The sequence below is a fragment of the Pyrus communis genome, chromosome 2 (assembly GCF_963583255.1).
Source record: "Pyrus communis chromosome 2, drPyrComm1.1, whole genome shotgun sequence".
Taxonomy (NCBI): domain Eukaryota; kingdom Viridiplantae; phylum Streptophyta; class Magnoliopsida; order Rosales; family Rosaceae; genus Pyrus; species Pyrus communis.
In genome coordinates, this window is record NC_084804.1 from 32,896,302 (window position 1) to 33,021,722 (window position 125,421).

Here is a 125,421-nt window from a genome sequence, read left to right on the forward strand (position 1 = left end):
TTCTTCAAATGTTTTTATCTAACATTATTAGTTTCGACGAGAACTAAAATGTTAAAGTAAAATATAATAATTTATTCAGAAAACAAAATAAGTTTGTATTCAAATGTGTGTGGACCTCATGATATAACAATAAAATCTCTCTAAAGTTATATTATTGAGACCAAATCAATGTTATAACTTTAGGGAGGTTATTACCTAATATATGTTTAATTAAAAAATATTTTTATTGACGTATTTATCCTTAATGAATGTTGTATTTCTTAAATAGGATTATTTGGGCGAAGTATTTTATTTCTTGCATGTATTTGTACTCATGGACAAGTTCAACTGTGTACAAGCGTGTTTCCTTAAAATGGGGACAAATTTTTGTACTCATTTACAATTGTAATTATATAGAGGCGTATTTCCTTAAGATGGAGACGACTTTTTTTTACTCATTGACAATTATAACAATATAAAGGCTTTTTTTTTTTTTTTAAATGTGACTTAGAAAAATTATAACTTATTACAATATGAAATTTATTCCAATACATCAAGTTAGGACAATTTTTTAATGACTTTATGAGGTTATTTCATTATAGAGTATTACGTTTGAATGGTAGTTTGCTTTATGTACCTAAAATTGTAGGACTGGTAAGCTGGATTAGGCCTAGCACAATATGAGACACGAACCTCATGGCATGCATTGATATTTGCCTGCTTTTTCTTTTATTTGACTACAATTGGTTACTAATCATGTTAGTACTACAAAAGAACTAAAAAGCTAGGGGGCCTAATTTTTCTTATATTTGATTATTTTCTTGAAATTTTAAAAAACTCTCCACATTTAAAGTACTTTTCACAATCTAGTTAGGCTCGAGTCACCCTTGTATTAATTCAAGCCTAACACATACTTTAGAGTCAAATTCCACCCTCATAATATATTTCGGGGTAATAACTGAAAAGAAAAGACACCAATAGATATTGTGATTACATACATCCCCTCCAACATGGTGGGTTTGAGTCTTTTTCATATCCCCTAATTTGGATTGGATCGACCATGAATTTACGATTAGTATTGTATGTTCAATCTGATCCCATCCACAGTTTAGGTGTGAAGATTAACACAGACAGGGTAAAATGGTCAAATTACGAAGGAGCATATATGGATACCCATAACACAAGGGATAATGGAACGAGATATCCTCCGAATCTTTGTGTTTGGAATTTGTAGAGGAAGACATCCCACCATTCAAGAAAGAGAAAGAGAATCGAGTTGTTCAAGTTTTTGAGTTTTGGGAAGTGGACGAGTGAGATGTGCCAATGAAGACCGTAGTAGTGAAATTAAGATATCCGAATCTCGGTCGTTGAGCCCCCGACACAGAGCTCCGGAGTGAATTGAGATGGCCTTCGAACACAAATATCCAAGTGGATCTCAATCCAAAGGATAACCATGAAAGATCACCATCAGCGCACATACACACATATACAAATATATAACATATGTAAATATATAACAAATTTAGTTGAATAATTTAAAATTTTTTGTTCATGATATGTACTGAGTAGTTTAAAAAATCAACGGTTTATATATTGCATAAAAATTTAATTGATCTTCCAAACGTTTAAACCTTGCATAAAATATGTTCCTTAGTGATAATTTGAATGTAAAACAAAATCCAAATAAGTTAAAAGGAAGGCTCCTACATCTTTCCATAGATGATGACTGAGAGAAGATGTAGACATCGAATCTCTTGAGAATAAACTAACACCTAAATCCTAAGTGCTTCCCTTGTTTTTCTCTCCTTGCTTTACAAGAATATGACATAAAATTCCAAATAATAATAATAAAACAAAAAAACTACGTGAAAAATACATGGGTATATTTATGATATTAAAATCAAAACCTACTAACAAGAAAAATATTCTAAATTAATAAAATAAAAAAAGAAAACAAAAAGTATTCATGAAAGTATCAACTGGATGAGGATGGATCGTTGCCGGAATGAGACCAAGATGGTGCCTGGAAATCAGACGAACCACCCTGGTTCGGATTCTGCGGCTGCCGGAAAAAACCCAGTTGTTGATTCTGCTCAGAGAAAAACAGAGGAAATGAAGCAGAGGAGGAGGCAGAGGACGGCAATGCAGAAGATGGAGTGGTTGACGATGCAGGTTGTAGAATAGAAGATTGAAGTGATGCCAACTGGGAATTGTAGTACATTTGTTGCAGCAAACTTGAGGGCTGCTGTTGATGTTGCTGCTGTGGATGGAAGTCAGCGGAGCTTTGAAGGAGCTGAGAGTAGTCGAAGTAATCCCGGAGGAGGTCGGAGGAGGGCTGAAAAGCTTGCTGGGAGTGATAGAGTTGCTGTTGTGGTGGTTGTGGAAGCGGCAGCGGCGGCTGCAACGGCTGAGCATATTGTGTTGGTCTAGAATTTGAATTGAAGGTTTGGAGAGTTGGTGGTGGCGGTGGTGGTGGTTGAACGAGTCTGACGTTTTCTGGGAAGTTTAGTTTAGCTCTGTTTCCTCTGAATCTTAGAGCAGCTTCATCGTAGGCTCGGGCGGCGGCCTCCGCCGTGTCGAATGTGCCAAGCCAGACTCTTGCAGCTCTGTGTGGATCGCGTATTTCAGCTGCCCATTTTCCCCACGGCCTCTGTCTAACTCCCCTGTATCTTCTCTTCCTCTCACCAGTTTCTTCAAATGAAACAGATTCTGTACTTGATGGTGTGGTTGGTACCGCTGTGGTGACCGAGACGGTGGCGGTGGAAAAATTTGTACTTTCTTCTGTCACTGTATGCAAAAGAATGTATATTTCATTAGCACGATCCGTTACTTTTTTTTTTTTTTTCCTTCTTTTATGAATAATTTTGGTAAAAATAAATTGAAATATGTAAACATGTTAGCCTAAAAAGCTCATGAAATGTGAGTTTTAATCTTCGCAGAATTATGCTAATTAAGGTAAACAAGTAACAACAAACTGTAAGCACCATGCAATATTAGATAATAAATAAATAAATATATATATATATATATATATTTATATTAACATGTCAATGGTAGAAGAAAAACTCATTGCAAATCTTCATATCATCTTTCCACAAAAGAAATCTCTTCAAATCTCAAGAGAAAGAGAAATGATAAGAAGGATGAATTTTTTTAATGGATTAAAGATTGAATAAATAAAAGTTTTCACAAGCTAAAGAAGTTGATAAGCATAGGAATTTCTGTTTGAATAAAAAAAACACCAATGAAATATTTAATTTATTTTTTCTTCTCAAAACCACAGACTTTCATTAAGAAAAGGTTTGAGAACATATGATTTAACAAAACCCAAGTTCTAATCCAAAAAATTAATGAAATAAGGATGATGATTTGGAATATAGATTGAAAACTGACCAGTTGCACTTGCACCACCAGATGTAGAGTCTGATTGTGTTCCTCTGTAATCACTATAGCCACCCCTAAAAGCTCTATTACCAGATTCCATGAATTGGGTTTGAGCAAGGGCAGAAGCAGAATCCAAATCTTCTTCGCGCCCTCTCTTTTGACCGACCCAATTGTTAGAAGCAGGAGAAGCACTTGAAGAAAAAGCAGCTGACAAAGGAGAAGCAGATGGAAATGAAGAAGAATACAGTTGGCCGAAACTAGACGTAACTCCACCGCTTCCAATATGTCCCCAGCTGTCGCTGCCTCTTTGTCCGGAAACGACATGCGTCAAAGCCGATACCATCGCCGACATCTCCGTTGCCCGACTGTACCCCAAAAACATTGTCGGCGTCGACGGCGACACATGTTGCTGTTGATACGGCGGCGGCGACTCCAATCCTACGCCGCCGTAGTTGATATTATCAATATTTACAGCATTAACATCGGTACTATCGTTTTGAGAGCCAAACCTGTCGTGTTGACCGCCGCCTCCTGAGCTCTTCTGGTTCGCCACCTTCAGTAAGCACACGTAAAATCCAGCTGCTCTTAGCTTTTTCTGAAATTTTTAGATTTGATGTGAACTTTTGTTCGACAGAGAGAGAATTTTAAGGCCGACCCAGATCGAGTTTTGACAAATTATGAGGACCCTTCTGAAAGCAACGGCCATATATATGTGCGGAGGACCGGGCAGTTCACAATTCAAACTTGACAAGCCGCCATTAAAATAGTGTAAGCTGTGCGACAATCTTGATTCATTTCATCCACCATTGGGTTTTCTTTTTTGTCACAGTTAAAACTTGTTCTTATTTAAGATGTGATATGTGCCAAAACCCCATCAAAAATACAGATGACATAAGCCAACTATGAAGGTAGTGGAGATTATGTTCACACATACAGAGCGGTTTTAATTCGCATATATACACACGGGGCTTATAAAATAAGGAGGTGGATTGTCTGCTCTCTCATTTCCGTACTTGTTCCATGCCTTCTTATGATGTGTGATTATGGTTAAGTGACATTAATATTTTATATTAATTTTTTATAAAAATAATAAAATATAAAGTAATAGGAATATAAAATATTGATGTGGCTTAATCGTGACCACACAAACAGGAATGCATGAGAAAAGTATGAAATGAGAAAAGTATGAAAATGGAAGGGCAGACAATCCACCTCCATAAAATAATGGGTGGAGAAGTCTGTACTTCTTTCAGAGGAAACGAGAGAAACAAGTTCATCTTGGAATTGTGTTCTCCTATGCCGATACGTAATGCCAGGAATAGAATACCTTATTTATCTTATTCCAAAAGAACCAAAGTTGTCTACTTGCATGTAATTTTAATTTTGGTTTTACAGTTCTTGCCGGACTCAACCCAACTTTATTATGCACGATGATGTTTGGGTGTGACTTTGATTACATTATTTTTTATTTTTTTAATTGTGAGAAAAACTAATATTGCTAAGTCGTATTAATTTAAACGGTAGGAAATCTGTATAATTCTCCTGCCTAAGCCTAATTAGCTAGGTCTAATGGGACTGGTTTAATTTGTTGGTTACATTCACGTTCCAAACTTCCAACTGCGCGTCTTTTAAATTTTAATACTGAATTTGAAGGCATATGTTAACACCAAAACGATGAATATTTCAATACATGTGTTCTTAATTCGATTAAAAAAAAAAGGTGTTGTTAATCGAAGTCTAAACTATTTCCTTGGATGGAATGTTTCCTTTGTTAAAAATGGAATGTTTCCTTTTGTTAATGCTTGACTCTACCATTTCATTTAAAGTTCGTTTGTTTAGTTCAATCAATGTGTAGGAAATTAATAAAAAAGAGTAATGTTTGTTTCACGCATCTAATTTGATCAAATCATTAATTGGTATGACGTAACATTTACCAACACACTTATGGTGCATTTTTGCTCACCAAAGTTTAGGGTGGTGAGCGAAAATGCTCCCAACAACTTATATAAAGGTAGGCTAATTTATTTTTCTTCTTGTATGAAGTGAAATTTACATATTAGGAGTAGGTTAAATTTCTGTTTTATGAAATATAAGACTTAAATATTCTTATAACATGGTTATTTTAACACCACAAAAATTCATCTTTCAAAACTTCGGGTGTGCTAGAGCCTAGGGCAGCTACTAGCTGCCTCGGCCCTTGTTTACAGATCACTTGTCATGTCTTATACACTATTCAGATACAATATATAGAAATGTGATATGACTAACATTATTAATAAAATTATGACTTGTATTTAATTTGAAAAACCATTATGGTGGTTGTGTAACAGTGTGTGCACTTGCATCAGCACCCATTCCTTCTTCTTATGAGTACAGCAAAGAGTCAACCCATTTGCATGAACAATGGTCGTTCGTATAAACACAAAATAAGAAAAAGTCTGCATATTCCCACATACATAATCCTAATTACAAAAGTAGTAAACTACACATTCTCCTTATCCAAAACAAAAACTATACATTCCCATTTGTTTTTCAGACCAAATCCATCTAGTGTATTTTTCCTCAACTAGAAAAGATGTATTACTAAACTAAGAGGTAGTTTAGTAGTAAGACTAAACAGTTATTTGCATTTAATTGATTGTTCGCGAGCAAAGAGAAGGAGGTGGTGATGTTGCTGGGAGGAAGGGTAGTTTAAAGAGCAAATTGGCAACAAATTACATCATAGAAGAGGTAAAATCACAAAATTAAAACCACAAGAATAAAAAACAAAAATGAATGGGGTATGCTATTACTTGTTTTTTCTTAGTTGCTTACTTTACGTATGCAAGCATGGTTTGTTCCCAACATTGTACGGTCAATGCACGTCTCCCTTTCGGCATTCAATAATGCATGTGGTGGTTGTACAATATTGAGAACTCATATTTAATATCTGATCTAACAAAAATAAAACTCTGCAATATAAAAATCCTTGAGTAGAACTCGTTTAGAAGAGAACACGATAGTATTCCAACCCAGGTCAAATGATTGACTGAGTCAGGCAGGCTGATACTTGGGCCCGAAACAGGAAGACCCCACATTACCATTTTAAAAAAGGGCTACTTCGATTTCCATCTTTGGTCAACTTAGTTGTTAGACTAAAATTTTGTTTGTTAAATTGTTTAATCAGGGTTCTTAAAGCATTTTTAAAGAAGTTATCAAATCTTAAATAGAAAATCTAAATTTGAAAGCTTATTTGGCACTTTAAACTTCTTTAAAGCTTTATTTTTCATTGAATATGTCAAATTAAACTATTATTTATTAAATTATTTACTTTTCATAATTGCAACAAATATTTTGAGAACAAAGTTTATTAATCAACTAAAAATAGGTTTGAAGTTGCTATCAAATTTGACAGCAACCATCTTTGCTATCAATCCATGTCACGCCGCATAAGAATTGGTATTTTGGTTGGAAAATATTAATGCTGCCTTTTTTTACTGTTATTGTTGATGTGAACTTTTTTACATCTCTTTTCAAAATGCTCTTAGCATCATTAAGGAACTCAACTCGCATTAAATATCCAACAAATTATAAAATTTAAACAAACTCAAATAATTTTCAAAACCTAATAACTACTTAAAATTAATAATGGAATAATATTGTTCTTCACATTGTTCTAGCAAAAAACTAATGAACCCACGTAATTAATAATATATTGTAAATAAATATATGTAATTAGCATGTGCACATTTAACAAAAAAAAAAAAAAAAAAGGTACAAATTTAATTAAAAGTAAAAAAAGAATATTGGTACGAATCTAAAAAAACGTTACAAATTAATAATAGAAATATAATGATGATTGTGACAACCAGTCCCTAATTTTATGATTATATTAATTTTAAAATTATGAATTGATGAAAATACCCCTAGAGGCGAGATTGTTGACTTTTGTTTCCCCTTTTTTGTAACTCATACAAGCTGTTATTTTACTATATTATCAAAGTACTCGATAGGCGTAAGCGGAACTGAAATTGGAGTTACGGTTCAAATTCTACAAAGTTACGAATCCGAAAGACTATTTTTAAAGAAATTACTATTTTATTTATTTTATATTGTTTTATGAAATTATATTATTATTTTATATTATTCTATTATTATTTTAATATTTTCTAATTGGATATTTTGTTAGTTATTAATTTTTGGCCCGTGGGGCCCACACTCGCACCAAAACTCTCCTATCCCTCTCTTCCATGTGGTGTTCTATTTCCCCATTTCATGGACTCTCTCTCTCTCGTCTCTTCCATCTCTCTTCCCGGTTTTCTCTCTCACTCTAACTCTCTCAAACTCTCTCAGCTATCTCTCTCTCCTTCTCTGCAAATAGACCACACCACCACCACCAATCGTCGTTCCGGCGAGCACCACCCACGGAACTCCCCTTCACGAACCTAACCACAGGCCGAGACTTCCTCATTTTCTCTCTCTTCCTCATTGCACAGTACCATCACTATGCAAAAACCTGATTTGGCGAGTTCTCGCCATCGCTGGCGAAGGTAAGGCTTAAAACCTTCCTAATAATTCGTAGATCGTGCCTAGGAGTACGTTTGGCTTGTTTTTTAGACATTTTGGTGTTGTTTGGACGTAGAAACCTCTCAGGGAAATCTCCACAGTTTTTCCTGCGAAGGACCCACGGGTTGCAAGCCATTTCCGGCCACTACTTGACCTAATATTGGTATGGCTCAAATACTTACTCTCCTAGCTTTATTATGGTATTTAGATGGCGAGTTTTGGTTGAGTTTTGACCCCAAAACGGAGCTGGGCAAGTTTCCTGGCCAAAATTCCCAGATCCAGCCTTCTTCTTCATTTGGGTCCGGCAGGTGCAACCCGCGAGCCCAATTGGGTCCAACCTGACTTGATAAATAAATAAAAAATAAAAAGAAGATCGAGAAGAAGCCTAAACCGAATCCAAGAACCGGCCCAAGCCCATGACCCGTTAACCTTAACCTGAATTCAACCAGGATTCATTTAAGAATTTGGAGGGAATATTCCAGGGGAATATTTCGTTAACTTTAACAGAATATTCCACCTAAGGATGGAATATTCCGTTAAAGTTAACTGTTAACAGTCAATTGACTTCTGTTGACTTTTTCAGAATTTTTTCGGAAACCCTTATAGGCTAATTTCGATGTCCCGAGTCTATTTTTGACATCCATTTAGGGAAATTCTGAAGCTTTAACATAGTTGACCACCGGGGCGTCTCGATTGACTTTTTAGGGTTGAGCGTTGACTTTCTACAAAATTTACCAAGGACCCTTCTTAGCGTATCTCTATGCTCTGATTCCAAATCCGCACTCCATTTTCCCAAATTTAATAGTTTTAGTTGAGTTTTACTTATGGATCCCAATATTATGCTTAGGTGCAATTACTATCGAAAACTTCGGCTTCCTAGCTTGAACGGATGTGATATTGCAAGTAACTGTGTAAGTGGGTCTTTTCTTTTATGTAGTGTGTGTGTGTGTGTATTTGTTAGTTTCCATTTATATATTTCATAAAGAATTTGTTATGATACGCATTAGCTTAACGTTTATAAGATTTAGCGCGTTGATAGAAATTATGAAATTATGATACGTTCCTACGGGATGTACAGGTATGCGTATTATTATCGATGCCTTAGTTATATTTATGGCCATGAATAGTATTATGGTAACATGAATTATCGATTTACCGTTGTATGATTCTATTTACGTTATCTGTTCATTGTGTGCTATAATGGTGTCAGTACTCGCCCGGGCCAGGGCCAATCTTTCATATATATGTTCACATCGCACTGTACACTCACTTTGGATCCATTGTAGGTGCCAGTCCTGTCCTAGATTGCTATAGGCAATTAGGACTCGTATGTGATGTGCATAGCGCTAGTCTTCACGTGATTGTAGTACTAGAGCGTAAATCATTATTACACCCAGTCTTGTTCATGTTAGAATACCTCTGCATGAACTCGTGTGTCAACATATGTCGATGAGCACTCGATGTGATATGTTTATTTCTACGAGATATTGTGATTACTGGAAGTTATATGCCTATTTACGAATTTTGTGACGTATTGAATTCTTGAGATATTGCAGGCTGCGGTAAGTATTTTCATACTATACATAGTATATATGTATATTTTGGAAACTATACTTATTTTACGGTTAGGGGTTATAATGTTTTCAAAAAGGTTTTTTATAAAACTTTATTTTTAGGCCCACTCACCCTTGTTTTTCGCCCCTCCAGGTTTTAGTGCTGAGCTTTTATGTCGACGAGGATTCTTGGCAAATTTTGGTATAGGTGGTTACCTTTGATGGTATAATTCTCATCCTACTTTACTGTACTTTACTTATGCTCTGACATCACGTGTGAAATGGGTTCATTCCCGCTCACAAGCTCACTCTTATATATAGGCACTTTTAGGTTTAAATTTATTCACATTTTCCACTCACTACACTTTATGGCTTTGTCATCCTCTTGGTGTCGGCCAGCACAGCTCGATTCGAAGTCTATGTGGACATTCCGGGTTAAGGTGCGTTGTGATATTTGGAAATGATTAAGTTTTTCAATTTTAAATTAAAATATGTTGATATGTAATTTAATATTCAAATAATAACGTGGACAAAAGTTGAAGGACCTTGATTAAAACAAAAAGTTTTGGGTAAATTACACAAAACTACCTCAACTATGGATCGAACGACCCTATCATACCTCATCTTTTAAAAGTGACAATGTCATACCTTATCTTACGAATTTGTTCCAATGTTAGACCTCCATTAGTTTTTCTGTTAATTTCTCTATTAAATGCTGACGTGGCTGGAGATGAGGCCCGCTTACTAATCTAACTAGATTATAAAATAATTAAAAATTAAAAAATTAAAAAACTAAAAAAATAAAAAATGGCCTAGGGATTCGGTCTTCCCTTTCCTCCACTCGCACCAACTCTTTTTCTTCTTTTCTTCGACAGCCACCAAACCCTTCCCCATCCCCCCAATCTTCCTCCTCTGTCCCTCTCCCCACTCGCACTCGTCATTCCTTCACCATCACCTCCCAATTCGACCCATCCCTCCCCTAGTCCTTCCATACCCAACCCGACCCACCCCTCCCCTAATCCTTCCATACCCTTCCCCACTTGTCGATCCAATTTTAGGGTTTCAATTCATTCTCTCTTTGCGATTCGATTTTTGGGGTTTCTGATTTCTCTCTGTGATCAATCATGGCGAGCAACAATAGGGAGACCAATGTCCATGAGGAATCGAGCCATCTTTTGAGCAAGCGATTCTAGGAGAACCAGAAGGATGCTGAGAAGCCCGCCAAGGCCTCGCTGGAGAAATCACCGACGAATGTGGGGCATAGGAATGGAGGTGGTAATGGGTGCGTGTAGACCGCCGATGGGCTGCCATTGGGGCACAGGAACGTGATGGGTGAGCCTATGGGTTGGGCTCAGTGGAACTCCACCATTAAAGTTATCACCGCTATGTGATTTCCCTTTTCCCACGAGAAATCTGTAGCTTCTCTCATGGAAAAGTGCTTTAGTTCCCCACCAAAAGCACTTTCTTTCTCCCCGCTATAAAACCCATATTGCCAAATCCATTTCTTTCATTCACAGAGCTCGCTTCCAATGGCAGAAAAGCAAAGGAGTAATGGGTTTGTGTGCACAATGTTCGTCCTCTGTTTAATTCAATGGAACCCCATTCCGATTCCAATTGTCGTCGCCATTCTCGAACCGTTTGATTTCTTAGCTCTACAGTCGATTCAGAAGTCGCTGGAAGACATTATTTCTTCGATTTTCGATAACAGATTGATTTAATTGCCATTTTTTATTTGAAATTATGTTTGGAGTGGTTCTGGTTTTGGGTTGGGGGAAGACAGGAACAGGGAAGAAAAGGGAGGGGGATAAGGGGTGGGTCCCCATGCAAAAAATATATATATTAAATGATTTTATTTTTTTAGTTTTTAATATTTATTTTTTTTTAATAGAGATTGGGTCCCATCTCAAGCCACGTCAGCATTTAACTGAGAAATTCACGGACAAACTAACGAAGGTATAACATTGGACCAAATTCTAAAGATGAGGTATGACATTGTCAATTTTAAAAGATGAGGTATAAAAGTGTCGTGACACCAATAGTTGAGGTAGTTTTTTGTCATTTACCCAAAAGTTTTAATTAATGAAAAAGGAGAACGAGGGATGAGACTAAAAGAGATATCAAAAATGTCACATATGCATATAAACCATCTCCAAAGGAGATATTAGATTTTAAATACAAAATTTAAATTTGATAGCCTATGTGGTACTTTAACATCTTTTAAAGTTTTGTCCTCCACCCGATATGTCAAATTTTATACAAAAAAAATAAAAATATCATATTGATTTTCTTTGCATTGGTAATGAAAGGAAATGAACTAGAAGGTATAAAAGTATTGAAACATTACATTGGTAATGAAGGGAAATGAAAGGCAATGCTTTAAACCAATAAAAAATTAATTAAAACATTTAATAATTAATTAAAAATTATTTGAAGCTACCGTCAAATTCAACAACAACCATCTTTACTGTCATTCCATATCATGCCACATTCGAATTAGCATTTCAATTGAAAAACACTAATATTGTCTTTTTTAGCTATTATTTCTTATATGCACTTCTTTTTACCGGTTATACTCTCCTCAATTTCTCTAATATTCATTGTATTAATCAACGATGAATGAGCAAATTCAAATAACGAGTGCAGGAGTTAGTTAAAAGTGCGGAAGTCACCCTTAATATGGTGTATAAATCATTGTAGGTTGCTGTTGTGGTTTGGCAAAGCTAACTCATTTTTCCAACTTCAACAGACCCTATGTTTGTACTCTGTACATGTTCAATCTTCTTAATTTGTGATGATTCGGTGAGGTTTGTCGTTTTTTAATATAGTTACCAGCTAAGTAGTTAGGATAATGACAATTAGAGATATAATGTCAATGTGGACTTTAGTCAACCACTAATAGGACACATTTGGACTAAAGTCGAACGGGTACAACTTTAAATTTTATGAGCATATGCATGAATGTATGTGGTAGGGTTGTTCTAAGAAACGATGAATTGTCCCTGGCTAGTCTCTTGACAGGAATGTTGACAATTCACAAGTACATATTCCATCTTTTAGATCTGGCCAATAAACATATATCCAATTCGAAACCTTTGGCTTTTACTTACAGGGTGCATCCACGATTGCTCTCTTATTTGTGAAGAATGCTTGCCTCGTCTTGAAAATTTTCTAGTTGTTCAATTCACAAAATTTTATGTTTATGATCGGAATAGTTCATAGTATAAAATGCTATGTAAGAATTCATAGTATAAAATGCTATGTAAGAATTATCTCTGCAAAAAATTACTTAAAACTAAAATCGTTTGGTAACTTCTATCAATCAATTGTAATAGATAGATATACGGTTCGTAATGCTTCTATTAAATCCAACCATCTAAGGGTTCGTTTGGATGTACTTTTAAAATGACTAAAAGCGTTTTTAGATAAAATGTTTTTAGGTTCCAAAAGCACTTCAATTGCTTTCTACGAGAAGCACTAGTTATGTGCTTCTTCTAGGAAGCACTTTAAGTGCTTTTCAAGGATTTACTAGCATTTTTACTAAGGATTGTTTCCAAAAATATTTTCACCAAAAGCGAGGACTCAACGATCTTTTTTTCTTTCTTTTCATATATGATATTTAAATAGTAATTTATAATATTAACGATTCTAATCATAAAAAAATTTGTGAATCAGTCACGAATTATTTTGAGGAGGAATTCCTCCACCTCATCTCCTTGAAAAGGCAAGTTAAACTATTTATTTGTTATTTGTTACATGAGGAAGGGTTGAATATATGTTAATCATATAATCAATTTCCTTACATTCTCTCACTAATTGTGTATAATCCTATTGATTAGTCGATTTTGGTACTTTTATTTGTTTACATTATTGTTGTATTTTCTACGAGCCCTAAAACAATCTAAACTTTTCGCCATGTTTAGTGGAGAAATGTTACCCTTTGTATATCGCTTTTTTATTTTTTATTTTTATAATATATATATTCTTCTAAAGTTTTTGTCATCGTTTAGTGAATAAAATTAGACCGTAGTGCTAATGACAATTTTTTTTTTAACATTTTTTTTTATATACTAGGAGTGGGGGATTTGGATTAAGTAACACATTAGGTTATCTATAACTTTGTATTGAACTCATCATCCAAGAGAGTCAAATCTACAACATGACAGAAATACTACTAGATCGTAGTGTCAGTGACCGTTCTTGTAACTTTATTAAAAAAAAAACTGAAAGCGTTTTAATAAACAAAGCATCGAATATATGTATAAGATTATTTTTCAAAATTTATAAGATCAGCCTACATCCACCATTATTCTCTCTCACTTGAGCAACGACTCTTGATCGCACCATCATCTAATTGAAAGTAGTTGTACATCATTTTAGTTTGCACATTTACTCGAGTTGGAAATTTATGTGCAAGCAAGTATATACTTAAGCTAAACTGAGTTGAAGTATAAGAGAGTGTTTATTAAAAGTTGAGTATCTTCCTAATTATATCGCATCTTGGAGGCCAAAAGTTGCAGAAAGAAATCCTTTAAAGTTGATGAAGATTTGGTCGGCTGTTCCTCTGGAATATCTAACATCCAAAGGCAACGAACCCAACGGTGCGAATTTCGAATAATAGTGACCCCTTTCCCACGTGTATTCTGCAGCCTCGAGATTCTTGCGTTTGTTAATTTTAATTTGTAAGGCATGCACATGATAATATAACATTACTATCTTTCTTAAAAGGAACATTTGATAAAAGCATATTTTGCACGAGGTGAATAATAGTACATAGATAGTGATATTTGCATATTTATTTTTATCTCTCACACATTCTTACTAAGTGTTTGCTTTTAATTTTCTTTAATTTATTTGATCCAATAATTGAAAATTTATAGAGGTGTTTGAGAAGTAAAAATGAGTACATGGATAGCACTACCCATAATACATTATCTAATTCGAATGATTTTCTGTAGGGATGACCTTTAAATGAAAATTAAAAGATTGAATAGTTTTGATTATAACATTTTTACGTTGAAAGTATGTTATCAGCAATGGTGAAATGAACACGTTATTTGCAAGTGGTGAAATGACCTCATCTTCTAAGATGGAATGAACATATTATTCTATAAAAAAAATCTTTCATATTGGCACATTTTTTGTGACCAATCAATGTGCAAACACTAAAGGTGAAACGAGAACGTCAAAATGTTCAATATATAGCTCACCTTTGAAGACAGATTGAGTAATTTGTTTATTTATTTTAGTTGCCAATGCTATTGAAATTTTCATTTCTTTTGTTCTTGGTTTGTTTCAACGCAACTTTTCTGATTTTAGGTAGTCTGGATTGCCACTTTGTGTCATCCCATCATAATTTTAATAAAAAAACAAAAAGAAATTATCAACAATTAGTTTATGTTTTGTGTGCACATTAACAATGATTTTAGACCTAAAAGACATGCTTCTCATTTGTTTTTGTCGGCTCACAAGCCACACGTGCGTGGAACAGGTGTAGCCGATTGAAGCTTAAATACCATAAGCCTTTAATTTTAAGCTGGAAAGCTGCAATAAGTAATAACCGTGGATTATTATTCATAAGTGGGATTTTCCCTTGACCAAATGCCGTGTATTAAGAAGACGGTGAGTCAACTTATTTCTGATTAACTTTCACTTGTTTATATTATAAAAAGTTTCCGTCCTCATAAGGTCGACCATCACACGATCCTTTGTCGAACTATGTTGTTCTGGCAAATAATTAGTAGATATTTTTCTATTTAAATTATTATTTAAGAGATTCTCTAGTCAAATTATTAGATGGGTGTTGTAGTTATCATCGTAAATCATGAAGAATTCTTCTCTTTGGCATTTTCTTTCAGATGCTCACGGTTTTTATAAGAACTTTAAAGGAAATTTCTATTACAATCTTTGAAAAATACTTTTTGAATAAAATTTTGTATAAGACTAAAAAGTAGTTATCATCGTAAATCATGAAGAATCTCTCTCTTTGGCATTTTCTTTCAAATGCTCACGGTGTTTATAAGAACTTTAAAGGAAATTTCTATTACAATCTTTGAAAAATACTTTTTGAATAAAATTTTGTATAAGACTAAAAAGTAGTTATCATCGTAAATCATGAAGAATCTCTCTCTTTGGCATTTTCTTTCAGATGCTCACGGTTTTTATAAGAACTTTAAAGGAAATTTCTATTACAATCTTTGAAAAATACTTTTTGAATAAAATTTTGTTAAGACTAAAAACTAACTTGGCATTTAATTGTAATTTTTGAATATTAATGAGGTTGCAATAACTATTTAGTTTTGCCGTCATATTGGCTTAAACCCTATTTCGGACGAATCTGTCATTTTCCACGGCTTTCAACTTTAACATCAGTTTTGCTGTCATATTGGCTAAACCCTATTTCGGAGCAATCTGACATTTTCCACGGCTTTCAACTTTAACATCATATGTAAGGTGACAGCTGGATTCAAAACGTTGTATTTATCGTTCGTGTGAGTCAAAAAACAACGACCAATACGACAAGAATTTTACACCAAAACAAAGTAAACAAAAAGAAAGAAAGAGAGGAAGAAGATTCATTATCAAATAAATTGTCGCCCGCTCTGAAGTCTAAAACAAGGGGCCAACGACCGAAAATTGTTCTGTCATTTTGTCTCTAAACGACTTAATGCCCCATCATCAACCTAAAGAAAATTTTATATTATTTTCTTAAAAGGGAATTGGGAATGTTGAACGTGAGTTGGTGACGAATATGCCAGAAGTGGGTTAAGTTCACACCTTATCTTAAAGGATTTGGATCTGTTCCAGATCTTAATATTCGAAGCCTCCAAGTCAACAAATCTGAACTGCACAAATTAAATTCAACAGTCTTTATTAATTCTTATTTTTTGGCCCACCGTACATAACCAATGGTCTTGATTTGACTTGCACATCAATCAGCGATCCAAATTTGTGGACTTGAAGGCTTCAGACATTAAGGTCCAAATCCTATCTTAAAGAACAAAATTAAAACAAGACGTGGTACAAACTTGACTTTTTATATATTTGGTGATAGATAATATATCCAGATTTTACTTTCCTTATTTTTGGTGATTGATTGTGGTATATCCAGATCTTGGAAAATCATGCCAAAATAGATAAAGCTTTGATGATTTTTCTTGTTACTTTTTTGATAGGGTTTGCATGCATGCCTCCAAACTTTAATTAATCATTCTATCTAGCTAGCTAGCTAGTTGTGAAAGTGAAGTTTCTAGGTCCAAGGTCCGTACTCGGGCCGTAAGGCCGTATCTTATTTAGATTAATAAGGTCTTTGAACACAGAGACTTTTTAGTGTATCGGTAAAACGTCTGGTACATCAAATATAATAATACAAATATTTGAAAATTTGAAAAAATAAATTTTTAATCAATTCTATTATGATATTTAGTATATTAAACCATGCTCTTGGCATAATGAAAATTCTTTTTGACAACATGACAAACCAAAGGCTCGGGACTGCTTCGTTTTTGTAGGTTGCCCTGACCTATTACTCTTTCCTTGTGCCTATTTCACTTTAGGGGGTTGGTTCACAGGTACAACCTTTGTAACTTTATGGTACTCATAGATTAGCAAGTTCCTATTTAGAAGGTAGTAACTTCTTAACTGCAGCAGTTTCCATTCCGGCTAATAGTTTAGTGCACTTGTTATTGTTATTATGAGGTCCAAATTTCATCCGAACTTGTTATATAAAGAAGTAGCTTTGCTTTCTAATTACTGTATGCTGCTATTCCTTCTCTTTTTCTTTTTTTAAAATTTTTCCGTTAATGAAAAAGGTTGTTAAATATCTGAAAGAAGTATTTCGTGTGAGAGTGCGGCTACTCGATATGTCAACACATTCATAAGTGAAGGGTTCTCGCTCTTTTGCGAGTGTGATGCCGTATATAGAACAGCCGTATCAATTAATTTCTTTTTACGAGAAAAATCTTCGTCTGATTTGAAAGCGAGAGTAATAATCGGCGGCAAATGACACGCATAGAGCCCCCATAAAGTTGGGCCTGCATCTAAAAGCAACATTGTTGGATAAATAAAAAAAGCAATGTGGATTGCAAGACGGAAAAGAATCTTCAAACCTTGATGTGATCAATAAAGATCAACCACGATATATATAAGCATGTCAATTTAATCAATCAAATGGTTACTCAAAGGGAGCAGATTAAATTTGTACATGTAAGTGTAAGACTTGTTTTTGTTTCTTGATGTAGAATTTTACCAGGAGCATTTTTGCTCACTATACGCTTAATAATCTGCTACGTATCATTTCATCTAATTATAGTTAAATTTCACATCAAATGTTACTTTTGCTATTTTGAAAAAAAAAACTAATCAATGTTAAGTGAAATGACACATACATATAATTAAGTGTATGATAAGCATGCATAATAGTTTATAGTGATGAGTAAAAATACTCCCAACTTTACCTCTTACATCCTCACACAACTTACATATGGACGAACTTAAAAAACCTAACACATGAACAATAAATATTGAGTGATATAGTGCATATGTGATCGTTGAACTTTACACATGAATCAAGCTACTATAAGACCATGAACTTGAGATTTAAGCATAAAACCATTTGAGAAAGTGTATTTTACCTTTCACATCTTCACAAATGGGCCTCCATACATTTTGACAACACTAGATCGTTTTGTTCTTTAGATACCGTTCACTAAAAAAAATGCTCTAGGCAAATGTTTTAAATGAAGTGAAGGTTTCAACACATGAAGCGGCATCTTTTTTTTTTTTCTTTTTTGCCACAAAGCAGAGCCAGCTTTTGGGGAGTGCAACTGGTTCTATTGCATAGGGTTCCAAAATTTTGGGATCCTAAATTTTTTTTTATTGAATATAATAATATATAAAATAATATTATATAGAAATCCTAATCAAATCTATATATATATATATATATATATATATATATATATATATATATATATATATATCTATATATATCTGATGGGCCCCAAAAGCCATCAGACTACTACCCAAAATCTGTATGCAAATTATATAAAATAATAAATAACAAAGAGCAAAGCTAATCAATTAAAAGTGGAGAACTCCACTGATAGAGGCAAACAATTCAGAGACCCAGACTTATTCTCTCACGTCAAAGTTTAATCATTGCTTCCCTTTTTTTTTTTCTTCTTTCACACCAGACTACCAGAAGTTAGAATTTCAGACAATGTCGCTGGTGTTCCAGTTTACTTCCCATTCTCTCTTTGTCCTATTGTTATATTTACCACAAATTAGTAAACCCTAATTTATAAACTTATGAAATTGAAGAGAAACTTCTGAATCATGAAGACAATTCAACTGATGAGAGTGATGTAGACTTCAATCAAAGTAAGATATCTACTAATTTAAGTATATTGACTTGAAATTTAAAGATTTGAGTATTTCTCATCTATAATGATTTTTTTTTCTTTTGTACTTTTTAGGGCAAAATCAAGAGAAGAGCGGTCACAAAAAGATGCACACGCATTACGGACTATCAGGTTTAATTGTTCATACTTATTATAATTTTATTGTGATCTTATTTGAGATATAAAAGATGGCTTATAATGTTAGATCCCACATCGCCCAAGGGTGAGGATCCTCTATGCCTTATATGTATATACTCACCTCCTTTAGCACGAAGCCTTTTGAAAACTCACTGGCTTTGGATTCCATAGGAACTCCGAAGTTAAGCGAGATCATGCGAGAACAATCCCAGGATGGGTGACCCACTAGGAAGTTCTTGTGTGAGTTCCCATAAACAAAATCCTGAAGGCGTGGTCGGGGCCCAAAACTGGACAATATCGTGCTACGGCGAAGGCATGGCCAGGATGTGACAATTTGATATTAGAGCCACTCCTTGGCCAGAAGTGTGCCGACGAGGACATCGGGCCTCTAAGGGGGGTGGATTGTTAGGTCCCACATCGCCCAGGGGTGAGGATCCTCTATGCCTTATATGTACATGCTCACCTCCTTTAGCACAAGGCCTTTTGGGAGCTCACTGGTTTCGGATTTCATAGGAACTCCGAAGTTAAGCGAGATCGTGCGAGAGCAATCCCAGGATGGGTGAGCCACTAGGAAGTTCTCGTGTGAGTTCCCATAAACAAAACCATGAGGGCGTAGTCGGGGCCCAAAGCGGACAATATCGTGCTACGACGTGGGCGAGGCTGAGATGTGACATATAAGAAGGGCCCCTTTTATGAATTTCGCATAAGCCCCTGAAATCTCAGAGACAGCCCTGCCACAAAGTTGTACATGCGCAATGCAAATTTCTATTGTCATTGTTGTTGAGAATGTTGTTAAACGAAGCTTGGCTTACATTTGCCTTTTATTTTGCTAATTCAAGGGTGGCTGTACCAACATCTTTGAGATTGAATGCTGATTTAATTCGAGCATCTGCCCAGAGAGTTTTCGCGCTTACACGATAATTTTGAATTTTGTAGTGTAGAACATCCTTGCAAACACTTCTAATTAATGGGGAAACTGTTGCATTGCAGGTGTAGGGGAGGAGAGGAACAAAAGCAAGGAAGCAACGAAACAATGACTAAAATCTAACAGTTAAAAACCCTCTGAGTTAAGATAACATGAAACACCACAATATCTTGGCATTAAGAAATAGACAAACTAATGAAAGATCGTACCTAAAACTTAAAAGTCACGAGTCTTGAAAATTTGGCCTGATCCTGGTCAATTCCAAAGCCATTCATAAAATTCAAACTCAATGGTAGGGTCTAGTACACAGAGGATAACCTTAAAATTCCTGATTTTTCCCTCAAGCAAATTATCAACTTTGAATACAGATTATAAACTTTCCAAAGGCTTCTTGTGTTGACTGCAACTTTTGGCCACGGAAATGTGATATAATTAGGAAGATAATCAACTTTTCTGATAAACATTCTCTTATAACTCAACTCAGTTTCACTACGTAACTATTTGCACAAAGGCAATTACTATTCAGAGTGATAGTAAGGGCGATTTCATTGTCCTTGCCCTTGCCCTTGTGCTCCTAAAACGGGTGGAGTTGCTCTTATAACTACCTTTTGAGATACAAGCATGTTAAATATATGATTTAAGACCTCGGAACCTGCAAAACTCAATAGACGCATTTCCTCAAATAGCCTGAGCCGATCCGATCTCCGGGGCCATTGGAAACTAAACTCTACCATTCTGTTCGTGAAGGGGCACCATTCTTTTTGTTGTAGACTGCACCTTACGCATCAAATAAAGGGGCTTTTTATAGAAATGCCTAAAATGCATCCTCATAAATATATCAACCATCATTTGATTATCCAAGGTGCAGTTCAGTAAGATAAACATCCATATACATATTTCACTCCAACCTGGACCATATCTGTTACATTGCACCAAAAGTTGGCATTTCGTATCTTCTCAATTTAAACACTTTAATGCCAAACAAATTGCAGTATGCAGAAAAAGGATGAAAAAACATGAGAAATATATAGTTGTTATGCATTGCAAGAAGCAGCTATTTCAATAAATAGATGGTTGAGGCGATCATATGAACCATGATAATCCAATCACTGTCACTTGCAGGATAACCCATCTAGGCTGCAATCCTGACAATGGGTGAGATTTTTGGCTTATATGCACAAAGGAAATACAGCAGCCTTGCGGCTTCCACCAAGGAATGTTTTAGAATGGTACACCTAAGGCAATTTACATGTTCTACCAAGTGAGATAGAACATCAACAATTGAGAGAACTTATGAGAATTTACAGGATGCAGTTGCAAGTTGCAGCACAGAATCATCCATGTTGATGCAGTTGTTAAATGATACAAACCAAATAAGAATCTGCCAGAAGTTGAAAGTAGGCAGAAAAACAATTATGATGATGTTAACAGCAACAATGGTACTGTCCTGATCATGATCCTCTGAAAGAGAGACACAGAGAAAGGCTAAACGCAGTTCATAACACAAAAAATGACATGAAACGGATAAAAAGAAACTACAGAGTATGTCCACTACTCTAAGCACCAATCAGTTGTTAGCGGTACAACATTGTCAAAATCATATAAGACGGGAAAAGCATAAACTATAAGCAATGATGTTGTACCCTTGAATTCCTTCTCCCACTTCCATCGTGAAAAATCTCTCGATCATCATATGCGATCTCATACAGATTCTTTAAAAGTTTATGAAGATAATTTGTATGACACCAGTATGGAAATGCACCATATAGCTTGTATACGCAGAAACCGATAACCTGACTTAAACATTTCCCTAGTATTCTTCTAAAAGGGAGGAGGGTGAAGTTCTACCACTGTTGTTTAATATGTGTGCTTGCATTTAAATCAATTCATGTACTACTACGAGTTTACACATTTTAGAGGCACAAGTTCTCATTAGGATATCATCCACGCACGATTAGCATAGAAACAGAGAAGTAGAATCCTCTGCTGATCCTTTTGATGCTGGGATTAAGGGATTAAGGGATCAGCCCGATCATTGGCAGAACATCATCATCAAGCTGAGGTCTGAGCTGTGAACTACCACGGTGAAGCGTCGTATCTAGCCAAATGGTAAAATAGAAAGAAGGGAGGAAGGCTTCCGCATTACTACCGTGACGAATTTCTCAACAGATCTGAAAAACATGCTTTGTCGTTTGAAATTTTATTTTTCTGGTGAATAATGCTCCTGTGCAGTTGGTATCTCCTATGGAAACAAATCTCTCAAAAAGGCATTCCAAAGCCACTTAGTACTACGATTTAGTTATATTCATCTTCACTTGTAAGTAAAAGATGTTAGGTTCGATTTTCGCCTGTGCGAATTTGAACCATATAATTGCTAGCTCATTGTGAGGACGACGAATTTTTTGTACCACACAAATTACTTGAATCTTTACGATTTTTACTGAATAAATTCAAAGACTAGTGCCTGGGAATGTGTTACAATAGTCATCGATTTCCTACCCAATTGGATTGTTCTAAAATCTAGAAAAGACTCATCATATTGGTGGCAGTGCAGATGGACCAACCGTAATAATATAAACTACGAATTGCATGTTGCTTCCAAATCAATTAATCAAATGTATGAAAAAGTTGAAAAAGAATAAAACTACTAATCTATGAAAAATTCATCACAAATTTTTTTAATAGATCGAACGTGTTTTTATGCAAAATTCATCACAAATTTTTATTAAAAATTTAAATGCATTTGTGACCGAAAAATATTTTAAATTTTTGTACCAAACATTAGAAACATTTTGATTTTAAAAAAAAATTGCCTTCAGAAGAGGTTGAAATTTTTTGAAATGATGGGTCTAGTGTAAATCCCAATTCAAAAATGTTTCGGGCTGGTTTAATAGCCTAACGGTGGCGAAACACAGTAAACATCGTCGTCTTTCCAACTAGCAGTTGAATTGGAGTGGGAAGTTTACTTTCGCAAGGCTCACTCCATCTCTCTCTTCTCTCTCTCCTCGCTCTCAATCTTCAGTCTCTCTCAGACTCATTCAAACAAAGAAAGCCGCCAGAGGGCAAAATTCAAATTAGGGTTTATTCAATTAGATTTGGGTGGATTTTCTTATTTGTGCCGTTTTGAAATTAGGTAGCTCTTTGCTGCATAAAAAATAATGGGACATTACAAAATTCATCAATTAGAACTCTTGATTTGAACACTTTTTTATGTTTGTCTTTGTCTTGGAACTGGGAACCCTAATTGTCAATGATCATTTCAATTTCTAATGCAGTGTAATATATTTGGCTTTCAAATCCAATTTATTAATTATTTATGTCCAAATCAGTAGCCAATATGCTCTGTAACATTGTTTGATGAACTAAAAATTAGTTAATGACATAATCCAATTGGTCTTCAAATCCTCGGCGTGTTTGGGATACCCCTCGTCAACTTCAAGTCGTGCTAACAATCCCAGTTCGTATCAGTTGCTTATTAGAGTGTATATGGTGTACTCCATTTATATAAGCATATACTGGTGATTTTTTTGTTTTGTTTATTGTTCTTGTTATTATCAGAAAATTGTATTTAATTACAGGTATTGAGTTATTACCCGATGAATGATGTATATATGAGGATGTAAGCTATCCTATAAATAAATCGGAGTTGGGAATTTTACTTTTGTAAACCTCACTTTCACTCTCTCCTTGCTTCTCTTCTCCATAGAATCGAAACTCCGGAAGTGCCCCTCCTTTTTCCATCCCCTTCTCTCACACTCTTTATTTTGTCTTTCTCGTTCTGTAAAAAATTAATATAAGATGTTGATGTGGTAAAAAGTTAATATAAGAGGTTGACGTGGTTTAATTGTGATCATTCAAATAGACAAAAATAAAAAATAAAAAATAAAATAAAGGAGAGGATCTTATCCGAGATGGAGAGGGGCTTTTTTGTCTTTTCAGTCTAAAACCCCTGCACTCCATTCAGTTTATGCGCGCGCCTCAAACCCAAAAGAGGAAGCGATTCTGCGATTGGGGCCTCAAATTTCGAGGCTGAGAGATCATTCAAATAGTTGCAGGGGTGGTGGAGATGGCAAACAGTAAATACGAGTATGTCAAGTCGTATGAAGTTGAAGACGAGGTTTTCCTGCCCAATTTGATCGTTGTTCGGATTGATGGTCGTGATTTTCAAAGGTGTTGACTACTTCTCTCTCGCTCTCTCTGATCTTGAGACGATGTGGATGGTGACGTTCTCCTTTTTTCCTTTTCTTTTCTGGTTAGGTTTTCTGAAGTTCATGAATTTGAGAAACCAAATGATGAGGTAGCTCTGAATTTGATGAATTCATGCGCAATTTCTGTGTCAGAGACATTTCCAGACGTAGTGTTTTCATATGGCTTCAGTGATGAATACAGGTAGTACTGTATTTGTGTTTCGTTTATGTTAACTTAGCTGTAAGAGAGCCTCACACTGTTATTTCTTGGCGCTGTGCTCGCAGCTTTGTCTTCAAGAAGACGTCCAAATTCTACCAAAGGCGTGCCAGGTTTTATTTCTCAACTTTAATTCAGCTCTCCTGGCCTCTGATGCATCTAAGAATTTTGTAAAAATGATGCGTGGGCATTTGAGTTAAAGAAAACAAATATCGGTTCGGAACTAACATGTTCATTTTCTGTACATTATACTAAATCAAATCCAAATTGAAAGTCTCGGGAGAACATGGGGTTGAATAATGCCTTACCCAGCTCTGAACTGTACAAATTAGTTTTTACTACCCATGTCACCCTCTTATTGGAATTTGAAATATTTGAGCTTGATTTGGATCAAGTTGAAATATATATAGGAAGAAAAGTATACTAAAGACAATGTACAATGTATCTCTCTGGGGATGTGAATCTATGTTGGCAAACGCTATATATTCAAAGAAGTAGGAGTTGGGGAGGTAGTTTTTGAGAGAAAATAGGTGATTTGACTTATTAATTCTGGGGATGAAATATAAAAAGAATTATAAATTTATTATCTTGTAGAAACTGACACCAATCTTACTTGGTGGATTATTGTTTTGGTAAATTTGGTAATGGTCTGTATTCAGTTTCAGTTTTTGTTAAGTCATTCATTTATGTACAAATTGTATGTGCAGCAAAGTAGGGACCATTATCGTATCTTTCTTCACCTCTGCATATGTCACAAAATGGAGAGAATTCTTCCCTCATAAGGAGTTAATGTACCCCCCTTCATTTCATGCACGTGTTATACGCTGTGCATCAGAAGAAGTCCTTCAGTCATATCTTTTGTGGAGACAAAACAATTGTGAGTAGTCTTGCAATGATGTTTCAAGTATGGAAGTTACTATACTTATCTTCAACTAATATAGGTCTCTGATTCAAGTAAAATTTTCCAAGTAAATTTCCATTTACATTATGCATTTTGCAGGTCATACAAATAACCTGCATAACACTTGCCTATGGGAGCTAATTAAATCTGGAATGACCAAAAGCGAAGCACTGGACTTACTAAAGGTGGGAAGAATTAATTTTCATTTTATACATTAATTGGCATATTAATATGCATGATTATCTGTGGAAGACACTCGAACTTTTTAAAGTATCAAATATGTCCCTCTAGTTCCTTGTAATTGTATTCATTTTTCTGTCATTTCCATTTTAACATTATGTTATCACTAAATTACCGGATACTCAAATATTTGTATCATCAATCTCTTCTTTGTCATGTTTCAAAATGGCCGAATTTTTCTAGTTTAACCATTTGAGAATAGGTATATGGTAGGAAGTACATATCTTTTGCTTTTGAATGTGGTTTATTTTTCTTCTATGATAAATAATTTTTAACGTTCAAATTGGCATGCTAAATGTTCTTCTTATGCTTGCAGTTTTTTTTTTTCACTTGTCATGCATCTATGTATTCTGCAGGACAGCAGCAAGGAAGAAAAAAATGACCTTCTTTACAGAAAGTGTGATATCAACTATCAAAAATTGCATTCAATGTTTCGACAAGGATCCTGCATTTTGAAAGTAGAGGTAGTCTTTTATTCTGTAGTGGAGTCTATCTTACTCATCTCAGCAAAGGTTTCACTTTTTTGTTTTGGGAAGATTTTAACAATACCACAAGAATTTTACCTCATGTGACACTTGAGCACTTGACTTTTTTCAATTTTTTTTTTTTTTAATTTTAGAGTCAAACTAAACTTCTCTGCCAAAGCAACACCTACTGTCAAGTTGGTTAGAACCACTCTTTCGTATTCAAGCTTTGGAAATTATTATTTGTAAAAAAAAATAAATAAAAAAAAAAATAACAAAATCAATTTCGTTTAGTTTATTATGAGCACATCCTTAGGAATTTGAATTAGTATCTTATGAGTTTCAAAAACTATTTTTAGTTTTGATTTTCAGGGTCATTTGATTAAGTTTTGGTGCATCAAATGATACTGGATTCATGCTGTAGAACGTAGGATATCTTTTTGATGTAGCACATAATAACCAAATTGAAGTTTATGGGGACAATATTTTCGACCTCTAGGAAACAAAATCATGTATATGATCTTGTATTGGAAATTTCTTAGTATAGAAATAACAAACTTGCTCCAAAGTCCAAGAACCTTGGATCTTAACTTGTCTATTTGAAAAGAATTTGGGTGTCTTTATTGGTACAAATACTGTGCTTTTTTTATTTTCTGTTAAGAAAAATATATTTGGTTTGCCAAATCCTGACCACTATGTAATTGGAGTGCATTTCATTTTATTTATATTTTTTTATTTCAGATACATTCTAGTTTGTGATTCAATATAGGTGCCTTCTGACTTCTTATGCTGAGATCTCCATCGTACATTATTCAGGTGTTTGAAGTTGTGAAGCACAATGAAAATGGTTCTCCTGTCAAGAGACTTAGGAGAAAGTCAAGCATAGTCCATTTGAAGAATATAGCTGAGAGAAGGTTTTGGAACAAGCACGCACATCTTCAGAAGGAACTTGGTTGTTTTACAAAGGATATTGGAAAAGTTGAACCTGATTATATTAGGTCCTTCCAGCGTGAAGACAAACTGATCCCATCAACATGGGTTGTAATTAGGATCGATGGTTGCCATTTTCACAGGTAAACTGTTACTCACATGACAAGGTTAACTTAATTATGATCGTTGTTACTGTGACTGTCTTCTCTTGGGCTGCTAATTATTAGGGGTGGTAGAGTCACCTTGTGGGACATCCTTACAAATGGTTCCAATCATAAAATTTTAACAGGTTACAAAAATTGACTTAGATTAGATCACTCTACGAGGAATTCCCATGTTATATTATCAAGTGGGTGCAACTGAAGTATTAGGTCCTTGTTATTTCACCTGTTGTGCAAATCAGACATCTCTTTTAAACATGTTTGTCATCTATCGCATTAACTACAAAGAATAACAATGGTAGTCTCGGCTTTAACAAACTAAGGGATGCAACTTTTCTGCCATTCCGCAATTAACCTACAACTCAGAATAATCAAGTTTTCTTTATGGATACATGTGATTTTTATTGTTAATTATCCTCGAAAGATTCAAGAAATGATTCTCAGTTGTTTGGGTTTGGAAGGTTTTCTGAAGTTCATGAATTTGTGAAGCCGAATGATGAGCAAGCTATCAACCTTATGAATTCATGTGCAGTGGCTGTTCTAAAAGAGTTCCAAGACTTGGTTTTCTCATATGGAGTCAGTGACGAATACAGGTATAGAATATGTTTTGTATCTGAACTTTGTGGTCTATATCATCTGTAATCACATTGTCTGTTATTACAGCTTTGTTTTGAAGAAGGATTCTCAATTCTATCAGAGGCAAGCAAGGTTTTGCTTCTGTCACCTTTCTTATTTCCTAAATTTTGTATGCTAACTGGATACTCTATATGGAGTATAGTTATGCTTGGATTCTAAAATACTGTTTTCACTGGTTTACGGTACTTTGCATCTCTGCCAGGGTTCTTCATAATGTTATCCTTGAATCACTTCTCTTCTCTACAAATCAGATTGATCTTTCTTACCTATATTGGAATTACCAAAATTCTGCAGTGAGATGGTATCTGTTATTGTGTCATTCTTCACTTCCATGTACGTGATGAAATGGAAAGATTTCTTCCCACAAAAAGAGTTGAAGTACCCTCCGTATTTTGATGGGCGTGCTGTCTGCTATCCTTCATATGAAATTCTTCGAGATTATCTATCCTGGAGACAAGTCGATTGTGAGTATTCAGCTCTAAATTTTCCAAAGGATAATAGGTTCAAATTTGTTAAGGTTGCATTAAAATATGAATTTCATCTGGATAAGGTGGTAAATTTATTGGACTTACATTTCTTATGGGTTTCAGGCCACATTAACAACCAATACAATACTTGTTTCTGGGAGCTTGTTAAGTCCGGAAAAAGAAAAAGTGAAGCTCAGCTCGTCCTGAAGGTATATTTGGGACACATTTTTCCTTAATAATGATCTATCCTCCACTTTTATTAAATTTTAACTTTTTAGCATTTCTATTCATTAAATCTTTTATTCTGCTTTCCTTTTATTATTATTATTATTATTATTTTTCTTTTACATGCAATCTCTGTTGTTGTCCAATTTATTTAGCATCTCCTTCACCAAAAGTTGAAAAATAGAAAAAACCAAATTTTTGGCTGTCACATTATATGAGTGCGCTTGCTCATTCAATTACATGTATGATGTGGTTAATCCAAAATCCATTTTATAGTATTCTTGTCATTTCCCTCTCATAATGTTTTTCAAATTTTAATTGCCAGGGTACTCAAACAGGAGACAAAGAGAAATTGCTTAACCAATTTGGTATCGAGTACAACAAATTACCAGTCATGTTCCGCCATGGATCTTCTGCTTTCTGGGACAAGGTTATCTTTCTTTCCTACTTGGACGTGAATGTTTCTTAGTGCTATATGCCAACTAACGTGGTTTGGGCATAGTGGATCTCTTATTGGCAAAAAAGAGAAAATTGCATCTCTTTGTTTATTTATTTATTTTATTCCCTTTTCCCTGTTTAGGATCACACATTTATGAAAGGAAAACCCACATATGATGTTTTTTAAGGAATGGTGGCCTAGCTTTAAGAGGTCTGGAGCCTTGAGTAGATAATGTACCAACTCTCGCCAATAATGTAGGACAATTTTTCTTTGGCCACTAGGAAACACACCAACGCACACATATGAAAGTCGAGACCCACTGAAGATGTCAAAGGGCTAGTCTATCCTTATGGTTTATTACATGCTAGTCCTCTCTATGATTTTCCTGTGGTATGCGGTTTTTTATTTTAAACCTTGTATATTATTTGTATGCAGGAAGACACCACAAGGATACACGAGAACGAAGAATGTAATGGGAATTCTGGGAAAAGAGTTATTGTAGAACATTGTAATATTATTGAGCCAACCTTTTGGGATGCACACCCAACAATTCTTTCTGGGTGACTGATAATGCTGCGAAGCAATGGCGTTCCTTATTTTTTTAGCCATTGAAGGTCCTAACTTTTTCTTAACTACACAAATGTTAGGAAATTTCATCAAAGTTATTTTACTTCCGCTGCCGGTACTGGAGTTGCACATAGCATACACTATTTGGTTTTTGTTTCACGCTTAGATGCTCGTATTCATCTGTAATAACAACACTGTACCAGTATTGGTGTTTATGTTTAATCCACCCAGCAAAGTAGTTTGTGGTACTGGACTTGTATATGTTGCTGCTGATAAAGCTTGTTCACTGTACTTTTTTGGTTCTTAATGTTTTCTGTTCTTACCTATTATTTTAGTCAGATTATGACAATGTAGTTGAGTACAAGCAAGCAGGGAATCCTCATACTTCTTGTGGCACCGTCTCTACATGTTCTTTTCTCAGTTATCCTTGAGCGATTATACTATTCCTTTCCAGTAAATAGATTTTAAATGTGTTTTCAGTTTCACCGACAATTAAATGTGTTAGTTGAATGTGCTTAATATTTTTTTCATGAAAGCTTATTATCTTCAATAAATTTTCTTGCACATCATTATCCAGTTATCTTTGTTGAGACTTTTACCCTGTTTTGAAGTTGAGAAGTGGAAATGAAAGCAGCTGATCAGAGAGGAGGATCAGGAGATACTCCACTGCATGAATTTAGGTAAGTAACTGACCTCTTATTAGAATGTAACAAGGGGCTTTAATTGTAATAGGAGTACCCTGCTGCCATATTCTTTTGATTGGTTTTTTGTTTGCCTTATTTGTTGTGTTTACGTTTTGATATACGTGGATTTAGGCCACAAAAGTTCAGATTGTACATATTGTAATGCTTACAAGTAATAAATCCTTAAACTGGAGTTTAGGCCACAAAGGTTCTACTTGGAAATATACAATATACTAGTATAGTCTTCTATAGCTTCTGTTTACATTATACTCAATTTTATGCATAACATCTAATGAGTCTGCTTGCCTTGATGCATATAATTTTGTTAGGAGGACATGATTGGAACTTACTCTAATGAGGCTTCTTGCCTCGGTGCTCGTGATTGTGAGTCTAGTTAGATGGAATGAAGTTTTTCATGTCCATATAAGGGGCTCATTAATTCTTAATGAATGCCTATTTCTCTTGCATATCTTTGAATCATTTAATTTTGACTCGTGCCAATAAAGCTTTCATTGACGATACCTTCAATATTTAGTAGGGGGAACAGAGTAGCATATAAGTTTTTCACTGAGGCATTGCATCTTGAACTACATCAAATCAGTCACTTATTAGAACTTAGTTGTCTGTCGATTCTTGTATTCAATTCCTAATGGCTCCTACTGAGGGGAAAAGTTAGCATGCGTTGAGTTAAGTGGTTATTTACTTGTGATTAGTATGCATTGTTGGGTTGGTCTTCTAGCTACTATCTTAAGCCTGTGGCATCAGGGCTTGCCATAGCAGGGATACGTAAAAGGGTTTCATGTCGTTTCTGTTTAATTAACTTGATTAACCCTTGTATGTTTTAGTTTGTACTCGTAAAAGAAAGGAATTTGAACATACTTCTACTCTCGCCTAATTCTTCCAAGAAACACTTTATTCTTTGAGTCGCTATCTTCATTCCTTACAAGAGTTGAGTAGAATAACTACTGATTAGCAAGTTGAACTCAATACTAATTTTGCTTGCAGGAATCAGATTTAAAAGCGCGTTTCTTGTGAGCTCACGTCACAGCCTCACATATTGAGCAACGGATATTGGATCAGGTGTATGGAAGAACCAACAACGGAGTGTTTCCTTCCTCTAAAACCGTACAAGGTGGAAGCTGCGAGAGCGCAGCTTTCAGAGCTGTGCGCGGAGCTTCTCCTCTTCTTATCAAAGATAAAGCAACTATTTGTGCGAGGCTGTGATCCTCCTGATGAAGCTGATGATGTCTCCACAAATTCTGTTTATTTTTTTTGGACATATTGAGGTGCTGACATACAAAAATGAAACAAAAAATTTTAAGTGATAAATTTAACTTGTCTACTAAGAAACAAGATTTTATTGGTTTTGGAGACGAACGTCTTGAATGACATAAGGTACTCGAACCAAAGTAAAGGGGGAACTCACTGTGAGACCAGACCTAGCTAGGTGGTATGCAACACCATTAGATTATAACTACGCAGAATATGAGAACCACTTACATGTCACATATACACTTTTACTGTAGCATTTGGTGCCAATCATACGACATCATGTGGAAAATATCTATTGAATGAGAAGCCGCCGGTTAAAAAGACAGAAAGATATGAACTATCGAATGAGAAGCCGCCTATCAAGAAGAGAGCAAGAAAAGAACTGGGATCACAAACTTCCAGTGTGGATGTGATCACTAATTCCATTGATCAAAGCAGCACTCCTTCTGTGTTGCCTTTTGATGAAATTGAATGCAACATGAATCATGATGATGAGTGCACAAGCAGCATTGACGGTAATGTTGCAATGCCGATAAATGATGTTTCGACTCACCCGATATGCTTTGGCAGCGAAGAAGAATTTCTTTTAAGCAATGAAATGTATCTTGGAGAAACTGAGGATTTTTCGTTACCTGTTGAAGCTTCATTGATTCTCGACTTTGAACGGTGGTTGGGAACGGTTGAATCGCCACAGGAGCAACTCTGATGCGATCAGTTGCTTGTGGATGACTCATCGCGAATGTGTGTCTGATCAATATAGGATACACAGAGGTGACGGCGACTGTCTAATTCCCACGGTTTGTGCAGCTACATTCACAGTTTTGATCATTAGAGACGGTGATTTCCTTGTTAACATATAGGATTTGAATTTTTTTTGTTTCTTTTGTTAATGTCTCAGCAAATTCATCGCAACGATGACTGTACTGCCACATTTGTCTTTGTAATGACTGATCAACCGTTTGCAAAACATGCATTCTTTAGTTAACTTACGCTAGAAAAACCGCAATTTCATAAAATCATTCGCGGCCAGTAGCACAAACAGGAAGCAAACTCTGTTGCCTATTCGGCCTGCATACTTCTGGCCAAGATGTGGTGGTAAATTTTCTTCCGGTAAAATCATCACCTTCAAGGCTCAAGAATGCCATGCCTATGAGTGAGATTTATAAACTATCAAACATAAAACGACGCAAAATATAGAGGGCAGGACAATATGGACATCAGATATTATAACATGCGAAACACATAGAAGTAACCGCATCAGAAAAGTTCCATTTGAGTGTTGAGAATTTGCTCTTCGCGAACAGTAATTGCCATGCCAACTAGCGGTGCATCAAAAGACTCAAGTACACTCTAAGTTCCATTGATCAACTCTTCAACGAAATATTTTCACAATTTGAAAAATCTGAAACAAAATTATTACAAGTCCAACCTGCAGTGTCTACTTCTTGTTGATATCCAAATTCATCTCCTGTAGGTTCAACAACAGATCGTCTGAGTTCAAGAAAACTTTGTTTGCGGAATTTGAGATTGTATGTGCAATCTCTCTTGCAGCCTCAATCTTCCTCAGTGTTATAAATGCCGGATTGTTTGCAATAGCTTCACCAATCAGCTTGGCACTTGTCGCCTCTCCCTGACCAACATAGATAATTGATTTAAGCAAAATAAAAGTTTAAAAGGAATAACCACATCCATCCATACAGGAATATCGTGATTTTATGTCCATCTTATTCTGTAAATGGAGTACTTGGACGTAACTAGTTAAATGTTGTTTTATTCTATATACACAGTTGTCTGATTTGTTTCTAAAGATAATGACAGGATTAAGAAATAAAACCACTGATGCTAATTCAAATATGAGCATAATAATAATGAAAAATAAGGATACATCTCAAATTAGGATTTATAAAGTAGTTGTTCATGCACACGGCTTTCCCAAAACTTTCAGCGAGCTATACGCTTAAAAACCAATTTCGGTTTAATGGCTAGTAAAATTGCAATTAAAACAAGACCAGTAGATATTATATATTTTGAGAATGTGTTATACTAACCTCTGCTCTGATGATAGCACTCTTCTTGTCTTGTTCAGCCTTGTCCACAACAAACTTAGCTCTCTCGGCTTCCTGTGCAGCCACTTGTTTGGCCTCAATTGCAGCCGTGAACTCCTTCCCAAAAGTGAGAGTGGTAATTGAGACATCATCCAGCGCAATGTTGAAATTGGCAGCCCTTTCAGTCAAAATCTTCCGTATTTCCCTACTAACAGTCTAAAAACAAAAAGGATAATCAACACTAAGGAAACATTTGAACTTCTACCTCTTCATCTAAATAACTATACAAGTAGACAAGGTATGAAAAAAAGGGGGGGGAACTTCAAAGTGACTAGAAAGGAAAATGAATATATGTATAGCAAGAGCGTTTCTCCCTACCTCTCTCTGAGTAATGAGCTGACTAGCATTATACTGTGCAACAACAGCTTTCAAAGTTTCATGAACAATGGAAGGAAGGACTCTCTCATTGTAATTCTCACCAAGAGTCCTATAAACTGTAGGCAGTTGGTCTGGTAGAGGTCGAGTAAGCACTCGAAGCCCAATTTTCACCTGTACAGCACAATGAGAAAACAAAATTTAACATTGAGGACAAGGACTGCAGACAACATTAACCAAAATAACTAAATTGTCTCTTTAATTAAAATTTTTTGAAAAGTGTTTCCTGATGAAAAGACATGTTTTGAACATAGAGGATACAGGTTTAAATGCTAACACTATGCATACATCACATACATAAAAGAGAATAGAGATTTATCTATTGTCAAAATTACAAACCATGAAGTTGAGCAATATTACAAGCCATGAAGTTGTCAAAATCGTTTAACAGTAAGGAAGGAAAAAGATATCAACCATTTGGAGATCACGGCTCCCAGAAGTGCTCTCCACTAGATGAGGTCGTGCACGGACATCATAAATGACTGGCCTCTCAAACCATGGAATGATAAGGTGTGTACCCTCTGGATAGACCTGAAAGACGTTTCACACGCACAAAGTAAGTCTACAGGTTCTTAGACTCGTCCTTAACTTGAACAAATTAAGCATATGACTCAGGTTAACCCCATTAGTTTTATAACTGGAGGGGCCAACCTCGTTTAGGATAAATTGTCTTAACAAAGGATACAATCATCCTCGGAAGTTTCTCTTCACATAGGATCGCTAATCTGTGTTGGAACAATCTCAATAGACAGAATATAAACCCGTATAAATATAGTTATTAAAGCCAAGAGCTTTTGGGGCTTGCCTTTCAAATTAAGCCACAGTAATACTACATTTGAAAATGCAACTTCGTTCATAAAATCAACTGAAGTATAACCTTGAAATACAGATAAAATGCAAAAGTAGAGATTAGACCATAACCTTGTCCTTGACACCGATTATCCGGTTGAACACAATGGCTCGATGCCCTCCCTCGACATTGTACAGACTGTTGGCAGCTCCATACAAGCCAAGCCCACCAATTATGCCAACCTTAAGCAAAGCAGAAACTGCACCACCACCGGGAACTTTCGGAACCTTAACGTTGTTGAAATTCATATTCACTCTCGCTGTGAAAACATAAAGAATTGAAAAAATACCAAAAACAAATAAAAACAAAACAAAACAAAAATGTAGATTCGGGAACGAAAAATGTCAAGCACCACAATAGTCCATTCAAAATCAAATTCATGGAAGAAAAAAGAAAAAGCAATATAAACTTGAAGCAATTCGGCCATTTCTTAAGTTTGAGCAAATAAAAAGGCGGAGCTGCGAGATCGGCTTCTATCCCGAACCGCAAATGGTTGGGCGGAGGGCGGAGGGCGGCGACCTAGAATCTCATCTAAGAAGAGGGAGGTGGAAGACGAGGAGAGACGAACCAGTGAGAGGTGAGGAACGTAGCGGTCGCAACGGTGGAGAAACGGTGATGAGGATGATGCGGAGGATTCAGGCCCCAGCAGCAGATGCAAGGGTTTAGGGTTTACAGGCAGCGAGCGAGAGAACGCGAAAGGTTTAAGGGGGCCTTTAAAAGGCCTAGAGTATTGGCCAAGTCCCAACTCTTTTACCCAGCCCAAATTTTATAAGGGCCCCATAATCTAATTTTTTATTTTATTTAATGATAACGATGTTCTATACAAATTGGAACAATATATTTTGGAATGTGATATCCACACATCCTTTTTTACTTCCCTCACACCTTGTTAGTTTTTAGCTATCGGATCTGATGAATTGAAGAAGATCAACGGACAAAAATTAAAAAGTAGTGTGTGAGATGTAAAAAGAGATGTGTGGATAGCACGCCCCTATATTTTAGAGAGTTTTAACGAAACACTTATGCTATTATTCAATTTTAACAAAAAAATCACATTTTTACCTCCCACTGGTACTATTTACTACACCTTTATTTGTCATTTTTCTTTAAAATTAAAGTTTTTTTTTTTTAATTTTCATTAGTTTTTCTTCTATTTTATTTTAAGGGAAAGGGTGTTAATCGACCCCAAAAATAGTGTAGGACTAAAAAAAGGCCACAAAAAGCCTAGTACAAGTCAAACCCTAAAGAATAATGTGATGTCCAAGGCCTAGTAGAATTAAAAGTAGGGCTGGAAAAAAAATATTGAAAATCCCAAACCGAATTGAAAAAATTCCGAAACCAAACCAAAAAAAAATCCTAAACCGAAAATCCTGAAAATTCGGTACGAGAATCGATCTCACTTTTCATTTCGTTCGGTAATCCCGAACCGAACCGAAATAAAAATATATATATATATATTATTTAATTTTAAATATATATTTGAAATTGTAACAGTCGCCTAATTTTGTTGAGATTTAATCTCAACCGTTGAATCCAAATAAAACCCTCACTGTCACTCAGTCACTCTCTCAGACTCTCTCTACATGTCTCCTCGACCTCACTCCTCAACATCCTCACCCTCACTCAGGCACTCTCTCTTGACCTCACCTCACCCTCCTCAACCTCACCCTCACTCATTCTGTCACATCCCGACCCTGGGCGGATCACTTCCCAGGCCCGCTCCACCACCGTAGCACGATATTGTCCACTTTGGGCTCCTACCACGCCCTCACGGTTTTTATTTTTGGGAACTCACAAGCAACTTCCCAGTGGGTCACCCATCATGGGATTGCTCTAGCCCCCTTCTCGCTTAACTTCGGAGTTCCTACGGAACCCGAAGCCAGTGAGCTCCCAAAAGGCCTTGTGCTAGGTAGGGATGGGAATATACATTTAAGGATCACTCCCCTGGGCGATGTGGGATGTCACAATCCACCCCCCTTAGGGGCCCGACGTCCTCGTCGACACACACGCGGTCAGGGTTAGGCTCTAATACCAAATTGTGACATCCCGGCCCGGGGCGGATCACTTCCCGGGCCCGCTCCACCACCGTAGCACGATATTGTCTGCTTTAGGCTCCGACCACGCCCTCATGGTTTTGTTTTTGGGAACTCACGAGCAACTTCCCAGTGGGTCATCCATCATGGGATTGCTCTAGCCCCCTTCTCGCTTAACTTCGGAGTTCCTACGGAACCCAAAGCCAATGAGCTCCCAAAAGGCCTCGTGTTAGGTAGGGATGGGAATATACATTTAAGGATCACTCCCATGGGCGATGTGGGATGTCACACATTCACTCTCTCTCTCTCGATCTCACCTCTCACCTCACCCCCTCGCCGATTTCTCTCGATCTCTCGTCTCCTCCTCCCACATTAGACAAGTGACTCACCCTCACTGTGGAGCCTTCCTTCTCATCCCTCACCTCACTGTGCACCGATTCTCCCCCAAATCAGGTAAATTTTGGAATTAATTTAGGGTTTGAAATTTAATTTAGGGTTCGAATTCTAGATTAGTGTTTGTGAAATTTGTTCACGTTTTGGATTTGATGTTCATGACTTTTCTCTGCTAATTTATCTTGAATGCTTTAATAGGTTTTCTTCAATCCTGAGATTTATAGCACCGACTGCACCACTCCATTACCCGTTGTAATTTGCAGGCCTACCTGGTTTCATTACTCTGGTTGTTGGATAATTGGATTTGCAAGGTAAAGTTTTCTGGGTTTTTACTTTGTTGCTCCAAAAGGGTCTTAGAAAGTCTAATTCTTTGAAACATTTATGTGGGTTTTGTTCAGTTGGTGGGTTACAAATCTCTTATGGATAACATCTAAATTTTCATTTTTTTAATCCAAGGGTTTTGCAGCTCCACATTTTGATGTGCTTTCTGCTCTACTTTGTTTATTTTTCATGAAAATTTTGTAACTATTTGACCCCAAGTAGTCGATTTTACCCAAAAATGTGATAGGACTCGTGCAGACCATACACATATCATGATCACCACCTATGCAACGGTCATGATTCAACATCATAACCACATGAAAAGTAAAAGGAAATGAAATTATAGATCCCCACAACTCATAATTAAATTCGCTCGAATTGAGGAGTCAAGATGGAATAGGAACCCCAAATTTATGAAAATAATTTTTGTTGCTTCTTCTGGCTTTGCATCATCTCATTTCTAAGATTGTAGTATTTGTATTTGCAAGACCTCTCCTAGAAGGTTTCATCCTTGCAAGTTGTTCATTGATCTCCAAAAGCTTTAGCTGTGAAACAATGTATCTTTTATAACCAAGCAATGTATTAAAAGCATGAGGCGTGGGCGAGGTGTCCGAGGGATAGCCCAGCCTAGGCGTGAGGCCAAGCCTTGTGGGACCTAAATTTTGTAATATATACACTGAGCATACACATATTATATTAAAAAAAAATTATTAATCAATAATCATCCTGAGCACACATATATATTATAAATACACAAACACACACACACATATATATATATAATAGAGGATGAAAAGCACAATGAGCACACATATAACAATGCACGCAGACAGCACACACATCCTTTATATAAAAAATAAAAATCAGAAAACAAGGCAGATAGATGATAGTGCAAGGAAGAGGTATGAGGTAGTTGAAACCCTACCCAAAATTTGGGTTTGAAAGTATAAAAAAATAAAAATAAATAAATAAATAAAAATAAAAATAAAAAACCCCTAAGGCAGCTCCGACGACACCTTCTGGCGCCTTCCGCCCACTCCCTTAAAATAGAGGCGGCAACCCTCAAGTCCAACCTCACAGGGCGCCTAGGCGCGCCCTGAGGCGAGCCTTTTAAAACATTAGTGCCAATCTATCACACTCAAGTCTTTGGAATTCTACTTTGGTGGTTTTAGGGTTGCTCTCTCTCGCTTTCTCGATATATGTTTAGATATATTATTATACAGGGTGTGTGTGTGAGACTTATAAACTAACTCTTAGTTAAAGGATTTGAGTTTAACTTCTAGGTGTACATAAATTTAGAACTCTTTTTCTTTTTATTCAAATTACATCTATCATTTAGGTTCATATTTGGTAATATGGGTTTTGTTTTCTAAGGTTTTTTTTCATTTGGTTAACACTTACCAATTACAAATAGGAATTTTGATTTGAAACCGGTTTGAATTAGTTGTAGTTATGGGATTACCAATAGCCCAAAATTATTTCAAGATTCCCGATTTGTCCCGAAATCCCGAAACTATTTCGGTATTCCTGAAATTTGGTTTGAGATCGGTCTTGAAATTGGGATTCCCAAAAGCTTCGGTTTGGGAATCGGGACAAGGGTTTCGGTTCAGTATCACATACCGAATCAGCCCTAGTTGAGCCTACATTGCACCACATGTTGGAGTTTACGTCAATGTTTACAGTATGGTACGTCGCAGATAAGATCCCATAATACCCCTCCATAGATTGTCTCTTAACTATACAGGACGGCCAATGGGTATGGAAAAAACCTAGAAAAAGTAAAGCAAATTTTAGCCATCTAGAAATCATTATTAATGTATAAGACAGGTTTCCAGGAAGTAAATAGCATACCTGGTCATAGTCTACAGGAATTTTGCCTGTTGTGCAAATTTCTAAACCGCCGATTATCTACAAACATAAAAACAAATCATTTATTTAAATTAATATAATCTAAACCTCCCTACCCACACCATAAACACAATAATGTTATACAAAAGCCTCCTGCTTGGATGCCAAAGATAACTTACAGTCCCAGAAAAATTAGTCTGCGGAAATAAATAAGATCCCTTACATATGGAAGTGTTTCTCCTATTAAGGGTCAGAACTTTCAAACCCTTATTCACACCAAGTATTTTTCCCTTATGGGTTTGCGTGTATTGTTTTGTAAAGGAAGTGGAACTGATTTGAACTGCATCAACAAGTAAGTGCATGTATTTTACTGCTTGTAATGAAAAGTTTACTAGATATGATATATTGTATTTCATTTTCCTCTACACAATAATGTTAACAATTTTGTTATGAAAAATTAGAAATTTTTTTTTCTTTTTTATAGGGCCGACAGTAAAATGGTAGAGTTGTCCGATAGGGCTCTAAAAGCTACAAATTCGAATGCCTATTCTTTCTCCAGTCAACAATAAAAAAACAAGTAATTTGTACTCAATGTTGGGTAGGACGTGGCATGAAAGCCGGTTTGTGACATCCCGTCCCGAGATTATAAAAAACGTACGTGTGAATTGACCATTTTACCCCTAGTTCGTTACATTTACGTTTGGTGTTGTTTTGTGTGGTGTGGCATGTGTTGGACCACACACACACTCACACACACTGTCTCTCTCTCCCGTGATTCCCTCTCCCTCTGTCTCTTTTCTGTCACTTTTCTCTCTCTTTCCCCCCCAAGTCCTCCATTCTTTCTTCTTCTTTCTTCAAACTCGTACGGACAAACACCAAACTCACCCAAACCACCATAGATCGAAGGAACCAAGGGCATTTTTGGACTCGTGAAGCTCGTAAGAGTGCAACCATACCATTTTCAGGTGAGAAATCCTTCGTTTTCATGTCGATTCGAGGTAGTCCGATTTAGGTACTATTCATGAAAACTTAATCTAGCATGTTTTTGGGATTTTGAAGCTTGTAGATGTCTTAGTGAGATCCCAAGGAGCCTCGGAGTGCTTCGTTGGACAAATTTGGACGTCGGGAAAGCTTGGTTCAAAGTTTGGCCGGAGCTTTCGAGGCTTTTTCCGGCGAATCCACGGCGAGTTAGGGGTCGAGGCAGGTATGGATGTGTTCGTCTCGTCAATACCTTCATTTTGATATAAAGTACGTCGAAAATGGTTAAGAAATGAAGAAGTTATAACACTTTGAAGTTTACCCAGAAATTCCGACAAAACACCCACCTCCGGCGAAACCAGTCCGGCGACGCGAGGAAGAAGACGCGCGCGTGGGAAGCGCGTATACAGGGCGTGTGAGGGCGCGTGAGAGCTCCAAATTGAGTTCTAAAAATTGTCACGTGTTCGTGACGTCGTGTAGATCACCGTGGTATATTCACACACCCAAATTGAGCAACGTATGAGAAAGTTATTGACGAATGTTTGTGTGTGCGTTTAAATGATGATTTTATAATTATTCTTTTATAGATGAAACTTGTACGGACGACGAATGTAACCAACTAGGCGTGAGGGTTACGAGCCGGCTACTTATCAGTGAGTGGGCAGTTATTTTTCAGTATATATATACGTATGCTTGACGTATTTCCCAGAAAACGTATTTTAAATGAAATACGAATTAAATATCCTGTCATATATGCATCATATTTTAATATGTGCATTACCATAATTATGCATATTGTTGCATGGTGCTGAGGAGACCCAAGTAAGCTACATTTGACATACATTTGATATACATTTGATATACGTATGAAATACGTTTGGAATATGAGTGAAATATGATGAATTATACGATTGTGATATGATTGAAATATGATTGAGATATGAAGAATGATATGATAGAGATGCTTAGAGAGCTCATAACCTGCACCCCCGATGTTAGTGCTCCCGCCCTGAGCAGGGCACAGTCCTTCACGTGATGTTCACCTCCCGCACCATATGCTCAGCTTGGATCCAAGCTAGGTGCACAGGCCTGTCGTACAGACCACATGAGGTGGTTTCGACTCGTAGGTGACCCGCGATTATTCGCACAACCTTCACGTGATCGTAGCACTAAAGCGTATATATACGTTACACCTAGGCCTGTCGTACAGACCACTTTAGGTGGTTCCGACTCGTGGTCAGGTTCAGTTGTTCAGTTATTAAGTTTGTGATTTGAGCTCTATATGCAGCCGTACAGGTCACGTTAGGTGACTCCGGCTACCAGATGTTATGTTGTTGATGTGATGAGTTGATTATGAGCTATATATGCAGTCGATGACTGAGTTGATTATGATGAGTTAATTATGAGTTATATATGCAGCCGAGGGCTGAGTTGATTAGAATGAAAGAGTATGAACTATGTTTATAGCCGAATGTTGAATTGATTATATGTTATTCCATCATATTCACACAGAGATGATGAGCATTCTGTTATGATACTTGGCATGACATACATTCATATTGTCTAGCATAATTTGAGATATATTACGTATATGAGTATATACTTTATTTCTGGGAAAGTATACAGGTTTTACGGCGAGGGGTTAGATTGTGTTTTACTAAATGGTTTTCAAAGAGCTTTGTTTTGCTGACCCACTCAACTTTGTTTTTCGCCCCTCCAGGTTTAAGATATCAGAGCTTGGTGGCTATGAGGAATCCAACGGTGTTCTGACAGAATGGACAAAAATTAGGACTCACCTTTGGGTGTTTCATCTTAGAAATGGTATCTTTAAAGCTTCCGTACTGTGTAAATGGTTACGTCACTCTCACGTGACGGCCAGCATGCCCTCCTTCGGGACGGGGTGTGTCAGTTGGTATCAGAGCTCTAGGTTGCAGTCCTGTATATCTTGAGAAATTCCTAGTGTCTTCTGTCAGAACTTTACCGCCTCGTAGAGAGCCACGTCGTTCAGATAAGCCTAGCTTCCCCAATATAGCTCAGTTAAAGGAAACTAATACTATTGTGATTCAGTCACTTAGTCAACGGATTCCTTTTGAGATTGTTTATAAGTTGAAACTGAATCACTTTATGGAAAAATGATGGACCTTAGGGAGCAAAGCGATGGCTTAATCATTTGGAAAAGACATTTTGGATTATGCAAGTTAAGGAAATCTGTCTTTTGAAGGTAAGTCAAGACGACTACCTGGTTTCTGAGTATTGAGTTGCATCCAGGTGGAGACTGGAGTCTTATATGATGTCACCGGAGGAAACAGCTGATTGAAAAAAAAAAAAAAAAAAAATTGTTTAAAGAATTGGTTAAGAAAAGGTTTATTTCTCCAGCATATATGGATGATAATAAGCAAGAGTTTGCGATTTGAGACAAGGAAAGATGACGGCGAATAAGTATTATAGAAAGTTTACGGACTTGCCTTATTACCATCCGGATGTTGTTGATAATCCGGCAAAGATGTCTCGTCGTTTTAGGCTGGGTAATAAGAAGAAGTGGCGCTCTTTGGCGACCACTACCTACTGTACTTATTACAAGGAGTTTTACGAGATTTTATTAAGAATTAAAGACTCTGAGATTATGTCTAGCTATAATGATGAAGAAGAAAAAAGGAATGGGAATAAGAGGAATGATGACAAGGATAAAGGCCAGTCATCTCGAGAACCTCGAAAGATTCGGAACTTCAAAAGAAGTGAAGCTAATTCTAGTTCTTTTGGCAAAGGTTTTAATGTCATTGACCAGAGGCGAAGTGATAGATGTATTGGTAATCCCAGATCTCAGAGACAAGGTGATTTTGGTAAAGGAAATGTACCTTTATGCTGTAGGTACAATAATGGACACCTTTGAGAATGTAGGCGAGAAAGCATTGGACGCTTTACAAGTGGATAGATGGGACATAGAACTACAAATTATGTCCAAAGCCAACAGAAGCCCTAGCAGTCTTCTTTGCCACAACTAGCGCCGATCCAGCAAGTTCCTGGATCTATTAATTATGGTCAGTTAGGCCGTGGTGTACATGAGTGAAGTAATTACACTAATAGAGGTTGTGGGAGACGACAACAAGCCCAGGGATGTGTTAACCACACATCACTGCAAGATACTCAGAATTATTCGGATTTGATTAGGAATATGATAATTATTCTTAATAACTTAGCTAGAGTCTATTTGTTAATAATGTAGAAATTTTACGTTATTAATGTTATTGCCTAGAAAGTAGTAATTAAACGCGGTTGAGACGTGTGTATGTATTTCCTAATGAGTGGCAAAATAGTAATATTACACCCTCGAGAGTTGTTGCTTACTTATCGAGACAACGATGATTTATCAGTATTGCGGGCTGCAGACCGTAATATTAATAATTTATTCGTGGATTCGTTAAGCAAGTAAACCGGTAGTTTATCCTATGTTAGTATCGTACTTATTCAGAGTGCTCAGTAATAGTAGAGTATGTATTGTTGCCAGCTACTTTTGTTCCAATAGATTGTGGATTTCGATGTTATTCTAGACATAGATTGGTTACTTTTTAATCGTGACAAGATAGATTATTTCCGGGAAACCAGTTATTTTCCATCGGTCTGGATGACTAGAGATTACTTTTGTGAGTATGCAAAGTGGAGTGAGGCAGGCCGTTATTTATGCTGTGAGAGCAAAGAGATTATTATCAAAAGGCTGCCAAGGATACTTATCTCATGTGGTGCTAAATGATGTCACTTCTAGTAGTGTGGAAGAAGTGGGAGTAGTCAAACATTTACCTGACGTTTTCCCTAAAAATTTACCTGGATTGCCGCAAGTCAAAGATGTAGAGTTCACTATTGATTTGTCTCCAGGTACAAACCTTATATTATAGAATGATGCCTTTTGAACTAAGAGAATTGGAAATTGGTTGATAAAGATTTTTATTCAACCTAGTACATTACGTTAGGGGAACCCCAGTTTATTAGTGAGAAAGAAAATGGACGTTAAGGCTGTGCTTTGATTTTAAGCAGTTGAATCGAGTAACAATTGAAAACCGTTATCCGTTACCTCACATTGATGGTTGTTTGATCAGTTTCGAGGTGGTTGTATATTTTCTAAGATTGACTTGAGGTCTGGATATTATTAGTTGAAGATTATCGGTGAGGATGCCCTTATGATAACTTTCAGGACTCGTTAAGGTCATTTCAAGTTTTGGTGATGCCATTCCGAGTGACGAATGCATCTACTACTTTATGAATTTGATGAATGAAGTATTCCAATGATATCTAGACCGATTTGTTGTTGTTGCTATTGAAAAGATTGATAAGACTAGAGCAAAGTATGCTAAACATCTTAAATTGGTATTGCAAAGATCGAGGGAACGTCGATTGTATGCTAAGTTTAGCAAATGCCAATGTTGGATGAATCAAGTAGCATTTTTGAGATATGTTATATCTGCTTCAGGTATTCAAGTGAATTCTTAAAAGGTAGCAGAAATTGAGAATTTAGAACAACCACGAATCGTGATTGGGATTCAGAGTTATCCTAGCTTAACAAGCTATCATGGATGGTTCGTGAAAGATTTTTCAGTCATTGCCTTGCCATTGACGAGAAAAGAGGTTAAGTTTGAGTGGGATGATAATTATGAGTAAAGGTTTCAACAGTTGAAGTATTCCTCACTCATGCACGTATTTTAGTACTCCCAGAAGATAGTGGTAATCATGAAGTCTTTAATGATACTTCTTTGATTGATATTGGATAAGTGTTAATGCAGTAAGGAACGAAGGGGAAAAAGGAATGATCCCAAAGTTCGAGAATCGGAATGCATGTTTATACAAGAGAATATGACGTACGTGCCTAATGATGTGGAATTAAAGAAAACAATTTTGACGATGTACAATATTCAAATTCTGCAATGCATCCCGGAAGTACTAGGATGCATCATACCATTAGACCATTTTACTATTGGCCAGATATGAAAAGAGAAATTGCAGAGTATGTCAGTTGGTGTACAGTTTGTCAGCAGGTTAAAGCAGAAAGGAAGAAGTCGTTTGGGCTGTTGCAGCCGCTTCCCGTTCCAGAGTGGAAATGGGAAAATATTACTATGGATTTTGTGTACAAGTTCCCGCGTACACATAATGGCTTTGACGGCATCTGGGTGATCGTTGATCGGCTCACTAAGTCAGCACATTTTATACCAGTGAGAGAGAAGTATTCTTTGAGCCGGTTAGCGGAGTTGTTTACCTCGAAGATTGTGAAGTATCATGGTGTCCCTGTGAGTATTGTCTCGGATCGTGACCCACGATTCACATCGAAGTTTTGGGTAGCTTTTCAGGAAGCTTTGGGTACGATACTACTTTACAGTACGGCATATCATCCACAGACTGACGGACAGTCAGAGAGAACTATTCAGACCTTGGAAGATATGCTGCGAGCTTCGGTGTTACAGTTTTGTGATGCTTGGCACCAGCGGTTAGATTTGATGGAATTTGCTTACAACAACAGTTTTCATTCGAGCATTGGCATGGAGCCATTTGAGGCCTTGTATGGTAGATCTTGTCGCACTCCGTTATGTTGGTCAGAGGTTGGAGAAAGAATCTTAGTGGGTCCGGAGATTGTCGAGGAGACTACTCAGAATGTCCAGGTAATTAGGTCTAGCCTGAAAGCAGCTCAGGACAGGCAGAAAAGTTTAGCAGATCGGCATGCTACAGACAGAGTGTATGAGGTCGGAGATTGGGTATTTTTAAAACTTTCACCGTGGAAAGGTGTCGTGCGATTTGGAAAGAAGGGAAAGTTGGGTCCCAGGTACATCGGACCATATATGGTCACAGAACGAGTTGGTGAGGTAGCTTACAGGTTGGAGTTGCCTCCAGAGTTGACTAGAGTGCATAACGTTTTTCACGTGTCTATGCTCCGACATTATGTTGCTGACCCGTCGCATGTGATACCTCCTCAACCGTTGGAGATTAATCTAGATTTGACGTATGACGAGGAACCGTTAACGATCTTAGATTGGAAAGAGAAGGTTCTGAGGAACAAGACGGTGAACTTAGTAAAAGTTTTGTGGAGGAATCATTCAGTCGAGGAAGCTACATGGGAGACAGAAGATCGGATGAGAGATTTGTATCCTAGATTGTTCTTCGATCACTAGGGGTTATATTTGGTTGTGTTGAATTTCGGGATGAAATTCTATTAAGGTGGGTAGGTTGTGACATCATGTCCCGAGATTATAAAAAACGTACGTGTGAATTGACCATTTTACCCCTAGTTCGTTACATTTACGTTTGGTGTTGTTTTGTGTGGTGTGGCATGTGTTGGACCACACACACACACACACTCACACACACTGTCTCTCTCTCCCATGATTCCCTCTCCCTTTGTCTCTTTTCTGTCATTTCTCTCTCTCTCCCCCCCGAGTCCTCCATTCTTTCTTCTTCTTTCTTCAAACTCATACGGACAAACACCAAATTCACCCAAACCACCATAGATCGAAGGAACCAAGGGCATTTTTGGACTCGTGAAGCTCGTACGAGTGCAACCATACCATTTTCAAGTGAGAAATCCTTCGTTTTCATGTCGATTCGAGGTAGTCCGATTTAGGTACTATTCATGCAAACTTAATCTAGCATGTTTTTGGGATTTTGAAGCTTGTAGATGTCTTAGTGAGGTCCCAAGGACCCTCGGAGTGCTTCGTTGGACAAATTTGGACGTCGGGAAAGCTTGGTTCAAAGTTTGGCCGGAGCTTTCGAGGCTTTTTCCGGCTAATCCACGGCGAGTTAGGGGTCGAGGCAGGTATGGATGTGTTCGTCTCGTCAATACCTTCATTTTGATATAAAGTACATCGAAAATGGTTAAGAAATGAAGAAGTTATGACACTTTGAAGTTTACCCAGAAATTCCGGCAAAACACCCACCTCCGGCGAAACCAGTCCGGCGACGCGAGGAAGAAGACGCGGGCATGGGCAGCGCGTATACAGGGCGCGTGAGGGCGCGTGAGAACTCCAAATTGAGTTCTAAAAATTGTCACGTGTTCGTGACGTCGTGTAGATCACCGTGGTATATTCACACACCCAAATTGAGCAACGTATGAGAAAGTTATTGATGAATGTTTGTGTGTGCGTTTAAATGATGATTTTATAATTATTCTTTTATAGGTGAAACTTGTACGGACGACGAATGTAACCAACTAGGCGTGAGGGTTACGAGCCGGCTACTTATCAGTGAGTGGGCAGTTATTTTTCAGTATATATATACGTATGCTTGACGTATTTCCCAGAAAACGTATTTTAAATGAAATACGAATTAAATATCCTGTTATATATGCATCATATTTTAATATGTGCATTACCATAATTATGCATATTGTTGCATGGTGCTGAGGAGACCCAGGTAAGCTACATTTGACATACATTTGATATACATTTGATATACGTATGAAATACGTTTGGAATATGAGTGAAATATGATGAATTATACGATTGTGATATGATTGAAATATGATTGAGATATGAAGAATGATATGATAGAGATGCTTAGAGAGCTCATAACCTGCACCCCCGATGTTAGTGCTCCCGCCCTGAGCAGGGCACAGTCCTTCACGTGATGTTCACCTCCCGCACCATATGCTCAGCTTGGATCCAAGCTAGGTGCACAAGCCTGTCATACAGACCACATTAGGTGGTTCCGACTCGTAGGTGACCCGCGATTATTCGCACAACCTTCACGTGATCGTAGCACTAAAGCGTATATATACATTACACCCAGGCCTGTCGTACAGACCACTTTAGGTGGTTCCGACTCGTGGTCAGGTTCAGTTGTTCAGTTATTAAGTTTGTGATTTGAGCTCTATATGCAGCCGTACAGGTCACGTTAGGTGACTCCGGCTACCAGATGTTATGTTGTTGATGTGATGAGTTGATTATGAGCTATATATGCAGTCGATGACTGAGTTGATTATGATGAGTTAATTATGAGTTATATATGCAGCCGAGGGCTGAGTTGATTAGAATGAAAGAGTATGAACTATGTTTATAGCCGAATGTTGAATTGATTATATGTTATTCCATCATATTCACATAGAGATGATGAGCATTCTGTTATGATACTTGGCATGACATACATTCATATTGTCTAGCATAATTTGAGATATATTACGTATATGAGTATATACTTTATTTCTGGGAAAGTATACAGGTTTTACGGCGAGGGGTTAGATTGTGTTTTACTAAATGGTTTTCAAAGAGCTTTGTTTTGCTGACCCACTCAACTTTGTTTTGCGCCCCTCCAGGTTTAAGATATCAGAGCTTGGTGGCTACGAGGAATCCAACGGTGTTCTGACAGAATGGACAAAAATTAGGACTCACCTTTGGGTGTTTCATCTTAGAAATGGTATCTTTAAAGCTTCCGTACTGTGTAAATGGTTACGTCACTCTCACGTGACGGCCAGCATGCCCTCCTTCGGGACGGGGTGTGTCACGGTTCCTCCATTGCAATTATTGCAGTTTGTTATATGCGTTGTTAAAAAAACCTAGTAATATCAAGTATAAGCAATGCGTAATATCAAATCATATACATAAATTATCAAGATTCTACCCAAAAAACAATGTACACAAATTGAAAATTTAGTCGAGAAATCAAACAAAAATTGAATGTTTTCAAGAATCCATACAAACACATAAACATTTCAAGAAATCATACAAAAACTGAAATTCAATCAAGAAAAAATACCTGAGTGATCGAAGAGATTGCTTAGAGAAGACCTTTGCTTTTTGGTTCCAATTTCCACCACCTCCGTTTTCCTGTTCACATAAATAGTCATAAATAATGTGCTTCTGTTAGCAGTTCTTCCGAGGATGCAAGGGTGTCGCAGGCGACAGAGGCCTCGACAACGACGAAGGACAATCCATCCAGAATGAAGTCATGGGCGGCGGAGGCGTCGAAGACAACGGATGACAATGTAAAAGAGGTAAAAATGGGAGAAAAATGGGATACTGAGTGTTGAAGCAGAAAGAAAAAAGGGATTCTGGGACCCTCAATATCCCATAATCCCTTTTTACTTTCTGCTTCACCACTCAATATCCCATTTTCTCCCATTTTTACCTCTTCTCAATTATCCTTCGTCGCCGCCGACGCCTCCATCGCCCACAACTTCATTCTAGTTGGATTGTCCTTCGTCGCTGTCAATACCTCTGTCGCCCGCGACATCCTTACGTCCTCAAAAGAACTACTGACATAAGCACATTATTTATGACTATTTCTGTGAAGAGGAAAAGGGAGGTGGTGGAAAGTGGAACCAAAAGGCAAAGGTGTTCTGGAAGCAATCTCTTCGATCACTCAGGTATTTTTTTTCTTGACTGAATTTCAGTTTTCGTATGATTTCTTGAAATATTTCTATGTTTGTATGGATTCTTGAAAACATTCAATTTTTGTTTGATTTCTCGACTAAATTTTCAATTTGTGTACATTGTTTTTTTGGGTAGAATCTTGATAATTATTATGTATAATTTGATATTACGCATTGCTTATACTTGATATTACTGGGTTTTTTTCACAATGCATATAACAAACTGCAATAATTTCCTACCCTGAGTACAAATTACTTGCCTTTTATTGTTGACTAGAGAAAGAACAGACATTCGAATTTGTAGCTTTCAGAGCCCTATCGGACAACTCTGCCATTTTACTCTCGTCCCTGTAAAAAAGAAAAACAGATATCTAATTTTTCATAACAAGATTGTTAACATTATTGTGTAGAGGAAAATGAAATACGATACATCATACCTAGTATATTTTTCATTACAAGCGGTGAAATACATGCACTTCCTGGTTGATGCAGTTCAAATCACTTCCACTTCCTTTACAAAACAAAATACACAAACCCATAAAGGAAAAAAACTTGGTGTGAATAAGCGTTTGAAAGTTTTGGAATAGGAGAAACATTTCCGCATGTAAGGGATCTTAATTATTTCCGCAGACTAATTTTTTCGAGACTCTTATGTTATCTTTGGTATCCAAGCAAGAGGCTTTTGTATAACATTATGGTGTGGGTAGGGAGGGTTAGACTTAGATTATATTAATTTAAATAAATGATTCGTTTTTATGTTTGTAGATAACTAGCTTGGAGGTTCAAAAAAATTTGCCCAACAAGCAAAATTCCTATAGATTTTGACCATGTATGCTATTTACTTCCTGGAAACCTATTTTATACATTACTAGTGATTTCTAGATGACTAAAACTTGCTTTATTTTTTTTGAGGTTTTTTGCATACCCATTGGCCGCCTTGTACAGTTAAGAGACAATCTATGGAGGGGGTATTATGGGATCTTACCCGCGACGTACCATACTGTAAACATTGACGCAAACTCAAACAGGTGGTGCAATGCAGGCTCAACTAGGGCTACAACTAACTCAAACCGGTTTCAAATCAAAATCCCTATTTGTAAGTGTTAACCAAATGAAAAAACACATCAGAAAATAAAACCCAGATTACCAAATATGAACCCAAATGATTGATATAATCCAAAGAAAAAGAGTTCTAAATTTATGTTTACCTAGAAGTTAAACTCAAATCCTTTAACTAAGAGTTAGCTTTATAAGTCACACACACCCTATATAATAATATATGTAAACATATATAGAGAGAGAGAGCAAACCCAAACCACCAAAGTAGAATTCCAAAGACTTGAGTGTGATAGCTTGACATTGATCAAAGATACATTACTTCACAGCTAAAGCTTTCGGAGATCAGTGAACAACTTGCAAGGATGAAACCTTCCCAGAGAGGTCCTGCAAATACAAACAATACAACCTTAGAAGCGAGATGATGCAAAGCCAGAAGAAGCAACAAAAATTATTATGAAAAATTTGGGGTTCCTATTCCATCTTTACTCTTCAATTTGAGCAAGTTTAATTCTGGGTTGTGGGGATCTATAATTTCATTTCTTTTTATTTCATGTGGTTATGATGTTGAATCATGACCATTGCATAGGTGGTGATCATGATATGTGTATGGTCTGCACGAGTCCTATCACATTTTATGGCATAGGTGGTGATCATGATATGTGTATGGTTTGCACGAGTCCTATCACATTTTTGGGTAAAATCGACTACTTGGGCTCGAATAGTTATAAAAAATTTCATGAAAAATAAACAAAGTAGAGCAGAAATCACATCAAAATGTGGAGCTGCAAAACCCTTGGATTAAAAACTGAAAATTTAGATGTTATCCATAAGAGATTTACAACCCACCAACTGAACAAAGCCCACATAAATGTTTCAAAGAATTAGACTTTCTAAGACCTTTTGGAGCAACAAAGTAAAAACTCAGAAAACTTTACCTTGCAAATCCAATTATCCAACAACCAGAGAAATGAAACCAGGTAGGCCTGCAAATTACAACAGGTAATGGAGTGGTGCAGTCGGTGCTCTAAATCTCAGGATTGAAGAAAACCTATTAAAGCATTCAAGATAAATTAGCACAGAAAAGTCATGAACATCAAATCCAAAACATGAACAAATTTCATAAACCCTAATCTAGAATTCGAACCCTAAATTAATTCTAAAATTTACTTGATTTGTAAAGAATCAGTGCACAGTGAGGTGAGGGGTGAGTCACTTGTCTGATGTGGTAGGAGGAGAGAAATCGGCGAGGAGGGTGAGGTGAGAGGTGAGGTCGAGAGAGAGACTGACAGAGTGAGGGTGAGGTGAGGTCAAGCGAGAGTGCCTGAGTGAGGGAGAGGATGCTGAGGAGTGAGGTCAAGGAGAGATGTAGAAAGTCTGGGAGAGTGACTGAGTGACAGTGAAGGTTTTATTTGGATTCAACAGTTGAGATTAACTGAGTGACAGTGAAGGTTTTATTTGGATTCAACAGTTGAGATTAAATCTCAACCAAATCGGACAACTGTTACAATTCCAAATATATATTTAAAATTAAATAATATATATTTTTTTTATTTCGGTTCGGTTTGGGATTACAGAATGAAATGAAAAGTGAGATCGATTCCCGTACCAAGTTTTCTGGATCGATTCTATATTAGGCATTGAAATTTTCAAGATTTTCGGTTTGAGATTTTTTCAGTTCGATTTGGAATTTTCGGTATTTTATTCCAGCCTTAATTAAAAGGAGGCTTGTCAAGCATAATAGTCAATCGCTCACCATCCTGGTTCAACTAAACAACATAAAGTACTTTTCGACCGTTAAGGACACGTGGGAAGATTGAAAACTTTACGGCACAAGGCTTTAGGAGTAGGCCTACTCAGGAAACAATCAATCCACGTGTCAATCATCAATCAAAAGCAGAAGTATAGAACATAACGTAAAGGTTGTCAGGCCACTGCCCAGGAGTGACATCGTTGATTAATGAAGGCCGAGCAGGTCACTCAACACACATTGGTCTACAAGAATGTGCAATCCCAACTGCGCAAAATGTCACTTCATCGCTGAATATTCGCTGATGGTTACAAAGGTTGTCAGCATGCTAGTCTACGTAGGTGCCCATTAAACGCCAGAAAAGTAAAAGTAGGTGAGCTCAATGCTTTCTGAGTTCACAGGGGGCCTACATAAAGGAGTGGAAACCTCTTGTAAGCGGGTCAGACGACTGAAAGGAGAGGGAATTCTAGTCTTTAGCCGAGTGCTATTTGTAACCTTTGAAATCAATATATTCTGAGCAACACAGTGAATGTAGCCCAGTTACACAAAATTGTCAACGAAAAGCTCTAAAGATTATCAATCCCCCATATACTTCTGTTTCTTGGCCGTGTTCATGTATGGTCTGATGACCCATTCATTCTGGGCCTCGTCCTGATCCATTGTTCCTAACCTTATCTGCAATATCAAAGTGGTAAAAAAAAAAAAAAAAAAAAAAAAAAAAAAAAAAAAAACGAGTGTAAACGCGCACAAGTAATGCTATGAAACATTAAACAGTCTACTAGGAATAAGCATGGCATGAACATGATTGATAAATCAGGTGATTTGATTACCACCTGCACGGCTTAGAAAGGAGGTATTGGATTTGATAGGTAAACAAAACATCATTGTGCCTCGGTATGTGTATGCGCTTGTGTGTATGTTATGTAGCTTTCTTTGTATTAAACAGAAGGGAAAAAAAATTAAAAAATATTAGTGTCAAAAATTCAGCAGGCAGCAAGAAAATTTTGAGCAAATGCTCAATTAAATTTAAAAAATATTAAATGGAAGGAAAAAAAAACTAAATAAAAAAATATTAGTGCCAAACGACATAAACAACACCAGCATGTCTGCATGTGAGTGCAAAATGAAACGCGTGCTATATCCTTTTGCAAGAAGCACAAATTTCTCAACAATGAAGATGAGGTAATGAGTACTAACTTTAAAAAGCCTCAATTCAAAACGAGGACCAATCTCCTTCAGCTCAATGGAATTAGGACCTCCAGGTTTCTCATAAGTATGGTGCCTGTACGTTCTCAAATTGTTAACGGAAATGGAAACACAAAGCAGTGGTTAAAGATAAAAAAAAAAAAAAAAAAGGAAAAATAATGAATACAATGTACAATTGCTCCTAAGCAATGGTTAAAGACAACAGAAAAAAGGAGAAAAGAAACGAAAATGCACAAAAAAAAAAAAAAAAAAAAAAAAAAAGGAGGAAAAAGCAGTATTAATATCTAATGACCAAATAAAACAGTTGCATAATATATGTTCTGACCAAATAAAAGTAGCCTGAGTCGGTATCATTCAAGAAAGCCCTATCTACATTCACCAACATGTGCAAATAATAGAATTTATGGGAAATGTGAAAATCATTTAGATATATGATATATCAACAACCATCCTTATAGAGGAGTGACAACAAACCAACCTGAATGAAATGTAGTCAGACCGATTGGCGAAAGTGATTATGCGTTTCGTATCCGGCTTTGGCACTGGAAAGAGATGCTTTAAAATATTTGCTGCCCTCTCACCCAACTACGAACAATCAAGAAAAGAAAATCATATTCAATGGAACAGTCAAAGTTAGTAACTACAAAGGCCAACTCAAATAAAAAAAAAAAAAAAAAAAAGGAACTGATGCAGTGATGTAAGTGTACATATGATTAAGACATAGCAGGATTGGATGTATAAGAATTAGTAAGAATAGTAATCAGGAAGGGCACTACAGAGAGAGAGAGAGATGAAAGATGGCCTCATCTAATTATATCACCAAGGTAGGTTATCAATAACTCAATATATAGAGATAGAACAGCAACATTGAAATTCCTCGCATGATTTTCATAGTCAGTGGGTATGTCATAAATAACTGGCATAAAACCTTTGGAGAATAACTATAATCAATCATCCTCATCTCTGAACCATTATAAACTATCTCTAATTGGATCAATGGGGTCCGATCTACCTTGGCATAATGTACAGAGTAAAGTAAGCAATCAAGATGCTGGAATCTTTAATCGAAACATGATACCTTGGTCGTGAAATTGTCAAGTATCAGGTGTGGATAAACCTGAGGCATCGTTCCCATGGCTTTCTTGTCTTTGATGTCATGCCTTGTGACCTACAACAAAAATACTATTAGAACAGTGCTCAAAATAAATAAGTCAAAGCACAGATCCAATAAAGCATGACAAAGTCAAAAAAGTAAACTGTAAAAACATGTATTGGTTAATACCAATGTTCACCGAGATTGGCAATCTGCAATTGTCAGTAATAAACCTTCAATTTATGGTTCTTTTCACTTAGAAGCTGCTGCTTTGTTTTTTACTATTTTTTTTTTTACGGAATTAGAGTCACTCAAGTTGCCTGGAGAAGGATTGTAATAGTGGTCCATGGATCATTCGTGGGTGATCTCAAGCTATTGACTTGCCTATTATGCTTGACTTTGAAACTCTGGATCCAAGTCTACCAATATTCATCCATTTAACTCTCTTTATAAAAAGAAATATTCCAGTCAATACTTTTAGAAGCTATGAGGCTTTCTTGCTAGGTTTAGGCAACAGAGTTACATCACCAATGCGAGGGCGAGATTGATCTTCTTCAACTTTCTCTTTATTTTTTTTCACCTGACAATCACTTCTAGCATTAACCAGACTCCGTTTAAGTACAATCAACCATTGAAAATCACAAATTTGAAAACCCAAGGCCATCTCTCCCACAAGAACTGTTAAGCAATGAAACGAAATTCCTTGTAGCCCTATTCATACCTTTAGATCATGATCCCTCTCTTTCATTTTTTAAAATTGTATCTCGGCCTCACTTTTTCCTAATTTTTGCTGCTGACGGCCCTAAGGAATTTATGTTGTCTGGATTCCTGTCCTACGTCAGTCTTAATACCAAGATATTTGTCCAACATTAACACAAAAATTATCACACTACTTACCACATTGAGTAGTTGAAAATAAGCTGTTGGACCAAAAGGTAGGTGGCTTATAATCAAACCATCTGGTACACCACGATGTTCATGAACCAACACAACATCCGTAAATTCATGTGAACGGCATGTTTCAATAATTTCAGAAATAACCTGCAGGATTTAGAGAAAAAAATATCATTATATGCTCAAGTATGGAAAAGGACCAAAGGCCAAAGCATCAGAACCATCAATGACAAGATAGGCACGTCCTTAAATGTCATAACGTTCTCAAGTAAAGAGGTCAATCTAGACATAATTGTAACACAAAAAATGACTAACAATGTAAAAACATAAAAATTCACACAAGAAAACTGAATAAATTAAACGCGCAGAAAACATCTTCCCACAATTCAACGGTTGGGTGATGCATGTTGATTCATAAGAAGTAATCAAATAGCATCATGCAAAGCACTATGTGCACATCAATTCAGATTACCGCTCTGTCCACCTTCTAGTGCCTCCAGTTAGATTGAAAATGGCAGAACTTTTAACGAAGTCAATGATTCATTAGGTCAAAGGCCCTTTGAGTGGAAAAAATTATCTCCACAATCAATAATAAAAGCTAAGCAAAAAAATGCACCAACCTGGCCACCACGATTCATTTGTTGCGCATTGGGAAAAACAAGTTTCAATTCCTGAAACAACAGTGTCATTGAACGGCAATCAATAATCAACACCGGCCTTACATAATATCACTAAAATGAACACAAGAGTGCAGCAAAACTAATGTGGCACATAAGGAAAAAGGCTAGACCAACCTTGGCAAATTGTATTAGTGGTGCACTCGGATCACGAGAAGTAGTCAGCAAAATTTTCGGGTCTCTTTGAGATGCATTTGCATATTCATCATCGATATGTGACCTTGGGACTGGGATTCAGAAATGAAAGCCATGAAGAATCAACAGCATAACTTAATGAAAACTAAACAAATAAAGGTTTAAATTACTACCCGAAAAATTACAAATTAATAAATTATCGATTACACAAGAAATTTAACACATTGATACATAATAAAAATAAATAAAAATAAAAAGAGAACTTTCATAGATAAATGATCATAAATTGATAATTTTCATAGACCCCATACCGGCAGTGTTTTCGTCCTCTAAATCGATCTCTTGACGAAGAGCAGCCTCCTCATTCCGGAGCTCAGTGGGTATCGGTTTCCCCTCTGCAAAGACAACAAATTTCCCAAAATTGTTACAAATTCAATTACTCCAAAACAAAACTTCCAATTAGAAACAAATAACATACACACATATATGTAAATTCTAGAGAAAGAGAGGGGGGAAAGAGAGAAACCTTCTAGAGCTTCTTTGATCTTGCGCTTCTTCTCATAGAGCAGTCGTTGTTTGCCTTCCAAGCTCTTTCTGTACAAGTACTCCTTGGTTAACCTAATTTTTCGGCGCAGCATACTTTCTCTCTCAGTACCACAAACTATAGAGAGAGAAAACGAAGGGGGGGGGGGGGAGAGAGAGAGAGAGAGAGAGAGAGAGAGAGAGAGAGAGTAGGGGTTTAGGAAAAATGTCTCTGCGTCTGGGTTTTAGGGATCTCTTCTCGCTCACCTGCAAGAAGGCGGGGACATAGGGTTTGCGCGAAATTTCTAATCCTAGCCGTCCACTTTTTGTTCCTCTAAGTCATAGCCGTCCTATTTACAATAACGAAATTTCACAAAATCCACGTAGTTTACAAGAACTTTCACTTTTGTCACTATACTTTGTTTTATTACATATTTGTCCTTGTAATTTAGATTTCACGCACATTAGACAATTAAGAATTCTATCAAATGACGCGGTCCATTTATGTCTGTATATTGTTTGTTTTATGTTGTTTAGTACAATTTTCACCGTTTATTGTCTTTGCTTTCTCAGTGGATGATTAAAGTGATGTGTTCGAATATAACAATTTATATGTAACTCATCCATGGACGGATTCATATAGGGATCCGGAAGGTTTCGAGATCCTTCGGAAGCTTAAAGAAACACTTGTGATCGACCTTCAGGACCCTTCAACAAGGTGCAGCGGAGAGACTTGTTGCCTCCATAGATATGCTGCTTGTTGCCTCCAGGTGCAGCGGAGAGACTTGTTGCCTCCATAGATATGCATGCAGCAGTGCTCATAACGAAGAAGAAGAGGTTTCTAATTTTTGTTTTCATCCTCCAAATCGACGCAGTTATCCATCCCTTATAGGGGCCTAGAAGACTCACAAAGGCATTTCAGCTTTCTCTTGGCCACAGTCAAGCAGACTCACCAGCTTTGAACCTCGAACCCGAGACCTCCCTATTTTTTGTATTTTGAAAGCCGAAATATGCGCCCTTACCACTGGGCCACATGATGTGGTTGATTATTCAATGAACCAAATTCAATAAAAAATAGTGATATGGAATTAAACTAGTCTAATTTCTTTTCTTTTTTTTAACTTTTATCTTGGGACCCCGGATCTTAAAATGCTGGATCCGCCACTGAACTCATCCCAATAATTTTTTTTCTAATATTGAGAAACAATTAAAGTTCTTAACAGGGCATTTAAAGATTTAAAGAAACCAAATACAATCCTTTATAAAAAATAAAAAATAAAGTTTACTTATTTATGGTGCAAGTATTCAATATATAATATATTCGAATATAACATCTCTCTCTGATGACAATTGCCAACGATGTCACTGCTGATAATCAATAACAAAAGGATTCATTAAGCCTTTTCAAGGGTCAAGGTGTAAAGCCTATATCAACTGAGAAACAAAATTATTCCACCAGCCAATTGTGTGTTTTCACGCGAAGACTACCAGTGGCTACACCCTCCCTCCCTCCTCACATTTAATGGTGGAGATAGGAATTATTCGGAATGTGAGCTAAACTAAAATTATTACTACGAAATAAAATGCTCAATTTTTTTTGTTGTCAACATAAAGCCACCGTTCTAAAAATCCCTTGGCAGCGCCAGACGGCTGACCACTACCCCAATTAATCCTTATGCCTTTGAAAACTAAGAAAGGGTGTCTAGACCTGCTTAAGCGCTTGCCTAGACCACCTAGGCGCCCGCTTAGTACGCCCAGACCTACCTAGGTCGCGACTCATTTAGATAGAAAGTAGATAACTTTCATTTTATGTTTTATCTTTTTTAATAAATTGTAAGAGACTTGTTGAATACTTAGATGAACAAACATTATATGCTTATTCCCCATGTTTTAATTATGTTCTAATATTTTATAATCTATATGTTATTTTATTTTGCAGTTTATGTATCTCATTGAAATTATGTATTTTTTTTTAAGTATATGCAGACACTTATTTACATGATATATAATAAATTTACTTAAATTCGCCTAGGTCCCGGCTAACCGCCTAAGCGCTAGGCCCTAGGCCGCCGCCTGACTAACACTTAGCATCTTTTAGAACTTTGCATGAAGCTATATAATAGTAAACCTGAAAGTAATAATTTGAAGTAAGAAATTTATGGTCTATTTTCTAGGCTTCTAGCCTTCAAACTTTTAGATGAATAAAATAAGGAACTGTGAGTGGTATTAGAAGTTTTATATTATTACCATTAAATTTGAATATTTATTAAACTCTTATTTTCCCTACGAACAACTCTCAAATTCAGACTTTCATTTGTTGGGTGGACTACTACAATTAAAAATCATAAAATAGGCCAAACGATTAGTATTTTTAACCTTAAATAATTAAAACTCTCCCTATGCTATAGGTGAGGATCCTAGGGATTCTATGATCGTGACCGTTCATCATACATCGTGCGGTCATAAATTATTTTAAAATTTAAAATTTAAAATTAAATATAAATAGTTCCTAACGAAAATTAATCGCATGATGTACGATAAACAGTCACGATCACGAGATTCCTAAGATCCCCAAGAAAAGAATCTGGCGAGGATCATTTTCCATGCTATAGCCCACTGGAGCCATGTACTTGACTCCGCCAATGCTCACAGCCAGCCTCCTATAAACCCATGTACCAACTTACCCATATTTATGAGGCCTATTTTTAGGCCCCTGAGACTCAATTTTGATTCCACTTTGCTTTACGCAACTCAAAATTCGAGTCACTTTACCGTGTTTATGTTCTTCTGTCAAATCCGCTCCATTTTGATCTCACTTTGTCCTTGGAACTCGATTTTGATCCCACCTTGACCCTTGAAACTCAAAAATTGTTGTTTTACTTCGTGAAACTCAAAACTCGGTCTATATTACCTTAATTATGTTAATTTCTTTCAAAAGCCATTAAATATGCTAATGTGGATAAAATATGCATATGTGAAAAAAATGAAAAATACGATAAATGGTGAACCAAAGAGGGAAGAACGACTCCTGACATCATTTATCTTACCACTAACGTAACGACCCCATCTCGCCAGCTAGAACTCCCTCCTTCTTATCCAGAAATTGATGTCACAACGATGAAACTTTTTATCTCAATCTAATCGTCCATATTTGATGCAATGGTGCTAAAATGAAGCGCACATAAGCAGCGCAAGGGAAATTTTATTTAAATCCATCTAACTCATTTCTATACCCAACTTACTTGTTGCATCCATTTGATTTTTAAATAAACTATTAATATCTCTTTAAACCCAAATTTAATATCTAATATACTCCTATAAACCCAATTCAATATGTGGATTTATTTTTACACCCTACGCTATGTTTTCTTAGTGTCCTCATAATTCTTGAATTCCCATAGCTTGAATTTTTGCAAGTTTGCAAATTTGCAAATTTGCAAGATAAAAATCAATGGCTCTCAAGGCCGTTCATGTCTCTGACGTTCCAAACCTCAATCAAGATAAAAATCAATGGCTCTCAAGGCCGTTCATGTCTCTGACGTTCCAAACCTCAATCAAGTCACAGAAAATGCTGCCGCATTGCCCATACATTCTCTGTGCTTGGCTCAAGGTCTTGGCATTTGCCATCGAATTAATTACTTGGAATTCAAGAAACTAAAAAGCAAGAGGAATCTGACTTTTGGAATTGGGTTTTTTTTTTTTTTTTTTTGGGTGTGTGTGAATAGGTGTGAAAGATGAGGGTGAAGAAACGAAAGGGTATTTAATTTTATTAGTTGCATATACAACTATACCGGTAACAAGATGTAGGGAAGGTAGTGTTTTCTAGTCCTTTTTTGTTTGAAATTAATTGGGATTTGTTGGCTTTTTTTTTTAATGGTTGAATAGATTTTTCTCCCTTATCCGTCTTTTCTCTCATTCATTTCGAGAATCAAAACTCGGGTCAGTGTCAAATTTGGATAATAATTCAAGTTTCTAGTGCACAAATGTGATTAATGCATTCTGTTCATTAACAAATACCTCTTAAGCTAGTCGTTTCTTGTCTAGTGGCACACTGATTACCTCTTATTTCTGCATTAGGGTCTATTTCTGACTCATTTTTTATACATTGCGGTATAGGTCTTGCATCACCGTTGTGACAAGGCCTGCTGGCTATGTGACGTAGACGGTGCATAGGGTTTCCCTTTTGAGTCATGTCTCGACATTTTGGACACTGAATGAGCTACACCAGCTCGGTTAATTCAGCTATTTAGTTGCTGCTCTTAAACTTCCGTTAGTTGCTGCTCTTAAACTTCTGTTTGAGCCCTTGGTTTAGACAGAGAAAAATAATAAAACAAGCTAGACATCTTCAAGTGAACATCTTCTCATTGTACTCAAATCATCTGTCACCTGTATGGTGATGCAAATCTGGTTCCATGAAAGAACCACACTGGCTTTGATTTTCACTTCACCAGAAATACGACGCAGTTTGTTGTAATTTTCCTTTATTAAATTCAGGCTCTTCTGAGACACGCTCTTCTTCAACATGTTATATCCTACTTGCCAGTAATCAATTTGATTTTCTCTTCGTCGGTAGAATTTCTTCTTCTACTGATTTTCCTATTTGCTTCATTGGTTTTTCTAGAGGCTGCAGTTCCTCGGTGGTAAGGACTCTATGCTCCGGTCATTTCAAACTTTCAACCAAATTGGCTTGCATATTGGTTCCTCCATCCTCTGTTCTTTTCCCTTTCCCATTGCTTTCTTGCAATTGCTTTGTGTAAGTTACTTCCGGCGTTCCTGAAAAATAGTTTTGCTGTCTTGAATGTTTACATGCTAATGTGCATATTGACATTTACTCCAGTACCTTTCTAAGGTAGACTGCTGAGGACATTTGCTGTGTGGTTTTGTTCAATCACAGAGCTTGTGTTAGTAAATGATTTCGGGCAGTTTGAATAACGTTAAATTTGGATTTGACTATCTTCAATGTAGGACTTAGGGATAATTAAAATTAGGAGTTTACAAACGAGTAGCTCTTCATGGGTTCTTTTAGGTGGTTCTAAGTTCTAGCCACATTAGTGGCTCCTCTACTCTATGACCGTTGCCAGTTATTTACTAAGTACAAAATGTCCAAATCAATGATGGCTGGACAGGAATATCTTATTGCACTGTCTGGTTTGATGCAAATTGCTTAGTTACCTTATTCTTTCTGCCATTACTGCATGGTCTGATCACTGTGAAGTTTATGTTCTAATACTCTCCAATAAAACCTAATGACGGGGTTAAAGCACCTCCACCTAAACTACTCAAACTTACATCAATTGTGTGGCTGTGATCGTTTACCTGTGCTTCTTTAGTTAATAGCAATAGCATGATTTCTGTTGAATGAGTTCAAGTTCGGCTGATTATAAATTATTCTTGGATAGGGTTTCTCGACCGAAGCTGAGCATGAACCAAAGTTAACCAAGCAACCTTGCCTCGGTTCGACCAAGTTGTACTGCACTGCTCTCCTCCGTCCTTGTGTGCCCATGGCATATAAATTGCTATTCGTTAAACGGTTTCCGTGATCAATTTTGTTTTTCCTTGTGTGCACGATGTAATGCTTGGCCTGAAGAATTAATGGACTATCAACCTAGAACGATAGGAATGTTTCATTCTCTTTGTATGGTTTCTACTTGCTAGCAGGCTGTCCCTGTTACTCTGTTAGGTTCATGTGATGATGCATGAGCTTATTTGGGTTGAAGGCCTTCGTAGTCCAGACCTTGCTCATTAATAAAGGGTAAATAGTTTTTAGCAGTCTGAATTATGTTTTCTTTTCGGTCATTGGAAGTGTTATGGCATAGTATGTTCTCCTTCTGCCTTGTATATGTATGTTAGATTGCCGAATCTACAGCGCATAGAGAAAATGTAGTGGCATGTTATCGATGGACGGGTTTTTTACAAAGTCGGTGATCAGTCCTTTTTGCGTATGGCATTGCCACTCCCGTTTACAACATCTACATTCAAAACTTAATTTGGAAATCATATTTCGACCAGCACGTTCTTGATATGCCCCTAATAGCCCATGGAATGTGTAGCAATGATTTTTTTGGTTAACTTCGTTAGAATTTCTATCGATGTTTTACCTCTCCCCCTCAACTCTTTATTTTGGATAACAATTGTAACAATGTTACTCATCAAGTTTCCATTAAAATAGAATCCACACAAGGCAAATAAATAACTAAGTTCGTGAAAACAATTCCAAACGAATAATTAAAACGTTTATTTCTATCTAGACTTATAAGGATTTTAATACATAATTTTTATTCCACTTTGGAGTATAAAATGCACCTGACGGTTACGTGCAAATGATACTTTACCGTAATGAAAAAATGTAAAAATATCTCTGCATTTTGAATTCTTCGTACGGGTTTGATCCTTAGCGATTTTCTATTTTCTTACCTTTAACAATTTAACTCGCTCTAGTTTGTAAGACAAAATGGAGGTGACGAGTCCCAAACAAATCAACAGCACAAATTTGAAGTCGTGTTGGAAATTGGGTAGGTAGATCTAGAGTTAAACCAAACAAGTTATCCGCGCAGCCAAACAGGGGTTAGCAACAGTCAGAAGAGAGACGGTGTCTACGAAGAGAATCTGAGACTGAGTCCGAGTCCGAGTCCGAGTCCGAGGAGTCGTGGCAAACTGAAATCAGCTGCTTTTCCTCTTCGGTCTTCCGTCTCCCGTCTCCGCCGCTCTGGTTAAGTAACACAACGACGGAGAAGCAGCCAAATGGCGGAAGCTAAAGAGCCTACGTCGTCGAGTCCGCTGACCCAAACCGACCCTGAAGATGTTTCCAGGTCTCCGCCAAGCTCCCCCAACTCCTCAACTCGCAAGGTCTGTCTGTCCGTCTGTCACTCTCCCGGTCACTTCAGAATACCTCTTCCCCAATTTGGAAATTTAATCAAATTTCTTTTCTTTCCTGTGGCAGTTTGGGATTTGATTAGAGCATAAAACCCTAATTATGAATTTGAAACAACCATAATTAATAGTTGAACGCTTATTAGGTATAATTTGTAGTAGAAGTAGTGAAACTCGGTTTTCTTTACTAATAAGCTTTGATTTGGTCCTGATGATCTTTTAATTGTCCTTACTGTTTGTGGGTTTAATTTAGTTGTTGAATGCCAACTTTTTCCTAATTAGCTTTTCGAGATAGAGAAATGTTGTATTAGGGGGTCTGGAATCTGGTTAAAACATAGATTGTTCTGATGGTAAAGCAAGGGGCTTGGAGCTCGGTTGGTTTATAGCATTCAACCCTGCACCCAAAGTATCGAGTTGGAATTCCCCCCTTCCCCAGCATTGCTTGTATAAAACAAAAAATGGTAAAATCTTATTTTGAGCTCTTGAATAAACTACAAATGGTTAGCCTTGAGATATAAACAAGTGTTGCTAATTTCTTCATACTTGTTCCAAGTTTGAAGTACCATTTGTTGTGCAAATGTTATCCTTCTTAGAAACAGCTTGCATTTATATAACCTCTAAAAAGACTATATCATAAGGTTAAGAAAACTGTTAACAAAAGGGGCGTAATTGTCTATGATAGTGGTCCGAAGTAGATTTTGTACCAAGTGGTTTTAGGAAGTTATGTTAGTCCTTTTCCTCTATCTAGTCCTGTTTAAAGTCATCTTTACTGGATAAATGTTTTTTCTTTTTTTAAATTATTTTGTTGGTTGTTTTTCAATGCATAAAGTATACCAAACAACTTGTGCCTTCATCAGGCATGCTATGCAGTGCTTCAGAGTTGGGTCTCAAAGAAATTCATGACCGGATGGTAAGGTTTTTTTTTTTTTTTTTAATTGTATAATCTTTTATAAAAATGTTGTTTGATTATAACGTATTAGTTTTGAATTGTGAATTTGCAGTATGGTTCTCTTTCCTGTCGCAGTCACATTCTTCATCACTTGGTGGTTTGTTCAGTTTGTAGATGGTTTCTTCAGTCCAATATATGCCAGGCTCGGGGTTAACATATTTGGTATGACTCCAGATCACGAAATTGATGTTTACTTTGGGACAGCGATGACTAATGCTTAAGGAAGTAGAATTTGATGAATGAATCTCTGTGAATAGTTCTGAAAAACTTAATAATGATAATCGCTATTTTACCATTATAATAACCAATTATAAAATAAATGCTATAGAGGTTTGGATACTTGAAGTAGTTTGTGACTCCTTAGTTCTTACTTGCATATGTTTCTGCGTGTCTTAAAATACTAGTAATAATTTTGACCACAAAAATTGGGGAAAATTCTAATAATACTGTAATACTATAAGGATTTGATTTGAATAGGTTTTGTGGAAGTTTCCAAATAGTTCAAGTTGCAGTAACTATCCAAATTTGGTATTGGTGTAACACTTTTTAGTGGTGGCAAAGCATAGATTATTACTTCATCATGTACGGAAAATTTCCATACCTTGGTCCATCTTTAACTTTTTGGTCTAAACAGAATCATATCTTAAGTTCATACTAAGTTTTGCTGGATAATAGATTAAATGTTCGTCATGATGCAGCATGATAGTATTTAGGGCCAAGATTAATAGTAAAATTAATTCAACAATGAAAACTCAAAAGAAACTATAAACACCCACAACACCCTGAAATTAAAAGTAGGAAACTAACATGAAACAAGCAGATTTTGATACCCACAGTATGTTCCTTCGAAAATTTCAGAAACTAAGTAGTTTCTAACTTTCTCTGTCCGTGTTGATCCCTCTAGTTTAGGGCTGGTTCAACTCCAATGCAAGTAGTAATCCCTATAGAGTTGTGATTATATGGTAGAAGATGAGAAGGGTAAGAAAGAGGGAATAGAAGCTCTTTAGAAGAAGAGAAGAAACTGGATTCGCTCCAGGGCTTCACACCAAATTCCCTTTGCAGGAGGATAGATCAAAGTATTTTTCTGAAAGCTGATTTTTATTCATAAACTTCATTACTTTGCCTAAAAGCATTTACATATGCTTATAGTCCAGATAGCTCTTATGATGAAAGACTTTTCGACTCCCAGAAAACTCTAGATGCATTAACTTATTAATTTCTAGAATCTACCTAAAAAAGGCTTGGAGAGTAACTCCAAGGTCCATTGACAATTTGAAACTGAAGAAAACTCTAATCCAGCCACAAAAAGGTAGAGCTCTAAGGCCTCTTCCTGCATCTCTTTTGGTGATGCATCTTAAATGACTTAGCACTGATGTCCTCGTCACGTCAATTTCGTCATGGGTGGTTAATTGTTTTATCTATGCCCTTTTATGCAGTATTGAATACTTCTTTTTATTGTTGCAGGCCTAGGTTTCGTTACATCCCTACTTTTTATATTCTTGATTGGTATTTTTGCCTCATCATGGATGGGTGCAACAGTTTTCTGGATTGGAGAATGGTTCATAAAACGAATGCCCTTCATGAAGCACATATACTCAGCCTCTAAACAGATTAGTTCTGCAATCTCTCCAGGTAATTGCTATTATTTCAATTTCTCGGTCCATACTTTAATGTCCTTGTTAAGCTCTTGCATGGCTGTCCTAATTATCTTAGGCCTTGTTTCGCACCTTGGGATTGTATTGACTATTTCAATCGGATAGGATAAATAGTCATCGGATAGTACTAACTAAATTAATCGGGCGTATGGTGCAATATCAGACTAATGACTGTATTATTTATACAGTGTTTGGTACTAGTTAGTAACAATTTTGGATTGATGATTCAAATATAAAAAATAAATAAATAAATAAATAAAAAATAAAAAATAAAAAACACAAATGTGTATTCCAACCAAAACAAAATTCACAATCCAACAAAATAAAAATTCACAATCACTTGTTAATGGAAGCTTCGAGCAGACTCTCCACAAAGTGCCATGAATTTACACTAATCAAAACCTTCAAATTTCCAGAATCAAACCTCCAAATTCTTTCATTAAAAAAGGAAACGCAAATAAAAAAAATCATCAATTCAATGCTTTCCAGGCGAATCGGTGCAGCCAAAAACCCATATGAAATAAAAAACCCAATTTTGAGTTTCTGATCCATTGAAAAAAAAAACACAGATGAAATCTCCCCCAGATTTGAGCTACTAATCCATTGAAATAAAAAAACCCAGATGAAATCTTGCCCATTTTTGAGTTTAAGCACCACACACCAACACAATCAAGGAACAGTTAAGCCAAAAACCCAGATGATGTCTCTCCAGAACAGGAACGACGTGATTTGAGTTTGATCTGCCACCTCTGGTTTTCCTTTTGAAATCTGCTTGATGCTGATCGGAGGTGGGGATGGAGAAAGAGGGAGAGAGTACCTTGAGAAAGAGTTAGCCATGTGCAGAGGAGATGGCGAGATGGCTTGGAGAAAAGCCAGCACGTTTTTGTTAGCGTGAACCCGACTAAATAATACCAAGGTTTTAGACAGGATAAACAAGCGGGTGTAAGGGAGATAAAATAGGTGGGGCCAGATTAATAATCCGATGCTTGTTTAGTACAAAAGCTCACCAAACACCTGTTTCGTATTATATAATACTATCCAATGTCTTATACTCTTATACGGTGTGCCAAACGAGGCCTTAGGGTTTATGTTCTCCTCTATCTAAATGAGCTCATCCACTTGCAAGCATGTTGGCTTCACTTGAGTTAGGAGTTGGTCAACAAATGAACTAAGCCAAGGTTAACTTCAGGCTTGTTGAAATAACAATCCAAGCCCAAAAATTGGTAGGTTTCACATTAGGCTCACCAACGTATCTGAAGTGGCTATGATTTTAAAGCCATTCAGCATGCCATATAGGCTCTTGGTAAATTCTGCCTGATTGTTTTTCTCACCTCTGCTATTGGCTTTCATTACGCTGTTTGACCTAAGTTGAATAATGATGTGAATTTACGATATAAGTTCCCTTGCTTGGGTACACGAGAGACACATATGGTTCCCTATCTAAGATAAACCGTTGAATTGACCCCTATTGTTGCCATGGTAAGGAATAAGTGGTGAGTGCACACATGCAATGGTCTTTCTAATCCAAACAAATATGGTTTTATTTCATATTATTTGGTAGGTTGAATTAGTTTCTCCTGACCTAGTAAAAGTTTGTGATGCCATCTACCTTGTGAGTGTGTGGTTTGGTGCAGGGTAGAAATATCGTATTTTTGACATGGAATCCATTCAGTGTTTATTTTTCTTTTTCTCCTCTTTGGTATATTCATAAATGATTTCCTTTTTTCTATTTGACAGATCAAAATACCACTGCTTTTAAAGAGGTTGCAATTATTCGTCATCCTCGAGTTGGTGAATATGCATTTGGTTTTATCACATCATCTGTAACACTTCAGGTATGTTGGACTGTCCAATTAATAGATCTACCTTCTACATGATATTAGAACTTCGTGTACAGCCACCACAACATGGTTTAATTTTCTATTTGTCAACAGTTTGGTGTGTATTTGGAAGAAGTAAGTTTAGTTGTATGTTAAGATTGTTTTGGCCCAAATTTCGACTCCGCAGAACTTTTTTCTGCTTACTTTTAGAAGCAGGTGATGGATTATGTTGGTTATTAATGCAATGGAAAGGAACAGCTGTCTGACAGCTACTTGATTCCCTCAAAAAGCAGTTTTTATATCTGAGAAAAAGGGTTTTTTGTTTTCTTTTCTTTTGTCGAAAAAGAAAGGGCTAGTTTTGGCACCTCCTAGGAAGTACAGAAGTGGTTTCTCTGGCAGTATTATTTTTTGCAAGCACAGTTCATGCGAGAGATACTTAAGTTCATTAAATGTAAAGAAGAATTGTTCATATTTACAGGCAGCTCTAATATTATAACACTTGTAGTACAAAAATACTATGGATATCACCAATTTGTACATGCAATCCGCAAAGCAATCCATTAAATTTTGAAGAAATATGTTTGAATAATGTTCACAGCTATATCACAACAGCCTTCTAAAAGGCAAGTAAAAAAAAAAGACTATTGAAATGTTATCTACAACTTTTATATGCAAAATAAGCTGTAAATGAAAGAAACAAAACGGTTGTTTTGTGATGGTTTGCTATGGAAGATATTAATATTCTACTAGTTACATCTGGTTGTAGTTTATTTTGGATTTTCTCATAAAAACCATGAGTTAGGATCTGATTGTTTTGTGGTTGATTACAGAGGGATGACGGAGATGAGGAGTTGTGTAGTGTTTATGTCCCAACAAACCATCTATACATTGGTGATATTTTTCTTGTCAATTCTGAAGAGATCATACGACCAAATTTGTCAGTTCGGGAAGGCATAGGTTTGTTTCCTCTTTCGTGGACATGCAGTCATGCACCATATAGTCTATTTCATACATGGACATGATAGCTCTGCATACTGTGCATTTTGCCTTGTGTTTTTTCTAAAAGGTACTTATTCATAGAAGAAAGGATACACATCCATTATAACCAGGAAAGCCGATGTTTGATATGGAACAAAGATGGATTGGTAATTTACAGTTTCTTATAGGTTTAGCAGACGTGCTTTAATTTCAGAAACAGTCCAATAACAAACTGGTTGAAATTCCCATTCAAATTAAAATTTTGATCTTGGTGGGGATAATATTACCATTCAGCGAGCGATTAACATGTATACAATGGGTTGTCTTCCTAACTGTTTAAAACTGTATGAAAAAGAGCAACAATTTAATGAAAAACACATATAGATTTATTGCCTATCTAATAAGTGAGAGATTTCCATTGTGACAGCAAGTATCTTGAGAAAATAGTTTGGCTTGACAACATATCGTAAGAAGTTGGGTCCAAATAGTTTCAAATTTTTTGCTGGGTTGTTAATTGTTTTTGTATTCTGATACGTGAGTCTCTTTCATCATATTCCGGTGTTCATCAAAAGCCAGACGAGGTTCCTTGATGGCTTTCTCAAACAATTTGTTTGTTGTTCCAAGAATTTTAAGAGTTAGACGTAAAATGAAAAATAAATCAGTTCAAGTTATTCTAAGCCAGACAAAATCAAATCTTAATTGTATTATTGGTTCTGTATCCGATTTGAATTCAGTGGAGAAAATTGGGTTTCGAGTATTTTTGTTCTATATTAAAGACGGATTTGTATTCGAACAGGATTTGATATTTTTCTCACTGATCCCTCTATGCTGGGGTATATGTTCTCTCGCAACTTGATTGTTATACTCTTTTGACAAGTGTACTTCTTTTGCATTTTCTGACTATTTTTCACGACTTCTGTCCGAAAAGAGAAGTCGTTTGACTTGGAAGGAGGATTTAAATTCAACCATGGATGATTTTGTGACAATTAGCATAATTTTCTTTCCTAGTTTTTCAGAGATATTCGAGTAGTACTATTATTGCATAACGGTTTGACAATTGTTTCTCCCATGAAATGCAGAGATCATAATCTCAGTTGGTATGACGATGCCGCAAGTGATTTCTCCAATCGAAAGGATTCCTCGTCAAAGCGACAGGATTCCACTGAACAGAATGGTGTCCCTTTAGAATCAAGTCATACGGAGGGCTTATAGAGCAGGTTCAGTTGTACGCAACATGATATGTTTCTTATACGGACCGCCGGTGTTGTACGTGGTAAGATAACTGCTCTGCTTGCTCTCAAAACACAGCTAGACATGAGAAAACATGAGAGAAGCTTTATTTTTTGTTCATGGATTCATGGCTAGGGTTTTGGTTTGTATTTCGTATTCGCGATCCTATGCGTCATGTAGGAGTAGGTTACGCGATGTTGTATGTTACGTAGTATTTTTCACTGGTACGATGTACTTTTACTTTGCCTTACGCGGTAGAAATGGAATATAGAAATGCTGGTATGATGATTTTGGGGAAAGGATTTTCAACGCCCCCGTCTCTCCCACTGCACTTCTCTGTCTATTCATGGCCGGTTTGATTGAATAAATCAAAGGAGAATCAATGGACATGCATTAACTGTTTGTTTGAATATAAAATATTATGTCCCAGTGACTTTGCGCTGTGAATTGGTGTCACATTAATGTGCAATCGTTTCTCCGTAATTACAAACCATAATTTGCATATAAAAATTTGATTTCTAGCCGTTTCATTAAATAAATCAAAGATAATCAACGAATATTAATGAGCAAGGTTATGTAGAAGGATAAAAAATAAAAATGGTGTGGAAAATTAGTTTCCTTGAATTATCTATCTTAAGGGAAGGACAGACAATGACATTGCTGTTGTAACTTGTAATAAAAACGTGAACTCCGCAAGGATCTGTAATTATAAATTCCTAAAATCTCTCTTGATGTAGAAGCATATAAAGAAATATAAAGAAATATATTTGTAAATTATAAAAACATTAATTTTGTGTGCATTTCCCAGAAAGCTGGAGTAGCTCAGCTGGTTAGAGCGTGTGGCTGTTAACCACAAGGTCGAAGGTTCAATCCCTTCCTCTAGCGTTTTTTTGTCTTTTCCTGTGATATCTTTTTAGTTTTTGTGTAGCTAAACAGAGTTATGTTTATGTTGTTTTTTTGGGTCGATCATGTCGTTGAAGTCTTGAAGATGGCTCAGTTGAACGTGTGTAAAACTCCACCACTTAATTTGTTGCATACGTTCTATTAAGTTGTTCAGCAAAAACAATAATTGGAAGTTTTTAGTATGAAATGCTGCCTTCCCCCTACAACATGGTTTTCTTTTGTGTTTTGTCAATCAGAAGGAATCCTATACGAGTAGGACTTAGCGCTATTAGCGAAAATGCTTTTTAATGTTAAAGAAAGACAAATTATGATCTATACCAAGCAGTTGAAATAAGTAAGAGTTTGTACAGCCATATATTTTAGAATTCAAAAGTATATGGAATAAGGACCACTTAGTACTACGGCAAGTGAGAGATCTTAAATTCAATTCTCAACAGAAGAGAACTTATACCATATTATTGCTAGCCCATTGTGAGGCTTTGCCCACTCTCCACCCTCTTAGAATAGATAATATCGTTTGTTAAAAAAAAAAAAAAAAAAAAAACATGTAAAACGAGAGAATTGAACCTATTTCAATACAATACACATAAATCATCTATACATCCAACTATACATTAAAACTCAAGCAAGATCGAACAACATGGCCCTAAAAAAACTTGAGTAAAATAAAAGTAAAAACATGGTGAGTACAAGCCAAATCTTAAAACAAGGTGACTACTAGCCAAGTCTTATATTACACTATAAATTCCAATTTTTTGTGTTCCCGTCTTTCTTGTTACACGGTTTTATTTGTTTTATAGAGCCCACAAGTTTATCTCCCTCGTCGAGCTGTGGGAGGCAGCTTCTCAGATGGGCCACACGGAAGCTTTTGTCCAGTCTCCCGTTCGATCCTTCTCTTGAGCTCTCTAAGTATTCTAATTTGCCCCAGCTTCTCAGGAGACAATTTGTCCCAGTAAATCCCTATAACCGAAGCAATATTGGTATAAAAAATCCGACACAGTACTGAAAAATGGGCATATGGTAGTATAACAAGCCGATTCCATCATATGTCTAGGAAATTAGTTTCCCAGGAATATAAAAAAAGAAGTGAAGCATATTGCACAAGTTCACCAACCTTGAGGCTTTGGAATTGATGTGTTGGTAAAAATGACCTGCGTTGGAGTGCAGATGATGTCAACAGGTACATCGTGGATTAATAGCTTTTCAATCGGAATATCATCTACCAATTGACTGTCGTGCACTGCAAGAAATTTCACATGTTACATCTAATGCAAACACAAAAGTTAACCAAAGTTGTGCAAACTGGTTTACAGTTGTTCAGTGAATGGAAACAATATACCCGAGCAATGTCTTAAAGACAGACGAGAATCACAAATGTTCAAACAACAGTCATATTCATATGCAAACCTTTCATGCCTCTTGATCAAAAGAACGATGGAATAGGAATGCAAGCAGAGACAAATTTAATCTTCTTGAATATGCACGATACCATACAGAAGAAACAGGAGGGTTAGCAGCAAAGACAACTCACTTACCAGTTGTCACAACTGCTGTTGAGTCATCAATGGCTCCCATGAATCGCAGCATCCCGTACTCAAGTTCAGCAAACCCCTGATACATCAAAGCAAAAGAATTCAAAAAATTATTCCCAGCTCCTACAGTATGTCAAAGACTCAATTTCATGGCATTACCCAAGACAAATTCAGATTGACCAGGCTGTAACTTCAAATACAAAACCTTCTCCTATCAATACTCCAGAAAAGGAGTTACTTGCATTCAATACTAACCAAACTTTTGCCTAAAACTCAAATTTGGTTTGTTACACTGAACCAAAATACTGTTAGTATGACAAGGACAACAAAAATGCCCAATGATTACCTCACCCTTGCCAAGTCGAGCACCTGTCCTTGGATCAACAGCAACCGAGCCAATGACAATAAGATCAACCTTGATTTTCTCATCTAATCCAATTGGCCTCCCATACTTGGCAGCTCCGACAGACGTACAAGCCTCTTTGATGGTACTAGGATTCAACAAATCAGATTCAAGCACAGAGAAAAACCCAGTCCTTAAACGCGGTTGAGGAGTTAACAACTTCTTCCCACCTGCACAAGATGAAGGGTCTTACAAAGGGATTTTAGAAGTGAGCAGTAGCCATTACTGGTTCCTGGTGCACATTGATACAATCTTCCGATTTCCATCAAGTGCGACTCAATTTATTTGCACAGACTATCAATCAATACAGTATTGCAATTATTAGGTAGAATCATGTTTCACTGTGTCCCTGACTCTCATGCAAGAGAACATTCTTTTAGGGAAGTGACTGCCGCACACTCTTTTCTCCTCCTGCACACCACTTTCTATTTCTAGCCTCTCGATGAAACAAGTCAAACGAGAATCAAGGGACATAAATACCAGAAAAGGTGAGAGGAAACCAGTTTCCTTCTTTTATGGTAGATATTATTTTTAATTCGAGTGGTATTTTAATCTACTCAAAACTACAGGAAGGGGATTCGAACGAGCCCCCTTCCCGTAGGGGCTTTTTTATGGTAGATTTAGTCACCCTAAAGCACAGCTATTAACCATTTTATAAGCTGAAAAGAGATGATATAAGATGACCATTCATATTTTGCACATCAGATTGGATGACAAACAAAACAATCCATAAGTAGCTATGTTAACAGCAAAAACTGACCAGAAAGAGTGAGAAACCTGACTTGCTTCTGTGGTGAATCCGGGTTTACCTTCACGCAATCCCCGACCCGGAACACTTCCAACCCACCCAACTGTCCAAACCCACATAATCAAAATACAAATTCTCTGTAAATTTCTCTACACACACACACCCCAAAAAAATTAATTTTTAAATTGCTCTCTTACTTTATCGGCAGCCGCAGAAGCGCCGACGAAGTTTGGGATGCGGTGGTGAACGGGGCGGGGGTTCTGGGCTATGTTCCGGGCCTCCATTATGTCCCAAATTCTCTTCCGGATAACCCATTTCCAAGCTTTCGGGTCTTCGGCAACTCCACTTTGCTCGGTCTCAATCTTCGAAGTCTCGGCCATTTGCTCCCGAGCCTTGGCGTCGAGGCTGAGCCGCTCGGCCTCGTAAGCTGCCTCGTCGAAAGCGACGTCGGTTTGGGGTCCGTTGCTACTGCTACTTCTCCGCGCGAAGAGGAGCTTCCGAGAACTTGTTGGGAGGGAGACAGAGAGTGCAGAGAGAGAATGGGATTGGCGGCATTTCTGGGTTTGGTTGAAGAGGTCGAGTATGGGTATGGCCCTTACGGGTATGGATATGGATCCGAATGTAAATTGGTTTGAGTTTCGGAGCCGGCAGAAATCCATTAACGGCATTTCTGGCAACCGTATCTTCGCTTGAGAGATTATAATTTGGATAGTATTTCTTTTTTCTTTTTTTTAATAATTGATATACAGCCACTTAGTAGTATGATTTAGTGGTATTCTTCTTCATTTGTATGTGAAAGGTATTATGTTCGATTCTCGCGCGAGTTTGAACAATATTATTGCCAGCCTATTGTGAGATTAAACTCATCCCTTCTACTTAGTGTATTTCCATCTTTTTAAATTTTTTCGTTAAAAAAATTTGGACCGTCAGATAGAAATCCAATGCAAATCGAACGGTTGGGGGGTAAGTACTCTTGCAGTGTGGGCCCCAACGTTGCAAGGTTGGTCGTTCCACTCGCACTCACGCACCTGGCGCAAAAAAAATAATAATAACGCTAATGACTTCACTATGACATCACCTTAAAGTCGCGCTCCTTCAGGTACTGGGTTGGACAATTTTGGCCCAAGTGAGCAGTCGGGCCTCCTTTTTATTATAGTTTGACTTGTTTGGGCAAGGGTGGAGCTCATTTTGTTGGTTTTGGTGGATTGAATCATCCAATCTCCTTTGCAATTTGTGAGGGATGGAGTTGTTCTTATGAAAAGCTAATTTGCTCACCATGCAAATCTAAAACTGAATGAGGCAACAATGTATTTTTAACTTTCGAAATCGAACAGCACACTAAAATAGATATGAGACCACGAGACGCATCCATGAAAGATAAATGCCTTGAAAAATTGCACACGCATTTGTATAACACTAAGCACTTGTCCATTTGTCGTACAATACAAGGGTTTCGTACCTTTTTGATTGATTTTGTTGCTTAGTAAAAAATTGTAGGATTAATCTCAGTTTACTACCCTAAAGTTTCGTGGTTTTTAACATTTGGTACATGAAGTTTTTTTTTTTCATCCCAGAGTCATATCTTAAGTCTTAATTTTGGGACAGTCTCATACATCCGTTAAGTTGGCTATTAAGTCTGTCATTAATTGATGACGTGGTACCTACGTGGACAATAACTGGATGTCATGTGTCAATATGAACCCACTTAAATATTAAAAAAATAATAAAATAATAAAAAAATAAAAATTTTCCCCTCCACTTCCTTTCTTCCTCTATGTCTCTCTCACTCATCTGGGATAAAACCCACCAACCACCAACCACCTGTTAGAGTATATAGCCAAATAGATAAGGCAATTAGGATTGTTGCTGTTGTAATATTCAGTTAGGATTGTTGCTAAGTGTTAGATTCAGATAAGGCAGTTAGCTGAGTATTCACCTATATAGCAATTGTATCATTGTAACCAGAAATCATTCAAGAAAATACAAGTGAAAATTCATTCTCTTTCTTTCTCTCTCTTTCTCTAAACCTTCTTTGTTTTCTCCTTCTTCTCATTCTGCAATCTCTATGTTCTCTTTCCTGCGTATTGATTAACATGGTATCAAGAGCCATTAAAGCTTGATCAGCTTCTTCGATCTTTTCTTTTTGCTTCCGCTACACAAAATTATTTCTTCTTCTGTCTTGTGGGTGCATCAAGATTACCCAATTCTTCTTTCTTTGCTCTGCAAGATTGTGCACACCAGGGGTTTGAGTCTTTTCCTCAGACAGACTTCTCTACAATTTTTCAAAATGGTAACTGTGAATCAACTTCAAATCTTGCAATCACCGATCACTGGATTGATTTCATCCGTTTCCACGTCTATTACTGTGAAACTGGATGAGACCAACTATCTACAATGGCATTTTCAGATGCAGTTAATGCTTGAAGTCCATGGAATTATGGGGTTCGTTGACAGATCAAATCTCTGTCTTGCTCAGTTTTCTTCTACTTTTTCAGGAGATTCAGAGGTAACATCTGGTACTTCATCTTCAAGAATTGAAATCGATGTGTACAAAGTCTGGAAAATGCATGATCATTCCTTGATGTTGTTAATTACTGCCACACTTTCTTCATCTGTTATTTCCTGTGTGATTGGTAGCAAGAGTTCTCAAGAGATGTGGGTTCGTCTTCAAAACCAGTTTTTCTTACCAAGTACAAATTACAGACTGATCTTTACAACATTAAGAAGGGATCAAATTCAATTTCCCAATATCTTCAAAGAATTAAAGAAGCAAGGGATAGACTTTCTATTTTTGGTGTCACACTTGCTGATGAAGACTTTGTGATCATTGCATTGAATTGACTCCCTCCAAAATACAACACATTTAAATGTGTACTTAGAGGGTGTGAGAGTATCATTTCACTCAAGTACTTTCGTGCACAATTGCTCGCTGAGGAAACCATTGTGGATTGTGCTCTTGTTGAATGTAAGACAAAAGGTTCTTTCTTTCCTCTCCTTAGCTCTCAATTTCATGCTGGCTTCAGTGGTGGTTATCATGCTCAATCTAATTTTAGGTCAAGCTATGGTAATAATGTCGATAGTTATAATGGAATTCTTGGCTCACCTCCATCTCTATATCCTAGTTATCTGGCACCTGAAATTACTACACATCAAATTTGTTCACATAAAGATCGTTGTGATGTTGATTGTCTCTCAACTTCTAGTAATGTAGTTATAGGATTTGTTGGATATCCAAATATGGGAAACAGCTTATCTGAGCAGCATAAATCAGACTCCTCTAAGAATGAACACTTTGTAGATGATGAAGGTGAAGACGAGCCAGAGCTTGATCATGTCCTGGAAGACCTCAATTCATTTGACTTAGCTAATGGGATGGTTACCAAGAAGAAAGTCATTGTAGAAAGCCTACTACGCCCCATAAACAACACAAAAATTATGAAACTCCTTTACAGAACAATTCTAATGTTGAAATTCATACAGCTTATGATTGCTAGTTTGGTTTTCTCTCTCACTTCATTATTTCAGAAGATGAAATGTGTTTAGATGATGCAGAAAAACAAGTTTTGGAATGTATTGACAAGGAAAGTGCAGACTCTCAGTTGATTTCAGTGGGTTTACAATTGCGTATTCAAGTGATATTTCCGGTTCTTAACTCTGACAACAAGGCGAAAATTGGTGTTCATACTCAAACTGTTGTACATGGGTTCCGAGGATTTTATGTACTTCAGTTATGCAAAGGTGGAAGCATATTGATATTCAGTTCGGCTACCATATGAGAATTTCTGATAAGGGTGGGGGCACTAAGTCTACGCTGATTTGGGTACTATGGTATACACAATATAATGGTAAAATACAAGCTCCAGATGTTATGAGGTTTTCTTATTGCAGAGTATTTGTACAGCAGTGACCAAATACCCCACTCTCCAATTGCAAGGAATACTATCCAAAGAGAGTTTAGATTGCCAGATACTTTTCAACTATAACAATCTCATGCTTGGACCACCATGAGCTTGCAGGGGGATGTTAGAGTTATATAGCCAAATAGATAAGGCAGTTAAGATTATTGCTGTTATAATATTCAGTTAGGATTGTTGCTAAGTGTTAGATTCAGATAAGGCAGTTAGCTGAGTATTCACCTATATAGCAATTGTATCCTTGTAACAAGAAATCATTCAAGAAAATACAAGTGAAAATTCATTCTCTTTCTCTCTTTCTAAACCTTCTCTGTTTTCTCCTTCTTCTTCTGCAATCTTTTGGTTATCTTTCCTGCGTATTGCTTAACACCACTAACCTTTCCCCACCAACCCAACCTCGTGAGCCACCGGAAATAGGTTCCCAATAGGAGACCAAGAGAGAAAAATGAGAGCTCTCGCCGATCTCATCCTGTCGCCGATCACAATGCTGAGCCTCTCCACCCAATTCCCAACAATCCCTCTGTCTTTTCGGTATTTCAGTCTCACCTGCCTCCGTGGGAGATCAGCGACTTCAAGGAGCAGTGAGAAGGGACGATCTTTAGGTTTTCGAGCAAGGCGGCGTTGGGTTGGGTCTAGAGTGGTAACCGGTTCCCGTTGAAGAAGATAATCGGGTCGAAGGAGAAGAAAGGTGTTGATGCTAAGGCTGAGAAGGATGAGGAAAGGTGGAGAGGTAGAGAGCGAATCACTCATGCTTCATTTCCCTTGTTCATAAGATGGTATCTTTCTCTCGCTTTAATTGTTTGATCGAATTCAAGGGTAATAGGGTAGGACTACCCAACGGGTTAATTTCTCTACTAGGAGAAGGGTTGGTGTTTGCTTGAAGAAGAGGAAAATTGGGAAGAATGTAGCTACTGCCCAACGTGGATGGTCTTCTTCCAAAGTTAAATTCTCTATTTTTCCTCTCTTTCTCATTTCTGTTTGGTTGTTGATCCAAAAAGAAAATAGGGTTTTACTGTTTTGACATCGCTTAGAGAAAATGGGGATCGCGGGGCTCTCATTTTTCTCTCTCAGTCTTCGATTGGCCCCATTTTCGGCGACTGGTGTGTTTTTTCCCAGAAAAGGGAAAGAGACAGAGGAAGAGGAAGACATGAAGAGAAAGGAAAAAAAAAAATAATAATAATTCTTACTTTTTAATTTTTTAATATTCAAATGGGGCCATATTGACACGTGACGTCCAATCATTGTCTACATGGGCGCCACGTCATCAGCTAACGGATGTTCTGATAGAAAACTTAACGGATGTATAAAAGTGTCACAAAATTATGATTTTAGATACCTAACTGGGACGAAAAAAATTTGAGATATCAAATATTAAAAACCGAAAAACTTTATGGTAGTAAACTAAGATTAACCGAAAATTATAACAAAAAGTTGGCATGAGATTCCATAACTTATGTTGTTTGGTCTTGTATGCTAAATGCACCACCACGCAACACATCATCCACCTCAGCACTCAAATATTTTATAACGACAAATGTATATAGAACATTGACACACCCCGACCTAGATCGAGGCATGATGGCTGTCACGGGAAGGTGACGTACCCATGTGCACATTGCGGAAGCAATATTAATATAAGAAATGAGAATAAACAAAAACCAAACCAACTAGAGCACTAGATAAGAATAAGTGCAAGACGAAACTAAGTGTGAGTTCACAACCAGAGCATAAGTAGCCTAAGTGCAGTCCAGCAGGACGAATACTAATTATACAACACCAAAGGTAATCCTACATTAGTGATAATCTGTCAAAATTGCCACGATCCTCGTAAGCCACCAACAAGCACTCCTACCCCCCTTAAGAAAATTTCGTCCCCGAAATTCCACACAACAATATAGAAACCATTAATAATCATAAAACAAGCGTGGATACATCTTTTTCATACGCTTCTCTGTCTCTCAGGTAGCTTCCTCCACTGAGTGATTCCTCCACAAAACTTTTACTAAGCGCACGGTTTTATTCCTCAAAACCTTATCTTTCCAATCCAAGATTGTCACTAGTTCCTCATCATAAGCCAAATCTGGATTAATTTCTAAAGGTTGAGGTGGTATCACATGTGACGGATCTGAAACATAATGACGAAGCATAGAAATATGAAAAACATCGTGCACTTTAGACAACTCTGGAGGCAACTCAAGCCTGTAAGCAACTTCACCGACTCACTTGGTGATCCGATACGGTCTAATATACCTAGGACTTAACTTACCTTTCTTCCCGAACCGTACAACTCCTCTCCACGATGACAACTAACAAGCACTCCTACCGAAAACCTGGAGGGGCACAAAACAAAAAGTGTGAGTGAGCAAAAACAAAGCTTTTCAAAACCATTTCAACATCAAAGATAGTAACCCCTCGTCATAAAACCTGTATAATTTCCCAAAAATTAGAATACATATCTATACCACAACCATGCTCAGAATAGCAAAAATCCTCATATATGCCATGTCAAATATCTCAGCATAAAATATGTAAGTCAGGTGATATAAATAAATGCAAATGATATGTCAACCGAAGTCACTTCATATGACCTGTACAGTTGAATCTAGAGCTCATCCATCCACCCGGAGTCACTTAACGTGACCTGTATGGCTCAAATCCATATCCCAACAAATATGCATGCACACGAGTCGAAACCACCTAAAATGGTATGTACGATAGGACTAGGTGTAAATAAATATGCTTAAGTGCTACGATCACATGAAGACTGTGTGAATAATCGCGGGTCACCTACGAGTCGGAACCACCTATAGTGGTATGTACAACAGGACTGTGCACCTAACTTGGATCCAAGATGAGCGTATGGTGCGGGAAGTGAACATCACGTGAAGGACTGTGTCCTAACCACGAGCGGGAGCATTAACACCGTGGTGCAGGTTATGAGCTCAAAATATATCTCAACATAATCATGCAACTCACATCCACAATCAATAAACTCACCTGATACTTACCTGAGCTCCCGCAGCATCAACGATAATATATGCAACTACTAAATACATATTCTAAGTATAAGACATTTGGCATGGCATTTCAAAACATAGGAATCATTTAAATCAATTTTATGGGAAAAATACCAAGCATATATATATATATATATATATATATATATATATATATATATATATATATATATATTGAAAACCAAAAGCCCACTCACTGATATGTGGAAGGGTCGTAGCCCCTAAGTCTCGCTTGACTACGCTCGTCCTCTGGAAAAAATCTCACCTATATGCGAAACAACTATATAAACGTTATTTTAAGCACATAAACAAAACTAGGTAATAACTTCTACTGACACACCTCGACCTAGATTAAGGCATGTTGGCCGTCACATGAGGGTGATGTAGCCCTATGCACAATGCGGAAGCAATAATAATATAAGAAATGCGAATAAACAAAAACCAAACCAACTAGAGTACTAGATAAGAATAAGTGCACGACGGAATTAAGTGTGAGTTCACAACCAGAGCATAAGTAGCCTAAGTGCAGTCCAGCAGGATGAATACTAATTATACAACACCAAAGGTGATCCTACAATGGTGATAATCTGTCAGAACATCTGTCAAATCCTCGTCAGCCACCAACAAGCACTCCTACCTAAAACCTGAAGGGGCGCAAAACAGAAAGTGTGAATAGGCTTTTGGTTTTCAGATATATATATATATGCTTGGTATTTTTCCCAGAAAATTGATTTAAATGATTCATATGTTTTGAAATGCCATGCCAAATGTCTTATACTTAGAACATGTATTTAGTAGTTGTATATATTGTCGTTGACACTGCGGGCACTCAAGTAAGTACCAGGTGAGTTTATTGATTGTGGATGTGAGTTGCATGATTATGTTGAGATGTATTTTGATATCATAACATGCACCCTGGTGTTAGTGCTCTCGCCCGTGGTTAGGGCACAGTCATTCACGTGTTGTTCACCTCCCGCACCATACGTTTATCTTAGATCCAAGTTAGGTGCACAATCCTGTCATACAGACCACTATAGGTGGTTCCGACTCGTAGGTGACCTGCAATTATTCGCACAGTTTTCACGTGATCGTAGCACTTGAGCGTATTTATTTACACCTAGTCATGTCGTACAGACCACTTTAGGTGGTTCCAACTCGTGTGCAAGTATATTTGTTGAGATATGGATTTGAGCCGTATAGGTCACATTAGGTGACTCCGGCTGGATGGATGAGCTCTAAATTCAACTGTACAGGTCATATTGAGTGACGCCGGCTGACATATCATTTGCATTGATTTATATCACCTAACTTACATATTTTTATGCTGAGATATTTGACATGGCATATATGTGGATTTTGCTATTCTGAGCATGGTTGTGGTATAGATATGTATTCTAATTTCTGGGAAATTATACAGGTTTTACAATGAGGGGTTATTATCTTTGATAGGTGAAATGGTTTGGTATCAGAGCCTAGGTTTGGCGGTCCTGCATATTTTGTGAATATTCTAATTCTTTGGGTGTTTTTGAAGTTGTCACTGTGGAGAGGAGTTGTACGGTTCGGGAAGAAAGGTAAGTTAAGTCCTAGGTATATTAGACCGTATCAGATCACCAAGCGAGTCGGTGAAGTTGCTTACAGACTTGAGTTGCCTCCAGAGTTGTCTAAAGTGCACGATGTTTTTCATGTTTCTATGCTTCGTCATTATGTTTCAGATCCGTCACATGTGATACCACCTCAACCATTAGAAAATAATCCAGATTTGATTTATGATGAGGAACCAGTGACAATCTTGGATTGGAAAGATAAGGTTTTTGAGGAATAAGACCATGCGCTTAGTAAAAGTTTTGTGGAGGAATCACTCAGTGGAGGAAGCTACCTGGGAGACAGAGGAGCGTATGAAAAAGATGTATCCACGCTTGTTTTATGATTATTAATGGTTTCTATATTGTTGTGTGAAATTTCAGGGACGAAATTTTTTTAAGGGGGGTAGGAGTGCTTGTTGGTGGCTTACGAGGATCGCGGCAATTCTGACATATTATCACTAATGTAGGATTACCTTTGGTGTTGTATAATTAGTATTCATCCTGCTGGACTGCACTTAGGCTACTTATGCTCAAGTTGTGAACTCACTTAGTTTCGTCTTGCAGTTATTCTTATCTAGTGCTCTAGTTGGTTTGGTTTTTGTTTATTCTCATTTCTTATATTAATATTGCTTCCGCACTGTGCACATGGCTACGTCACCCTCACGTGACGGCCAGCATGCCTCGATTTAGGTCGGGGTGTGTCAACATCAACAACAAAAATATTGAGTAAAGTTGTAGAAATTGACAAACTTGGCTAGTGAGACTTGCATGAATGCAATGTTCCAGAATTTTGCTCACACTCTTATACTTGCAAAATTGGTAGGCGGCCGTATTCAGAATACAACCGTAATCTTCATATTCTAGTGAACTATTTATATATTTACACTCCCAAGAAGTGACTCTTTAAGACAACAGTTGGTAATGCTTATGCCTTCTAAACGTGTAACCCTTAATCAAATTAGAAGCATATGAGTCTATGACCGTTTGCTTTCAACAACAAAATTTCATTCGCATAACCAACATCAGTTTTGCATGTAAAAACTATTGAACCTTGCGAAATTTAACTATGAATTTTTCATTCAAACATTATAATATTTAATTTTAACATAACAATTAAAAAAGAAATTATTATCAAATGACCCCTAAATGACTTTATATCAGTTTGCATGTAAAACTATAGGCCCATGTATGCGCATAACCTTACAAGAATAAAAATATCGATGTACTTAAACAAAAAAAAAAAAACAACAATAATTTTCATGTGCATAACCTTACAAGAAAATTGTAATATTCTTCTAAGAGACACGTAGATAATTAGGCTGAGGTGCAAGTATCTCGCTCTCTTTAAGGAGATTCAAGCGCCATGCGGTTTTACAAAAGTTTACGAACCGATGCAGCAGTATATCTCTTGACTTGTCCCCTCTAGGATACAACAGTCCAACAAAATTGTGTTTGACTCAAACCTATATGCACAAAAAGAGAAGAGTCCAAAGCTCCACCACAAGAACACCCTTCTTTGGCCAATATAAGTGAAAGATACAAAGTATGGAGGAATAAAGATTGTAGTTATTAGGAAATTGGTAGTGGGATCATAAATAAAGAGACAATGGGAAACTTCTAATAATTATATGTTTATTATCACCCTTAGTGAATAGGATAATAAACACAAATTAATAAAGAAAAAAAGTTACAATAGTGACACAAAATGAAAAGCTAAAGACTAATTTTCCACTGACCACAAATAATGACAAACAAACTTATTTTGCCACTAACAACCAAATAATGGCAATTATAATTGCGTTAAAAAAAATAAAATAAATTAAAATAATGGCAATTATAATTAATTTAATTTATTTAATGTTAAAAATGAACCAACATAACCCAAATTCTGGTTTGCATGTAAAATGGAACCTTATGAAATTTAACAATGAATTTCTCATTAAAAACGAAAAAATTATCAAACGACTCCTAATCAATTGTCCAATATATTTGGTATTTAGTGGATCAGAGATATCATCCTTCTCTATTTGACATATCTATCGCAAAGAAATTATAGTTGCCGATGAATTAGCTTCCTAATTAGGACATTTGTATTACCACCACTCATGTATTTAGTGTAATAATTTTCGTTATTTTATTTTGCATAAGCTAGTTTGACCTGTTTGAGATTGAGATCCATCGAGAATCCTCGTTGCAATTTTTTAGGGTTCAGAAATTTAAAAAAAAAAAAAGTAATGCATGTAAGTTAGGCAATAGGCAGTTTGCCCATCCTCGAGGGAAGACCTCCTTTATATCCGATAAAAATTAAGCAACAGCAATATTTCCACTCTTGGACGTCGATGTTTGTCATTTGACTCATATCTTCGCTATAAAAATCTTACAACTCATATCAGTTGGTTATATCTACAAAATGGAAAGCATCAGCAGTAGTTGTAGCTTCAGAAAAGTTGTGTTTTTGCTACAGATCTTCATCTTCTTTGAAGCCCATCGTTTCTGTGCTGCTGATCCAACTTATGGGTTCACACTTGTGCAACTCAGTGCACAAAATCGCAGATTACAGAAACCATATGACAAGGCTCCTCATGAGCGTTACAGTAATATAGATGGAGTTGAAAAGTTTTGGATCTACAACCACGACAAGCCCTTTCAAAGCACAATCCAACCAGGCCACGCTCCGAAATTAGAATTTCTGTATGTATATTCTCTCTTGTTTTCGATATGTTTATGGGCTTATTGTTACTAGCCTTTGCACGTTTGGAACTACTTTTGTGCGAGCACATTATTACAAACAGGCTGACCCAGAAACACTTTATTATGACATTAATCAATGTCCAATAATGTAATCTAGTTAGGCTTATATTATCTCCCTTCGAAAGCAATTGTATACATATGATGATACCCAAAAACACTTTTAAGCTTTTCTGTCAAATGTAGTTAATTAGAAGCACTTCTATTTGTTCACAAAGTACTTCTCAAGTCCCATTGAATTTCTTTCTTACATTAGGAAGTTGATTTCATTTCATAATTCATAATATGGATTTTGTTCTAGGGGTATGACTACACTTCCGGGGTTTGGCAATTTGAGGGCAACTTTCTTGTGCCACAAGGCATGTCGGGGGCTACAACAATGCAAATCTTTGGTTCACCCAAACAAGCTACAACTCTGCAACTAGGTGTCTACAATGGGGATTTGAAGCACTATCGTGGCAATGTGCTAGCTGCTAATGTCCAACAAGTGGGTTAGGCTGAACGTGATTCACAATGTTTCCGCAAGGACAGTGACCCTTTTTATCAATGGCGAACGGAAGTTGATCACCAAAGATCACGGCCGAGCAACCTTTTACTTCAAGTACGGAGTTTATGGAGCCTTGTATCATTCAAGTAATTATATGCAATCAAGTTGGGGAGGGATCAAACTTTATAAAAAATGAAATATCATTGGAAATCAAAGGAAGGGAGCCAAGTTTTGTGTGTAATGGAGGGAGAAGGGAGGAGAGTTTGATGTTCAAAGTAATTTTATAATTTTTTATACAAGCTATTTGAATTACAAAAATAGTCGTCATGCATTTTCTATAATTTAAAAAAGGGTAAATTACACTTTCATACCTCAGGTTTGGGGTCTATTTCAATTCCTTACAACATCTTCAAAGCATTTCACTTTCATACCTTAGTACTATTTTATTTCAAAATAATACCTTTGTTACATTTTCCATCCATTGGTTCGTTAAATGCTGACGTGACATTAGTGAACCCCGTTACACGTCAACACACTCCCTCCAAAACTTGCACATGTGGAATTTTTTAGTCCACATGGAGCCACGTGGACTGACAAAACCCCACTATCATCGAGCACACCATTCCCAAACCCAAAATCGAGAATGTTGAAGTTTATGGTAACCCTAGCCCCACCGGTGAAACCCTAGTTCCGTCGCGAAACTCGAGTTCCTATTGCCGTCGTGCCCACTACCCATAACAACCCTTAACCCGTGACCCACAACCCACAATCTGCAACCCAGAACCAACTCCCGATTGCAGCGATAATCAAGTGATTCGAAGTCGAATGCTGAAAATGAGTTGGGAAATGAGGGAGGATCCATTGGATCCATTCCCAAAATACGGTTAGTGCTTTTTTGTTTCTTTATTTTGTGTTGTTCGATAATGCTTGGACTGTTCGAAAATGGTTAGAATGTTCGAAAATGTTAGGGACCTGAAATTGTTTGTACTTTGTAATTTTGGATCTATATTTCCTATTTTTAAATTACTTTGTTCGAAAATGGTGGGGAACTAAAAATTGCTTGGTGTTGTCGGTTAATGGAGGACTTTTGTCTTTGTTTAATTATGTTGGAAAAAAAGCTTGTGGGTTATGTATGTTTGGCAGTGCTTTGTTCATGCTTTATATGTGCCTTTTGTGTATGATGCTTTTTTTATGCCTTTATCAATGCCTTTATATGGGACACCACATTGTCATTTGTGGTGTGCCTTTATCTATGAATTGTTTTGTGGTCATGGGTCCTGAATTTTGGGTTTCATCACTTTAAAATAGGAATTTTATATGCTGATATTTGGGTTTCATCAGGGTTTTTTATGCTGCAATTTCAGGGAACAAATAACTATTCACAATCAAAATGTATCACGGTGGACAACTCTGTGAAGACTTCTATGGTGGAGGGAATGTGGATTTCTTTGACTTCTATGACAAAGATTTCATGTCAATGCTCGAGGTTGACAATATGGTTAAGGAACTGGGATATGGAAATGTGTTCATGAGTTACCAGTATAGGATCCCAGGGATGGAAATTCGAAATGGGTTGAAGCCTTTGATGACAGATTTGGATGTTATCAGCATGTGCAAATTTGTGCCAAACCACATTGTGATTGATGTGTATATTGAGAAGATAACACCTGAATAATGTGTCTCTCAAGAGATGGAGTTTATCAAGTCATTTGAACCAGTTGCTCATAGTAATGTGGTTATTGAAGAACTTGATGGTGATGAGGATAAACAGTGCAAGAGGATAGAGGAAAGGCCAGGGCAAGTGAATAGAGGAAAAGCCAAGCTAGCCATAGAATATCTAGTCAGTGGCCTTGGTGGTGAATGTAGTGTGCCTTCTCAATGTGTGACTCAAACTGTTGAAGGAGTGCCTGATGAAATAGGTGATGGAGTAATGGGTGAAAAAGTGCCTGATGAAATGGTGGCTGATGTGGGTGAAAAAGAAGATGAGAATGACAGTGACTTCATAGAAGAAGAATTTCCTGCTGATGAAGATCACTTATAGTTTATGAAGTTTGTAGATGATTATGTGGATGCACATGAGGATGGAGTGTTGGCTGGCATTAGGGAACAAAATAACCCTCAATCAGGAAAGGGATATCGGCAGCAAAGGGAAGGATTTGAAGAAAAGATTGATGTAGATGTTGTTGGTAAGCCGGATTACAATTCAGATGGCCTTCACAGTGTGCATGAAGATGAAGACGGTGATGGTAACAACAATGAGTGTTATCCTGAGTTAAATGAGAAGATTGACATGAAGAACCCATACTTGTCATTAGGGTTAATATTTAGGGATGATGCACAGTTTAGAAAGGCATTAGTTATGCACTCTATGATAAATGGGTACGGGGATGTCCATTTTCCCTGAAATAAGAAGTTCAAGGTTGATGCAGCTTGTAAAGAAGGTTGTATGTGGCTTGTCAAGTGTAGGAAGATGTGCAATTCAAACAATATGCAGATAAAGAAGATTTTGGATCATCACACATGTGGTAGATTATGGATAAATAGGAATATGAAACAATCTTGGCTTATTGAGCAATACTTGGAAATGATCCAATTTAATCCAACATGGCATGTTGAGTCTTTTATGGACACCATTGAAGCTGAATGGAATCACGGTTACTTTAAGATGAAAGCCTATAGGGCTATGGCTGCTGCTATGAAGATTATTGAGGGTAAGCATGTTGATCAATACACAAGATTACGGGATTTTGCTGAGGAAATTAATAAGACAAACCCAAGAAGTACAGTGAAGATTAAGTTGGATGAATGAAGGTTTCAAAGGATGTATGTGTGTTTGGGTGCATGCAAGGAAGGTTTCAAGCATGGGTGCAGACCCTTGATTGGTTTAGATGGTTGCCATTTAAAGTCTCAGCATGGGGGTCAATTGTTGGTTGTTGTGAGGATAGATCCCAATGATGAAACTTGAGTGATAGCTTATGCAGTTGTCGAGATAGAGAACAAAGATTCCTAGATTTGGTTCTTGGAGATTTTGGCCGAGGATATTGGGATTGTAGATCAGCATGGTTGGACATTCATTAGTGACAAGCAGAAGGGTTTAATTCCTGCATTCTTGGTGGTTCTTCCCGATTGTCACCACAGGTTTTGTGTTCGCCATTTGTACACAAACTATAGAGAACAGTTTAAGGGTAAGGCATTGAAGGATGCTTTATGGGCTGTTGCCAAGACCACTACAATTCCACACTTTAGAAGAGCCATGGAGGAACTTAAATTGTTGAACGAAGATGCATATGATTGGCTCATGAAGAGACCTGCCAATCACTGGAGTAGGTCTCATTTTCAAACGCAAACCAAGTGTGAAATGTTGCTAAACAACTTGTGTGAAAGTTTCAATGCCGTGATAGTGAAGGCAAAGTCCAAGCCAATTGTAACCATGCTTCAGATCATTTATACCATGTTGATGAGAAAGATTCAAATGAGAAAAGACATTATGGTGAGACAACCTGGAGATTTATGCCCCAAGATTAAGAAGAAGTTAGAGGATGCAAAAATGGAGAGTGGTCGATGCATTACTCAATGGTCTGTTGGGACTAAATTCCAGGTGGATGCTAAAGGAGGTGACCAATATGTTGTTGACTTGACTAAACTTACATGTTCATGTCGGAGATATGACCTCACTGGTATTCCATGCAACCATACCATTGCTACCATTAATTACAAGAGGGAAAAGCTAGAAGACTATGTGGATATTTGTTATTCCAAGGTTATGTACTTGGAAATATATGGACACTTGATCCAGCATATGAATGGGATGTCGATGTGGGAGGTCACTGAAAATCCACCTATCCAACCTTCTCTATATACTAGACAACCTGGAAGACCCAAAAAGAAGATAAACAAAGAGGCTGCAGAAATGGAGAAATAAGCTAATCCTAGACAAAGTGAAGCCACTAACAGAAGTGGAGATATTCCACGACCACAACAACTCTCAAGGAAAGGCCAAGAAACCCTTAAAAGTGGAATTTGTAAAAAAAAAGGTCACAATACCAGGACCCATCACAGGCATCTTCCTACAAGACAAGATGTGACATATAACCTTGTAACCTTGTACAAAGTTATATGATTTCTAAGTTGATTTAAGACTTTGTTAATCTTGAAATCCTTTAATTTGTTTTAGGCATCAAGTTCTGCACATGGAGCATCTGGTAATCCAGGTGGTGTACCAAGGAAGAGGAAGCACTGTTTCACTTGTTTTATTTAGTTAGGGTTTGTAAATGAATTTATGGCCTACATTGTGATAACTTAGGGATTCTTTTGTATGTATTGGATGTGGATATTCTTTTGTGATAACTTATGGCCTATATTGTTGTTGATTTGGATATTGGATGGAGGCATAGTACAGCTAGAAGAGGTAATTCAGAGGTTCAAACAAATTGAGGAGTGAAGAAGAGAAGGACAAGGCAACCAAGAAAGTGAAAAGTGTTGCTATACAAGAACAAACTGGGTTTTTAGATGATGGAATTTTTTGTGAATGTTAGCAGCAGCTAGGAACTGTTATTTTGCTCCCAATTGGATTTGTAGCTTATTATGAACCGTTATTTTGCTACTGGCTAGATATCCTTTTGGGAACATGCTAGCTTGTTAGAGTTCCGAATAGTTATTTCCAGTTGAACTCCTAGATGATAGCTTTGGTTGCCAAGATATGGAACATGCTTGTTATTTTCAATTGACTCTTGTGAAATATATTGCTAATTTAGTTACCTATTTGGATATTGGAATGCATTTTTGCCTATTCATTGATTACCAGGTTCAATTCAATTTGCATTTTGAATTGCATCTGATGCAATTGTTCATAATTATAAATAATAATAAATTAAAAAAAAGGCGGGAAATTTTGAAATTTGAATTTTTGGCCATGTGGCGCTTTTTGCTAAGTTGGCATGATGTGGCAGATGGATATCCATGTGTGCAAGTTTTGGAGGAGTGGGCTGACGTGTAACAGGGTCTACTAATGCCACATCAGCATTTAATAAACCAATGGATGGAAAATGTAACGGAGGTATTATTTTGAAATAAAATAGTACGTGAGGTATGAAAGTGAAATGTTTTGAAGATGTTGTAAGGAATAGAAATAAATCTCAAACCTGAGGTATGAAAGTGTAATTTACTCTTTAAAAAAAAAAAAAGTATATGACGACTTTTATAAGTGCTAATAACAATTTCTTTTTTATAGGAGTTTGATGTGGATGTTTGTTGTGATTTTTTAGTGGTTCTATATCACAGGATAGTCATCATCAAAAGTGGGATTCACATTTATGACATGTAAGAAAAAACCATAACGCCTTCCACAGTAGGCCAGAAAAAGCGAGTAAGATACCGATATAATGAAATCATATAAGAATCATACTTTATTAAACTTGCACTAATATAGCAGTGGTGTAATATAAATCAAACTGAAGATGCCTAATTTTATAGGTATCACACTCAAATAAACCACTGTGAAAGGCCTAAGAGTCCGTCTGGTAACAATATAAATTTGTGTTTGGTTGTAATGGTGGCGGTAGTAGTAGAGATGGTGGTTGAGACGAAATTGGTGTTGGTACCAATGATGGTTGGAATGGTGGTAGTAGCGAGGATAATGGGGTGGAGATGGTGGAGGTGGTGGTGGCCATAGTGTGGATAATGAGGTGGAGAATGTGGTGGTGGTGGTAGTGGTGGCTGCAATAGTGAGATGGTAGAGGTGGTGATAACTATAGTGGCGAGAGTGATGGCAGTCGATAATATGGTGGTGGTGGAAGTGTAAGTGGTAGTTGTCATGGTGAGACAGTGGCGCTTGTGTTGGTTGTGGTGACGGTGAGACGGTGGATGATACGGTGGTAGCAACAATTGCAGGTGGAAGGTGGTTGTGTCAAAGATAATGATGGTGTGGTGATTATGGTGAGACAATAGAAAAATGTTGTGGTGGTGGCAAGGATAGTGACGATGGTGGTTTTATTTATTTATATTAAAACTCTAACTTAGGATAAATACTGAAAGTAAAGGAAAAATCATGCATATGCACCCTTGTTGGGGTTCTTCAAAATTTAGGATAAATACTGTTTTTTGCATTTTTTATTTTCGGCGTTTATTTTCACAAAACAGTAAGCCAAACGCATTTTTATCCATTTTTCGTATCTGCGAAATTCAAAACTATTTTTCAAAAGGCTAACGAAGGGATGACACTTAATATTATGATTTAATGATATTTTTTTCACTTATAAGTAAAATTTTAAGTTTGAATCTCATTAATGACAAGTTCAATACTAATTTATTACATCACTTTTAGTGTATATCTCGTTATACAAAAAAAAGGAATATAAAGCGATCTCAAAGGCAAAATCGTAGGCAAAGAAGAAAAAGTGACGGGCTCCACCAAGGCTACAAACAAATACTCAAAGACAAATAAGCAAAACTGGCATACAATGTTGGTTGATAGTTCTTTGTAAACAGAGCACACAATTTGTTTTCATCAATAGAATGATGTGCACATTTTTGTTCTCCTAGATTGAGAGACTCTTTTAAAAGTGAGCCTCTTTATAAATTGTCACCTTTTTATAAACTGTCACATCATGTTTTTCGCATAATATTTTATAATTTTGATGCGAAAATTGACGTTAAACTGTGAGATGACAGATAATTCATAAAGAATCTTACTTTGAGAGAGTCTCCTTGTCATTTCTCCATGTCTCCATTCCAAGGTTGAGGGATTTAGTTTTCTATGCTTTTTGTTGATTTTCTTATGCTAAGAACCAGTTGTCTTACTAGTATCTATCGATCTAGTTGGTCCAAAGCCAACTTTTCTTTTCTTTTTTACCTTTTTCCATACCTTACGCTTGGTCTTATCCTTTGCAGGAAAATGATGTGTTCTTTTAGACAAGTGAAATTTACGTTACACAAATTTAAATTGCAAAAATCGAAAAATAAGACTTAAAGCACATATGATGGAGGACATCCGCTCTTTGATCATGTGGCTGCTCTGCTCCTAGATATATCAAAAAAATCGCGTTTACACTGCTATCATTATGTTGCTCCAAATCTGGCACTTTACTTCGTATACTATTATGTTCTATTACCCATTTCGTCAACTGAGTTTAGAAAAACGTGAAAGAAGTATAGTAAAAAGGTTAAAGAAATGGACTAAGATTCTCTCCTCGTCTTTTCATCCGCTTCCCTCCCCTTCTCTCACATTCTCTATTTTGTCTTTCTCTTTTTATATGAAATTAATATAATATGTTGATATGGCTTAACTGTAACCGTTTAAATAGAAGAGGAGTGAAGGGGAGGGAAAAAAAGGGAAGAGGTCTTTTCAACAATAAATATAGGAATAGGTTAGAGAAACTGTGAGTTTTAACAAGGGTAATTTTTGCAGAGTGCTAATAAACCCACCATACTGACTTGTAAAATAACATCCAAGGACCAAAGCAAAAAAGAAAAAACAAGAACTTCTCTGCAACTATCTCAATTCCTCCAAATAAATATTTTCTTTATTTTCTATTCCTCTAGTTTAATCATATATAACAGTTGTTCAAAATATTTTATTAATGAAATAATTATTTTAAAAATTGAAAAACGAAATGGAAGACCATAAGAAGGAATTGGGGTTGCTGCGGATTTGGATTGGATCATGAGGATGAAATTTTGGAAATGTGTGGGACTTGGAGGAGGGGGGCGTGGGGCGTGGTTTGTGTTGGAGAGGGAAGGAAGGAAAGCTGCAATTGGTTAGAGATCTACAAAGTGACCGAATTCTAGAACTTAGGTGGAATAAAAATCGGGAAAGAAGGCCCCGGCGGTGAGTGGAAGCTCAGATGGGGTCATATAAAGGGCATTTTGGTGATAAAGTGGGCGAAAAAAAAACATTTTTGCATTTTAAATTTTTTTAAAAGGGGGTAAGATAATAAAGTAGCTGGAGAAATAAGCAAATGAGGTGAGCTTATCAACACTCTTTTTTGCGGATTCAAACGTCCTCCCAAGTATTTACTGCTTCAGAAAAACTAACAGCTCCCTCCTTCAACCTAGTTGATGAGAATCAGATTAAATAATGTGAAACACAGAAGAAGAGTACAAGGAGTAAGTGCGACATAACAAAGTGTTAACACCTGAGTTTCATCAATTGTCACTCTTGGATTGACTGAAGAGAATCGGTTGGAGCTTGTGAGGTGGTAGGTAGCCTAAACCTGATGTCAAATTTGACATCAGTTTATAGACAAGGTCTATCGTAATTACATTAACCTCACAACATCGTTCTTTTTGAGTTTCGGTCACACTTGCACATCGTGTTATTAATCCATACATTATAATATAGGAAACAACAATTCGTATGTCGTAATTCACTTGTTATAGCACAAGTGAATTAGTTATAACAAGTTAAATTACTAAGCAATCATTGGTCATACAATGTCACAATTTTAGTATAACATGGTGACGCGATTCAAATCCAACACCTTACTAGTGAATTAGGATTTACTACTGCTCTGTCGTAACAACGAAAAAGAAAGTGCAGAATTAACTCACAGTTTGTGTTTGAAAAGGTGAACTTCTGAAAGTTAGCGAAACCGTTTTAACAAGTTTGGTTTGAAAGACCAGAGTGCAGTAATAACTTCAGAAGTTCACGTTATCAAACACGTTCAACTGGTCTTCACCCTGAAAAGATGTCTCTCCCAGCGAAGCATGAGGCTGACCGAACATAGAAGGAGGCTGAGTGTATGTAGAATCACGGTAATTCAATGGTTCGCCAAGATCATCCAGCTCCAAATATTGCTCATCGTCACCTAGTGGGATTTGACCCGGAGCAGAGACAGAATTTGGCAAACTGGAGAAACTACATCCTTCTTCACCGACTCTTGCTGCCTTGCCCAAATCTCCTAAATTGTCATACGTATAATTAATAACGAGATGAGGCGTTGCACTAGCATTTCCAATAGGAATGACATTACCAAGCTCCTGCAAATAATGAAGAAGTTCTACACATTAACATACTTTAGAAGTTCAAAGAACACTTGCAAGATAGTTTATTTGTACTAATGTACTTACGGATTTAATTTTGTTCTATAAACAGATATAGATGCATAAGATATTCAAGATGCTCTAGTATATAATGAAATTATCAAAAACGACATTCAAAACCATCAACTTCTCAAGGTACGCCATCTATTTATAAACTTGGACAGTCACGCCATCCAATTTTAAATTCTAGCTTCAAGAAATAACATTGGTATTATAATTATTAACAATGATTATATAGTCCCTGCTTCCACACAAAGGCTAATTTGTATCTTTCAACAACCTCTATGACATCAGTGATAGAACTTCAGTCACAGAAAATATAGACGCTAACTCCTTGAATTCAACAAAATCTAACCTAACTCTATCTTGCCACATTATCACATATGCATTGGAAAGCTATAGCATGAGCATAATGTCACAACATAAACATTTCTCAATTTTATAGTAGTGACGATTCCACCACTCAGAAAATGTAAATTCATTTCATGATTGGTGGTTCCACTTACTATTAAATCATGAATGCTATAAACTACATGCAGAAAAGAGAGAAGGGCGTATTACACACCTCATTTTTTTCGTTTTCTTCAAATAATGAAGGGCTTTCTTCTGAGAAGCAAGCCAACATTGACAGGATATCATCCTCAGAAGTATGAGGCTCCTCCACTGTAGCATGATTACTGGAAACCAGTTGGGAAACATTGCAAGAAAGTGGTACAATATCTGATATACACGATTCAGATGAAGGACCTATGCGTATACCATCATGGGTGTACGTGCTAGTAGTGATGGAACTATTGTAGTCACTCGGCAGAACAAGGTTTGGTACAGGCATATTTGCATGTGGGACTGCTTCTGAACAATTTTCAGCCTCATCATCACTCCAGTCTTCCTCCATAAGGGGCGCACCATATTGTGCACCATTTCTCGGCCCTGGCCCTTCTTTTTGAAAAATGGTACAGAGCACATACGATTCCTGCAATATGAGAAAGACAGAAAAAGTAATCAACACCAACTAGCCATCCAAAGCAGTATAAGAAATTGTACAAAGTAACAGTTCGATTCAGAAGCATGAAAAAATTCTAATCAGCTGAAACATTAAAGAATAACAAATCTTTACAAAAGGAAAGTATATTACAAACTCAGTGCAGATTGACAAACAAATTTTACAGAAACCAAGGAAGAATACAAAATTATGAGAGGAAGAGTATCATCTACCTGAGGCACACCCCGATTAGCTAGGTCCTTAGATTCAAGCCTATACTCATGCATAACCCAGTCTGTTCGATCTCCTTTTGGAGCTCGACCTGTATGAAAAACCAATGTTTTTATCTTGCCCGCAACTTCACCATTGTAAAGAACAGATCTGTCATTTCCTGTGGCTTTCCAGTAACCACATTCAGTAGTACGTTTTGTTCTAACCCCAGTTGGGTACTTCCTTTCTGTTGGACAAAAGAAGTACCATTTTAAATCTCCACTTTGCCAACTAGATTTGCCTGAAAAATAAAAGCACAACACAGTCAGAAACATATTACAAAGCAGGAAACCCAAGGCTAATTACAATAACAAGGTATATAAAATAAAGACAAGAAAGAAAATAAGTTAGAATGACATATTACCTGGAAGATCCCAAGGAGCGTACTTATGAATGTCGACCTCTGCAACGAAGTTATAACGGAGTCTTTTCCCCATAACTTTCCTCTTCAAATAATATTGTACAAGCTCTACATCAGTTGGAGAAAACCGAAAACCAGGAGGCAACAATGATTTCCCTTTCCCCATTCACAATATACACGTCTCAACTATCTAACAATAACCTTAAAATCCCAATGTGGAAATTCCTCACAAGATGCGAAGAAAAATAAAGTATAGTCTTTTAAAACCAACCAGCACGTCTCCTCAAGTCCAATGACGGAACAAGATCCTCCACAAACACCAGAGGCTACCTCGGTTCATAAAACAAAACAATCGAATAATTGATGGATGCTTGTTGTTGAGATCAAAAGACATTGGCTGCACTCCTGTTATCCAACATTATTAGACATACATACTCAGATTAAGCAGCAAATACCCAAAAAATAAATAAATAAATAAATCAGAACTTGATATCTGCAAAACATAAATAGGGCAATGCACTTATTCAAATTGAGCAGATCAAAGCAACATATTTCACATTCAAAATAACAACCCTAAATGCAAACTAGAGACGATAATTTTAGACAAAAAATAAAACAAAAATACGAAAGAAAAAAAATAAAACCCAGATCGTTGAATTGAAACAATCACAAAAGCCGGACAAGAATAAAACCGAACAGAATTCTAGTCGCCAAATAAAGACAATTAGATGGAAATCAATGTACGTTGATCCCTTTTTATCATCTTTCCACATTCACATCCAAATTTTACCAAATACTCTAGTAAGGGAGAGCGAAATTTGAACAGAGAGAAAAAAACCCTAAATCGAGGAAAAAGCAAAACATTTATATAGAGTATAGAGCGAGAGAACGTGATCAGAAAATTAAACGGCGGCGATCATTAGGATTTCGCCGGAGGATGGAAAAAAAAAAAAAAGATGATCAAAACCTAAAAAGAAAACGAAAATGTTGAGGTCGACTGAAACAGCGAACGAAGAGAGAGAAACATACAACTGGCGACAGCAGATTGGACGGGGAGAATCGGCGGCGATTGCGCTGATGGGAGGGCGGAAGTGGAAGAGCCAACCAGAAGAAGAGAGCTGCTCCGGGCGAGTTCAGTGTACTTGTTTGTTCTCCATGATCGGGGTTTATGGGGTTTATATTTTTGAATTCGCTGCCAAACATAAAATTTTCATTTTATTTTTTATTTTATTTTTCAGGCATAACTCAATCGGGTTTTTCTGGCCCGGCCCAGATGAGGATGGGCTTCAAAAATCCTCTGCCCAAATGCAGCCCGGACCTAGATCCTACGCTCCTTTTTTTTTTCTTTCTTTTTTTTTTTTTTTTTTTTTTTTTTTTACACAAAACAAAAAGGGGAAGTCACGGTTATCTACTTTTTTCAGAGGTCACAAAGGCATTTCAGTCTCCCCCTGACCACTTCAAGTAGACTCACCAGCTTGGAGCCTCAAACTCGGAACCCATCTGTTTTATGTATTTTGGAAGCTATAATTCATGCCCTTATCACTGGATTATTTGTTGTGGTTCGAGAAGCTATACTCCCTGAACTGATCTTCTTTCAACTTTCTTACTCAACTCTCAATTTTTTTTTTTTTAATACAAACCATATCAAACTCTTCATTCATGACATTCAACCTAAGACCTTTCATTAACTTAGCAATTTTTAATAGTTATGTCTTTGAAGTATCCATTTTTAGTAGGGCGGAAAGAAAAAAAAAACCTGAAGAACCCAAAAACCGAACTAAACCGAGGCAAAAAAAACCCCGAAGAAAACCGAGTTCACCAAAATCGAGGGAAACCAAACCAAAATCCGAAGCGACAATTTAAACACTAGGGACTAATGTGAAACTCAGAGTAACTAAAAAGACCAAAGTGAAATTTAGCACTGCAAATTTAATTGCAGCGCAAAGATAACATTGAATTCATTCAATTTATTTATGAAATTAGCAATTAAAAATGTGAGTTTTCTAAATGTCGCACACCAATTTGTGAAAGAAATTTGTAATTAAGCAATCACATTGAAATTTGGAGAAATTATTAGATAGTAGTATATCATCGTGGCATTGACAGCTAGTAATTCCCATCAACAAATCATGACACGTAGCAAAGCTCACATCTTTGGCTTCCAGAAGAAGAACCAGCAGCTAAAGCGTCAAGCTTTGCGCCCTCCTTCCTCCATAGCCGTCAATATCAAGTTCAAAGTTGAGAAATTCCAACTCAAAGGTGTGCGATTTCTTCATTTCATCAGCAATGGCGGCCCTTCATTCTCTTTCAGTAATCTCACGTGCTTTGTTTTTAGGGTTTTGTTTTTTCAGAAATTGAAAAATGCACCTTCTTTGATCACTGAACACGCTAGGCACATCATGGTTTTCTCTTTTTTGTCCATGTTTCACCGAATCGCGTTCGTAACATTTTGATCCTTAATTTTTGGGGTCTTTTTTTAAATTTCATTTCATTTTTAATCTTTAAAAGAAGAAGCAAACTTGATCAACAATGGCGAAGATGGTTTCTGGTTTCAAACAATCGGAGATGAATCAGTTTGATCGTTCCTTGCTGCAATTGAATGGTCTTTTGGAGAAGATGTGTTATGATCCACATCGACTACACTTATGGGGGTGTAGTGGTTCTTAAGTTTTAGGGGTCCTCTCACTTATTGGACTAATCTTTTGGTTCAACTCTTCCATGAGCTTAAGTACCTAACATTGGTACCATAATCTAGGTTCCCGATGCTGCGAAGAGGGCAACCTGGAAATGGCTACCTTAACGGGACAACCAAAGGGTGTACCACCATTAAGAGTGAAAGCCACCAGAGTAAAACCTGGTTTGGTACTGAGGTGATTCTGAAAAAAGCTGCTATCAAAAAAAGCTGGAAGCTGTTTTTGTGTTTGGTAAACACTCAGCTTCAGCTTTTTTTCACAGTTTTGGGTGAAAAAAAGCCAAAAACAAGAAGCTGCAAAACCCAGCTTTGAAAAACCGGCTTTTTTTCACATCTGTTTTACATAAAAGTTTACCAAACACTCTAATACTGCTTTTTTTTTTTTCAAAAGCACTTTTACAAAAAAGTTTACCAAACACTCTGCTGCTTTATTTCACAGCTGCTTATTCTCACAGCACAGCAGAATCAGCTTTTTTTCAAAGCACAGCAATACCAAACCAGCCCTAAAGGCCGTTGTGGGTGTCGGCTTCCGAAAGGTGTTATAATATTATGATCCCACATCGATTATATTTATGGATGTGTAGAGATTCTCCCATCTATTGGACTAGTCTTTTATGTTGAACTCTTTCCTTGGGCTTGAGTACCTAACAAGATGGGTTTCGTTCGAATATGCTTCAGAGCCAATTCCAGGAGATCTAGGACGGCACAACTCGGATCGGAACTCCCTCTGGATCCGATTCAAGGAGGAGGACCGAGAAAATGAGCTGGAAGTCAAACTTGTGAGCTTTGCCACGTGTTTTGTATTTGTTGGTGGGTATTATCTCAGTGCCACGTGGTGATATTGTACCATCTAATAATGTCTCTGAAATTTGAAACTACATGGACAGAAATTAAACTTGGCTCAAATTTCGGGGGCCATTTAATAAATAAAGTAAACAACTGAAGGTACTACGTAGATATTTTTGTATGTGATTCCAGCTTCAAAGAGAGACGGCAGTAGCGAAATCGTCTTTGAAGTCTTACCTTTCACTGGGAAATCGCCGCCCTACTCTGCATTTGATTCTTCACCGGTAACTTTCTCTCTCTCTCCCTCTGATTTTCCAATCTTCTGTTTGGTTTCCGAGAAAATCGAAAAGAAAAAGTTTATGATTTGGGTTCAATGGAGTGGGTGTTTCTAGGTTCTGGGATTTTCCAATCTCTCGCAAGTTGACAATGTTACTTCCTATTTCGTGTTTTCGATTCTTTTATGCTGTTTTTAATCAGAAATTAGAGCTTAATCACATTAAATCTGATTGCTTAATCACCATTTTGGTCATAGTATTAATTTTGTGATTTTGCAGATTATTAAGCATTGCATTCTTGATTAGCTGCTTCTTTTTATTCTTGGAATTTGCGGAAGTGCAATGCATGCTATCATAACATAACATAAGTAAGGATGTGATATTCACACATTATTTTTTACTTCTTTCACACCTTTTTAGTTTTTTATCATCGGATCGGATAAATTGAAGAAGATCAACGGATAAAAATTAACAAGAAGTATGTGAGAAGTAAAAAAATGTATATGGATAGGATATCCTTAAATAATATACAAATAAGAAATAAAATGTATCTAAATATAACAATGAACATGATCAAATAAGAATATGGATTGTTTTTTTTTTTTTTTTGTTTTATAGTACTACGTTTTGAGAAATTTTGAATCGGATCGGTTTGGGACGAAAACAAAGTTGAGAGACCAAAGTAGGACAAAACAAAATTTAAGGGGGCAAATTTGAATTTAATCTAGTTCTCAGCTCTTTGAATGCAGCGGCATTTTGATTGAGAGCAGCAGAGCTTTGGGTTTTGGCGAGTCGCTTATTACATAGGCTCTATTGGGATTTTCAGATTGATTGTTGCCGTTGCACAAACCCTAATTTTCTGTAGAATTTAATTAGCCACGACCCACCCAGGTACTTTCTGATTTTTAATAAATAAAGTAAAAAACTGAAGGTACTACGTAGATATTTTTGTATGTGATTCCAGCTTCAAAGAGAGACGGCAGTAGCGAAATCGTCTTTGAAGTCTTACCTTTCACTGGGAAATCGCCGCCCTACTCTGCATTTGATTCTTCACCGGTAACTTTCTCTCTCTCTCCCTCTGATTTTCCAATCTTCTGTTTGGTTTCCGAGAAAATCGAAAAGAAAAAGTTTATGATTTGGGTTCAATGGAGTGGGTGTTTCTAGGTTCTGGGATTTTCCAATCTCTCGCAATTTGACAATGTTACTTCCTATTTCGTGTTTTCGATTCTTTTATGCTGCTTTTAATCAGAAATTAGAGCTTAATCACATTAAATCTGATTGCTTAATCACCATTTTGGTCATAGTATTAATTTTGTGATTTTGCAGATTATTAAGCATTGCATTCTTGATTAGCTGCTTCTTTTTATTCTTGGAATTTGCGGAAGTGCAATGCATGCTATAATAACATAACATAAGGATGTGATATCCACACATTATTTTTTACTTCTTTCACATTTTTTTAGTTTTTTACCATCGGATCGGATAAATTGAAGAAAATCAACGGATAAAAATTAACAAGAAGTATGTGAGAACTAAAAAAAGGTATATGGATAGGATATCCTTAAATAATATACAAATAAGAAATAAAATATATCTAAATATAACAATGAACATGATCAAATAAGAATATGGATTGTTTTTTTTTTTTTTTATAGTACTACGTTTTGAGAAATTTTGAATCGGATCGGTTTGGGACGAAAACAAAGTTGAGAGACCAAAGTAGGACAAAACAAAATTTAAGGGGGCAAATTTGAATTTAATCTAGTTCTCAGCTCTTTGAATGCAGCGGCATTTTGATTGAGAGCAGCAGAGCTTTGGGTTTTTGCGAGTCGCTTATTACATAAGCTCTATTGGGATTTTCAGATTGATTGTTGCCGTTGCACAAACCCTAATTTTCTGTAGAATTTAATTAGCCACGACCCACCCAGGTACTTTCTGATTTCTCTCGTCTTCTGTACCGTAATTATACATATTTTCTTATGTTTTTAATCCTCAAATTTGTTTAGTTGTTCATGGAATCCAAGTTTGTTCCTTTTTATCATTTCGTTAAGAAACAGTGCGCAAGTTGCGTTTTGTGAGCTCAAATGTTCGTTTGAGTTCTGCTGGGAAATGGGTTTTTGTAGAACACCCTCTGATGCAGTAACAGTGTTGTTCTGTGTGCTTCATTTCTCATGGTTTGTCGAAAAGGTTCTCCTTCTGAGAGATTTTTCCAAGTGCGGTGTATTCAAGTGGTACTTCACATATCATACTACAAAGTGGAGGAAATGGTAAATTTTTTTTCATGTCCCTCCGCTTATATAATGACACGTGGAGCACCCACTTGAAACTGCCGGGCACTGAGAAAATTTCTCGTTCTTTTGAAGCACTGGATGTGTTTGATGAAATGCCTGACAGTGGGAATAGCTGGGTTCAGTTTGATGTGGAAAAATACAGACTTGATCATTATGCATTCTATGGCTGATGGTTCATGAATCTTTTGCGTTTTTGACGTTTAATAAGCTCTATTACATTTGAAGTTTCGGGCATTAAATTTGTTTTATAAGAAGGGGAGGGGAGCATGATTTTTGGGCGATGTTGCTGTAGATTCAGGAGTTTGGGATAAATTTTGTTTATTAACTAACAGGTCGTATCGGTTTTATCAGAGAACTCGACAGTTGTACGGGGCTCTAGGATGGAGAAAACCAGTGGCAATATAGCAACCCGCTTGTTTTGGAGCATAGTTAGTTTTTTGAGGAGATGTCTCTTTCTTGTAATATCTATTCGTCCCATACCACGTCACATTGCCTTCATCATGGATGGAAACAGAAGATTTGCTAAAAAGCGGAAGATGATGGATGGGGATGGACACAGGGTTGGGTTTTTGGCTTTGATGTCCATGCTCAAGTATTGTTATGAGTTGGGTGTGACATATGTAACGGTATACGCGTTTAGTATTGATAATTTCAAAAGGAATCCTGAAGAAGTTCAATCCTTGATGGACCTCATGCAGGAGAAGATCGAAGGGTTAATCAAAGAAGAAAGCATAGTGAATCGGTATGGAGTTAGGGTACATTTTATTGGGAACCTAAAGCTCTTGAGTGAACCTGTCAGGTCGGCAGCAGAGAGGGCTATGGCAGCCACGGCCAATAACTCCCGAGGAGTGCTGTCAATATGTATTGCCTACACTTCCACTGATGAGATTGTGCATGCTGTTCAAGAATCCTGTGAAGAAAAACTGTACGAGATTAGCGCGATGAATGCAAGTGGAGCTGGGTATGGTCTAATTAAACTTGGAGGCAATGAAGAGGATGAAAGGGTGAAGATTGTAAAATTGACAGATATTGAAAAACATATGCATATGGCGGTTGCACCAGACCCTGATGTTTTAATCCGTACTTCAGGTGAGACCCGGTTGAGCAATTTTCTTTTGTGGCAGAGTGCATTTTGTTATTTGTACTCTCCCTCGGTGCTCTGGCCTGAGATTGGTTTCCGTCATTTTGTTTGGGCGATCTTGAAATTTCAGTCCAACTATTTTTATCTTGAACGCAAAAGGAAACAGTCATAAGTTTGTCGAGTGATGTGTTGTAGCCCTTGGTCTAAAATGTTCTTGTTAATCTCTTCTTGCTGCTAAACTACTGTTTTATGTAACAATATAGATTAACGCAGGCTGGTACCATTTGTCATTGCTTTGGATAGTACTTTTACAGTTTACATTCTCATGTAAACGTCATTTTGTTGTACTGTAAGAATAAACTGTGGACACGGTAAAATAAATTGGTATGTGATGGATTGATTTGCATGGTTGACATTTTGAGCAAAGTTCTGATTGTTATATGCTAACTACCTACATGAAATCTGTAAAGTTCAGAGAGTTTTGAAAAGGATTTTGTCTTGAATTACTGTTGTTATTTCTCAATAAATGCAATAAGGCTAGATTCATATTCAGGAAGTCAAATTAGGATTTGATAGCATCGTAATAGACTTTAAAATCCAAGTGTAGTCAATAGGATTCTAAAACGCTTTGACTCCAAATGTCATCAATGACTCCTCCCAATCCAAATGTTTACTTACAAGGACAAGATCACTATGATTTACTTGTTCATCTCTTTTATGTAATTTTTATGTAGTCATGTTAAATTACTTGGTTGATGTATTCAACTGACGCACTTCGACGGATACGCACTGGGCGGGTTTGTTACGAGTCTTAAACTGGATTAGCATTCCCGATTGCGTTTGTTGCCCATGATTGGATTCGACTGGACGCTATAACTCTCACTCTATCGCTATCATTCCTACCATTTTGTGGCAACCACAAAATCCACAAGGACAAACACAAAAAAAAAACCAAAAACAAAAAAAAAAATCAAACATCGCCATCCCGTAAATTCATTTCCTATAAAACAAGACATTAGGACGCTATAACTCTCACTCTATCGCTATAACTCCTACCATTTTGTGGCAACCACAAAATCCACAAGGACAAACACAAAAAAAAAATCAAACATCGCCATCCCGTAAATTCATTTCCTATAAAACAAGACATTAGGACAACACGCAGAATCATCAAAACAATCAGTCAATTTAAGTAGCAAAGAATGAAAAAATAAATATATAATAATGAAAGGGCTCGGCTTTTTCCACCATGTAACCAAAATGTAGTGGGAGTGGGGCGGGAGGGGTGAGATGAAGGGTATTCAGGCTCCAGCCTTAGCAGTGCAAGTCACTAGTGACTTGGATGACAGTCGCTAGGGCTCACAACCACTCCCTGGCAGCAGAGTAACTCTTCAGCGCCAGCAATGTAATATCGCGAACTGTAATAGCAATTCTATGGGATCCACTGCACAACACCATGTTAACAAATAATCACAAAGCAACAAACACCAAAAATTTGCACTGCGTTTAGCTTTTGATACCGGTACAGGTATCAACCGGAGCCTAAAATCCATAGCCAGTTCAATGTAATAAGTTCTACTTTTCCATTTGATAAGAAAATGAAACATTCAATGTATGTGAGCCCATAAAATAAGACACTAAAGCAAGAATCATAACACTTGTTTTCGATCACTAAAAAAAGCTGCAAGGATAAACACAATATAATCCTCAAATGCAAATCCCAGCTCAAAAAAGAAGATTACCAATTTCCAGCCACAGATAAGCTTTGAGACATCCAATCACTTAGATTTCTTTCCTTGCTTTTTCTTGATAACTTCATCGACGTACATTATACCCTTGCCCTTGTAGACTTCAGGTGGCTTACAACTACGAACAGCAGCAGCAAACTGGTGCACCCTATCTTTATCAATTCCGGTGCAGCAAACTACGTTGTTCTTGAAGCAGAAAACACGAACCGCAGGAGGAACGGTCAATTCTACCTCATGACTGTAACCCAACTTCAGATACAACATGCGTCCTTCGGCTTCCGCTCGGGCCTTGTATCCCACACCCACAATCTTAAGAAATCGAAAAAATTTGGCTTCCATTTGAATATCTGCTCCTGAAAACACCAAAACCCACTAATTATTTCGTCTTAATATTATCGAATTAAGCTACTTTTAATTCCTCATTCTCGTTGTTTTAGTCTACAATCTTCAATTATTAAATTCACATTTCAAACCATATCCAAGCAACATCCACATTCCAATACAAAAAATTGGAAAATGAAATCAAAAACCCAGAAAATATTATAAAATTTTAAAATTTTGATGGACCCAAATTTTATTCAATCTCACTGAGCACTAAAAATCCAGCAAATGAACATAGGCATGTTTGTTTCTTTATGCATGTAAACATCTGTTTTATATGTAGAGAGAGAGAGAGTAAGCAACTGGAGATTATCGCGACCAGTATGAAGTCTTAGGCATACCTATTAGCTGCTGAACCCCTTAGATTACGGCAGTCGGCGTCGGCGTCGTCGGAAGGCTAAAGTTTTTCTGGGTTCAGAAGAGGCGGAACGGGGGACAGCTTTGAGACGAAGGAGAATCAGATGAGATTTAGGGGGTATTTAATTGAGAAGACGAGAGATTTTAATGGGTTTATAAATTTAAGGATTTTTATAGGCTTAACTGATTTATAGATATTTTATGTAAAATTTTGATTTAATTCTTTCGAAATTTTATGGGAATAGTTGAAATTTGTGAATACTTAAATTACACTATAAAATTTCTCTAATTTCCTCAACTTTTTCAAATTGTTTAAATTCAAATTCTAATTGAATATATCTGAAATGTTATAAATTTCTTTAAAATTCTAATTGAATACATCCGATTTCTAAGGATTTTAATAAATTATCTTAAAATTCTGATTGAATACACATTGAATTCAGAGATTCATTTAAAATTCTGATTGAATACTCTTATATTCATTAAAATAATTAAAATTTCTTAAAATCTCAATTGAATACACATCATTTTCTCAAGTTCGGACCTAAAGCCCAATATTTTCGGCTTACTCCATTGTGCTAATGACCAAATTGACGATGTGCCGATCCAATGCAGTGTTACCAAGGGATTTTCGCACTTTTAAAGCCCAATATACACGTCTAGTTATATTTAAGTGCGACTAACACAATTAGACTTGGCAAAATCTTGCACTATCCAATAACATGACACGAACACGTGAGAAAATTGAGCATTTAGGTCGAGCCTTAAAGGGTCAAAGTTTATAACAAATGTACTCGTTAGTAACTCGTTAGGAAATTAAATTAATGTATTTTATTTTTATTTAAGATATTGAATATATAAATTGGATATGAACATATCTGTCAAAATTAATGATTTTTCTCTGTGAATGTTATTCATTACCCACATTGTTTGTCACACAATTGGTAGGCCATTTGGGGCAGGGCATTTAGGCTAAATTACATAATCAATCAATCATAATAAGATATCGAACTCACAAGGGCTAAGAATATACTACTAGATTTGCAGTGCCATATGTTGTCATATGATTTTTTTAGGTTTTGTATTATTACAGTGATATTAATACTACAAGTTAGACTAAGGAGAATAAAGGTGTGGATCCGGACGGATTTGGATCCCAACCGAATCCAAATTGTGGGGATCCTGACGTCCTAGTCATTTATCGTATATCATGCGGTTATACTTTATTTTAAATTTTATTGTTTAAAATTAAATATAAATAGTGCTTAACGAAAACTGCTCGCATGATGTACGATAAACAGCCATGATGTGATGATCCCTAGAATCCCCACAAAGAGAATCCAAAGAGAATCCTCATCCGATCCGGATGACGTCAATCAAGACCCTATTTACCATGACAACCCACCACTTTCAATTGTAAGTTTAATCTTAAAGTAAACGTAAACTAATGTGTTGCTATTTGAAGGAAAGTTGGTGTTTTGTTTTATATGTTTCTTCGTAGCTATTATCTAAACTATTTGTTAATAGAACTTTTTTTGTCAACCAAAAGAGGGTGAAAATATCATTTAGTCTTCTATCACAACAAAAAGTTAAGGGCAGTAACGTAATTTCACAAAACAAAATTTTTCTGTTTTTATTTAAGCATTACTTACAGGTGATTCTAACATTTCTAATTATGAAAAAAAGTAAAAAATAAAAAATAAACTTCTCTCTCCACCTCCATATTCTCTTTCACTCTCTTCCTCTTTCCTTCAATTTAAAAAAAAAAAAAAAATTAATAATTCACACACTTTTGTGTGTGGGCATGTACTAGTGTTTTACAATTGAAGACGTAGCTCCGGTAACTAGTGTTGCTTTGATTCTTTACAGTCCTCAACCGATCACAAATAAGCTTTGTTTGGACTGAAATCAAGTGTAATGACATGTCCCCAAATATTACGGTTTTTATAATTTTTTTTAAATGTGAAATTACAAAAATGCCCTTTCAAGGTAAATGTGTTGACTTTTGTTAACCATCTTATCGTCCATTTCCTTAGCGTATTCTTGGCGTACTTAGCATTACGGACGCATGGGTGCACACATAGTCTAATTTGGAGGTATAACAAAAGAGATTAACGAACGAAGTTGAGCGCAAAATGGTCATTTGACCATAAATCTAGAAGGCTCTAGATTTTGTTGGAACATCAATTTGGTGCCACGTGTATGGTTGTGATGGAAAGAATAGGAGAGAAAGGCGGGGGAGCTACCCAATCAGGAAAAAAAAAAGGACGAGAGTGGACCAATAGGAGAAGAGAGAAATGAGAGAGATGAGAAAGAAGAAAAGCTTCGGATTACCCTAGACCCGACTACCAGACCTGATTTAGCTGGATTCTCGTGAGTTTTCCGACGATTTTCCGTCAGTTTTCCGACGAGTTTCTTCAAGCTACCACCTGGAAAACATTCCCTGATCCTCCCTCTCCCATTTACACCCAAAAATCGATGGAAATTAGCCTCGGGTGTGGGTAAAAATGCACCAATGGGTTTCGTGGGTGCACGGTGGTGATCGGCGTTTCTACCACCACCATCGTCGACCACCACCATGGTTTGACTTCTCTTGAGGCCAAGAACAAACCCTAACCCAGTTTGGAGATGGCAGAGTAACAGAGAAGGCAAATCGAAGTATATCCACTTCTAGGGTTTCCGACGGATCAAGGGTGTTTTCAGGCATTTTCTGGCCGAATTGGATGTTGCGAGAATTATACGCGCACAAATTAAATCCTCTTTTTGTCAATTGTAGTAAGTTTGTAAGTAGGGATCGTTCTGGACCGGGGATTATGAGGGATTGTTAATCACTTGGATTTGACTCAAAAACGTAAAAACACAAAATAAATTACTATACTAGACTCAAATATTGCAAAACTAAACTTTAAAACACTAAAATAAACCAAAAGACTCAAACAGTACCCAAAGCACTCGAAACTGCCTTAAAAACACTTTCTGGGCAGTTTTGAGCACCTTGAGTACTTTGGACGAATTTGGGAAACAAAATGAATCAAAACGCTTAGAAACACAAACTAAATGTATTTCTAACTAATCTAACACTTTAAAATAAATGGGGGATTGGTTTTGGATGAATTTAAACTAAATGCACAGATTCTAATTAAAACAGATTATAAAAACGAAATTGATAAAATAGAATGATGATGTTGAGGTTTATTCCTTCCTAATGCTAGAATATGTTTAGTATAATGGCACAAGTAAGGGTGTCGAATCCACAGAGACTAATTAGTCCTATATAATCACTTGTTTTGCAAGAACTCTAACTAGAGAAATAAAACTACTCAATGTAGGCAGATTTGTGGTTGTAACTTGAAAGCACAAGAAAATGAAGTAGACACAAATAAATGAATCAACAACTAATGAAATGAGATAGCACAAATAGAGATGTAGCTAGAGATTCGATTTCACCATTGCTAAGCCAAGTCCATGCTTGTTAAGTCAGTTTATACTCATCCCTCTACTTATTTCTTGGGTTTGTTTCACTTAGATATGATCAGCCATATGATGTGTGGACTTGATCAAATGTCCCTAATCATGAACCTAATTGTGATGTGCAACTTTGGTTCCTAATCAAGAATATGTAGTGCATAAGAAACTTTCACAAAACCAAAGGGAACACTCGGCAGGATGTTTGCAAAACATTCCCTTCATTCATTCACATATCCACCAAGATTATGCATGATGTGTGCTTTAATCTTGGCTAAACAACCTGTGGTTAATTCAAATGATGATCAAGCACTAAAATCAACACACTAAGTCACAATTAAATCGGAGAATGAAACAAGAAATAGATAGATTAAATGAGAATTCTGAATTAACTACATGGCACTCTTGCAAGGCTACATCGAATCCCTAGAGAGAGATTAGTTACACTTCATGTTTACAAAAGGTTTGACATAAAAATATATAACATGAGTGAACATAGGATTAAGAAGAAAGAACCCTTGAAGCAAAACTGATGTCGAAAGAGGAAGTTCCTCATGGTACAAAACAAAGAGAATCAAAGAAACACCTAAACATTCCAACAACTCAAACTTGAATTGTATGAACGTTTAGGCCCTCTTATCTTCCATTCCTCATTCATACAAAACAAAGAGTATTGAAATTAAACCTTGAAATCAAAGAAACACCTAAACATTCCAACAACTCAAACTTGAATTGTATAAACGTTTAGGCACTCTTCTCTTCCTCTTCGTTGTAGCACAAGGTCTAGGGATAGTTTGATGGTGTGAATGGTTTGGGGAGTGGTGGAAATGGAAGGATGGTGTTTGGATTATAAGGGAAACTCACGGCACAAAAGGGGGAAGTGTTTGTGGTATGTACAATGGATGAATTTCTGAAATGGAAGTGTGTGATGAATTGTGTATGAATGAGAATGAATGCAAGGGTTTTTATAGGAGGAATGGAGGTGTATATGGCTGTTTGTTTAAGCATGCAAGTGGATGGTTAATGATGAAAAACAGTTAGGAAAGCATGTGAAAACTGGAATTGCATGTGTGTGCATGTGAAATCTGCCAAGATGCATGTGATTTGGCTGAATTGAAAGGAGAATGTGCACGGTTTTGAGAGGAATTTTGCTGAAAATGAATTAAAGGATGCATGTGAATTATTTATGAATGGAATGCATGTGCAATGAAGTGGATTTTCTGATGAGAACTCACGGCATGGGCAGATTTCTGGTGGTTGTTTGGGTGTATGTTTGAATGGTGCATGTGAGTGAAGGTGTGGCTGCATGTGGAATTAAAGAGAGAGAATGTGGTGTAATGATGAAGTGGAATAAGTGCATGTGCATGTGGCTGATTTGATTTATGGAAATGCAAAGGAAAATCTGGAAATGGGATTGAAGAGTCACGGCACATGTGTAGGAATGATTATGGATGCATGTGTTGAATGATTTCTTGGTGAGGGATGTGGAATGGCTGGAATGATGAAAAAATAAAGGGTGCATGTGGGTTAATTAATTAAGGAAATGCATGTGCAATGACAATGTGTTAGAATGGATGTGTGTTATGCATGGCATGATTGGGATTAGGAAAGGTTTAAATGTCCTAAAACTAAAGGGAACAAGGTTCCAACACTTTGGTCTTCAATTAGGTCTTCAATTTCGTCCAACACTTTGGCTCCAAGCATAAGCTATCCATCCTTAGCCCAAAAGTGCTCCAAAAGTCTCCAAAATGCATCTTTTTGCTCCTTTAGCCCTTTGGACCTACAAACACACGAAAATAGCTTAAAGTACTAAAATAACTAAAGAAACATAACGTAAATGCACGAGAACAAGCCATTTAAGTCGCATGAATATGCTCCTATCATTGGACTTTGGCCCAGGTATGAAAGTTCTTCCCCTCAATGAGCTCTACATTCCTGTAAAATTTGGTGAATTTTAGAGTTGGTCGGAATTTGTAGTTTTTGTTCATCGGAAACCGCCACATAAGGCAGTGCATACGGCGTCGCGATGCCTTTCGGGCCACTACCTCGTGGCGGCTCGTGCACTAGCGCATAGGGAGGAAACTTAAGGTTCCTCCTTAGGTTTTTCGACGTGCCGAATCCAAATCCGCTATCCGTTTTCTTAAATTCGATCGTTTTAATAAAGTTTTACTAAGTGGCCTCTATATATGGTTAGGTGCATCAGTGGGAAGTAACACCATCCTCGCTAGTTCTAGTGGCTCTCGAACCATGGAATACCATGAGTGGACCCCTTCTAAACTTGCATGTTTTTATAAAATATTAGGCTTACATGCATTTCATATTTCATAAATGGAATATGTTCTATAATATGTTTTACGGATTTCCATACTTATGATTATTTAAATAGCTTTCAAGGAATATTTGTTAATTATCGAAATTATGTTTCACGAAAGGTTATGAATCATTGGATTTTCTGGTATATGAAATTATATGACTTTAGAATATGATTTATCATGGATTGATGAGATGAGATTTTGAGATATGTTTTCCATACTTATCTAGTGGGTTATCATACAACACATCCACACAACACGGGTATGTAGACGTCTATGGCTATAGGACACATTTGAGGATATCTATGTATATGTTTATTCTCTGGTGTAACCCAGAGTCATACAGCTTCACCTTCAGGTGATGGGGCCTACCATGTTTCTTCACTAGCATAACCCAGTGTCGTACAGCTTCACCTTCGGATGATGGATAGGTACTGCCTTTGGGCGAATGAAGAGTTGATGATATTGACGATATACCCCCAGCTTCACTAGCCTGAGGCTAGTGTCGGTGTTTGATGTTATTTATTTCTTCTTTGGCGTAACCCGGAGTCATACAGCTTCACCTTCAGGTGATGGGGCCTACCATATTTCTTCACTAGCGTAACCCAGTCTCGTACAACTTCTCTTTTGGGTGATGGACAGCTACTGCATTCGGGCGACTATGATACCCCTAGAGAGTACAATATGGATGAGATTTACAGATTTGCCTTCAGGCGGTTTTACTACGATCTCCGAGCATTATTTTACGCATACATGTTTTACGAATGATTTCATAGCATGCTAGAGTTTTCAGAAAACTTACTATGTAGTACTATATGTGTTTTCAAAACAGGGGGTTGGTATGTTCATAAATAAAATGGTTTTCCTATTATTAGTATTAATATAAATTATGGTCCACTCACCTTTTCTGTTTTGCGCCCCCTCATGAGTTAGAGTCAAGGCACACGATCCTGGCATCATGGCACTTCCATTTAGGCATCTTTGAGCCTCATCTGTGTTGGTTCCATTCCTCGATTCATACCTTTTCATAATAATTCTTTCACATTATTCTCGATTAGTTGTATGCTCTGAACACGATTATGCATTTGTGCATCTTTTTTTTTTTTTTTTTTTTTTTTGAGAAGAAACTATAACATTTTATTAAAATAGAAAAGTGGAATTACATAGAAGTGGATAAGAAATCCACCAAGAGCAAAGCAAGAAAATCTCTCAAGAGGATTTGATTACAAGTAGCAAAAACTCAACCAAATTCACTTTACGGCTTCTAACATATCCCACAGTATGCGAGAAAGAGAGTAATTCTTAAAATCATTCGAAACTGAAGGCCAGAGAACTGCCCAATATCTTACTCTTCCCCATAAATATGCTACACCCACACCAGAATAATCCTAAAAAATTCTTTTGTTATGCTCCAGCCAAATGTTCCAAAAAACTGTTGACACCAGACAACCCCACAAAGCTTTAGCTTTCCTCCCTATTCCTAGAGCCTCAAAATTTGTACTTAGGAGCTTGAAACAACCCTTTGGAATGACGCAACTAACTCTAACCTCCTGAAACAATTTCCACCACAGTTGAATCGTGTAAGAACAATGGAGAAAAATGTGGTTAACACTCTCCTCCTTAGCTTTACACAAACTGCACCAATGGGGAGAGAAACAAATAAAAGGGCTTCTCCTTTGAATTTGATCACAAGTGTTGAGTTTCCCATTAGCCATTAACCACACAAGAACTTTGACCGTCGGAGGAACTTTTGATTTCCAAATCTAGTAAGAGGGTGGAAAATGTTGCACAATCCCATTGTTGCTCAAGAAAGAGCGATAAGATTTGCAAGTGAACAATCCTGATAAGTCCAGTTTCCACCTTCTGTTATCCGCTCTTGATTGAGACAAGCGAACATTTTCCACATTTTGTAGTAATCTAGCCACCTCTTCTATCTCCACCTCATTCAGATTTCTCCTAAAATCAAAATTCCAGCTTACACAATTGCTAGAAAGATCCACAAAATTTGAGATGTTCTAGTTGTGCATTCTCGATAGCAAGAATAATCTAGGATACTGCTTTTTCAATGGTCCCCCTCCAACCAACCATCTTCCCAAAACCTCACCCTTTCCCCGTTGCCCACCTCAAACTTGCAACATTGTAGAAACGATTGGAGACCACACGAAATATCTTTCCAGGGGCTGCGACTTGAACCGTACAACAGAGGATTTGCATTCCACCCATTATCCTGCAGCCCATACTTGCTTCTTATCACCTTGTGCCAGAGAGAAATTGGTTCCTTTGGGAATCTCCACAACCACTTAGCTAGTAACGCTTCATTCCGTTTCCTCAAATTCCCCACACCTAAACCCCTTCCTCCTTACTTTTAATAACTATCTCCCATTTCACCAGGTGGTTTTTCTTTCCTTCCTCCACCCCTTCCCAAAGAAACCCTTTCATTAGTTTTTCTAGGTGTCCAATCACCCCGCAAGGAATTTTGAACAAGGATATGTAGTAAATTGGCAAGCTTCCCAAAACAGATTGAATCAAAGTTAATCTACCTCATCTGGATAAGAAAGCCTTCTTCCAACTTTGAAGTCTTTTTTCCATTTTTTTCTACCACTGGATCCCAAAACATAAGTGCTCTTGGCCTACCCCTAAGAAGGAGACCCAAGTACTTTATTGGCCAACTACCCACCTCACAACCCTAAGAATCTGCCATCCTTTTTAATTTCTCACAATCTGAGTTTATTCTAGCCAAAGAACACTTTGCTTTGTTGATTTTCAACCTTGAAACAGTACGAAATAAATTGAGCACCTTTAATAAATTGTTCCAAACTTCCTCATCTTCTGCCAAGAAGAAAATTGTGTCATCAGCAAATTGAAGATGAGAAATCTCCACCCTTTCTTGCCCAATGCATAAACCTTTGATCAAATGACTTTCTTGAGCCTTCTCCATTAATCTACTTAAGACATCGACTACTAAGGTAAAAGGAAAAGGTGACAGTGGGTCGCCTTGTCTCAAACCTCTTGAAGCTTGAAATTTTCCCCTAGGCCTTCCATTGATCAAAACGGAGAAATTTGCAGAACTTAGACATCTCTGCACCTATTTCCTCCATCTATTGCCAAAGCCTTTTCTTTGTAAGACTTCGTCCAAAAATCTCCACTCGACATGATCATAAGCCTTTTCAAAATCGATTTTGAACACCAATCCCTCCTCTTTCTTCTGCCTCACCTCTTCTACCACCTCATTTGCAATAAAGACAGCATCCAAAATTTGTTGACCTTTAACAAAAGCTCCTTGATGTGGAGAGATTGTGCTGCCTATAACCTCCCTTAATCTTGAAGCCAGTGTTTTTGCCACAATTTTGTATAAATCAGTAACTAGGCTTATAGGCTTGTAGTCCGTCACTTTCAAAGAATCTGACTTTTTCGAAATTAGACAAATAAATGTTTCATTTGTCACCACATTTATTATCCCTATCTCAAAGAACTCCTCCATGACCTTCAAAATATCCACTTTCAAGATTTCCCAACAATGTTGAAACATTTGCAAGGAATAACCATCTGGTCCTGGCGATTTATCCCTTCCACAATAAAAAAACTACTCTTTGAACTTTTGATTCCTCAAAAGGCCTCTCAAGCTAAGCTGCCTCAGATTCACTTAGAGCAAGTCCACCGTTATGGATTGCTCAGTGGACAGTGGACCAAATAGGGCTCCATAGCCTGGCAGAAGCCCTCCAGCGTTGGGAGCCCGAGGTGGACCTGACGCAAGGCTGACGTCAGCTTGGCGTCAGTCACATTTTAAATTTTTTTTCTGTCAGGTGCGTGCGCCTCACCCGCGGCCAACAAGTTTCAGACCCCAGGGGCTCGCGGTGCAATCTGCCTCAGTTACCGCTGGGAAGCCACGTGGCTTCCTACGGTCCGTTCGATCTCAACGACTCTTTAACATAGGCCGTCCGATTTGTAACGATAATAAAAAAAATTCTGATTTAATATCAACCGTTCGATATGAGATTGATGGTTGATATTAATCTGCTTTATAAATAAAAAAATAAAAGAAAAAATAGTTTTAAAATTAAGAAAAGTTACCGTTGTGACATATGGCACAATCTAGAGTGTTGGAATTCAAATTTTTTTATATCCAACGGCAGAGATTAATTAGTTGAATAAAAATTGCAAAAAATCTGAATTTAAAAAAAAAAAAAAAATTGTTTTTACTTTTCTATAAATATCTTCTCATTATCATCTACCTTACACCACAATTTCATATTTTCTCAACTACTTTCAATCACATTCCTATCTTTCTCTCAAAGTTTCAATCCATTTTTTTTTTCCACAAAATGACTACTGATGCAGGTACGAATTGGTCGCTTCTTGAAGATGTTGCGTTGTGTACTAACTGGGTTGAAGTTACTCATAGTTTGCTTACGGGTAATGAGATGTAGTTGCGAGAAATGTGGAGTCTTATTCATACCAATTATCTTGAGAAAATTGGTGGGAAAAGAACCAAAGAATCGATGTCCAGTCGTTGGAAATTACTTAGCCAATCGTTTAGTACGTGGAGAGATGCCTTGGCACACAAGCTAGTACTAATATTTGAAGTTGGGAAAATTACTCGGATCAGGTAACAATATATTATTTATTTGTTTGTAATATACCCAAATTTACATTATAATTATTTATTTGCATTATTTATTTGTTACCTACTTACATTATAATTATGTGTTTGTATTATTTATTTGTTACCTATTTTCATTATAATTATTTATTCTCCCGCATTGTGTAAGAACTTCAAGCACAAGCTTGGTACGATGCCAAAAGCAAAAGCAAAAATAAATCATTCAACCGGTGGGAATGTTGGAATATTGTCAAAGATTGTCCTAAATTTAGAGTTGTGTCTGTCGATCCAGAAGTTTTCATGAACAACACCCATTTACACTCTACAACCGATCATGGCTCATATGTTCATGAAGATGATGTAGAAGAAGTGTCTGAAACGCCCCTCCCTGAACAAGCGTCGGGTTCGACCCGTTATCCAATTAGGCCTGAAGGTAAGAAGGCTTCAAAGAGAAAAGGGAGTGATTCCAAGAATGATTATGCAAAGTACATGGAAGAACTTGCTCGCCAAGGTGAATTGACTTTGGCGCAGGAAATGGCGAAATATGAGGCTGATAAGGCTAGAGAGGAGGCAAAAGCTGCAGCTATTGAGAGAGAATTTCAAGCTAATGAGAGAGAAAGAGAGCTACTTAGGCAAGAAAGGGAACATGTTAGAGAAGAAAGAATGGCTCAACGAGATCGTGAGATTATGAACACGCCTTTAGAAGGGAAGTCTCCAAATTCTAAATTATTTTAGAAGTCAGAGAAAGCGGACGTGGTGCAAAGAAGGCGTGCAAGAGAAGCGAGAGCAAGGCAAGATGGTCCTAGCACCACAAGAGAAGATCATCCTAGCACCACAAATTGGTTAAGTTATGATGAATAGAGTAGTTTTTGTAATCGGAGCCCATAATTTTCCAATCACTTTGGGTTGTAATTTATTATTTATTGAATATAGTACTTTATGTTGTTTCCAATTTATTGAATTTAGTACTTTATTTAAAGTGAGAGTAAATTTATTGAATTTGGTAAGTTATTTATAGTAAGAGAATATTTATTCAAATGACAAAAACACACCAAATAAAATTACATAAACATACCGAATAATAAAAAAACTCACTAAAGCTGAACTTAAAAAAACACACCAACTAAAATTAAATAAACACACCAAATACAAAGAAACACACTAAATGAACTTAATTATCTTCAGCTTGTTTCAATGCCCACTGGTGCTCTATCAAGTCATTTTGTTGGGCATTGTGCATACATGGCCTTTGAAGTGCAGTATATCGTTGAATGACCAATTCATTGTAACGTCCATCCCTTTCTAATGGCTCATATTGCACGGGTTCTTCGGTGGCATCATGAGTGCAATATATACGTGTTCTTGAATTGTTCATCGTGTCTGGCTCATATTCATCAACAGCATCGTAATCATACTCATCTTCCACAATCATGTTGTGAAGAATGATGCACGCCATCATGATGGATCGAAGCGACTCTACATCAAACAATCTGGCAGCACCCCTGACGATCGCCTAGCGACCTTGGAGGATACCAAAACAACGCTCCACATCCTTCCTGCACCCTCCTTGACAGCAAAGTGTTTTTCCTTTGCACTTCGCCGACGTGGCACTGTTTTGACAAATGTTGACCACCTTGGGTAAATGTCGTCTACTAAGTAGTATGGCCCGTCGTACATATGTCCGTTGACGCAGTACGTGACTTTTGGTGTCTTTCCTTGCAGGACATCGTTGAACACTGGGGATTAGGCAAGGACGTTGAGGTCATTTTGAGCTCCCGGAACCCCTAAAAAGGCATGCTAAATCCATGTATCAAAATATGCCACCGCCTCCAAAATTATACTTTTTGCTCATGTTCTATCCCCATAAGCGCCTTGCCATGCACTTGGACAGTTTTTCCACGTCCAGTGCATACAATCAATGATTCCAATCATCCCAGGAAAACCACGTATCTCGACCTCCTTCAGAAGCCTTTGCAAGTCCATGTTTGTAGGTTTCCGGAGGTACTCTACGGTGTAGATAAATTCGATTGCTCCGCAAAACCTCATCAGGGACTCAAGAATGGTTGATTTCCCCATCCTCATTATCTCATCCACTTAGTCTGCAGATGCTCCATATGCAAGCATCCGCAAGGCAGCAGTAATTTTTTGCTGAGAAATGAGACCCATAGCACCAAAAGCATCCTTCTTTTGCACAAAGTAAGAATCATGGTTGCAAACAGCAATCATGATTTTGTTGAACAAATGTCGTTCCATTCTAAAACGACGTCTAAAGTACGTATCAGGGAATGCACTATTATGGACAAAATAATCGTCTAAGAGTTCCATACCTCATCATTGCCTACTTCTATCAAGGTTTTCTGAACGGCTAAGCCTGCAGATCTGAGCCACATCTTGGATGACTTGACGAGAATGTGAGGCTCTGCCTATTCTTGCTTCATCATCTTTCTTTCTACGCTCCTCATTCTCTTCTTTCTCATTTTTTGCCACCTGGAGATTGAACATTCCTTCTGATTGGTTAAACAATTATTCCTTTTGTTGATCGCGTTCCCACATCATCCTTGAGGAAGAAGAAGACATTGTAAGAAAAAAGCAGAAACTATGAATAATGATAGAGATTTTTGTGAAGAAGGAAGCATAAACTATGAATAATGATAGAGATCTTGAGAAAATTGGTGTGAGATTTGTAAGGATAGATGCTGGATTATATGGAGGATTCAAAAAGGATTAGGTTGTAGGTAATGCCACGTGGCATGCCGTCATTCGTTAAAAATCTTATGGAAATCTATCCTCAAAGATTGTAAACAGATTATGACACGTGGCGCGACGTGATTGGTTAATAATCTTATCAGAAATCCATCACCAATAATTGTATTTTCGGATAATGACACGTGGCATGCCGTCATTCGTTAAAAATCTGATGGAAATCTATCCTCAAAGATTGTAAGCAGATTATGACACGTGGTGCGACGTGATTGGTTAATAATCTTATCAAAAATCCATCACCAATAATTGTATTTTCGGATAATGACATATGGCGTAACGAGTACGATTAAAAATCTTATCGAAAATCCATCCCCAATAATTGTCTAATAATTGTCTTTTCAGATTTTATGACATGTGGCGCAACAAGAACGATTAAAAATCTTATCCGAAATTACAAATAAAATTATTTTGTATTATTTAATAATTTTTCGGATAATGACACATGGTGCAATGAGAACGATTAAAAATCTTATCCAAAATTACAATATTATTTTATAAATAAAAAAATACTAATATTTTATTGCCTATTGCTAGGGCTATTGAAGTGTAACGGTGGAGATGCAAAAGGCGATTACTGTTCATTAAGGGCAGTTACTGTTCATGAGGTGGATATCATAGTGTATTGCCTGGGGGGAGGTTTCACACGCTGGAATTGCTCTTATTGAGGCCTAATTGATGCCTTCCAAACCCCAACATGCCTCTTCGTTGCTACTAAATAAGGACTTGAAAAAGTTAACGATATGTTTTTCTATCTCTTCTGCATCCTCTACCACTCCCTCGTCATCCGCTTCCAACCTTTATATAAAGTTTCTCTTCCTTCTCCCACTTGCTATTCTATGGAAAAAATTAGTATTACCGTTCTCTTCTTTAGCCCATTCCACTTTACCTCTCTGCCTCCACTTCACTTCTTCCTTATAAGCCAGATCTTCCACTAGGAAAAATAACTCTTCCCTCTTTTTGTTAGCAGCAACATCTAGCCCTTCCAACCCTTCTCTCCTATCTAAATCTTCTATGCTAGCCTCAGTTTCCTTAATGTCTTTCTTGACATCACCGAAAATCTCTTTACTCCATCTTTGCGACTTTCTTTTGATAGCTTTTAACTTGCTCAAAAATTTATAACCCTTCCAACCCTTGTTTGAAATTGTTCCTGAAATCTAGATGTTGTAGCCACATGTTTTCAAATCTGAAAGGACTTGGCCCCCATTTCACCTTGTTAGTATCTAGCTAGATTGGACAATAATCAGAAATGACCCTTGCCAAAGCCATTTGTCTTACCTCAGGAAAAATATCTTCACAACCTACAGAGAACAAAAATCTGTCTAACCTCCGACACACAAGTTCTTCTCTGAAGTTTGCCTAAGTAAATTGAGCATTGAGCAACTCCATATCCTTCAGTTCTGTATCTTGGATAAAATCATTAAAATTCCTCATGATTGTAGTCATCCTTCCCCCATTTGATTTCTCATTTACAAATATCACCATGTTAAAATCTCCTCGTACACACCATCTTGGTTCGCAAAGGTCGTAAAGGCCGACCATTTGTTGCCAGAACTCCATTTGCTCTTTATTTTTGCAAGGACCATAAACACCTGATAACCACTATTCCAACCCATTGAAGGCCTTAACTTTTATGGAAACAGAGAAAGCTCCAACCAAAGATTCAATAACTGAGATGTGTTTGGTGTTCCAAATCATAACTATACCCCGAGATCTTCCTTGAGCAGGGGCATAAATACACTCTTTAAATATATTCCCCAAACACTAGCCACAAAGCCTCCTGTCAATTGATGCTTTCTTTGTTTCTTGTAAGATAATGATATCGGGCTTTAAGCGCCGGAACTGCTGTTTCAAAATCAACCTCTTCTGCCTACTTCCCAAGCCTCTAACATTCCAGCTAATTATCTTCATTAAATCTGACAAAGCCCTTTTGAATTTTCTTGCCTCCCTTGTTTCCGCCCACGAGCTTGCTAACATTGACTTTCCCAATATTCATTTCATGAAATAAAGACTTTTTCAGTGGAACCAAAGAAACTTTCATATTTGACATGAATTTGGTAGTTCGATTTTGTGCCTCACGTTTGACTGATACGCAAGCCGACCTTTTCCTCCTGCTATGCTTTAACAGTTTCTTGTTTTTTTCCAGTATCCTTGAATTCAACTTGTCCCACAATGTCTAAATCTGCTATATTATGTGACTGAGAAGGTACCTCATCCAACGTTGCCCTTGTTTCCATGGTTGTATCAGTGAAGAGATTGTGAAGCACGTCGTTAAAACGTTCAAAAACATCGAAGGTTTCTTTTTCATCTTGTGAAGAATCACCAAGCTCTTCTTCTGAATCTGATGATTGTGACATGTATTCTTCTTCAACAAACTCTGAAAATTGAGAATAATCCAGACCAAGATCCTCTTTCAACCTCATCCTTTGTTAAGATGATTCCTCCTCAATTAACCCGCCCAATGGGCATAATGGATCTTCATCGACATCACCCTCCTTTTCTTCCACCTGTTCATAAACAATATTTAAGAAAGTGAGATTGGGAGATTGAATTTCCTTCAGTTTAGGCCTCTCGAAATGAGTCTGATAAGATCCGAACTCATGTGGAAGAACATGCTTCAGTCTTTTTCCACAATTATCAAATTCGCCAAATCTCCCAAGAAAATTCAATTTGAAGCAAATTGGGGTTCTTCTTGAACCACCATCGTACTGAGCTTCCTTAGCCAAAATGCGTGAGATTTGTTCTCTGTTGAAAACTTTGAAGTGCTGCTTCCTGTTGTCAACCAATTCGAGTGCTTTGGTTCCACCAATAGGGATGTCTGCGTATTATCCTTGGTCGACATTTTTTTTCCTTGTAGTAGTTGAAATCTCAGCCCATTGAATTTTAGATTAATTGGGCCTAGACACGGCCCAGCAAAAAGATTTTGTGGGTCAAAACCCATCCTCCTTGCAGCATCATTTATAGAAATCTCCTTATTAATGGAAGGCCCATATGCCTCCAAAATTTTTTCTTTAATCCAAAAGAGACCACTTTTGAGATTAACCTCCCTTTTTGTCCTATTAAAATAAAACCCATCTGTTGATTTTTGTGCTCTTTCAATGGAAATACCACCGCCACCATCTGTCCCACATACTTCCAAGCCTTTGCCTTTATCCGAATAGAAAACTTCTTTGTGACTTCCTTTCTCTTTTGATTTATTAAAATAATCCCTTGCAACTGGATTTTCTGCTCCTTCTGTGAAAACCGCCTCTTCTATAAGTTCCGCCGCTTCTGTCAGTTTTTCTGCTTGTTGTAGCACACCTTGCTTTCTTATAGAAAAAGTAGAGACATAAATTACAGGCTCCTCAATCCGCGCACCATCAGTCACGTGCATGCTCTCACCTTGCTTTCTTTCAAATCCAAGAGTGACAGGGCATTCAAACTCTCCAATCTGAAAACAGACACGTGTCCCTGAAGTAGGGGCAGTCTGTTGAAAAGCTGCCTTCGCCGGAGAAATAATTCCGGTGATCCTCTGTAACTTCAATTCAGCCTTCAAAGAGCCATTTGGTAGTTTAGTTACACCACAATCAGCTGCTGAAATATTAGGTCTCTTTGCTGGCGAAAGTTGACGGATTTTAACCCTGAAAATTGATTCTCCATCTGCCACATTAACGAACTCTGGAATAAAGCTAGTGTTGTTGGGTTTCATTTTTAACTTTTCTTCAAGCAAAAAACCAAAGTTAGTTGTTCTACGGTCAACTTCTACCAGACCACCGCAGGCATCGCCAATCTTTTGGAAAAAATCATGGGTCCAAAGGTGCGGCGATAAACCTTCCAGAGCAACCCATCCACCATAACTAACCACCTTTTTGTGGTTTGATTTGATATTGTCCCACCATCCAGACATCATCACATTTGGTAACTTATTCATAGCTAGAACTCCAAGTTGAGTAATTTTTGTTGCTTCCTCTTCATTCTGACAAACAAACAAGGCCTTGTTGCATTGGAAAGGCAAAAGCCATATTTCATTTCCCAGAAGATTTCGAAGTGAGGCCTCCACCTCTCTCCAAGGCTGATGCACCACATGTTTCTCGCAAACAATTACACTCCTCCAGCTGTAGGATTCCGTGGAAATGTCTCTCTTATTCCAGTTTTTCTTGATCCATATTTCCTCTTTGACGTTTTTCAGGGATGCCACATTTGTCGACGTCTTGTCTCCAAGAACTGCGTCTCTATACGAAACTTAAAGACCAACGCCCAAGTGGCCGCTCAAAGGCTCAATTCCATCCCTTTTCACATTCCTCTGAGTAGCCTCCACTCTCTTTCCCCTTCAGAGGATTTCAGACAGTAGGTCCTCCAAACTTCTCCAGCCGAAAAAGTTACTTCCTTTAGGGACGAAGATATTCCTGACAAAACCATCATTTTCTGTTTTGGACAGAACAAGGAAATCCCCGTTTTTGTTGTGGAATCTTTCGACCCAAAACTGATAATTATGACCACTATATTTTCTGAGAAATTATGACTACTTGTAACAACCGCCACCTTTACCTGATCAATGAGCCAAGCAACGCAACCCAAATCGAAAGAAATCTGGTACCCTCTGAATCTAGTTCTCCCGGTTAAACGAATCCTTTCACCAAAAGACTTATCTTCAACCTCTAAGATGAAAACCTTTAGCTCAACTTTGAAATCCCTGGATAAATGTCTATAGCTCATCTTAACTCCAATCATTGATCATTTCAGAGAGAGCAGGCTAGAGGGGATACGTTTTCCGCTAGGCAACGCGTGTGTTAATAGTATTTTAGAATCTAAGCATAACTTTGATAGAATTGAGAATCCTTCTTATTTGTGCATCTTTTTTTAATTACATATTTTAGTTATATACGTGTTTAAAATGGCTTCGTCACCTTCGGGTGTTGGCCAGCACATGCCTATCCTGATATTTGAGGATATTGGGGTTGTGGCGTGTCATCAGGTATTGGGCATGCTCAAGGCCCAACATGCCGAATTTAGTGTGGAAAGCTTATTGCTGCTATTTATTTTGGCAGCAAGTGAATAGTGCACAACTCAAGATTTAAAGAACTTTATGATGTAGCATTGTGGGCGACAAAAACCCTCTTTCACACTAAAAGAAAGCTGCTCGTTCTATTTTCACATAGAAAAAGTACTTTCCATTGGCAAACTCATAGTTTTAAGGGGATAAAACCTTGAGATTGGGTTTTTATTAATTCCCTTCGCAAATTGAAAAGCAAATTGTTCAAGTAATGTAGGTAAATTCGATATACATATGCGTTGATCTATGTAAGACGGTTATAAGTTATAACTGTATTGTCATAAAATAACAACCAGACCAAGATTCCATTCAATTACCATCTTTTCAGAAAGAAAACTTAACAGGGAAAAGCACAAAATGTATGCAAACCCAAAAGTGAAAAAAAGGGAACCGAATCTCCTGTGCATCCTCGGTCTATTTGGGTTTGTAATGGATTAGAGAATAAATATCTTTCTTCTAACGACCCTAAACTGGACCAAATAAAATTATAAAAAAATTAAACATAAAAAGAAAACCCAAAATTCCATTGATCCAAATAAGAAAGGAAAATAGAATCAAACATAATTGGAGCCACAGAGAGCATACCCAAACCAATAGTGGCGTTCCAACCCCTGGGATTTCACAAACTTCTCAGTGGAGGAAGGGAAACGCAAAATACGCCTTAGCCCACAAATTTGGAACAAAATAGTACAACTCACCACAAAACGAAATTGTTAGGGTTTCCTCCAAACAACACAAACTTACATACAGCTCTTTCAGAACATACCTGAGTTGAATTCGATTTCTTGGACAACAATCTCAAACCGCATGGCTGCTAAAGCAACAAAAATTCGCCAAAAAGCCAGTCCTAACTTTGGGATCATCGATGATAACAGAGACCAACATCGTGAAATTCTTTCCCCGACGATCACAAAATTAGGATAAAACGATGTAACCCAATTTTTTATCCCAAAAAAACAGAAGATCGAACATGAAGAGAGTGAGATGAAGATAGAGAGAAGGAAAAGCTTGCGAGAGACAAAAGATAAATCGAAAGGTAAAGTGAAGAAAACGGAATCGAAGCACACTAACAAAGATGATGAAAGTGTGGCAATAAGGGGCAAAACAGGCATTTAAGTGTGCAAAACAGGCAGCAAAACGACAAGGTAAATAAAAAATCAAGGGCATTATTGCCATTTCACTGTTCACGAACAATGAAAAACAGTGCTAGGGGGAACCCATATATGTATAATATCATAAGCTTACTAACCTTGATGTCTGGCTTT

The 125,421-nt window shown here is 37.0% G+C and overlaps 10 protein-coding genes, 1 non-coding gene and 1 pseudogene across 18 annotated transcripts; 6 read left to right on the top strand and 6 right to left on the bottom strand.

Annotated features, from left to right (window-relative positions):
- Positions 1-1,718: 1,718 nt before the first annotated feature.
- LOC137725691 (ethylene-responsive transcription factor ERF110-like) lies at positions 1,719-4,174 on the bottom strand. The gene is made up of 2 exons (XM_068464461.1): positions 3,373-4,174; positions 1,719-2,766 (listed from the first exon to the last, which is right to left on the bottom strand). Exons 1-2 carry the CDS (start codon positions 3,743-3,745, stop codon positions 1,955-1,957), a joined length of 1,185 nt encoding a protein of 394 aa, XP_068320562.1. The 5' UTR covers positions 3,746-4,174; the 3' UTR covers positions 1,719-1,954.
- A 19,725-nt stretch (positions 4,175-23,899) lies between these two features.
- Positions 23,900-31,764, top strand: LOC137725449 (tRNA(His) guanylyltransferase 1-like). Of its 3 annotated transcripts, none has more exons than XR_011067522.1 (15): positions 23,900-24,092; positions 24,180-24,311; positions 24,395-24,439; positions 25,034-25,203; positions 25,327-25,412; positions 25,824-25,931; positions 26,748-27,004; positions 27,484-27,615; positions 27,686-27,730; positions 27,953-28,122; positions 28,249-28,334; positions 28,676-28,780; positions 29,225-29,403; positions 29,968-30,036; positions 31,045-31,764. XR_011067522.1 is itself a non-coding variant. In XM_068464137.1 (13 exons), the coding sequence occupies exons 1-13, from the start codon at positions 23,989-23,991 to the stop codon at positions 29,351-29,353; spliced, it is 1,569 nt and encodes a 522-aa protein (XP_068320238.1). In that variant the 5' UTR covers positions 23,900-23,988; the 3' UTR covers positions 29,354-29,923. The 3 variants fall into 3 exon arrangements, 1 of the variants encoding a protein (XP_068320238.1); XR_011067523.1 differs by having other exon boundaries at positions 31,052-31,764; XM_068464137.1 differs by lacking the exons at positions 29,968-30,036; positions 31,045-31,764 and having other exon boundaries at positions 29,225-29,923.
- A 741-nt stretch (positions 31,765-32,505) lies between these two features.
- On the bottom strand, positions 32,506-35,347 carry LOC137725450 (prohibitin-1, mitochondrial). Its single transcript, XM_068464138.1, has 6 exons — positions 35,210-35,347; positions 34,713-34,900; positions 34,206-34,322; positions 33,735-33,905; positions 33,360-33,572; positions 32,506-32,941 (listed from the first exon to the last, which is right to left on the bottom strand). The coding sequence occupies exons 2-6, from the start codon at positions 34,887-34,889 to the stop codon at positions 32,750-32,752; spliced, it is 870 nt and encodes a 289-aa protein (XP_068320239.1). The 5' UTR covers positions 34,890-34,900; positions 35,210-35,347; the 3' UTR covers positions 32,506-32,749.
- A 17,004-nt stretch (positions 35,348-52,351) lies between these two features.
- Positions 52,352-57,065, bottom strand: LOC137726079 (uncharacterized). Its single transcript, XM_068464943.1, has 9 exons — positions 56,892-57,065; positions 56,677-56,760; positions 56,348-56,457; positions 56,174-56,224; positions 55,557-55,700; positions 54,645-54,734; positions 54,045-54,151; positions 53,558-53,642; positions 52,352-53,035 (listed from the first exon to the last, which is right to left on the bottom strand). The coding sequence occupies exons 1-9, from the start codon at positions 57,001-57,003 to the stop codon at positions 52,937-52,939; spliced, it is 882 nt and encodes a 293-aa protein (XP_068321044.1). The 5' UTR covers positions 57,004-57,065; the 3' UTR covers positions 52,352-52,936.
- Positions 57,066-63,474: 6,409 nt separating this feature from the next.
- Positions 63,475-70,748, top strand: LOC137725685 (protein LIKE COV 2-like). Its single transcript, XM_068464454.1, has 7 exons — positions 63,475-63,733; positions 64,615-64,667; positions 64,759-64,868; positions 66,171-66,338; positions 68,099-68,196; positions 69,012-69,138; positions 70,239-70,748. Exons 1-7 carry the CDS (start codon positions 63,629-63,631, stop codon positions 70,343-70,345), a joined length of 768 nt encoding a protein of 255 aa, XP_068320555.1. The 5' UTR covers positions 63,475-63,628; the 3' UTR covers positions 70,346-70,748.
- Positions 70,749-71,200: 452 nt separating this feature from the next.
- TRNAN-GUU (transfer RNA asparagine (anticodon GUU)) lies at positions 71,201-71,274 on the top strand. The gene has a single exon. It is a non-coding gene; the product is annotated as a tRNA-Asn (tRNA).
- Positions 71,275-71,847: 573 nt separating this feature from the next.
- On the bottom strand, positions 71,848-74,719 carry LOC137726112 (5-formyltetrahydrofolate cyclo-ligase-like protein COG0212). The gene is made up of 6 exons (XM_068464983.1): positions 74,173-74,719; positions 73,988-74,078; positions 73,171-73,397; positions 72,828-72,903; positions 72,407-72,532; positions 71,848-72,252 (listed from the first exon to the last, which is right to left on the bottom strand). Exons 1-6 carry the CDS (start codon positions 74,641-74,643, stop codon positions 72,104-72,106), a joined length of 1,140 nt encoding a protein of 379 aa, XP_068321084.1. The 5' UTR covers positions 74,644-74,719; the 3' UTR covers positions 71,848-72,103.
- Positions 74,720-84,899: 10,180 nt separating this feature from the next.
- Positions 84,900-85,920, top strand: LOC137725268 (citrate-binding protein-like; annotated as a pseudogene).
- A 1,848-nt stretch (positions 85,921-87,768) lies between these two features.
- On the top strand, positions 87,769-89,646 carry LOC137725077 (uncharacterized). The gene is made up of 2 exons (XM_068463681.1): positions 87,769-88,103; positions 88,863-89,646. Exons 1-2 carry the CDS (start codon positions 87,769-87,771, stop codon positions 89,644-89,646), a joined length of 1,119 nt encoding a protein of 372 aa, XP_068319782.1.
- Positions 89,647-94,078: 4,432 nt separating this feature from the next.
- LOC137726421 (NAC domain-containing protein 82-like) lies at positions 94,079-97,534 on the bottom strand. Its single transcript, XM_068465349.1, has 5 exons — positions 97,406-97,534; positions 96,380-96,781; positions 95,979-96,256; positions 95,329-95,736; positions 94,079-94,700 (listed from the first exon to the last, which is right to left on the bottom strand). The coding sequence occupies exons 2-5, from the start codon at positions 96,540-96,542 to the stop codon at positions 94,359-94,361; spliced, it is 1,191 nt and encodes a 396-aa protein (XP_068321450.1). The 5' UTR covers positions 96,543-96,781; positions 97,406-97,534; the 3' UTR covers positions 94,079-94,358.
- Positions 97,535-99,945: 2,411 nt separating this feature from the next.
- On the top strand, positions 99,946-103,914 carry LOC137726150 (dehydrodolichyl diphosphate synthase CPT3-like). Of its 4 annotated transcripts, none has more exons than XM_068465026.1 (4): positions 99,946-100,138; positions 100,865-101,185; positions 101,902-102,057; positions 102,772-103,914. In XM_068465026.1, exon 4 carries the CDS (start codon positions 102,801-102,803, stop codon positions 103,671-103,673), a length of 873 nt encoding a protein of 290 aa, XP_068321127.1. In that variant the 5' UTR covers positions 99,946-100,138; positions 100,865-101,185; positions 101,902-102,057; positions 102,772-102,800; the 3' UTR covers positions 103,674-103,914. The 4 variants fall into 4 exon arrangements, with proteins under 4 accessions (XP_068321127.1, XP_068321130.1, XP_068321128.1 ...); XM_068465029.1 differs by having other exon boundaries at positions 101,916-102,057; XM_068465027.1 differs by having other exon boundaries at positions 100,879-101,185.
- Positions 103,915-104,605: 691 nt separating this feature from the next.
- On the bottom strand, positions 104,606-106,103 carry LOC137726975 (large ribosomal subunit protein uL6m-like). Of its 3 annotated transcripts, XM_068465923.1 has the most exons (3): positions 105,972-106,103; positions 105,244-105,602; positions 104,606-104,945 (listed from the first exon to the last, which is right to left on the bottom strand). In XM_068465923.1, exon 2 carries the CDS (start codon positions 105,586-105,588, stop codon positions 105,280-105,282), a length of 309 nt encoding a protein of 102 aa, XP_068322024.1. In that variant the 5' UTR covers positions 105,589-105,602; positions 105,972-106,103; the 3' UTR covers positions 104,606-104,945; positions 105,244-105,279. The 3 variants fall into 3 exon arrangements, with proteins under 3 accessions (XP_068322024.1, XP_068322023.1, XP_068322025.1); XM_068465922.1 differs by lacking the exon at positions 104,606-104,945 and having other exon boundaries at positions 105,106-105,602; XM_068465924.1 differs by lacking the exon at positions 104,606-104,945 and having other exon boundaries at positions 105,106-105,596; positions 105,972-106,081.
- Positions 106,104-125,421: the final 19,318 nt, after the last annotated feature.

Bases quoted from the DNA above. Each gene is read 5' to 3' on its own strand.
- LOC137725450 (XM_068464138.1), bottom strand. From the start codon at position 34,889: ATGAATTTCAACAACGTTAAGGTTCCGAAAGTTCCCGGTGGTGGTGCA. The intron at 33,906-34,205 runs GTTGATATCTTT...TGTGCTGTACAG, and splicing joins GGAGCCGTGATCTCCAAATG to GTGAAAATTGGGCTTCGAGT. The intron at 32,942-33,359 runs GTTAGTATAACA...TATGTTGGTCAG, and splicing joins GTGCTATCATCAGAGCAGAG to GGAGAGGCGACAAGTGCCAA.
- LOC137725077 (XM_068463681.1), top strand. From the start codon at position 87,769: ATGAAGTTTGTAGATGATTATGTGGATGCACATGAGGATGGAGTGTTG. The intron at 88,104-88,862 runs GTACGGGGATGT...TTGTCACCACAG, and splicing joins ATGCACTCTATGATAAATGG to GTTTTGTGTTCGCCATTTGT.
- LOC137725449 (XM_068464137.1), top strand. From the start codon at position 23,989: ATGGCAAACAGTAAATACGAGTATGTCAAGTCGTATGAAGTTGAAGAC. The intron at 25,413-25,823 runs GTGGGAAGAATT...TGTATTCTGCAG, and splicing joins AAGCACTGGACTTACTAAAG to GACAGCAGCAAGGAAGAAAA. The intron at 25,932-26,747 runs GTAGTCTTTTAT...TACATTATTCAG, and splicing joins CCTGCATTTTGAAAGTAGAG to GTGTTTGAAGTTGTGAAGCA.
- LOC137726975 (XM_068465923.1), bottom strand. From the start codon at position 105,588: ATGGAAGCCAAATTTTTTCGATTTCTTAAGATTGTGGGTGTGGGATAC.
- LOC137725691 (XM_068464461.1), bottom strand. From the start codon at position 3,745: ATGTTTTTGGGGTACAGTCGGGCAACGGAGATGTCGGCGATGGTATCG. The intron at 2,767-3,372 runs GTCAGTTTTCAA...TTTTGCATACAG, and splicing joins TGGTGGTGCAAGTGCAACTG to TGACAGAAGAAAGTACAAAT.
- LOC137726150 (XM_068465026.1), top strand. From the start codon at position 102,801: ATGGAGAAAACCAGTGGCAATATAGCAACCCGCTTGTTTTGGAGCATA.
- LOC137726112 (XM_068464983.1), bottom strand. From the start codon at position 74,643: ATGCCGTTAATGGATTTCTGCCGGCTCCGAAACTCAAACCAATTTACA. The intron at 73,398-73,987 runs GTCAGTTTTTGC...CATCTTGTGCAG, and splicing joins CAGGTTTCTCACTCTTTCTG to GTGGGAAGAAGTTGTTAACT. The intron at 72,533-72,827 runs GTAAGTGAGTTG...AATTTCTTGCAG, and splicing joins AACAGCAGTTGTGACAACTG to TGCACGACAGTCAATTGGTA.
- LOC137726079 (XM_068464943.1), bottom strand. From the start codon at position 57,003: ATGCTGCGCCGAAAAATTAGGTTAACCAAGGAGTACTTGTACAGAAAG. The intron at 56,458-56,676 runs GTATGGGGTCTA...TCTGAATCCCAG, and splicing joins AGAGGACGAAAACACTGCCG to TCCCAAGGTCACATATCGAT. The intron at 54,152-54,644 runs GTATCATGTTTC...GATTGTTCGTAG, and splicing joins TTGACAATTTCACGACCAAG to TTGGGTGAGAGGGCAGCAAA.
- LOC137725685 (XM_068464454.1), top strand. From the start codon at position 63,629: ATGGCGGAAGCTAAAGAGCCTACGTCGTCGAGTCCGCTGACCCAAACC. The intron at 64,668-64,758 runs GTAAGGTTTTTT...GTGAATTTGCAG, and splicing joins AAGAAATTCATGACCGGATG to TATGGTTCTCTTTCCTGTCG. The intron at 66,339-68,098 runs GTAATTGCTATT...TCTATTTGACAG, and splicing joins TAGTTCTGCAATCTCTCCAG to ATCAAAATACCACTGCTTTT.
- LOC137726421 (XM_068465349.1), bottom strand. From the start codon at position 96,542: ATGGGGAAAGGGAAATCATTGTTGCCTCCTGGTTTTCGGTTTTCTCCA. The intron at 96,257-96,379 runs GTAATATGTCAT...TTTATTTTTCAG, and splicing joins CGCTCCTTGGGATCTTCCAG to GCAAATCTAGTTGGCAAAGT. The intron at 95,737-95,978 runs GTAGATGATACT...CTCATATTGCAG, and splicing joins CTAATCGGGGTGTGCCTCAG to GAATCGTATGTGCTCTGTAC.